Source organism: Sminthopsis crassicaudata, chromosome 1 (genome assembly GCF_048593235.1).
Source record: "Sminthopsis crassicaudata isolate SCR6 chromosome 1, ASM4859323v1, whole genome shotgun sequence".
Classification (NCBI taxonomy): domain Eukaryota; kingdom Metazoa; phylum Chordata; class Mammalia; order Dasyuromorphia; family Dasyuridae; genus Sminthopsis; species Sminthopsis crassicaudata.
The window spans coordinates 614,620,654-614,764,832 of NC_133617.1; positions in this window are offsets into that span (position 1 = coordinate 614,620,654).

The window sequence follows — 144,179 nt, forward strand, 5'->3', positions numbered from 1 at the left end:
GTGGAATATTCTTATGAACATGCTTCACAAAACTTTTTGTTCATATCAATAGAAAATCTAAAAAAGCTACTCTGAAATATCCATAGTAATGAAGGAGAGCAATGAAGCAGATAATCTAAAACTAGATTTTTTTAAAAGGGTTTAGAATACAGTTTCTTTCTTTTTCACAAATTTCCTGTCTTAATTATGGTTTATTTTAGCTAATATTAAAATAGGCTTTTATGAGCCACCTGATCATGAGGAAAGGCAACTCAAAAATATCTTAAGTAGAAAGGGAATATAGTTTGGGATTACAGTAATCCATAGAGAATATATAAAGTGGGTTATCCACTTCAATTTCATTCCCCAGAGGAAACTCCCTAATGTATTGGATACAAATGCAAATTAAGATTTTTTTGAGTGTGAAAATGGAGCTTCCAAAGAATTAAACTGCATCTCTAAATTGCAAAGTAAATGATTCACAAAAGAAATATTAATTCTGTTCTATAAGGAAAAAATGTTAAATTTTATTTTTTTAAAAGATATTGAAAAAAAGCTAATGCTTAATCAGTTTGAAAAATTAATATTATTTTAAAAATCAGTTTTTTGGGGGGCAGAGCCAAGATGGCGGAGAAGGAATGCGCATCTCTTTAAACTCCTCTCATGCCCTCACTAGCAATCTTTGATTTCAACCTCAAAAATAGTGTTTGGCAAAATTCACAAACATTAAAGGCACAACGATTTACCAGCCAAAAATAATCTGGAGGACTGCCAGAGCAGGTTTGTTCTGAGGGGTGGGAATAGACCAGCAGCAGGCAGGGAGATAGAAAAGACTGGCATCCTGAGTGGAGCAGGGACTGGGGTAGCCTCTGTGGCTAGAAAAAGAGTAGAAACGACCCTACCATAGACTGTCTGCTTTGCATTGATTGTAAAGCAGTGGACCAGCAGAGAGATTAAAGACAGAGGGACAAGGTACTCTAAAAATGCCAGAACCTAGCAGGATCTGGCTGTACCCCCCCCCCAAATCAGAAGTAATTCAGCATAGACCAGCACAACTGTGCAGCTGTACTGTGCAGCACGACCAGGGCAGTTTCAAATCTGCAAGGGAGTGGGGGCCTAGCATAGGGCAGTCTCTAATCTGCACAGTGTGGGGCTCAGCCTAGGGCAAGGGAACTTCCCCAGCATGACTGTGCTTCCTTGGACAGAGCCACTTCCAGTGCCTTGCAGGACTATTTGCTAGGTAACTGCTAATACCCAAACCTCCACAGCTGGCTTTGGCTTGGGACAGTGACGTGTTCACTGCTCAGCCTCTTGCCTCAGGGAAGTCATTAATTCACACAGCAGGGTTCTTTGCAGGGCACTCCTGTAGTCCCGCTGGTGCAGGCTTGAGTCACTTCTGTTGGGGAACTATTTCCCAGAGCACTCACATACCAGGCCATTCTTTATATCCAGTTGACAGGTTGGCCATACACCTATCCCTGTTCTGCAGAAGAAGCTGGTAACCTCCTGGCCCTGAAGGCAGACCCTACAAGTTTAAAAAAAAAAAATGAGTAAAAAAATTAAAGAGACAATTGATAGCTTCTATACAAAAAGAGAGCAAGTTTTCTATCCCAAGGATAATAATAGCAGACACTCTCCAGACAATTGTTGGTCCCCAACACAAAAGGTTCTCCTAGAGGAGACTATTAAAAACCTTTAAAAAGAGCAAGAAGAAAAATGGGGAAAGGAAAGAGAAGCTATGCAAGAGAGTAACAACTTCCTGAAATGTGAATTGGAAAAGGTAAAAAATTCCCAGGAAGTGCAGGGAAACAGAATTTGTGAATTGGAAAAAGTAAAGAACTCCCAGGAAAGTAGGATTTGTGAATTGCAAAAAGAAAATAACAAACTAAAAAAAAAATAAAAAAATAAAAAAAAAAATAGTGAAATGGAAAAAAAATTCCATAGAGCAAAATAACTCATTTAAAAATTCAATTGGACATATACAAAAAGAAGTAAAAAAAAAAAAAAAAAAAAAAAAAAAAAAAGCTAATGAAGAAAATAATTCATTAAAAATCAGAACTGAACAAATAGAAAAAAAATGATTCATTGAGACACCAAGAATCAGGCAAGGAAAACCAAAAAAATGAAAAAATAGAAAGTCACATTAAATATCTACTTGAAAAATCAACAGACCTGGAAAATAAATCTAGGAGAGATATTCTGAGGATTATTGGACTTCCTAAAAATTATGATGAAAAAAAGAGCCTAGATACTATTTTACAGGAAATCATAAAAGAGAACTGCCCAGAGGTAATAGAACCAGAAGGCAAAATAAGCATTGAAAGAATTCAACAAACAACTTCTGAAAAAGACCCTAAAAAAAAAAAAAAAAAACTCCACGGAATATTGTGGCCAAATTTCAGAACTATCACACTAAGGAAAAAATATTACAAGCAGCCAGGAAAAAACATTTTAAATACCCAGGTGCCACAATAAGGGTCATTCAAGATCAGGATCAAAGGGCCTGGAATCTGATATTCCAAAAGGCAAAAGAACTTGGAATGCAGCCAAGAATAAACTACCCAGCTAAGTTTAGCATTTTCTTCCATGGAAGAAGATGGACATTTAATGAAACAAATGAATTTCATTTGTTTCTAAGGAAAAAAACAGATCTAAACAAAAAATTTGATCTCCAACCATAAGACTCAAGAGAAGCAGAAAAAGGTAGAAGGAACTCTTGAGAATTGTATTTCTGTTGTGGATATAAATTAAGACCACATGTATAATTTGATTTTACTGATATAAAAAAGAAAGCAGAAATAGAAAGGAGATAGTGTCAGAAGAAGGGGAAAAAGGGAGATAAAAAGAGGGAAACTATATCCCACGAAGAGGCAAAGAAAACTTATCATATCTGAGGGAAGTTAAAGAGGGGGAGGAACATTATGTGAATCTTACTCTCATCAGAATTGGCTCAAAGAGAAAATAATTAACATATTTGTTTTACAGAGAATTCTCTATCACCTCATTAAAAAGTGGGAGAAGAAAAAGGAAAAGGAAAGGAATAATAAGGGAAGGATACAAGAAAAGGGAAGGGATTTAAAAGGAGGAGGAAAGGATACTAAAGAGGGAGGGCAGTATAATACTGGGGAAGGGGTTCAGGGAGGCAAGGGAAAAAAAGAATATTCTGGGGATATTATGATGACAAAAAATACAGAATTAGTAATTTTAACTGTAAATGTGAATGGGATCAATTCTCCCATTAAGTGGAGGCAGAAAGCAGACTGGATCAAAAGTTAGAACCCTACAATATGCTGTTTACAGAAAACCCATTAAAAGCAGAGAGATACATACAGAGTAAAGGTAAAACACTGGAACAAAATCTATTATGTTTCAGGTGAAGTAAAAAAAAGCAGGGGTAGCCATCCTTATCTCAGATCAAGCAAAAGCAAAAATTGATCTAATTAAAAGAGATAAGAAAGGAAACTATATCCTACTAAAGAATAGCAAAGACAATGAAGCAATATCAATACTAAACATATATGCACCAAGTTATAGCATCTAACTTCCTGAAGGAGAAGTTAAGAGAGAAATAGATAGAAAAACTATAATAGTGGGAGATCTCAACCTTGCACTCTCAGCCATAGATAAATCAAACCACAAAACAAATAAGAAAGAAATTAAAGAGGTAAATAGAATATTAGAAAAATTAGGTATTAAAAATCTTTGGAGAAAACTAAATGATTATAGAAGAGAGAATGCTTTCTTCTCAGCAGTTCATGAAACCTGTACAAAAATTGACCATATATCAGGACATAAAAACCTCAAAATTAAATGCAGGAAGGCAGAAATAGTGAATGATTTCTTTTCAAATCACAATGCAATAAAAATTAAATTCAACAAAAAGTTAGGGGTAAATAAGACCAAAATATATTTGGAAACTAAATAATCTTATCTTAAAGAATGATTGGGTGAAACAGCAAATTATAGACACAATTAATAATTTCACTCAAGATAATGACAATAATGAGACATCATACAAAAATCTGTAGAATGCAGCCAAAGCAGTAATAAGGGAAAATTTTATATCTTTAGAGGCTTTCTTGAATAAAATAAAGAAAGAGAAGATCAATGAATTGGACTTGCAACTTAAAAAGCTAGAAAAAAAATTAAAAGCCCCCAATTAAATACTAAAATTGAAATTCTAAAATTAAAAGGAGAAATTAATAATATTGAAAGTAAAAAAAAAAGATTGAATTAATAAATAAAACTAAGAGTTGGTTTTATGAAAAAAAAATAAAATAGATAAACCTTTGGTAAATCTGATCAGAAAAAGGAAAGAAGAAAATCAAATTGTTAGTGTTAAAAATGAAAAGGGGGAACTTTCCACCAATGAAGAGGAAATTAGAGCAATAATAAGGAGTTAATTTGCCCAACTTTATGCCAATAAATTTGATAACCTAAGTGAAATGGATGACTACCTCCAAAAATATAGGCTTCCCAGATTAACAGAGGAGGAAGTAAAGTGCTTACATGTCCCATTTCAGAAAAAAAGAAATAGAACAAGCTATTAATCAGCTCCCTAAGGAAAAAAAATGCCAGGACCAGATGGATTTACATGTGAATTCTACCAAACATTTAAAGAACAATTTGCCCCAATGTTATATAAACTATTTGAAAAAATAGGTAATGAAGGAGTCCTACCAAATTCCTTTTATGAAACAGACATGATACTGGTACCTAAACCACGTAGGTTGAAAACTGAGAAAGAAAACTATAGACCAATCTCCTTAATCAATATTGATGCTAAAATCTGAAATAAGATGTTATCAAAAAGACTACAGAAAATCATCCCCAGGATAATACACCATGATCAAGTAGGGTTTATACCAGAAATGCAGGGCTGGTTCAGTATTAGGAAAATAGTATATAATTGGCCATATTAACAACCAAATTAACAAAAAGCATATGATCATCTCAATAGATGTAGAAAAACATTTGATAAAATCCAACATCAATTCCTATTAAAAACACTTGAGACTATAGGAATAAATGGACTTTTCCTTAAAATAATTAGTAGCATTTATTTAAAACCATATGTAATAGCAATAAACTTGAACCATTCCCAATAAGTTCAGGAGTGAAACAAGGTTGCCCACTATCACCATTAATATTCAATATTGTATTAGAAATGCTAGCTTTGACAATAAGAGATGAGAAAGAAATTAAAGGAATTAGAATAGGTAATGAGGAAACCAAACTATCACTCTTTGCAGATGATATGATGGTATACTTAGAGAACCCCAGGGATTCTACTAAAAAAAAAAGCTATCAGAAATAATCCACACCTTTAGCAAAGTTGTAGGATACAAAATAAACCCACATAAATCATTAGCATTCTTATATATCACTAACAAAATCCAATAGTTAGAGCTAAAAATAGAAATTCCATTTAAAGTAACTAACGATAGTATAAAATATTTAAGAATCTATCTGCCAAGAGAAAATCAGAAACTATATGAGCAAAACTACATGGTACTTTCCACACAAATAAAGTCAGATCTAACCAATTGGAAAAATATTAAATGCTCTTGGATTGGGCAAGCAAATATAATAAAGATGACTATCTAAACTAATCTATTTAGCGCTATACCAATCAGACTGCCAAAAACTATTTTAATGACCTAGAAAAACTAATAACAAAGTTTATATGGAAAAACAAAAGGTCAAGAATTTCAAGGAAATTAATGAAAAAAAAAAAAAAAAGAAGGTGGCCTACATGTACCAGATCTAAAATTATATTATAAAAGCAGTGGTTACCAAACCATTTGATATTGGCTAAGAAATACACTAGTTGATCAGTGGAATAGGTTAGGTTCAAAGGAAAAAAACAGCCAATAACTTCAATAATCTAGTGTTTGACAAACTCAAAGACCCCAGCTTTTGGGATAAGAACTCACTGAAAAAAAAATTCTGGGAAAATTGGACATTAGTATGGCAGAAACTAGGCATTGACCCACACTTAACACCATACACCAAGCTCAGGTCAAAATGGGTTATGACTTAGGCATAAGAAGGAGATTATAAGTAAATTAGAAGAACATAGGACAGTTTACCTCTCAGACCTGTGGAAAAGGAAGGAATTCATGATCAAAGAAGAACTAGAGGTCATTATTGATCACAAAATAGAAAAATTTGATTAGATCAAATTAAAAAGTTTTTGTACCAACAACACTAATGCAGATAAGATTAGAAGGGAAGCAATAAACTGAGAAAATATTTTTACAGTCAAATGTTCTGATAAAGGCCTCATTTCCAAAATATATAGAGAATTGACTCTAATTTATAAGAAACCTAGCCATTCTCCAATTGATATATGGTCAAAGGATATGAACAGACAATTCTCAGATGAAGAAATTGAAACTATTTCTAGCCATATGAAAAGATGCTCCAAGTCATTATTAATAAGAGAAATTCAAATCGACAGCTCTAAGATAGCACTAGACACCTGTCAGATTGCCTATAATGACAGGGAAAGATAATGCAGAATGTTGGAGGGGATGTGGGAAAACTGGGACACTGATACATTGTTGGTGGAATTGTGAATACATCCAGCAATTCTGGAGAGCAATTTGGAAGTATACTCAAAGAGTTATCAAACTATGCACACCCTGTGGATCCAATTAAACTTTCAGGCCACTGAGGATCTAATAACAAGAACTGGAAATATTTTCTTGAGGCTTGATCCAGCAGCGTTACTACTGGGCTTATATCTCAAAGAGATTTTAAAGAAGGGAAAGGGACCTGTTTGTGCAAGAATGTTTGTGGCAAGCCCTCTTTGTAGTGGCCAGAAACTGGAAACTGAGTGCATGCCCATCAATTGGAGAATGGCTGAATAAATTTTGGTATATGAGTATTATGGAATATTATTATTCTGTAAGAAATGACTAACAGGATGATTTCAGAACTGCTGCCAAGTGAAATGAGCAGGACCAGGAGATCATTATGTACTTCAACAACAATATATGATGATCAATTCTGATGGATGCGGCCCTCTTCAACAATGAGATGAGCCAAATCAGTTCCAAGAGAGCAGTAATGAATTGAACCAGCTACACCCCGCGAAAGAATTCTGGGAGTTGACTATGAACACTACATAGAAATGCCAATCCTTATATTTTTGTCAACCTACATTTTTTACTTCTTTCACAGGCTAATTGTACACTGTTTCAAAGTTTGATTCTTTTTGTACAGCAAAATAACTGTTTGGACATGTATACATATATTGTATTTAACTTATACTTTCACATATTTAACATGTATTGGTTAACCTGCCATTTGGGGGAAGGGGTGGGAGGAACGAGGGGAAAAGTTGAAACAAAAGGTTTTGCAATTGTCAATGCTGGAAAATTACCTATGCATATTTTTTTTTTTAAATTTTAAATCAGTTTTGTCTTACTTTAATAGTATTCATTTTTTCCAAATACATGTAAAGATAATTTTCAACATTCATTTTTTAAAACATTGTTTTTTACATTTTTCTCCCTCTTTCTTCTCCTTCCGAAGATAGCAAGCAATCTGATATAGGTTAAATATGTACAGTTCTTTTAAACATATTTCCATTTTTTTCATATTCTACAAGAAAAATCAGACCAGAAGGGGGTGAAATGTGAGAAAGATTAAAACAAACATGCAAAAATATGAAAATACTATGCTTTAATCCACATTCAGTGGATTTCTCTTTGGGTACAAAAATCACTGTATTTTAAAACATCATTTTTTTATGTCCATATCAAGTTTAAATATTCTGTACATGGGTGTGCGTACATATGAGAGCATGTTTGTTTCCTTTGTTTCTTATCTAAATCCCCCATTTATTTTCATTCTTTTTATAAAGAAACACAATTATGCCATATAAATGCTCAGATATAAAACTGAACACACACAAACTTATTTGAAGTTCCTTACTGCAATTCTATCCATCAAATTTAATCATCCTCTTAATAGTATTTCAATATAACTTCTAGGCATAAAAGTCAAAGATGAAATTCAAGCTAATAATGATCTCAGTAAAGAATATGCTAATGTGCATATGTGTTATTTCACCTCTAATGAAATCTCTCAGTGTGAAAACTTCCAATACAACATTGACTGAAACCCATATAAATCTTGATTATTAAATTCTAGGAAATTTTTTAAGGATTACATATTAAATTGGATAAGAAAGGTTCTTCCTGATTTTGATTACTCCTGTGTAATTAAATCAGTCCCTAAATCCTGGTCATTCTTTTTTATATATCTTACATTTGGCTTTCTTTCTCCAATCTCAGTGCTACAGAAATAGATAGCAAAGTAGTTGGGATTCCAGACTAAGAGTCAGAGGGCCTGAATCTGACTTCAACCTCAGACACTAATTAGTTATGTGACACTAGGTAAATCATTTAACCTCTCTGTGCCTCAGTTTCCTTAAGTGTAAAACATGGGAGTTGTACTCAATGGCCCCTAAGAAACCTTCCAGGTCTAAATTTATGATTATATTCTAAATTTTATTCTATGTCTTTTCCACTTTATGCTGATTATTATCATTTTCCTAACTGGTATCCTTATACTCCATCTCTTTCATATCTAGTATACCCCATACCCTGATGTCAGATTAATTTTACTGAAATATTGCTTTCCTGAAGTTTCCCTCCTACTCATGCACCTAAGTAGCTCTACAGATCGTCCCTTCCAAATTCAAGCTCTTCTACCTGGTATCCAAGAGTTTCCACAGTCTGAATTCTTACTTCTCTGTCCTTGCTATTCTTACTCTTTCAAGAATGCCAGTCTCCTGACTTAGTCTTTACCATGTTGCCTCCATGCTTTTGCTCATGATCACCCTTTCATTGGGATATTTTCCCACATCCTTTAAACTAAACTAATTCTATACTTTCTTTAAAACTAAAATGAAAATATGAATCTTCCATTTAGCTTTCTCTGAAAATCTTATCAAACCATTTTTCATTTCTCCATGTTCCTATAATTAATACTTTGTTTGAACAAAACTGGCATTTTATTGCATATTATTCTATATAGTTCTTTATTAGATTTATAGATACTATTACTTATTCCCTAATTTATGAGGGAAACTGAGGTCGGAGACCCTAAAAAGTCACTTTAGACATTATCCTGACCTAGAAATCAGCTAACCCCACCTCTGTTAAGTACCACTAATTTACCTTTCTATAGAGTTCAGCTGATACTACCTAAGTTTTCTATAGAGCTGAACTAAAACTAAATACCCGTACTTAACTTTCAATAGAACTGAATTAATGTTAAGTACCACCACTTAAGCTCTATATAATTTGAACAATCACTAATCAAACTTTCTATAGCCTTACTGAAGCCTATTCAAATCCAAAAGCTCTGTATTGTCTCAAATCATATATAAACGAGGGTGGGAAGAATGGGCAGAATGGGAAGAATGACAGAACTCTAATTCCATCTGAGAGTTCTGGTCCACCGAGATCTCTCAATGATTTAAAATAAACTTTTACTTTTACTTTTAATTAAGTAAATTCTTTCACTTCACCCAAGCCTTGTCTCATTCATCATAAAGCCTGGAAAAATCCCCCCAACACAAAGATGATTAGAAGCTCCTTTAAAAGGCTGGGAATGGAAATTCACCTTCTACTTTTTGGGTAATTCTTTTAATGACTAGCAAAGATATGGTGTTTAAAAAATTCTTGTTGAACTTACTAAAATTGCTGAGAATGCAAAGAAATTCTAGCAGAACTAGGATAGCTCTGACCTGGAAAAATTGTAATATCACAGGCATCATCACTTCACTGAAAATCCAAATGAAATTGTTTTGAGAATATGAAAAAAAAAAAAAAAAAGCACTTGCAAACTTTTTTACAAACTTCATCTGCCTATGGTAATAACAAAGACTATGATTAGCAGTTACCTCAATAGTATTATATAAATACAATTGCTTTATTTCAAATTCTAAGATTTCTTTCCGCGAATCCTCAAGTCTAACATTTGTAAAATACTTTACAAAGATTAGCTCACTTGATCCTCAGGATTCAGTAAGATAAATACCATTATCAGCCCTATTTTACATAAGAAAACTGGACGAGATTGAATTACTTGACCAGAATCACACTGCCCACTGTCATCCACTTTCCATGTTTAAGCTCAGGATCTACTATTATACCTAGTTACCTCCATTAGAAAAATTATACTATCCTCTTTACAAAAATCTACTTCATATATATATATATATATATATATATATATATATATATATATTTAATATGGAAAGAGAGAGAGAGAAACAAAAAATTCCACGAAGAGAATTATTAGTAGATTTCCAATATGTCTAATGCCCAGGCTCCTCAGAAAAAAAAAAAAAACAAAAAAAAACAAAAACAAAACAAAAACAAAAAAAAAAAAAAACAGATACAAAAACAAACTAGGAAAGAGAGAGAGAAGTCAACCTCAGGAGAGTCAATAACTTAAGCCTCATGAAATTGAAGTGGGTTGTGGTCCCTTTAAGAAACTGTATTTCCTATGGATTTGTCATTCCTTTCAAATTGATCTGTGATTCTTTTCAGATTCCCAGCCCCTCCTGACTGAGGCATATCAGTCCAGGATGCCAGGGCTTTTGATTCACAAATCCTGGTTAAAAGCACCCCTTTGAATTCCAATAAGAGATTAGGGCTTGTCCCAGTCCCCACTGGATCTAGCCAACTTGGGCTCTCTCAGCCCCCACTGGTTCAGATCTGCTTCAGTTGTCCCAGTTCCCATTCTGACTTGCTTGAGCCTCCCAGCTCAGGCTTCCCAACCCCCACCAAGACAACCAATATAATAAGCTTTCATTAACTAAGGTCTTTGCATATGGACCTTGGAGGCTTACTCAGCTTCCAGGACTTTCTCTCCACTGAGAACTGTATTCTTGGTGCAAAACTCTATGTTCCATAGATCTGCCCGCTGAAATAATATTCTTTTCCCAGTGTTATCCTCTCTTTATCCTTACCTATTTCCCTAACCAGACTTTATGTCTGTCTGTCAGAATTTCTAACCTTGCTTCCAATTCCTATAATAAACCTCTTATCAATCTAGGTTTTTGGGTATGTAAATTCCATTACAGAGAACCTCTGCACCACCAGAAGGGAGTCCCCAAAACTTCCTACCCTTGCACCAAATCCCAAGGGATTGTAGGGGAGTCAAACTTCTCCATTTGATTCCTGACACTAGACCTTATCATTTAACTCCCTGACCACCAGAAACCCTAATTTCATTTTGGTTCTCTAAATCTAAACCTCATCAAAATGATTCCATAGGAACAAAAGTCCCTATCAAAGTAGAAGTCAGATCTTCAAAACGTACCATTAATATCACCAAACCATCTCCAAAAGAATCAAAATTGATTATGTTCTGAACAATTATCCTATGTTCTAGATAATTTTCTTAAACCAGAAAAGAGTTCCCATATTCATTAAACAATGATTTCAGATATTCTTTAATTTGTTTGCCACCTCTGTCAACTGAATTCAGACACACCTAAAAAAATCTCCTTGGGATCCAGTCCTTTGCCCTATTTTCTGTATCAAGAAAAATACTAGAGTTCATATTATCATCTTTCATATGTCTGTCTGGTTTATTTAAAAAAAATATTCCCTCCATTTCTTCATTCTTTAATTAGTCAGTAATTTGTGTGCCAGTGTACCTTGGAGTCAGGATAAGACACGTACAGATGGATATATCTTAAGTTTCCAGTTTTGTTTTTTTGTTTTGTTTTGTTTTGTTTTGTTTTAATCACAAAAAAGAGCTGCTACAAATGTTTTTGTTTTTTTCTTTTCCCTTTTCTTTTATCTGTGTGTGTGTGTGTGTGTGTGTGTGTGTGTGTGTATGTGTCTTTTTTTTTTTTTTTTTAACTATGGCTTTCAGGTAGTCCAATAACTCTTATATTATCTCTCCAGGATCTATTTTCTAGATAAGTTGTTCTTTGATCTCTTTAGGATATAAATCCAATATTGGTATATTGGTATGCTGCAAACTCTTCCTAGTTTCCATACTTATTTCTAATTTTGACTGTATCAGTTTTGCTTGTGCAAAAAAAAAAAAAATTAATTTCATTTGGTCAAAATTATCCAATTTGTTTTCCTTAATGGTCTCTAGCTCTTGTTTGGTTTAAGTCTTCCCTCATCCAGAGATCTGACAGATACATTTTCCCATGTTCCCATTTATTTCTGATGTCACTCTTTATATCTAAATCATTTATGAATTTGACTTTCACTTGGTGTGAAATGTTAATTAATGCTTTCTCCCAAATTGCTTTACAATTTTCTTAGCAATTTTGGTCAAATATTTAGTTCTTATCCCAAAACCTCAGATCTTTGATTTTATGAAATAATAGAATACTATAATCATTTACTATTGTATATTGTATACCTAATCTACTCCACTGATCTACTATTCTATTTCTTAACCAGTAACAGCTGCCAAGTACAATGTCTCTTGCTAGATAGCAACAAGTGATTACGGATACTTATTCCCTAGTATCTTTTTCTTTGTCAAAAAACAGGAATACTCTCAGTAAATTTCCACTTCAGCCATTCCCAGAAATGGAAAATTCCCATAGAAAAAGCAACTCCATATTATACATAGCATGCTTGCTTTCTTTAACTTTTGTGTTCCCTGATCTTCTGTCATAAAGTAAAGGAGAGAGGGGATGGGGCTGAAATGAAATAATGAAATTAAAGAACATCACAAATCTTAAAATGTTTTGTAAATGCAAGTTAGGGTTATTATCTTACAGATAGTTACCAGACCTCCAGTTTGATAATTACTGTATTCCTTGAACTATCTATTATATTCCTGCAGATCTCAAGCAATTTTATAGGTCAAAATTGGAGTGTATACTAGTAATTAACATTTGGGATGTCCCAGAAAAAAAATAAAATAAAAATCACACACATATTCTAAATTTAATCTATATTATTAACACCTTACTAACTTTGGATAATCAAAATAAAGCAAGCCCCGGCTTATAATGATTGATCATTTTGAGGTATGAATGATCACATTGGAAATTTAACAATTGTCTGCCTGGATCTGCTTAGAATTCGTTCCAGTATACCACATAGGGTACAACAGTAAGTGGACTATGGAGAAAAACAGCAGGGATAGATTTCCACTCAATCAACCAACAAAGTAACAGGCATTGATTAAGCATCTAGTGTGTGCTGGACACTGCTCTTGATTCTGGGGATGCAATTTTTTTTTAATGATGTTATCTTTGTCACCAAAGAGTTTGAATTTTACTAAGTGATTAGCACTCTTTGGGAAGAATTAACAAGCTTTAGTCTAGGAAGCTGCATAGATCATGAGTGGAGGATTAGGCATAGATTGCCATGCCCATCCAGTAGTATTGAGGTACTAACTTTTTATCCTTTCCTAAATAACAGATTGGTGGATTTTGTCTTTTTGTTTGTTTATTTGCTATTTTTGTTGTTGGGGGGAGGGGTGATATATAGACTAGGTTTATGGCAAGATATCTTCATTAAGGATGACTGGAAAAGATCAGTCATGGTCCAATGTTCTGTGCCTAATTAAAGAACTTCAAATGAAATTGAAGTGTGAAGCTGAACATCTGGTTTGACACAAAAATGTCGATCAAGAGATTAAATGTATATAAGAAATAGAGATCTCTATACAGCTTGACACTTCTATTTATTTGTTCAGGATCAAAATTATTACATCCTGAAGCTAGATTTTATCTCTTGTTAACCCAGTCTCAGACTTTATTTTGCTTCATGATTTAAATATTTTTCCCTGTTCAGTATCTCCTATCTCTGAGAACTTTAACTCTAATGCCTGTCTGTCCAATTGCTGACCTTCTATTTTTATATCATATTCTTTTTTGGATATATCTGCACTTCCCTCAGTTCTCCTTCCCAAGGAATTGAACCTTGCATACAGTAACAACTGACACAATTTTCTGGTCTGACAAGCTAAGCAATATTCCGTCCATTTAACTCCCTGTCTAACTACATTTCATTATCAAGCAGCTTATCTGCACAGTGCAGAGAGTGCTAGATCTTGTATCAGGAAGAACTAGGTTTAAATATGATCTCAGACTTTTAGTATCTCTGTGACCCTGAATAAGTTATTTACCTTTCTCTGCCTCAATTTCAGCACCTACTTCCCAGGATTATTGTGAGGACCAAGTGAGATTATATTTGTAAAATACTTTGTAATTCTTAAAGCACAATATAATGCTAGATATTAACTGCTTACAGGACCAAGATTGATTTTTTTTATATTCTTCAGTTTGACTTCCTTTTTAGTCTTCTTTTCATTTATATTTTAATTTAAGTCCTTTTATAGTCATTTTCTATTACTTATTTGACTACATCTGTTATTCATATCTTCCTAGGTTTCTCTGAATTCCTCATACTCAATAATTTTCATTTCTTCTCAATATTATATTACATTTCTTTACCAGCAATTGTTCAACCATGGCACTCCACAGCTTACAAATAGTGACATAATTTTCTCTCTTTCACTCTCTATAAAACACACTGACTTGAAAGGGCAACTTAAGACCCATTCTAGTAAAATAAGGTTAGTATGACGTAGATTTTTATACAAGCGAACATACTGAATAATTTTTATTTTATTCCTTTCCTCTACTCTTTATGTCACTTCCCGGTTACTTCTTCATTCTTAGCAGACATTTTTATTCTGGCATTAAAAAAGAAATGTAAGACATATGTGAGGGATTTTCATCTGATTTCAATGTGGGTATATGAATGGAGGTTGCAAGTAAAAACAACACATTTTGGGATGGTCTAAATGAGATAAAAATATCTCTAAACCCTGGTAAATTCCATAAAGACCCAATGGAGCAAAATGTATTCTACATTAATTGCTTCCTCCCAAAGAAAATAGAAATAACCTTAACACTGATGAATGAACAGATGAATGAAAAAGTGAATGAAAAAACACTTGTGGTTGTGTAATTATTCTAGTTGTCTGTCTCTTTTTGATCCCATTTGGGGTTTTCTTGGCAAAGATACGGGTGTGGTTTACCATTTTCTTCTCCAGCTCATTTTATAGATGGAACTGACACAGTGAAGTGACATACCCAGAGTCGCACAGATAATAAGTGTCTAAGGCCAGATTTGAACTAATAAAACTGTGTCTTCCTGACTCTAGACCCAGGATTCTATCTACTGTATCTATATATGTGTGTTTGTGTGTGTGTGTGTGTGTGTGTGTGTGAATATATATACATGTATAATGAAATTGTGACTAACAAGGAATGTTTTAAATACATAAGTTAGGTAGATTGTGATTAAAGTCATAGGGTATTTGAGAAGCACATGTTTTCTAGAAGTTGCTGCTGATTTGGATAATAAAAAAAAATGTGAAGGGAGGAAGGAATAATGACCAAGAGTGAAAGGTCAGAGTCCTGGATATTTGTGGTATATGTTCATGGATCTTAAACCCAGGTTCCCACCATGGGAACCTGAAATTCTGATGTAGTTAGAGACTTTCATGCAGGGGAATAGTAGCTTGAAGATGACTGAGAGCATGAGCCAAGTTATTGAAGAATTTCTCATTATAAAAAGGAAAAATCAAACACACCAACCACCTAATTTCTTCTCTACCCAAGGCTGCTGTCTCAAGTACAATCAAGCATTGTAACATTGTGGGAAGTAGCTATATGGTCAATGCAAATACTGCATTTGACTTTGTGTGGTTTGGGAAATATTCAGCAGAAAGGAACAGTGTAAAATTAAAATTCAGGAGACTAACTAATGAGCAATCAGTGAACACACTCCTTGCAAGAGGACAAATTGTTTGCATCCTAATATTTGCATAGTGTTCCAAAATACATCAGCATCTCCAATTTAACCTCAATCATAGACTTTCTAGGTTGGAAGAGATGTAATTGCAAAATGTAGACTAAACTGCAAGCTAAGTGTGATTGTGTTATTTTTGGAAGCTGAACTGATACCTTGACTTCCATCAAACATATATGCATTTATCTTGTACCACAATAATAACCTCATACTCAACTTAGCAGAAAGCATCCATTTTCCCTCAATAATTTGTGTACCATTTTAACTAAGATACCCAGGCAATTAGATGCCCTTCCCTATGCACATGAAAAAGGCAATGATAATGTATGCCAATCTTTCATTAGAAAATTTATGTAGATTTATTCAATAGTGTTTGCAAAGCACTTTGAGTATCTTGAGTACAAATATGCAATTTCATTATTAAAACACATGTTTAAAACAAGAGTTTCCATTTCTTCTGGTTTAGAATGACCATTTTTCCCATTATGTGGTAGACATCTTTAACCTTATTTTTTTTTAGCGAGAAAACTAAAAAAGACAAGACTAAGAAGAGAGGTAAAATTTTCTCTTAAAAACATCTGCTACACAAACAAGCCATTACTGAGCTTAAGTTCATGGTTCTTGTATGTAATTCGGGAACCTCATTAAAAAGTAGTTAGGCTTTCAAAGGGGCCTACTATCACCACTGGAGAAGATGTCTGAATAGATTCATGATTTCATTGGTGTGAATACTTCTTCAATTGAAGTTGAAGAATTATGAGTCTTCCCCCTTCATCTCATATGGTTCTTGTGAATTTCTGTCACCAAAAATAAATAATAACAAATGATGTTGACTAAATTTAATCCATTTAGTGATTTAGATTCAGAATGGGAAGAAAACAAAACATGTAAATATCATGTAAATAAGGTTTCTAAACCTGAAATAATCTTGTTTAAAACACACATACACACACACACACACACACACACACACACACACACAGTTAGATACATAAATTTGGTGTTTTTTATGATGGTAATTTTTAAAATATTTTTGGTATTAAAAATATTATTTTGAGGAGGAATCCAAATATTTTATCCAAGTTTCCATGATACAAAATGGATAAGAATCAGTTCTTTCAAATTGTCACGTTTGTTACTTCCTACATTAGAATAGTTTAGTCTTTGAAATGAGCTAATAGCCAATTGCCCTGATTAAAATATGGACTTTATATGGTGAGAACATGAGCAAAGATATGGAGGTAGGGAAGGCCAAAGCTGTTCATATTTTAATTTATGTTTTTTAAAATATTGTTACAGGTCAGGAGCACAGTAACCACATGCCTCCTTAGATCATACCATTTTGAAAGAAGTGAAAACTTATTCATCCCTTGAAATATATTGAAAAATAGCTGCACAAAAGTCTTGAAGTTTGGGACAGTAAACTATCCATCCTGGAAACAGAACTCTATTTTAATAAGGAGTTAGAATAAATTAGAAACAACAGAAAAAAATTATGACCATAGAATATTACAATGGTGACAAGGAAGATCAAAACACATACTCAGAAAATAACAAAGTTAAAGCTCCTACAACCCAAAGCCTTCAAGAAAAATATGAATTGACTTTAGTCCACTGAAGAACTCAAAAAGGATTTTGAAAATCAAATAAGAAAGGTGGAGAAAGAAATGGAGAGAGAAATTAGAGTGATGCAAGAAAATCATGAAAAACAAGTCAGCAACTTGGTAAAAATACTGAAGAAAATATCTTAAAAAACAGAATGTTTTTAACAGTATAGGAGATACAAAAACCTATATTTTCAGGGCTAGCTCCTTGGAGGACCTCAGGATCAGTCAGAGTTAGAATCAATTGAAATCCTTGGTCTTTAGGGGGAGAAGTGGAGGAGGCAGGCAAGCTGCTACGTGGCTTGCCAAAGATGTATTGTGGATTCTGGAGTCTGGAGTCTGGAGTCTCTCTCCTCTTCATCCTGCAGCCAAGTGCACTGACCTCTCCCCCTCAGCCTTCCAATCCTTGCCTACAATTATCTCACCTCAAAACTCTCAGCAAGTGCCAATCATGAGTAGAGCCACCATATTACCATATCATCTAAATATATGTATATAGAACCATTATCTCACATGAATGGATAATTAGCCTTTAGTGCTCTGCTATCTGATTCAAGCACACCTTTTTGGAGGTCCAGCCCTCTACATTTCATGCTTTCTTTTGTTTTAGAACACAGGTGGTCATACCCTTCCTGACTTCTCAGGAAGAAAGATGAAAAACACCAAAGGGAAGTGGGAAGTCAAACCAGATATTGTTAGCGGGTTTCTGGGCTAAAGGGTCTTACTGGAAACAGGTATACACAAACCCATCAGCATGGGAGGTACACAAAACACATAGCAATAATGCACAGGCTATCAGTGATGACTCTCCCACAGCCAGTGCAGGCTTAATGTGGTGTAACAAACATGAATTGTACATGCAAGTAGTGATATATATATAACAAGCAATATGAATCAACATGGTATTGTAAAAGATGTCCAGAAGTCCTAGAAGGAGGGTATATAAATAACAATCACATATATGCCACCTTCAACAACCAAGAGATAGTCCAAAACCAATCTATTATCCATTACTTCATGTATCAGAGAATCCAATGATCCCTGAAAGTTTTTGAAGTCCTACAACAGTCTTTTTATGAATTAGAGAATCCAATGTTTTCTGCAGATTATGAAGTCCTGCAACAGTCTTATCATTTCTTAGGGAATTCAATGATTCCTGAGGGTTTTCAAGTCAGTCTCATTAACAATTTTTGATGTCCTTGAGTCAATTGCCATAACTGCCAGGCTCTTTCAGTGGTGGGCACAATCAGCGATGGAACCACCTGGGTCTTCTCCTTCATTTCAAGGGTGTGTTCCATCTCTCTCCAATGGACAAGACAAATATGTCTTGTTGGCACCCATCTGATCCCTTCTCCATCTGTAGAGATACTAACACACCCTCTCCCCCAAGCACTTAACCTATATGGTCCCTTTCATTCACCACTTTCTGAGGCTCTCCACATAACCTGGCAATTATCTAAAGATAGTGGAGCTGCTCACACTGGACACTGCTCTTCCAGTGGGTTATAAAATCTGTCTGCTGGAGCCAGTGCATCTTTGTCAAAAATCAAGAAGTTAATAGTATAAAGAGTTAGATTTAGAAGTTCCCTAGGATTACCTATGGCTCCCCCTTTCTTTTGGTTTTAGAGGAGTGTCTTGATGTCTCTGTTTCTCCTCTCTACTATTGTCAGTCTTTGAGGATTAAAAGATATGCCAGTGGTGTGTAAAATTTTATACTGTTCACAAAACTGTGCAAAATATTTAGAAGTATATTCAGGTCCATTGTCTGTTTTTATTGCTTGTGGCCATCCATAATTGCAAATGCTTGTCTAAGAAATTCAGTGACTAATTGGGTCACTGCTGGTATTGCAAAAGTAAATCCTGAAAAGATGTCTACTACAACATGGATAAAAGATAGATGACCAAAAGATTTATAATGGGTCACACCCATTTGCCAGATTTCATTGGGTCTCAAACCACAAAGTTTCTTCCCTGGAGGGAACATAGAAGTATGGAAAGTAAGGCAAGCTTTACAAGTTTTTATTATGTTCCTACCTTCCTCTTTTGTTATCACAAATTGGAAAGCCTGGTGGTATTTAGAATGACATTCTTAGGCTGCCTGAAATAAAGGAGTATTGGCTAACATGGTTAGAAGACTATCTGCCTTTGAATTATTTTCATCAAAAATAGGAACTGAAAGTCCACTATGAGAGTGGATAAGCAAGATATAAATCTTACCTGGATGCTTTCTCACTTGCTCTTGAAGTTGCTTAAAGAGCTGATATATATTGGAAGCTACAAATTTTATTTGGGCTGTGGCAATTCTTTGTACCACACCTACTGAATAGGCTGAATCAGATATTATATTTACATCTCCTGGATAATAAGTAAGAGCTAAAATGATTGCATATAGTTCATTCGGCTGAGAGGAATGTAAAGGAGTTCTGACAACTCTCTTTATAGTTAAGTCACGAGAGTATAAAGTACAAATATTATGTTTGGATGCATCTGTAAAGATAGTTGGTCCTTTAAAATGAATTTTAGTAACGTTTTCTTCAAGAATCCATCACCAATCATGTAATAGCTGGGTAATCTTTAATGGAAACCTGTATGTAAAATTTGGAGTCTTGGTCAATAAAATTTGTCACTCTGGGATGGTTTCACAGTACACATTAACTTGTGCATTAGTATAAAAGGTATATATCTTGTCAGGTCTTATCCCAGATAATTTTACTGCTTACTTAATGACCTTTAATAAAATTCTAGCCACAAGCATTGGGTAAGGAATAAGGCTTTGTTCTGGTTATGCTGGGAGGTCCACCCACTCTATCACACCGTCTCTTTGATGAAGGACTTCTATGGGTGCCTCTTTTGTAGCAAAAACTGATATTTCCAAGGGAGTGACTCTTTCAACCACATTGGATAAAGCCAGTTCAACTTATCTCAAAGCCTCTTGAGCTTCTTTTGTAAGCTGGTGTGGTGAATTTAAAGCACTGTCTCCACTTAAAATGTCATATAATGGTTTCAATTGACAGGTAGTCAAGCCTAACATGGGACACATCCATTGGGTATCTCCTATCAATTTCTGGAAGTCATTTAAGGACTTCTTAAGGAGAGTTTTTGTACTCTAAGCAACTTAGGATATACTTCATATCCTAAATATTGAAAAGGAGCATGTCTTTGATTTTTCTTTTTCTGGAGCTATGTGTAATCTATAATTCCTTAATGTTTCTATGGTTTTTGTAGACATGCTTCTAACATTTGTTCCTCAGGTACACATTCCAATATCATCTATATAATGTAATAAAGTTATTTTTGGAAATGCTTTTTTTACTGGAGTAAAAGCAGTAGCAACACACATTTGACACATAGTAGGGCTGTTTTTCATTCCCTGTGGTAAAACTGTCCATTCATATCTTTTATAAGGCTCAGCTAAGATAACACTGGGCACTGAAAAAGCAAAACTTTTCATATCCTCCTTATCTAGAGGGATAGAATAGAAATGATCCTTAATATCTGTAACCCAAACAGGCCATTTTCTAGGCAATTGAGTAGGAAATGGAAGTTCAAGTTAAAGAGTTCCCATAGTTTCTATCTGTTCATTTATTTTTTTAAATCAGTCAACATCCTCCATTTTCTAGATTTCTTTCTTACAACAAATACAGGGGAATTCCAAGAGCTTAGAGAAGGTTGTAAGTGTCCTTGGTTAAGTTGCTTTTGTACTATATCTAATAAGGCCTTATTTTTTTTTTTTCATTTGCTAAGGGCCATTGTTCTATCCACACTGGCATATCAGTTTTCCATTGAATAGGAACAGGTGAGAATGTTGGCAAGCCTTCAATAGCAGCTCTGCCTAAAAAACTGAAGTACTCATTTGTAATCCTAACTGTTGTAAAATTTCTCTTCCCCACTGATATAACTATAAATGGAATAAAAACTCCTGTTTCACCTTCAAATGTCTATCTCAAAGGGGTAGCACTAGCTTCAGCTGCTATTGATCCTCCAACCCCAGACATGTAGGTGTCTGCCTTAGTCTTTGACCAGTGGCACCTCTAATGACTGTACGATCTGCACCAGTGTCTACCAGTATGCCATTTATAAAGATAGTGGGCATAGGACAGTCAGCTATAAAAGCTACAGTCCAGAATTCCTGGATTCTGTTTCTAGGAGTCAGAATCTGGGCAACTATCACCAAATTTCCTATTAGGAGGCTGTATCAGTAAACCTGATGCTACTATTTCTCCTGGGTGCTAAGTCACACATTGTCTACCTGTCTTAATGACTGGGATATTATTTACACATTCCCCAGTTTCCCACATCAGTGTATAGATGAACACTGTTTTGTACATACTTTCAGGAAGTGAAATGGTTAAGACTACTGTGCCTGGAGACAAGGGATCCATCCATAGCCTGGAGAGGAACCTTCTCCAGGTGATATCTCAGTAGTCCCAGCTGCATACAACTTGATTCTCCCCAATTGTAATTCCTTTCTTCCATCAGATTGCTTCTTGGCTGATTGGTCATGTCTGAGTACTGAACTTCTAAAGACTCTCTGGGTGTAGCATCAGCTGCCATCATGCCCCAAGTGTTTTTTTGTTTGTTTGTTTGTTTGTTTTGGTTTTTTTGCCTTGTGCCCTGGGGCTGGGCCCTGCATCTCATTTCCCTGAATCAGTCTACATTCTGATGCCCAAAGGAAGTCTCTGTTGCGTTTTGGACATGGGGTTTTGGGTCTTGTTCTCCCACCCTTTCTTCTCACTTTATCTCTATGCCAACATTGAGCTTTCAGATGCCCTACTTTACCACATTGAAATCATTGACAAGTCTCTCTGGAAGTCCCTTGCCAAAATGGACCCTGTTTTCCCATGTGGGGATCTTGGGAAGTCTGCATCATAGCCTGGGTATAAAAGGTATGTGTGCCCACTGTGGCACAGCATCTTATGGTCTCCTCTAAAGGAGTATCTTTGTGTAGTCCCAGTATTATTCTTCTACAAGCCTCACTAGCATTTTCTTTAGCAAGTTGCCTTATAATTTCTGTTGCTGCATTTTCACCATTAGTTCTTATGACAGCTATCTGCAGATGCCCCACAAAATCCGCAAAGGGTTCATTTGGCCCTTGTGCTATTTTTGTGAAGGATTCCTCTCTATCTTGCCTTCCTAGGAGGGTGCCCCATGCTTTGATAGCAACAGAAGTAATTTGCTTATATGATGCTATGGGGTAATTAATCTGTGCTGAAATGTCTGCATAATGACCTACACCTATTAGTTGGTCACAAGTAATTGGTATATTAACTTCAGTTTGCCTATTTTGTTGGGCTTGTATCATACAGAGCTCACTATATTCAGAAGGCCACAACAAGTTTTGTCCAGGTTCTAAGCATGTCTTTCTATAGATTTCCAGTCACTAGGGATTTCATAAGCTAAATTATGTAATAACATCTTAACATAAGATGATGTAGCCCCATAAAGAATGCAAGCCTTTTTCAGAGGTTTGATATTTTCTAGATTAAAAGGTGTTCTTCTTCTTTTTCCTTGACCTGGAGTTATGCTGTACAATCACAGGATAAATTTTTATTCTCAAATCAGCTGTATTCTGCCCTTCTTCTGTGGCCTTAAGTAGTGCCTTTTGCAATGTAGTCATGGGTGGGGATCGGTGAGGGGGAGCTGCTGATGGTATCACAGGCCTTTCCACTCCTCCTTCTCCCTCCTCCCAGGAAGGTGAAGTTGATGGGCGAGGGTCAAGAGCCTTCTGGAGTGTAGGCAGAGGTAAAGCTGAGCTGTGAGAGTGAGAATCACCACACCCTTTAAGTCCACTCAACTCTGCATGGGCTTTAGAGATTTTTTCAGTACCCTCCTCCTTCTCTTCCTCTTTCTCCTCACACTTCCTTGTCTGGCTGTTTTCCTTAAAACTTTTTTTTTTTTTTTTTTTTTAGAACTTGTGGGATTCTTTCAGGTAAATTGTATTGTGCTATATATATAGAATGTTTCCTTAGAAATTGAATCAGGATCATTGTCATTTTAATATTCACTTAATTGCTTTTCTACTAGTTTCCAATTATCTACCTCTATTTCATCTTCCTTGGAGAACCAAGGGGATATGCATTCTAATGTTTCCAGGACTCCAGCAATCTACTCAAAATTTATAAGCAAACCTTGTCTCTTTATTAACCTAAGTATGCTTTCTACAGAACACCCTCAGGGTGGGGGTGGAGGTGAGAGTGGAGGAGGCTCTTTCCCTAGTATCTACCACATTTCAGCCCTTAACTAAGAACCCTGCTTGTCTATTTTAATACTTACCCTATTTTCTGGTCACAGGGACTGCTTCACTGAAATTACAATTGAGCTTCATGTAGATCATTAATCCATGTTGGGACAACAAATATAATGTCCAGACTAGCTCACTGTAGGGTCTCAGGATCAGTCAGATTGAGTATTAATCAAATTTTTTAGTCTTTAGCGGAGAAGTCAAGGAGACAGACAAGCTGCCATAGTGCTTGCCAAAGATGTATCGTGGATTCTGGTGTCTGCAGTCTCCAGCCTCTCTCATTCTTGTCTTGCAGCCAAGTGTCCTGACCTCTCTCCCTCAGCCCTCCATTCCTTGCCTACAATTATCTCACCAAAAAACATTCAATAAGTGCCAATCATGAGGAGAACCATCACATTAGCATACCATCATTTATATGCTTTTAGAGCCATTATCTCACATAGATAATTAGCCTTAAGTGCTCTGCTGTCTGATTCAAGTACACCTTTTCAAAGTTTCAGCCCTCTCAAAAAGCCAATGGGGAGAATGCCTTTAAAACAAATTTGGCCAAATGGAAAGAGAGATACAAAAATCCACTGAAGGAAAATACACCTTAAAAAGTAGAATTAGTCAAATAGGAAAGGAGGTACAAAAAGCTCCCTGAAGAAAATAATTTCTTAAAAATTAGAATTGAGCAAGTAGAAGTTAAAGACTTACTGAGAAATCAAAAAATATTAAAACAGTACCAACAGAAAGAGGACAAAACACTATGGAGCAGGCAGAGGGTAAAAGGGAGGGAGAGGGTGAAAGGGAGTAGAGAATAAAAGAAAGCTCAGAGGTATAACAGGATGGAGGGGAATACAGTTAGCAATATCAACTGTGAAAAAATCTGTGAAGCATTTTTTGATATATAGACAACAAAGTCAAATTGATAAAAATATTATTCCCCAATTGATAAATCATCAAAAGATATGAATGTTTCTAATTAAGTAATCAAAGCTGCATATGTAATGGGGAAACTAGAATGATTCCCAGTAAGATCAAGGGTGAAACAAGGTTGCCCAATATGACCATTATTATTCAATATTGTATTAGAAATGTTAGCTTTGGCAATGAGAAAAAAAAAAAAAAAGATTAAGGAAATTAGTGTAGATGATGAGGAAGCCAAATTATCATTCTTTGCAGATGATATGATGGTGAATTTAGAGAATCCAAGAGAATCAACTTTAAAAACTCCTAGAAACAATTCACAACTTAAGCAAAGTTGTAGGATACAAAATAAATCCACAAAAATCATCAGCATTTTTATATATTACCAACACAATTTAGAAGCAAAAGCTGCAAAGAGAATTTCCATTTAAAATAACTGTAGGATAATCTGAAATATGAATCAACCTGCCAAAGCAAAGTCAGGAACTATATGAACACAATTACAAACACTTTCCACACAAATAAAGTCAGATCTATTCAGTTGGAAAAGTATCAAGTGCTCATGGGTAGGCTGAGATAATATAATAAAAATAATAATACTACCTAAATTAATCTAATTATTCAGTTCAGTACCAAACTCCCAAGAAATTATTTTACAGAGCTAGAAAAAAATAATACCACAGTTCCTCTGGAAGAACAAATGGTCAAGAATTTCAAAAGAAGTGATGAAAAATAAAGGAAATGAAAGTGGCCTATCTGTACCAGATCTAAAACTATATTATAGTTTTATTTTATATTATATTATATTATATTATATTATATTATATTATATTATATCATATTATTATAAGCAACAGTCATCAAAAACATTTGGTACTGGATAAGAAATAGAGTAGTCAATCAGTAGAATAGATTAAGTTCACAGGACAAAATAGTAAATGGCTATAGTAATCTAGTGTTTAATAAACCCAAAGCCCCCAGCTTTGGGTATAAGAATCCACTATTTGACAAAAACTGCTGGGAAAATTAGAAACTAGTATGTCAGAAAGGCATAGCCCCACACCTAACACCATATACCAAGATAAGGTCCAAATGGGTTCATGATCTAGACATAAAGAGTGAGATTATAAATAAATTAGAAGAACATAGGATAGTTTACCACTCAGACTATGGAGGAGGAATGAATTTGTGACCAAAGAACAAAAAAATCATTATTTATCACAAAATAGATAATTTTGATTATATTAAAAGTTTTTTTATACAAATAAAACTAATGCAGACAATATTAGAAAGGAAGCAATAAACTGGGAAAACATGTTTATATTCAAAGGTTTTGATAAAGGCCTCATTTCTAAAATACGTAGAGAATTGACTCAAATTTATAAGAATTCAAGCCATTTTCCAACTATAAATGGTCAAAGGATATAAACAAAATGAACAGATAATTTTTAGATAAGGAAATTAAAACTATTTGTAGTCATATGAAAAGGTGCTCCAAATCACTATGGATTAGAGAAATGCAAATTAAGACAACTCAGAGATACCACTACACACCTCTCAGATTGGTTAAGATGATAGGAAAAGATAATGATGGATATTGGAAGGGAAGTGGGAAAACAGGGACACTGATACATTGTTGGTTGAATTGTGAACAGATCCAACCATTCTGGAGAGAAATTTGGAACTATACTCAAAAAGTTATCAAACTTTGTCCCAGCAGTATTTCTACTCACCTTATATCCAAAAACGATCACAAAGAAGGGAAAGGGACATATTGTAAAAATTTTTGTGGCAGCCCTTTTTGTAGACTGTAGAATAATTTCAATGGTCTTGTGATGAAGAGAGCCATCTGAACCCAGAGAAAGGATTGTGGGGCCTGAATGTGGATCACAATATAGCATTTTCACTCTTTTTGTTCTTTGCTTGCATTTTATTTTCTTTCTTCCTTTTTCTCTTTTTAATCTTTTTTTTTTCTTTTATAGCATGATATTTGTGGAAATATGTATAGAAGAACCATACATGTTTAACATATATTGGATTACTTGTCATCTGGGGAAGAAGTGGGGGAAGGGAGGGAAAAATTTGGAATACAAGGTTTTGCAAGAGTGAATGTTGAAAATTATCATGCATATGTTTTGAAAACAATAAAGCTTTAATTTAAAAAGTAATCAAACTAGCTATAATCATATAAAAATGCTCTCACTATTGATTAGAAAAATGTAAATTAAAACAATACTGAGGTACCATCTTATACCTATTGAAGTGGCTAATATGGCAGAAAAAGAAAATGATAAATAGTAGAAGAGATGTGGGGGAAATGAGGCATTAATACTCACAACAGTGAAGTTATAAACTGATTTAGTCATTCTACTAAACAATTTGAAACTATGCCCAAACCTTCTAAATCCTTTTAACCTAGCAATGACACTTCTATATCTATATATCAAAAAAAAAAAAAAAGATAAGAAGTAGAAAGGATTATATGTGATTGATTTTATATATATATATATATATATATATATATATATATATATATATATATATATATATACACACACACATATACATATTCTTTTCTGATGGCAAAGATTTGGAAATTTAGGGGATGGTTCATTTGGGGAATGAACAAACAAACTGTGGTATGTAATTAGGATGAAACATTATTGTCTTATGAGAAATGATAAAGAGAATATTCTCAGAAAAACCTGGACTTACAGAATTGATTTAGCGATTTAGCTATTCTTAGAAATACAATGATCCACGACAACTCTGAATTCTATGATGAAAAATGATATCCAGCCCTTGAGAAAGAACTGATGGTATCTCAGAAAATATTGAAATATGTACTTTTTTATTTTATTTTTCTTGAGTGATTTTTTTTTGTTTATGTTTTCTTTCACAACATGACTAATATGGAAATGTTTTCTATGACTGCATAAGTACAGCCTATATCGAATTCCTTGCTTTTTAAATGAGGCAGGGTACAGAGGGAGGAAAGGAGAAAATAAGTTTTTAAAAGGAATGTTAAAAATTGTTTTCATATATAATGGGAAAAATTAAATACAAAATAATTTTAAAAGGAAAAAAGCAAGGTGAATTGGAGAGTATCCCAGGTTCTAAGAATTTTGGCTAATACAGAAATAATTTATAGATGCTACTAGATTAAAGGTATGATGGCATAAAGGATAAAAGACAAACCTTTAAGCAAGACAGATCTGAATTCAAATTCATGATACATACTAACTGTGACTATGAAGAAGGCATTAAAACTCTCAAGCTTCTGGAGGACAGCTGCCCAAGATTGTAACAGACAGCTGATGATCTGTATCAGTGTAGTGAATTCTCCTCATTTTTGAAATGACTGAATAATCAACCCACCAGATTGCACACAATTAAAATTATCACTTTCCTGTTAAATAAAGTTTAGTGGCTCCCTTTGGCCCCCAGAATAAGATGTGACCAACATTGTTTACTTTTAAAGCCTTTCATAACCTGTTCCCATGCATCTTCTTAGCTCTATTAAATCGTTTTTATTATTCAGTTGTATACAACTCTGTGAGCCTACTTGGAATTTTCTCCACAAAGACTCTGGACTAGTTTATCCTTTCCTTCTCCAGCTCACTTTACAGATAAGGAATCAAGGCAAACATTGTTAAGTGACTCGCCCTGGGTCACATACCTAGGAAGTATCTGAGGTCAGATTTGAACTTAGAAAGATGAATGTTGCTAAATCTAAGCCAGACGTTTTATTCACTATCACCTAGCTGGTGATTATTACACTTTACTCCCTTTCTACAAATCCACACTAGCTTTTCTCTATTTGACAACTATTCTTTCAGCTCTTTGCTTTTGCACAGGTAGTTCCTGCATGCCTGGAATAGACTTCTTTCTCACCTCCACTTCATGAAATCTCTCATTTTCTTCAAGTTGCAGTTCCATGATCACCTTTTCTGATATATCCACATCTAAGAGTGGCAAAGAATTGGAAATTTAGGGGATGCCTATCAATTAGGGAATGAATGAACAAATTGTGATATGTGATTATGATGGAATACTATAGTGCTATAAGAAATGATTAACAGAATATTCTCAGAAAAATCTGGACTTACAGAACTGATTTAGCTATTCTTAGCAATACAATGATCCAAGACAACTCTGAAGGATGATGGGTGACTTAAACAAAATGGTTTTGGAGAGCTGATTGCTAAATTTCAGCATGAATATTTATACCTTAAATCAACTTGCTACAAAATATTAAGGTAACTAGTGGTGCAATGGATAGGATACCAGTCTTGGAGTCAGGAATACTCATCTAAGTTCAACTCTGACCTCAAAAATTTATTAGTTGTGTGACCCTCAGAAAGTCACTTAACCTTATTTGCCTCAGTTTCCTCATCTGTAAAATGATCTGGAGAAGGAAATGGCAAACCACTCCAGCATCTTTGCCAAGAAAACCCCAAATGAGATCACAAAGAGTCAGACTCAATTGAAATGACTTAAAAACAAGACAAAACATCACTGTTTATACTAAGAACGTGATCATGGTGATCATTTTAAGTAAATCCCTTTTAGAGTTTTCCTTATCATCCTGTTTCATAGTGTCTTTCTCCTTATTATAGCTAAGTCTTTTAGGGTGTTAAAGTCCTCTATGAATTTAATCTGCCAATTGATGACATACTTCCCTCTAATAATGTTTTCCTTCTAATTAGTTGTGAGTTCTACTAAGAAACTTGATTTCCCCCTCATTAATTGTTAAACCCATTTCCTTGCTAACTTCTGTGTGGTGATTCATATAAGAAATACCACTATTTTGTAATATAACTATATATCTATATCTGTCTACATATAAAATCAGTATACTGTTATCCCTCTAACTTAATTCATACTTTCTTTCAATTACACTTTCTCTTAATCAAACTGTATTTCTCTTTCTTTTATTTATTTTCTATTTCTTCTGTATTTTTTTTAACTATACAATTTTTCCCAAACAACTTGGCAATGTGATATAGTATAGTGGCTCTCAAAGTGTGGTCCAGAATATCTTCAGGAGTCTCTGAAAACATTTAACTGGGCCTAACATGGTGAATATCTATAAATATAACCCACACAAACAAATACTTTTCAAACAGATGCTCAATAATTTTTAAAATTATACATATATTGAGAACAAAAGTTTGAGAACCATTGGTATAGTAGAGAAAACTAGCCTCAGAGCCAGGAAGACCTAAGTTTAAGACTTGCCTTTTATATAAATTGGTTGATCCAGGACACATGCTTAATTTCATCAGAATTCTAGGCAGCTTTCTAAGACCTTATGTCATAAAGACAGAGGATATGTCAACTTGCATCAATAGAGGCATTTTCCTCACCAGAGCATTCCCTATGTAGTGAAATTATAAGTTTAATGCCTTTCCCTCCTTCTAGTCTCCTTCTTCAATAAAGAATATGTCTCCTGAGAATGTTTTGTTTTTTTTTTTTTTTTTACTTTATTTTTACTTCATTTATTTTCTTTGTATTCCCAAAGCCTAACAAAATGCCTGGCATATAGTAATCCCTTAATAAATATTTTATTAGTTAACTGATTTAACACAATAACTAAGAATATAGAATGTCAAAGCTTGAAAAATCTCAAAAAAAATGTTCTATTACATTCATTTTACATATGAGGGCACTAAGACTTTGAGAGGCATAAAGGTTATATATATATATATATATATATATATATATATATATATATATATATAATATATAGTATAATATATATATATATATAATAAATAAAAGATGGACCCCTGACTCCTAATCAGGTATTCTTTCTACTTTATAAACCACGTTGCCTGCTCATTGAAATATCGTTCAAACTAAATCATTCAAATATATTAGACCCAAGTTGTCAACTATTCAGAAAATTTAATTGAGTCTGAAAAGTTCACCGATATCCTAAGGCTATTTCTTGAGTATATTGTTAGTTAATTCAGAATAGTACATGTTCTTTATTACTAGATCAGTGAAATATGGCTGTCTAATGGATTGAATCTTCTCTGAGCTTTGGTTGAGAATACAACAGAAGCTGTTGTCAGGGCATGTTTTAGATATTTGAGAAACCTTTCCAATTCTATAGGCAATAAACCCCAATTAAAATGACTAAGAATGTTATTAAGGCTATTGATGCACACACTTAGGCTTTTCATACAACTTCTATAAATTGTAGAAGACTAAAATTGTGTACCAATCTGCACTACAAAATAAGCTAAATGAAAACTGAGGTTTTAATTGGAGAGAACTGAAATTTGTCACCTTATCCTGCTTACTGAAATAAACATTATCCAGATATATGGAGCAGCGTGAGGTATCCTTTTGCAGACCAAAGGGCAGGTTCTAAAGCAGTTAGAGTTTTTCATCCCACTTAGATGGCTCTGTAAATTAAACATATCCAAGAGATGACATTCTGATCTTATTAAATAGATTCATCAATATCATCTGCAAAGCCCACTAAGCGTTAACTGGAACTATAGGAACTCCAACAACAAAGTCTCAATGTTGAGCCAATCTATCACTCTTGAGTTAATGCCTTTTAAGGTCTAAGCTGCTGAATTCAATATGTGTGAGAAATAGACAAAAACAGTGGATTGACCTAAAGTGGGGGAAATTGCTAATGGGAAAGACTGGAAGAGAAGTTTAAGATATATTCTATCATCAGGATTTGCCAAGAATTGCTCAGTAGCCCTGGCTAGCCAAAACTTGGACCCAAGTACTTAAAATACAGATCTTTCTTCTAGATACTCAAAAATGAAAAAAAGTAGAGGCTCACAAATCAGTACATCTCTCAGATGAGAGATCAATTGAAAGGAGGTGTACTGTCTCAGACGTTCTTATAGAGAAATAAGAATAATGCTTCCCCTCACTGTTAGGCACTCCACACAGGCAATAGAATCTTCCAAAAATAGTGAAAATACTCTCTTGGACAGAAGGTAATAGATATCTCCCATATATCATGTATTGGAAAGATAGGGTACCTGTTCAAATTAAAAGATAGCCCAAGACAATAGTCAAGGACCTACAAAGACAGAACACCATCAAAAAGAACTGCTGTCCATGATGAAGCTCATTGGATCTCTGCCAATCAGGAAGCAGTAGCAATAGAGATTTCAGCAAGCCATGTTTAAAAATCTATCACAGCCAATTAGCTAGCACAGCACAATAATCCATATGACAAGAACCCCTAACAAAAATTTTTCAACAAAGTAATCCTTTCTAAGTTTCATCTAGTCTCTAACACTACTAAAATTGCCAACCAAAAATTTAAAGAGACACCATGATATAGTGGGCAAGTCCTGGGTTCCAAATCAGGGACAAGTTTTCTAAACCTGGCTCTGCCATATTTTAGCCATGAAATCTTGGGCAAATAATTAAACTTCTCTAGGCCTTTGTTCCTTTATCTGTAAAACAAATGGGGTGGGATATAGATGAAAAATATCATAGTCCACATGAAGCACTCATCAGTATTCCAAAAATCAGATCTCCTTCATTTCATTACTCCTAAGATAATGTGTCCTCCACATATCGCCCACCCTATCCAGGTAGTATAATTGCTACCCAAAAGACCAGTCATTACTGGCTATAACATAGTACCATAGCTAGAACAGATACCTTGAGGATCACGTTTATCAACTGCAAATTAAATGTTCAAGTATCATTTCATTCTCATCTTAGCCCCTCTGGTTCTTTAGCTAACATGGACTTCTTTGTCACTGTTCCTACAAAATGTAGCATATGTAGAATAGAGGAAAATTGAAAATTAAATATGATTTCAACAGTTGTTAGGATTACTAAGTGAGAACTCAGGTTGTCTGGACAGTGACAAGGTGAGAATTCAGGTTTTCTGGATAATTACAAGGTGAGAACTCAGGTTGACTTGATAGAAGGAGCAAGCTCATTGGCTGAAGTGGTTCTTCCCAGAAGCCCTTGCATTATCCCACGCCCATTCTCTGGGAGGATAAAAAGCAACAGTGGGCCTGGAAAGTTAGTCTACATGGAGAAGGATAAGAGCTGGAGGAGATTCAAGGAGAGGACTCTGCACTACATCTGGCTTGACGGGGCTCTCTGCAGGAAGGGAAGTCACTTCTAAGGACAAGAGTTAACAGCAACTGCCTGGAGACAACGGTTCACTACAGGAAGAAGAATCTGTCTGAAAGATTTGAGTAGACACAGCATATCTCTTCCCAGAGAGCGATCTGGCAGCTTCTAGAGACGACAGCTCGTTACAATCAATACCTTCCTCCCAGCATCAGTATATTGACTTAAGGAAGAAAAGAAAGAGAGAGAGAGAGGGAAGGAAGGAGGGAGGGAAAGAGAAAGGAAGAAGGGAGGGAAGGAAGAAAGGAAGGAAAGAAAGAAGGAAGGAAGGAAGGAAGGAAGGAAGGAAGGAAGGAAGGAAGGAAGGAAGGAAGGAAGGAAGGAAGGAAGGAAGGAAGGAAGGAAGGAAGGAAGAGAGAGAGCGAGAGAGTGAGAGAGAGAGAGAGAGAGAGAGAGAGAGAGAGAGAGAGAGAGAGAGAGAGAGAGAGAAAGAGAGAGAGAGAGAGAGCCTTTAAAAAAAATCCCCCATAAGAAAGATGGCATATACTTCTTTATCAATGTATGCTTTGGCTAAGCCAAACAAGTAAGAGAAGGCTTTTTCTTTATGAAGCTATACAGTCTGAGAAGGAATAAATAGACCTTCTTAAAAATCACATAGTGAGCTGTTTTAAAAGCTTATATATTTTTTTTTAAGCTAAGGCCTGGCCTATTGTATAAAAGTATTATGCTGAGAAATGTTACTGCTTTTTGTACTTTGGGGGTTTTTTGGTTTTTGTTATTGTTTTTTTTCCCATCTTCTTGCTCCCATCCTCTTGTAGAGGATGGTTGTAATAGACAGAAATGATAATAGAAATTATCCAATAATAAACTCATTATTGTCCTGTTGATGCTGCCTGGGAGCTGGCTTCTGTGGCAGCTACTTACTGTTTTAAATCATTTTAAAGACATTTTAGTTTCCAGTTGAACTGCAAGGCCCCAATCTGTCCTTTTCTTTTCAGTCAGTATCCCCTGATTGCAGAGAGGTTTACACACAGGTAGACAAGAATCCATCCACAGAAGAGGTACCCAACTGGCTGGTTTTATTATCTGTGTGTAAGAACCACTCCCAGTGAGTCTACTTACCCTGAGGGAAACACTAATGGTCCACAATACTATTTTACTAGAATGCCCAGCTACTAAAATGCACATTTCTTAATTACACTCTGAGATCTTATGTACTAGGCAGCTTGGCTTTTGATTCCTGACTAATCTTCCTATCAATTGGAAGGACATCTGGTCAACTGAAGGTAGTCATGCAATCTTAATGCCTTTACTAAAGGAGTTTAAATTAGAAAAACCAGTGGGGAATTCTAAGCCCCAAATGTGCAATTGGTGCTTTGTTCTGTCTTGGGGGAATAACAAAAATAGGAAGTGTTTTGGACTCATCCCAATCCTGGCAGCTTTAGCAATAGCTTGAGCTCTTTGATAGCAGACAGTAATAGCTGCATAATCTAATCCAGGATTTTCAGTGGACCAGAATAGGCCCCAAGTGGAGAACTCAGAATAGAACAAGTCAGTATCCAGTGATGCAAATTGATCTTCTTTTGGCTTAGAATAGATCTGGAGTTAGTTCCTTCATTTATGTCTTAGTGAAAGGGTAAAATTGGCCAAAAAACTACCCAAGAAATTGTTCAAGTCTTTTGGCGAGTTCTGATTTGAAAAACACAAAATGCACACCAAAAAGAGTACCAATAGTGACAGCTGTGGATAATTTCAGTTAAATTCAATTCAATAAGAATTCATGAAGACCCAAATATAGCCCAGGCAATTTTAGGCACTGGGAACACAAGGAAAAAATAAAATAAAATAAAATCCTTGCTCTCAAGGAATTCCTATTCTACCAGAGAGAATTGAACAGATAAGGGTACATGGAGAATTAAATACTGTTAGAAACAAGCTGACTCCAAAAGTCAGGTAACATAGAAATTTTATTATAGAAAGAAAGTCCAGAAGAATTTGATGTTTCTGTCCAGAAATGGGCTCGCCCTCTCTGATGGGAAGAGGAAACAAAAGGTACAGAAAGCAGACAAGATTTATGCTTTTAGTTCATTTCAGTTCCCTCCCTAAGAGTGGATTAGGATTATATCATTTCTCAAATGTCCCTCCTTCCTTGTCATATATCCATGTTCTGTTAATGAGGTTCTAATGCCATGTGTTGTCAGCTTATATGCATGAGGCTTATTAAGCAAATAAAGAAAAGCCTTTTCCCATCCTTAAACCTGGTTAGTTTAAATCAGTTTCTAGCCTAGACATTTTTACCAAAAGTTTGAAGCCAAGTGAGTGTCTTCTTCTGAAAGGTCATTGGTCAGAGAGACTTAATATCTTACATTACCTTGAGGCTTACAACATTCTGTGGAAACTTAGTTTTGCAGTACTTCTTATTGTCTGCTAACAGTTTCTGAGGAATTGGATAAAACAGTTCTGTGGAAATTTAACCCTAGTTTTTTCTTTCATGATAAAAAATATAATTCAAAGTAATTTTGGAGGAAGAATACTGAGGGCATCATGAATCATCTTATACAGGGATAATACTTGACTGATCCTTGAAGGGTGATGAGGGTTCATAATGGAGATCATAAATGCTGCTCAGCTTAGAGATGGCTAAGGAGGTTAAAAAAAAAAAAGTGCATTCAAGGAATGAGGGATTGCTATGCACAGAAACAATGTCAGTTATTCATGGCTTCCCCAAGCTAATATAACAATACTTTACAGCAGTGAACAGTTCCTCTCTCTTTCCATTCTCCTTCCACCTCATCTATCCTAATAGTTACTCTAAGCTGAGCAACCTCTATGATCTCCTGCCTCCAATTCTTGAAATGCTCTCCAAGGATCAGTCAAGTATTATCCCCTGTATAAAGTGATTCATGATGGTCTCAGTTAGTATTCTTCTTTTGCTTTAAAATTACTTTGTATTTATATTTTTTATTTGCTTATCTGTGTATACTCATTGTGAAGTTCGCTCTAATAAAATAGGAATTCTTTGAGGGCAGAAATTTTTTTTTTTTTAATGTCCTCAATGCCTGGGCTATGTTTGAGTCTACATGTATTCTTATTGAATTGAATTTAACTGAAATTATCCACAGCTATTACTATTGGTGTCATTTTTGTGTGTGTATTTTGTGTGTTTCAAGTCAGAACTCATCAAAATACTTTAACAATTTCTCAAGTATTTCGAACACAATTGATATGTATATTAAATTTGAAGTGATACATCATTACCTTGTTTAATTTTGCCAGCTTTCCATAACAAGGATGTTTCATCTATCTATTCCATAAGACTTCTAGGATATTTCTATAATGCTTTGTTTCCTAAATGCAGTCATTGTCCCACTTGATCACAATCTGACCTCTATTAATACTTCTTGTGCCTCTTTCTTCAATCCTCATGAAACAATCAATTTGTGTTATGGGAATGCAAGGTCATATAAATTGGAGATTTTGTCCTAATTAACATTTGTGCCAGGTTTTTGGGAAATATAGTTCTCTCACCTTGACTATACCTATTGTACCTAACTTTCATAAAATCTTTTTTCCTCAAGTCTTTCCTGTTTCCAATCTATCCATAATTCCTATATGGAATTGATTTACCTTTATCATGAAGCTCTTCTTTTTAGGAAACTTCAGTGGCTCCTCCTTGCTCTCTAGGATAAAATATAAAATTTCTCCTACTATCCTTTAAAACCCTTCACAATTTGTTTAATTGATCTTCCTGAGCTGATTTCACATTGGTACCACCATGCACTTTCTATAATCCAAACAGGCCCAACCTGTCTATTTACCATAGCCTACAGATGTTATTCTATCTTTTGTTTCTGTGCTTAGCAATCCCTCATTCCTTGAATGCACTTTTTTTAAAATTTTTTTTAACCTCCTTAGCCATCTCTAAACTGAGCAAAATTTCAAAATTGAACATAAGATCACTTCAGAATGATATTAAATTCATTGTAAAAAAAACCAAACAAACAAAAAACTCAGTTTTTAAAAAACCTTTCTTCTTACTGCCTCAACTGAAGGGAGTTTTTTAAAAGGGGTGATACTGAATAGCAATTAGCTCACAAATCCAGGAATATGAACAATTTGTTCAGATAAGGTGAAAAATCATAAAAATTCATATACTATTCACATAAATTATTCCTTAACTTCTCTTCTCTTGGCATTTAATTGCCTAAAGGAAATTATCCTTTTATGATATAATTTTTAATATATTCCATCATAGCAAACTTTCTATGAAAGAAAAGAGATCATAAAATAGATTAAAATGAGTTTGAAAAGAGATCTTTCACTAGTACTGAGACTAACAATACAAATTCTTGTCTTGAATTCCATTTCAAGCATGAAGCCTACAGACTAAGTACAAAACATCTTTAAACTCCTAGTGACCTATTGAAACAATCACCAGTTATATCCTACTATACTAAATCATTTATGTGGAACTAGACATGTAAATAATATTCTCATTTGCTTACTCTAAACCTATGCCCTTACAGAATTGTCATTTTCTAAGTAACATTTTTAATTAATTGTTTAATTCTACTTTTTTTTTTTTGTTCAGAGAGGCAAAGTTTCTGGTATAAAAGTATTTTTACATCAACTTATTGCTGAGAGTGAAAAAATTAAGAGTAAAGTATAATTAGAATCTAGTTTACTACTTCATATTGAAATTAATACAACCGAGAGAAACTTTTGTTTGTATTTGGGCTTTACCAGAAATCATATTGAGCATCCAGGTGGCACAGTAGGTAGACTGCTGGGTCTTGAGTCAGGAAGACTGACAGGAAGGCTTTTTTGAGTTAACATCTAGCCTCAGATTCTCATTACATGTGTGACTCTGGACAAATCACTTAACCCTATTTGCCTTGGTTTCCTCCTCTATAAAATAAGCTGGAGAAAGAAATGGCAAATCACTTTAGTATCTTTGCCAAGAAAACACCAAAATGTGACCATGAATTGAACAACAGAATTCTGCTAATTTTGAATCAATGGCAATTAATCAACAATGTTATTGAGAAAAAATAGCACCCCCACCAAGAATATGCAAGAAATTATTCTATAAATAATGTAGACTCCAACTACTAAGGCCTTCCATGAGCAGAAATAGCAAACAGAAGAAACACCATGACAGTTAGCTCCATGAAGTAGCCGCATTCAATTCAATTCAAGTAAATAAACATTCATTAAGCACTGGATATCTAATTGGTGCAGTGGATGGAGAGCTGGAACTGGAATAGAGAAAACCTGAGCTCAAATCTGCTCTCAGATATTTACTAGTTGTGTGACCCTGGATAAGCCGTTTGACCCTATTTGTCTCAGTTTCCTCAATTTTAAAAAGAGCTGGAGAAGGAAATGGTAAACCACTTCAATATCTTTGCCCAGAAAACTTCAAATGGAGTCACAAAAATTTATAAAAAACTGAAAGACAACAAAATTGACAAATTGCATATCCAAAAGGCTTAAAATATGATGCTACTTATGGAAATGATTGTTAAGGACAGGTTATAGAAATGACACTGAAGAGACTGTTCCAGTTAGGGTAGACACTGATTAATAATAAAGTGCCTAGGGTCAAGGTTGAGGAGGAAGGACAATAAGGTGAAAGGAAAGAATAAAAAAAGCACAATAAAGCTCATATATTGCTTCCCCTGCTACTCTCACTTGTATAGTCTTTACTATCATCTCTATAGTAATGATCTCACAAACCATCTCTCTATCCTAAACCATTCTTCCCCATTTATACCCTTATCTCCCACTGACTGTAAGACAGCTCTGTTAGTATATACCACTGGTTGTTCAAACTAAAAATATCTAAAAAGAGTTTATCTGTTTTCTAAGATCTACTCTTCCTGACTTCATTATATTTGATAACAACATTGGTATAATTTGCCTATTCTTTGATATTTAAAACCTGGTTTTTGAATTTTAATTCTTTCTTATCTTTACTATATTTACTATTTTCAAACAGTTAAAAAGTACTGTTCTTTTTGCATTTGGTATTTCTCGCCAGTCTATTCTCTCTTCTCTTTCTACTGTTCCTATTTCAATATAAATCCTCATCACTACTTTCTAAGAGTGTTGTAAAAATCTCCTAATGAATCTTACTAATTTCCTCTTCCCCTTCCTTTTTGTTTTCTCTCCACTCTATCATTCCTTATCACAATATTAAACTCATCTATTCATCTATCTCAATTGAAATATGGTTGTATCATATAAAGTTTGCTTAGGAGCTTATTCTCCTCCCACCCTACCAAAAGCCAATGAGCACAATAAAAGCCCACAGAAATAGGCCTTAAAATGCTCCTTCCTCTCTGTGACTCCAATCTCCATCACCTAGTACTTGTAAGATTATGGCAGCTCCTTTTTGACTGGATGTTAACCTCTTAATCCTTGCTTGAAATTCCACAAAGCCCTGGTCTACCTCTATCCTTAATGTCTAAAACCTATCTTCTCAATTGTCACTGTCCAAAACTATCTACTCTGCCATTTCCCAGTGGATCTTAGTTTCTGCCCTCCTACTTTGTCCTCTGAACTTCTAGAAATTACTCTCTAACCTGCTACTGTGACCTAAGCACCTGGCCATTCTGTCAGCCTGAAGATAAAGTCATCTTGTTTTAGTTTTATGCTTCTAATTCAAATATGATATCCATGATAGTAGAGGTTGACTTTTTTTTTTACTTTGTATATAAGTATGTATATATATAAGTATAAGTATGTATATAAGCTATAGTATGGTGTTTGGCACATAGTAAACCGTTAATAGATTTTTTTTTCTTTCATCCCACTTCCATTTTATTATCTTCCTAAAGTTCTTCAATGATTCTCTCTTATACCTAATCTTTAAAAATCAAAGTTCACTTCCTTTAGTTGGAATTTAAGGTTCTAGAAGTGAGTATCATGCTATCTTTCCATCTATAAAGCAAAAGGGGAGAGAGTGTTTTAGGTGAACAACAGTGCCACATGCAAATAATGATTAATAAAATATTTTTGCTACTCATAGTGAAATGAAGAGAGTAAACATCAACAAAGAATAGTATAGGTGTGCATCCCCCATATTGACCCATATTGACCCATACTCTCATGGATGCCTCTCAGATGATAGTTGAGATGTGAGATGGTCAAAGACCTAAAATTAGTCAGGGCTTAAGTTTACATAGATTTTTAATGAAAAATAGAAATGAAGTACAATGTTATTTAGTTAATTATAACTGTGCCATAGTAGGAAAAAAAAAAAAAAAAAGAATGGATGGATTGGAGACAATGCTTACTCTTTTGGTCAGTTGAGCCTTAGAATGAATGTTTCATCAATTATGAAGCTTATAAAACAGTCAAACTGGTTTTCATCAATTCCAATTCTCCTAGTCTCATAATTTATCTTTAAATTAATTTTACATTCTAAATAGATGAAATTACTTACTACTATTACACACACACACACACACACACACACACACACACACACACATATATCTTGTGTTTTCCCACCTCCATGTTCTTTTCTCTGCCCCTCTGGCTTTTTGAATTTCTATGTATCTTTTTTTTTTTTTTTTTTTTTTTACATCTCCCTCCCCTAGTTGGCAATGACCTTCCCTTTTGGATATTAATAGAATATCTCATTTGTTTTTCAAATTGTTTATCAAAAATCTTATTTTGTATTATATTTATTTGTATGTTTCCCATGGCCCCATAATACTCTAAACTGAAGGAGAATAGTGATTCAATTTATCTAAATTTTCTATTTCCTTATCAGTACCCAACATCATGCATTACATACAACACTTAATAAAAATACTTATTGCTGAATTATTTACTTTTATTTTAGTCAGTGAAGGTTTCTAAAGTACAACTTATAAAACCTATTCAAGGAATGAATAATCACTTAACTGAATATAATACTATTAACACCTTCATTTTTCAGTTTTACCATCTAAGTAGACACTGAAGTATGAACTCTAATTCTTAATTCCTCTTAGAGCAAGGCAATGGCTTCAAGGTTATGTGAGGGACATCAAAGATGATAGAATGTGACCTCATTATGCATTTAATCTGTTTTTATTTAATGAAATGGTCAGCAATTAAGCAATTTACACATTAATCTTTAAGTTAGTTTTATGACAGCTATACATAATCCTTGATAAAGCCTTCACAGATGTACTGTTTATACACATCCATCTCAGTTAATGAAGATTGAAAAAATAAAAACATTTTTGCTGTAATTTAGTTTCACACTAGGAGAAAAAATATATATATTCTGAAAAAACAGCTGAAGAGATGAGTTACCTGATTTTATTATTTAGATAATGCATCAAAGTGAAAGACTAATCACACTCTTTTTAGAAAAGAAAACAGCATATTTTCTTCACTTTTTGATCTAAAAACAATTGATTTTTGTTTCAAAGGCTCCTGACAAGTATGATTTTATGTTAATTATCTAGAGGAAGACACTACATATTTTTCAAAAATTCTAAAAAAGGAAGTCCTACATTTGGGCTCTGGAGCTATGTTATATCCTTGGAGTTCTTTCTAATATATGACATGAGTTCTTCTTATTTCCCTTGAAACACATTAAAGAGAAATATAAAATAGTCAGTCATTGCCAGCTATATAAATACATATTTACTTCCTCAAAAGTCAATATTGTTTTAAGCATCACTTTTAATCCTGCATTTTTCTATTCAGTAGAGTAATGATGCTAAATCACAAGATCACAGGATTTCAAACTGAAAGGATTCTTAAATATCAACTCATGCAAACTTCTGATTTTACAAATAAAGAATATCAGTTCCAGAGACGCTACATAGTGCAATAAGATTTCAGATAAATGTCTATTTTTAAGGTATATTTTTCTAATCCTTCAGTTATTTTCCTTCATCTTTTCAAATTATTCATTTAACACTCAAATTGCTGATTTCAAATAGGATATAATAATGACATTGTTAATTATATTATAAGTTGATTCATCTAGTGATTAGAAATCTTTATTAACCACTTCCAATGTATGCTAAGGATATGACTGAAACATTGCAAAATATTTAAATATCTTTAGAATCATTAAAGGTTAAAATAAGCACAATTTAATGCACAAATTTTTGTGCATATTTCATTATGGGACACTGTCATGATGTAATACTTATAACATTGTTACAATTGCATCAGGTTCTGGATATTTGTCAGATTTTTTAACATCAAGTCAATAAGCATTTATCAAATGCTTACAGTTTGTCAGGCACTGTACTAAAGGGCAAGGGATAACTAATGCAGGAAAAAGAAAGACAGTCCCTGCTTCAAAGAATTTATATTCTAAAGGGACAGAACAACACATAAAAGAAAGTTGAAAAGGGGGGTAAGACAGTAACTCATGAAGATGCATGATGATAAAAATCTGGAAAATAAAAGACACTAATCTCCTTTTAAAGTTTTATTTTTCCATCCAGTTCAAGTCTTCATGACCTTATTTGGTATTTTCTTTGCAAAGATACTGGAGTGGTTTGTCATTTCCTCCTCTAGTTTATTTTACAGATGAGAAAATAGAGTCAAACAGGGGTAAGTGATTTACTGAGGGTCACACAGCTTGTGTATCTGAGGCCAGATTTGAATTTAGGAAGATGAGTTTTCCTGACTCCAAGTACAGAACTCTATCCACTGTGCCCCCTACCTGATTCAGACCAGTATGCAAAATAGAGGTTTGAAGAAGGACTCATTAATGGGAACATATAGCTAAGTGAGTCAAAGCAGAGATCTCTGCTCAAAAAAGACTGACCTATAAAAATTGACACAGGAAACCTGAAATGGATTGAGAAATGTTTGTTTTCTTGATTCTGAATGGGATTGAATTTAATGCAATTGAATGCAAATATTATAGAATTATTCCATTAGCACATACAGGGTGCTTGAGCAGATGGCAAATCAACAATGGATACAGAATGGAATTGGTGGAATAAAATGGGCTGCACATTTAAGAAATTGAGTACAGTGGTACCTCAGCACTTGTTTCCTTTAAAACTTATAGAATTGTGTATTCATAAGAAGAAAATACTTGCTCCTTACTAGTCCTACTTGGTTGTTGTCTTGGTTGAGTGGTATGGTAGTCAGAATGGCCAGATGTATTGACTAGCTCCTGCTGCTATGGGCCTTGACAGTGAAATCACTGGACTATCAGGTTGGAGCCCATGATGCTGAGGTTGCACACACTGCTCTTTGGGCAGTTCTTGCAAGATGATGTGACTGCAGCTTATAGTCTCTTGGCTCCAAAAACAGTTGGACAGGAAATTGCATTGAGTGGCCAGCTGCAGGAATAGGAGAAGCAGAAGGAGTGAGTAGCTTCAGGAGCCATGACAGAGGCAGCAAAGAACCCAGGACTCCTGGCAGCCCTGAGTCTCAGGACATGGTCAGAGTCTTAGAGAGCAGAGGGCTCATGAGATCATAACTTTACCTCTATATCCAGTACTCCCTACCTCAAGGAAGTCTGGATAGCATGTGGTGAACATATACAGGTCACAATTTCTTTCAGAAATTAAGTTGGACCAAGAAGGGAAAAGTTTGGCTGTGCTAGGCTATCTTATTTATCTGTAGCTGGAAACCCCATTTGCCATTTTGGGAATTAGGTAAGGAGGGATGATTAGGTTGCAGACTGTAGTTGTTCTACTTTTGGGAAAATTTTGTTTCATTCTGATCATTTTTGACACTCTTTGGGCCTTCAGGAACTAATTAACAATAAGCACCAAGAAACCACTGTATTGTGTTTCATAATACCAAGCTGTTCGATGACACAAAAATTCATCTTCTTATCAACCATAATCTTTTAATGATACAATTTGGCTGCGAATCACAATATATCATATCCTCCAAAGGATCAAAACTGTAGAGAATCCTAAAGACAGTAGAGAGATGTATTATAGTCTCAAATTGACTTCAATATTTTGTTTAAAATGACATACTCAATAAGGGCATTAAAAATATGGCCCAGAATATATTTTTTTAATTAATTTTATAATTATAATATTTTTGATAGTACATATGCATAGGTAATTTTTTACAACATTATCCCTTGTACTCCCTTCTGTTCCGAATTTTCCCCCCCTTCCCTCCCCCCCCTCCCCTAGATGGCAGGCATTCCCATACATATTAAATATGTTATAGTACAGCCTAGATACAATATATATGTGCAGAACCGAATTTTGTTGTTGTTGTTGTTGCAAAGGAAGAATTAGATTAGAAAGGTAAAAATAACCTGGGGAGAAAACCAAAAAAAATGCTAACAGTTTACACTCATTTCCCACTGTTCCTTCTCTGTTGTAGCTGATTCTGTCCATCATTGATCAATTGGAATTGGATTAGCTCTTCTCTATGTTGAAGATATCCACTTCCATCAGAATACATCCTCATACAGTATTGTTGTTGAAGTGTATAATGATCTCCTAGTTCTGCTCATTTCACTCAGCATCAGTTGATGTAAATCTCTCCAAGCCTCTCTGTATTCATCCTGCTTGACCCAGAATATAAATGCATAATCATAAATAATGAATATCTCTAAAAGGAGTTGCAGCAAAAAATAAAAAAGAACAATAGAAGATCCAAAGAACTAAATAAAGTTCACCAGAATACTGGACAGATATTTTCTAAAGGATTTATTGAAGAATATGGTCCACCAAAACAAAATTAGACATCCAAAAATACTGGTAAGATTAGTTACCTAGTGAAATAGTACAGTTGTGACCTTACCACCACTTGAAAATTTGTGTTTGCAAGGTAGGTGTATTTACTTTTTATCTTTTTTATGCCAAAAGCAACTTTGATGTAGGCCTGTAATTCAATTAATATAAGAAGCTTCTTGGAGAAGAAACTCATTTACCAATACTGATCAGTATTGAGCACTACAATTTGTAGTTTTAGCTGTCTATCAGCATTTAGAGACAGTAGAAGGAAAAAGAAAGGACAAACTCATGGGAATTTTTTTTCCCTTTTATTATATAAGACCCAGCCATTTACACTGCAAATTTTAGGTAACAATCTAACTTCTGCTAATATTAACTTCACCTGACCAAAATCTGACTCATGGATTAATAATGCTAATGTAAGACCAGAACCATTTCTCCTGGTTGAAAGATTATTGAGTTGATAAAAATTTATCTTATGGGAGGTGAAAATTTATTTGAGGGTCTTAAATATTCTCAAGAGAAGAAACAAGGAAATTTTCTATTGTCCCTAACATATTGGCAATATATAGATCTCCCCCCTGAATTAGTCTATGTGTTTACACTCTAAATGAAGTATAATTTATAACCTTGATGAGTTTATTTATTGAACTTGAAGAACTTTTTTTTTTAGGATATGTAAAGGGCTGAAACTCTGAGCAGAAGCACTTGGACAACCTAGCACTTAAGGTTAATTACTAATTGGATAATATTCTATTAACATATGCTTGGAGGAGGACCCTACTCAACTACTCTGTGTTGCCTGGATCTGTGGGTGTGGACAGAGAAGGGGAAGAGAGATCTGAGGGTGGAGTAGGACAAGCAGGATCATTCTTTAGCCCAGGAGAGAGATAAAGGAGGTGTGTAGATTCCTATATCTAATCCCCTGAAGGCAAACCCAAAAGACCAAGAATAAAGACTTTTGCTTATCCTGACTCTGGCTGTTTCTAAGATATCCAGTGTCACAACAAGGAGACCATGAAATTATGATGTTTAACTAAGTTTAACTTTTATAATATAGAAAGAAGTATGCTATTTTTTATTCAACTTAAATGCCCTAAGAGAAATGAATAAGATTGTGATATATAAAATAATTTTTCTCTGTCTTTTTGACATAATTTTGTCAATAATAAAGCTTTTTAGAATGCTAATGATTATTTAGGTGCTTTAATTATTTCAGTGATGAAAATGAGAAACCTGAGACAGTCATTTAACAAAGGTTACATGAATTGCTAAAGGATGCATGGCTAGTGTCAAAGACTGGATTTAAACTTAGGTTTTCCTAACACCAACTTAACTACTGTACTACTTCCAGGCAAGAGACTTGTCTAGAATCACGCCATTATTAATGTACAAGAGGCAGAAAATAAATCCATATCTTCTTGATTTTTAGATCAACTATTTCTCTATCAGAAACCATTGTTTCTGATTGTTGGGGATAATTGTTAATTGTTGGAGATACAAATAAGAAAAAAAATGTAATCTCTGTTCTCAGAGAGATGGTAATATAATGAAATGAAGAAAGTGCAGAAAGGGAAGCTGGAAAGGTGTAGATAGGTTTTTGTAATATTCTGGCTAGCTTTCTAGAGGTCTTTGAACCTTCCTTTCAGCATAGTAATCACCAAGAGAATATCCAGGGATAAAGTCCAAATTCTTTATATCTCCTCCACAGTCTGTCTCCTTGCCTGGGGCCTGGGCTAGCTTTCTGGAAGCCCTTCTGACTGGCCTTGGTCTCAGTGGAGAAATGAAGATGAACAGACCAGCCACCACAGTGGTGGGAGATGGAGTGAATGTCTCTCCTCCAGTTTTTGTTGGCTTTTATATATACTATTATAATTACATCATCGTAAATGTCAATCTTGTATAATAGGTGTGAATCTTGTAGAACTATATTAAGTACTAAGTACATGTACTATACTAGAGAACTATTAATCACCATGCTAAACTAGATAACCATTGTCTTATCAATTCCTCTGAGTTATCACCTTGTTTCAAGTATGCTTCTCCAGAGTTCTGGCTCTCTACGAGTCTTGACAGAGAGTAACTGGCTTGGGAGAAAGTTTTTGGCATTGAAACTAAGCAGAACAGCTGATTGAATAAGAAGAGTTTACCTGGAAAGTTTGAGCCTTCTATAAAGGGAGGGTTTTAGAGAAGTTCATTGTTCTCTCTCCAATCCTCTGTTGAAGATCAAACTGGATCATTATCCATGATCCATGACATTTCAAGTGATGAGCTGGAAAATATGTAATGTTCCTGGAGTAGAAATAAAGCAAAGCAGCAGAGTGAAAATGAGGAGTACTTAGTAAACTTTGCTCAGGATGTGCTAATAAATGTTTCACAAATAGCTCTCCCCAAAGTAAAACACACTTTTAAGTTTAATCTGCATTATTAAAACTGTCCCACACTTTATTTAGTACACAAAAAATCAACAAAATAACAAATCAAGCCCTAACTGTAGTTTTGTCAATTCTGGGGTGTAAATGTTTACCCTGAAACTTTACCAATAGGCTCTTGGAAGATGGTTCTAACTGACCCCAGCGCTCCCCTAATGCACTGGTTCAAAATTCCTATAATGTAATGGAAAGATTTAAAGAGTCTCCATATCTTACTGTATAATCTCCTATTAAATTTAAAGGATTAATAATTTCCTCAATATACTTGAATAATTTCCAGAGAGCTGTATTTAGGAACAACAAGAAGATCGAGGTGAATCAAATTTGTGGAATTTCCCAATGTTTTTAATGATTCCAAATTGCTTACTATCATCTAAGATTTAACCAACATGGTATTTCACAAGTGAATCAACTAGTTCAAAAGGAACCAACTAGTTCAGTTTCATCTTTTGGGTTGTGAAAGAACTGAAATCTGAAGAGGTAATTTTACCTTCTTTTCTTTCTTTACTTTCTCTTGCTGAGAAAATGTCCAAGGGCAAATGTGTCAAGGTCAATTGATTAGCAATAATATTTTCACAAAATGCTACATTATTATGAATTGTAGGATACCATAATTTTGGAAGAATTAAAATTTCCATTAATAGAAAGATAAATGAGAAATGCATAGCTATAATTACTCTCATAATATGTTATCAATTATGATTTAGAATTGAGACATGGAAAAAAAATTGAAAAAGAAACAATTATTTAGAATCTATGGGGGACGGGGGGAAGACAAAAAAAAATCATCCAGAGACAGAGCCTCGATGGTAGAGAAAAAGCAGAAAGTTGCCTTGAGTTCTCTCTAGTTTGCCCAGGAAGAATATTAAATCAAGCCTGTAAGTGTATTTTAGAGTGTCAGAACTCACAAAAAAAATGGCATGAAATAATAGAATAAAACAATTTTCCAGCCCAAAATAACTTAAAAGGGCTTCAGGAATACTCTGTCTCACTCACATAAAAAAGAAGCATAATCCAGCCTATACTGGCCTATGTATAAGCAAGATACCAGGAAGCTTTTAAGACACAGCAAAGATCATTAACTGAGATCCCAAACTCCTGGCTCCACAGGTCCATGCCATAGAAGAGCAGCTGTGACCCTTCAGCTCCAAAATATCAAGAAAAGCACCAGCACTGAAATCCCAGGTACAACAGGCTTGACTAGACCAGGGCACTAAGTACAGTAGGCAAGCCATTAATGCTAGAGGTCTTGGTACAAAAAAAAGAAGTGATCAGATCCCTGGCCTCCAGCACAAGAATCTTGGACAGTTCCCCTGTTTATTGATAGTTTAAAAATCACAAAATTATCTAGAAAATGATTCAAAAAAAGATCCTTGACCATTGGAATTAGGGAAGATGAAAACATAAATTCACAAGAAGACAACAATGTCAAAATGCAAAGCCTCAAAGAGGAATATAAATTGAAAACTTTAATAAGGATTTTATAAACAAAATAAAAGAATTAGAAGAAAAATTGGGGAAAGAAATGAGAATGATTCAAAAGAATCATGAAAAAAAATAGTCAAAAACTTGAAAACAGAGACCTCTTTAAAATGTACAATTTACCAAATGGAAAGGGGAGCACAAAAGTTAATTAAAGAAAATTATTCCTTAAAATTAGAATTAGAAAACTGGAAGCTAATGATTACATGAGATATCAAGTACCATGAAAAAATTCAAAAGAAAAAAATGTTGGAAAAACAACTGACCTAAAAATAAATCCAAGAAATAATTTAAGAAGTATTTTGCAACCAAGAAGCCATGATCAAAAAAAGACTCTAGGCACTTTCATAAAATTATTAATGAAAATTGCATTGATATTCTAGAACCAGAAGATTAAAATAATCATGGAAAGAACCCACTGTTCATATGCTAAAACAAATCTTAAAATGAAAACTTCAAAGAATATTGTAGCCAAATTCCAGACTTCATAGGTCAAAGAAAAAATACTGCAAGCAACCAGAAAAAAACAAAAACAAAAACAAAAAACAAAAAACAATTCAAATATCAAGAAACCATAGTCAGAATTACACAAGATTTAGCACCTCTATATAAAGAACTGAAGGACTTGGAACATAATAGCCTTGAAGACAAAGGAGAATAGATTACAACCAAGATTATACTACTCAGAAAATTTTGAACATAGTCTTTTAGGAAAAGAAATCGACATTCAGTAAAGTAGAGGCCATTCAAGTGTTCCTGATGAGAAAGGATCAAAGCTGAATAGAAAATTCAATTTTCAAATACAATACTTAAGAAACATAAAAAAGATAAACAGGGAAGGAAAAAATATTTTAATAAGATTACATTGCTTATATTCTTACATGGAAAGATGATTTTTGTAACGCAAGAACTTTATTTCTCTTTGGGCAATGAGAAAAATTACATAGAAGAAGGGTGTGGGTATAAATTGAATTTGATGTGATGATATTAGAAAGTTTAGTGCCGTAAATATTGTTGTGAGAGAAGAAAGGAGAGGCACAATGAAATATACCTTTTTCTCAGTGTACATATACATCAGATATTAGGGCATAAAAATCTCATAATCAAATGCAGAAAGGCAAAAACAATAAAGGCAATTTTCAAATTGTGATGAAGTAAAAATTACATTTAACAAAGGGCCATAGAAAGATAGATTATGATTGATTGGGAACAAAATAATCTAATCCCAAAGAATTAGTGGTTCAAACAACAAATCAAAGAAACAATAATATCATCAAAGAAAATGACAATAATGAAAACATACTGAAATTTATAAGATGCAGTCAAATCAATACTCAGGGGAAATTTTATATGTCTAAATGCACATATCAATAAAATAGAAAATGAACAGAAAAATGAATTAGGTATGCAACTTAAAAAGTTCTAAAAAGAATATATTAAAAATTCCCAATTAAACAACAGTTTAAAAATCCTGAATTTCAAAGAAGAAAGCAATAAAATTAGAAATAAGAAAACTATTGAAACAATAAATAAAACCACTATTGTTCAATATCATACTAGAAATATTACCTGCAGCAAGCAATAAGAGAAAAAAAAAATAAATTGAAGGAATTAGAATAGGCAATGAATATATAAAATTATCACTCTTTGTAAATGGTATGATGTTATAGTTACAAAATCTTAAAGAATCAATTAAAAAACTATTTGAAATTAAGACAACTCTGACTATTAGTATACTACTACACACCCCTCATATTGGCTAAGATGACAGGAAAAGATAATGATGAATGTTGGAAGAGATGTGAGAAAATACATCATTAGTGGAATTGTGAACTGATCCCACCATTCTGGAGAGCAATTTAGAATTATATCCAAATGATTATCAAACTCTACATACTCTTTGATCCAGCAATATATCGACTGCATCTGTATCCAAAGAGATTATTAAAAGGGGAAAAGGACCCATATGTGCATGTTTGTAGAAGCAAGGATCTTACTGAATGCCTATCAGTTCAAAATCAATTGTGATGAACTTGGAACTTTTCAACAATGAGGTAATTCAGGTCAATTCCAATAGGCTTGTGATAGAGAAAGTCATCTGCATCCAGAAAGCCTACTATGGGGATTGAATGTGGATCTTAAAACAGTATTTTCACCTATTTTGTTGTTGTTTCCTGGCTTTTTATTTCTCATTTTCTTCTTTTTTGATCTGATTTATTGTGTTTACACTTGATAAATCTGGAAATGTGTTTAGAAGAAATGCACATGTTTAACCTATATTGGATTACTTGCTTCTAGGGGAGGGAGTGGGGAAAAGGGAAGAAGAAAAATTTGGAACAACATAAGATTTTGCAAAGGTGAATGTTGAAAACTATATTTGCATGTATTTTGAAAATAAAAAGCTATTCTGAAAAATTACTTGTAACAATTAATACTTTAGCAAAGTTGTAAGCTATAAAATAAATCCACATAAAACATCAGTATTGCTATGTATTATCAACAACATCCAGAAACAGAAAAAAAAAAAAAAGGGAAATTCCATTTAAAGTGTCAATGATGTAACATACTTGAGATTCTACTTGCCAAGACAAAACCCAAAATTCTATGAACACAATTATGAAACCCTTCACATAAATAAAGTTATATTTAAATTATTGGAAAAACAACAATTGCTTATGGGTAGACTGAGCTAATATTATAAAAAATGATAACTCTACCTAACAATTCTTTTTTCAATGCCACACAAATCAAACTATCAAAAAGTATTTATAGAGGTAGAAAAAATAATCAAATTCATTTAGGAGAACAAAAGATCAAGAATACCAAGGTAATTGATGAAAAAAATGCAAAGAAAGGTGGCCTAACTATACCAGACATAAAATTATATTATAAAGTGGCAGTCATCAAAATCATTTGGTACTGACTAAGAAATAGAGCAGTGGATCAATAGAATAGATACATAAGACATAATAGTTAATGACTATAGAAATCTACTATTTGATAAACCAAAAGACTACAGCTTTTGAGATAAGAACTCATTATTTGACAAGAATTGCTGGGAAAACTAGAAAATAGTTTGGTAGAAATGAGGCACTAACCAACACCTAATACCCTATACCAAGACATGGTTGAAATGGATTCATAATTGAGAAAGAAAGGACAATACCTTAAGCAAATTAGGAGAGCAATGAATAGTCTACTTGTCAGATCAGTGAAGAAGGGAGGAATTTATGGTCAAAGAAGAAGTACAGAACATTATGAAATGCAAAATGGATAATTTTGATTACATGAAATTTTAAAAGTTTTGCACAAACAAAACTAATGCAGCCAAGATTAGAAGGGAAGCAGGAAGAATTTAAATTAAATTAAAACAATTCTGTGGTACCACTTCATGCCTATCAGATTGGCTAATATGGCTGAAAATGAAAATGAGAAATGTTGAAAGGTGGAAAAAATAGGGACACAAGGGCATTTTGGGTAGAGTTGTGTACTGATATAACCCGTTCTGGAGAGCAATTCGAAACTATGCCCATAGGGCAATCCAACTGTATAGTCCCTTTGATCCAGCAATACCACTACTAGGTCTGCAATCCAAAGACATCATAAAAAAAGGGAAAAGTATATACATATACAAGCATATTTATAACAGGTTTTTTGTTGTGTAAAGAGTGGTTGGGAAATTGTAAAGCTCTTTTTGTGTTGGAAATAAAAGGGATGTCCATCAATTAGGGAATGGCTGAGCAAGTTGTATTATAGGAAATAATGAACAGGCAGATTCCAAAAAATCCTGGAAAAACTTAAATGAATTGATGCTGATTGAAGTGAGCAGAAATAGAACATTTTATACAAAAACAGTAATGTTTTGCAAGGAGCAATCATGATTGACTTAATTCTTATCAATACAATGATTCAAGACAGTTCCAAAAGGTTCATAAAGAAAAATGCTATCCACATCCAGAGAAAAAATTGATGTAGTTTGATGTATTATGGATACAGACCAAAACACACCATTTTCACTCATCTTTTTGTTTTTTATTTCCTTTTATTGTTTCTTCTTTTTATAACATGACTAATGTGGAAATACATTTTACCTGATTGCACATCTATAAAATACATCAGATTGCTTCCTGTTTTATGGAGGAAGGGAAGATGAGGAGAAACATTAGAACACAAAATTTTTTTTAAAACTTGTTTAAAATTGTCTTTACATGTAATTGGAAAAATAGCTACTATTATTTTTTTTTAATTTTTAATTTATTTTATTTGAAAAAAAGAAAAAAACAAAAAAACAGAAAAGACATACAAACAAAATAAGTCAAAACAAAAGTGAACATCACCATGTGTTCAGCACAACATCAGGGAGGATCCAAATTATATAAAGACAAATTACTAACTCAAAAAAGTACATATATTTGTAGAAGAAATAATATTCATGAATATCTATTTTTTCTTTACTTCATTGTAAATTGTTCTGTATCTCTGCTGATCATCTTATTTACTGTGTTCTTTGTCCCCCTTTTATGTCTCCCACCACCCCCAAGCAAGCCATAGTTAAGAAAATATATATTTATGTATACATATGTAATTATATATATATATATAATACATATTCATACTCACACGTATATCCCTTCATACACACGTCTTTCCTATCCCTGCTCCCTCGTTAATTAAATTTTAGTCCATAACTTGCCTTGCTATTATTTAACCTTCCCCCATCCTAGAGTTATTTGGGTTTAAAGGCAGAGTCACATCTTTATTTGATTCCCAATGGTCTTTATCAAAATCTGCTTTTTCAGGGATATCTTTCATGAAATCATAAATGAAAACTACATGGGAAAAAATCATGTTTGTTTAATTTTTTATCCTGGTCTTTAATATGAGTTACAAGACATTTGGGCTTGTCTTTATTGTTTTTTTTTTTTCCTACTCTCTTCTTTAGTCTGTGTTGGTACATTAACTTTTAATTCCTTTTCTGTGGAATGAAATGACTGGAGTTGGCTATATAACACTTTTTCTCAAAATATATACTTTCCAAGCTTCAATGCAATATACAGGAGTCTGGAACCTGTCAAGGTGCAAAAAGTCTTGTCTTCTAATATTTTTATTTTTTTTTATTTTTTGCATCTGAGACCTCTAAAAGCTTTTGGCACTGCCAAGCATATAATGCGGGGAAATCCAGATATACAATGAGAACTATAAAAGTAACAAGAGTCTCCAAAGCCTTACAATACCAAGAGATCCCACCTAAATCTCTTTTTTGTTAAGACATATACAGTTCTACCATCACAAATATCAGTCTAATACTTTTGAGTTTTATCTGCTTTATTTAATTCATTTACTATCTAAAAAATGTTTTTCCTATCTGAGATTTACCACTAATTCATAGATTTCTTTCTATCTCTCATCACATTCTGTAAGGGTCAAAGGACAAAGATCACATTCAGTACAACCAGGAGATAAACAAATGCAAATGCTTGAGAGCCCTAAAAGTAACTATTGTGTGCAAAAAGAAACTGCATTGTGAGCAGGAACTCTAGCCATATCGAGGTAGCTTCTTAATGGGAGTGTCTCCTTCTTTGATTGGCTGTGACCTCATAGACCCTATTTAAACTCTATGGAGGAAATCTGCTCTCATATAAGCTGGGTAAAATTGGTTTATACACTGCAAAAGAGAGTGGGTAAAGGTTTCTCTGAGAATTAGGAGAGACTGGCAATGTAAAATGCAGAGTAATACTAGGGTTTTCACAAATGAAGTGAATGCCCAGGGTCAAGCATTTTACAACATTCAAATTCCTTCAGAAGCTGCTTTGACTTATCTTCCAATTCAATAAAACACAACTTTATTAAATACCTTCTGTGAGTATGAGATGATACTAGATTTACTGAAGGGGAGGACAAAAAGGAGAAAAAAAGTTACTGTTCTCAAAGACTTTGTTGACTTTTTACTTTCTCTTGGAAAAGAGAGGGGGAAGGAATGCAATTTTTAAAAAATATAAATAAATGCAATATAATTTGGAGAAATAGAGAAAGGAAAAGAACAAATTATTACTGTCAAGTGAATTAGGAAAAGTGTTCCATAAGAAAGATCCATTGGGTATCTGAAGGTTCACTGATTTATTAAATGTTTTTAAGGTTTTTTTTTTTATCAATAGGTTGTATAAAAGCACATATGATATATTCATCAAATTTTCAACTAACATAAATTTTGGAAGTCTAGTTTTCACAGTGGACAGTTAGGACCCAAAACAACAGGGGTCTGCAAACTACTACCTGAAAATCAAATTCAGCATGGATAATTTTTGTATGATCCATGATTTAGGACTGGTTTTATGTTTTATTTCAAAATGTAAAATATATGGCTAAATTTTTAATCCCCATTTTACAGATAAGGAAACTGAAGTTGAGAAAGAGAACAAGTAACTTATGCCAGATTACATAACTACTATATATATATATATATATATATATATATATATATATATATATATATATATGGAGGGATTTGAACTTGAGGCCATTTTACTCATAAGTCCAAATCTCTTGTGAACTATGCCATACTATTTCTCTTTATACCTTCATATATAATTCGAGAGGATTGTTATGAACATTTCATTGGAGAGTTGTTTTTTTCAACAAATGTGGGGAAATGTCCTAGGATTTATCCCACAGCACAATAATTTGCCATGAGCAGAACTTGGTTTTTTTTTAATGTATTCTTTCTGTAATGTCTATACTTTGATCTCATTTTAGCCAAAGTGAATGTGAACAAGATAAAAGCATTTGGAATTTAAGATATATTCCCCTCTGAAGACAAATATTAATAGCCTTTAAAGGGTAGCAAAATTTTAGAATTTATTTTTAAATTAATAGCTTGTAAATGATTTAAGAAGGTGAACAGACATCACTAACATTCAGAATCATCAAAAAGAAGTCATATAACACTAACCTTATTTCTTTAAAATACAAAAAAATAATTACTAGATTCATAGACCATAAAAAAGTATATACTTAGTTCACCTAGATTTTGACAAAGCATTTGGCAATGTCATGCTAGGTTGAAAAAAGTAGGTTAGCCCACAGTTTCTTAAACTGTGGGTTATGACCCATATGAAGTCTTGTAACTGAGTATGTGGGTTGCAAATTTATGATTTATCATCAGCAAATGTTTGATTTATATGCCTATTTTATATACCTATTTACCAGGAGTTAAGTAGAAATTTCTTGGGTGAAAAGGTGTCACAATTACAAAAACTTTAAGAAGCTTTGGTCTAGACTACCATCTAGAAGGTATATTTGGAATTAATTGAATAACTGACTAAAATAATTGTCATTGTGGGCCAATGTCATCTTGGAGGAAGATGCTACCAATAGCTTTCCTTATGCTAATTAAGATTTTTACTTGTATAAGTTCAATACTTTATCTTGTATAAGGATTACTGTATGAAGTTAAAAAGGTTAAGGAAGACATATTGGTATCCACATTTATAAAGGATTATAATATAAAATAAGATTTACACTCATTCTGTGTGTTCCTATGAATAACAACTAGAAACAATGTTTGAAAATCACAAGATAATAGCTTGCAATACAAAGTAAAGAAAATTTTCAAAAAAGTAGAGCTTTTCAGAAATGTAATGAGCTACCTTAGGAAATATTGGTTTCTTTATCACTAGAGGGTTTCTAGGAGAAGCTGTATGGGCTTCTTGCTTAGGATATTATAAAATTGTTTCTGAGTCAAATATTGGTTGGACTAAATGACATCTGAGATGCATTCCAACTTGGAAATTTTATGAACTCATGATTCAGTATTTGATAGCTTATTTTCATTTTTAAAAATTGTGTCTTGTTCAGGATGGCTACTAGCAGATAAATAACAAAAATATATTTTCCTACCAATTATTATTTGGATGACTGAATAATACAAACATGAATTTCAAAATTTGATCATTTTGGTTTCATTTTAATTTGACCAAGTAAGCCTATATTAAAGTTATTCCAAAAGTCATAATGATTCTTTAATCTGTTAAGGCTTAAAATAGCAATAAATATTTTGCAATCCATTTGGAAATATATATATATATATATATATATATATATATATATATATATATATATATTCATATGTATGTATAAATGAAATTTTATATATATGTACACACATATATGTAGTACACATGTAATATGATACATTGTATCTATACACACATGTATATAGAGATGTATGTCTATACATGTGAATACATCTCTATGGATCATTCATTCTATCAGCACTTCAACATTTATTTATATTTAATTATTTAATTATATTCTTTACCTTTTACTTTTAAGAGAGGTTTATTTATCTACAGAAAATATGAATAAGGAAACTTTCAAATTCCACACCTAAATACTTACTACATGTTTGTTAAATTAAAAATTCTTTTTAGAAATGAGAGGTTAAGATAATTTTAAATGGCTGTAAAGATTGAAATCACACACTTATATTGGCCTTTTGCAATTTTAAAAGTATCTTTTCAAATACTGAGTTTGTAGATTTTTCTGCAGTATCGTAAATCACTTCTCCACACAGACAAGTGAAGATGATTTAATCTGGAACCTATAATTATTTATCTCTTGAACAAATTATAACATGAAGTAGCCTCATGTCTTTTACAGCAATCAAAATTTATTCTTGTGCAGTCTCTGAGAGATAACTATTGTTATTCCATCTTTATAGCTGAGCAAACTGAAGCATAACAGCATTCAATTTTTAACTAATTTAAGCTTGAGTTCCAAATGTCATTTGGAAATAACTTATTTTGAAGTGGAGAATGATTCCTGATAGCATAAATATCCAAATTCATGTTTCACAGTTTTACCTGATTAATCCTAATGATTACAATAACTTACCTTCATATGTCTTTAATATTTTGAGGCACTTTCTTTACTGATACCCATCATCCTAACCAGCCACATCATCATTATGCAATTTGCATTGATTCTTTGTTCCTTTTAGATTTTTCTAACAATTAATCTGCTTTTCCTAATTATTAGCTAGCCAAACTGTACAGACTTATCCCTTCTTATCTTCCATCATCAATTTAGACCATCAAATCTCTTAATCTTCCTTTCCAATAATCTCTGAGTTTCCTCTAGTTTGTTGATCTCTTTCTGGTTTGTAGAAAATATGGGGCAAGTAAATTTATATTATTTACTCATGTAATGAATTTCCAACCTTTTTACCTTATTACCAGATATAATAAAATTATAAGCTAAGTTTTGCTTATATATAAGAAGACATGAAAACAGTTTGCAATTATCTGGTGAATATAGAGTAGGTAGAACTCCAAAGCACGAGGAAGAAAAGAAAAATTATCTCAGGTACCCAAGTTGTTAGTATTTGTTATAGCATGTGTTCCTGAATGTTTTACCCAAAAAATGCGCCAATTACATAGTCAGTGGGCAGTGTGAAGGTTCTGTTGATATCCATGTTTTTCTGAAATATTAAGAATTTCTTAAATCTATAGAGGGTTTTTTGGTGAGTTTTTTGTTTTTGGTTTGGGCTTTTATTTTTGGTAATACTGATTCACTGCAAAGTCATTACTGAGAGGCATCAATTATTGTCAAGAGTACTGACAAGAATGTCAGAGGGAAGTAAATTGATTACATGTCAAATATTTGTAGGTTATCAGTGGGAAGTGCTACCAAAATTAGCATACATATCTTTATTATTAATATTTTACAGTGATGCATAGTAAGAAATAGATATAGATATGTTCTTGATCAAGAAAAATAATTAGCTTTTGTTCTCAAATATCTTATAATCAAAAACCATATCATTATTTTGAAATGAGAGATACTATTTATGTTGACATCCAAAAGATGGGTGAGGGGGGAAATCACATTGAAAACAAACCAATTAATTTTATTTTTTAATTTAATAATTTACTTTTTTGCCTTTAGATATGATAATGAAATACTATGATAAGGATAATTATTATCTTCATTAATAATTCCCATAGTGCCTTCTTTCCTGATAACTACAATTGTACATCATTATTATCAAATCAACATGCTTATTGAACCACCTTGATTAAATATGTGGACTGGATTAATGTGGGAAGAGAAAGAGAGAGAGGACTGAGGGTGACAAGTTTCAGATGAGAAAGTTGTCACAGGCCAAATGAGTTAGAGTCTAGGAAAAAATGATTCTGGGAAAGGGATGGGGGACAGAGCAGACTCAATGATTATTACTTAGACAGTAGCAGGAAAATTTCTCTGTGAATATGAAAAGATTTCTATTTGGGAAATGAAGATGAGGGAGAAGAAGTGGTAGGTTGCTTGGCAGTAAGAAAATTGTCTCCTCCAAAAGCATTGAAAAACATCTTTAAACTCACAGAAAGAAACAAAACATGTAGGAAGGCACACAAACAGAGCAATTTTATGACTATCTTTTAAATTTAGTCTATATATGTGCTTCTTAAAATAAACTCAAAACTGGGTAATAGAATTTCTGTTATGTAATCTTTTCTCTTGTTCTTTGTATATAGAAATATTTTTGTTGAGCTTTGTCAAGTTCACAATTAAAAAGAACAACAACAAAAAAAAAAAACCTGAAGAATAAGGAGTGGTATATTCCTGAAAGGTAAGGTGGCTGATGACAAGATGAGGAAAAGGGATAATTTTAATTTAAAGAATATGAATTTTTGTTTGCATGTTTGTTTTCCTAGATCATACCAAGTAACAAAAAGTTGTTCAGCTGACAAAATCTGCTTCTTCTTGGAGCAAACACTGATGAAAAGCTTCTTCTTTTTGTAAGATAGCTACTTTTTATATACTCTCTAGTTCAGAGTATGACATCTTGATTTGTTAAATAGATTTCCATTAATGGAAAGCCTTTGGTGGAAAAGTAGGTTAGCAATGAGTGAAGTCCCTCCAGTAATGTCAACATTTCCAAGTAGTGGCTTTGTTCTTTCTGAAATACAGTGTCATGTTTCAAGGTTGGCTTCAAAACAATCTACCCTTCTCCTGTGCAAGTGAAAAGCAGGGTCTGAGTACCCAAAGAATAACTCATTTAAACAAGCTTGGTGCATACAAACAGATAAGTGTAGCATCCATTCCCAGGACTGAGAAAATAATTCACTTTCCAAAATACATAGTCTCATAGTGAAATTCTATAGCTCTCAAACAACCAGCTATAAAATTGATCTTTTATAAGCAGATTTGGAAAGCATTTTGTTTCCTTTATTCTCTTTCTTCCTAATAATATATCTGTGAGGCAAATACTATAAATACCGTACTCCTTTACAGAGTAGAAAACCAAAGCCCACACATATTGAATGACTTGTGCAAGATGATGAAGTTGGTAAGTAAGTATATGGAGAGAGGATTCTAACTCAGATTTTACTGATTAAATTTCTCTCTCTCTCTCTATCTATCTGAAACATCACATCTCCCTGTGTGAGAACTCATTCTTAAAAAGCATTTTACCCCATAAATAAAAATCATAGTAGTCATATTCAGAAAGTACATGAATGCAGGTAAATCAAGTGCTTAATTTTATGATCTGAAAGTGAATAATAAAAGCAGTAAAAATGACATATCAGAAACCCAATTATTCCAGCTTATTACTGTTTCTCTAATACTTTATCCCTTGAGATATCAAAGGAATAAAAATTATGCATATAAACTAAAAAATTAAACTCAAAAATTCCAATTATTTACATGACTAATAATCAATCAGCAAAATATAAGACTATAAACATTTATAAATTTTATTTATAAATAATGAAAATTTACTCTCATATGCTAAAGCATACTATTTTCAACCCTTGATGCCTACATCAACTTGACTATTATTAATGGGCAATATGACCAATTGAAAATAGTATATCTCAAGGTGCCAGGCCACTTCTGGGCTCTCTTAGAGAGCATATATAAGGGCCAGTTTGAAAAGGAGAGCAAATAGGTATAAACATGGGTTCTAATTTTAGCCTTGTTCTTAATCATCTGTGTGACCTTAGGGAAATTAATTTCCTTTGGCTTCAGTTTCCTCTTTTTTCAAAACAAGAGGGTTGCTTTAAAGAGTCTCTAAAATCCCCTCTAGTTCTAAATCTATTGTTTAATGTCACATAAACATATTCAGATTTTGTTGTTGAGACATGCCACTTGTGTTAACAGGGAGTAGAAACTGATCTTATTGAACTTAGAAACAAACTTCATTTCTATTTTATTTCAGGTTCATGCTTTCTCCCTTCCAGTTCCAATTCTGCACACTTCCCCTACTCCTTTCCCTCACTCTGCCATTAAAAAGACAAGAAGAAAAAAAAATCATTGTAAACAATTATAGTCGAACAAAACAAATTTCCACATTAACTAAAACTAAAAGAAAAACCCAAAACATCTCATTCTATGTTTTGTGCCATCAGGAGTCCTCTGAGATTCTGATTGGCAAATGTGTTGATTAGAATTCCTCAATCTTTCAAATAAAAAAGTTAGCTCTAAATCACTACTGATCAGAGAAATGCAAATAAAGACAACTTTGAGGTAGAAATACAGAGCTTTCAGATTGGCTAAGATGACAGGAAAAAATAATGATGAAAATTGAAGGGAATATGGGAAAACTGGGACTGATCTAACCATCCTAGAGAGAACTATGCCTATAGTTCTGCCTATATAGATTGCCTATCTAATAGGCTATCAAACTATCCAAGTATCCTTTTATCCAAGTGTCTCTACTGGGCCTGTACCCAAAGGGATCATAAAAAAGGGAAAGGGACTCACAAAATGTTTGGTTCATTACTTTTTTGTTGTGTCAAGGAGCTGAAAACTAAGTGGATGCCAATCAGTTGGAGAATGATTGAATAAGTTATGGCATATGAATGTTTTGGAATATTATCGTTATATAAGAAACAATCAGCAGAGTGATTTCAGAGACCTGGAGAGGCTTACATGAACTAATGCTGAGTGAAAAATAGAAGCAAGAGAACATTATAGCAACAACAAGATAATACAATAGACAATTTTGATAGACTTGGCTCTTCAACAATGAGATGAGATGAGAGAGAGAGAGAGAGAGAGAGAGAGAGAGAGAGAGAGAGAGAGAGAGAGAGAGAGAGAGAGAGAGAGAGAGAGAGAGAGAGGACTGTGGGGACTAAGTATGAATCACAACATAGTATTTTCACTTTTTTGTTGTTATTTACTTGTATTGTTTTTTTCTCATTTTACTTTCCTTTTTGATTTGATTGTTCTTGTGCAGCATGATAATTGTGGAAATATATATAGAATAATTGCACATATTTAACATATATTGCATTACTTGCAGTCTAGGGAAAGGGGTAGAAGGAAGGAAGGAAAAATTTGGAACTCAAGGTTTTGCAATGATGAATATTGAAAACTATCTATGCATATGTTTTAAAAATAAAAGGCTTTATAAAGTTTTAAATTAAAAATAACCAAATAAAAAATTAAATTACCTGAACAAGACTTTTGTTCTTCCAAAGGTCCACATTCACAGCTCAATTATGAATACAAACCCAAACTTCCTAGCGGTTTTCTTATAATTGAAATAATTTCATATTATGCCATCTTCTCCCATGTTGTCCATTCCACAATCTGCTCTGAATTGCATATGCTAGAATGCTCTTCAGAAATATTGATTTTATCCCATAATATTTTTAGTACTTCATTGCTTAACATTCATCACATAGGAGCAACTGTCCTCCAGTCACACTAGTCCATAAACTCAATACCTTTTACTTTGTTATTAATGGCACAGTTTCTATGAGATGCTTCAGTTACCCTCTGATCTCACTGATGTGGCCGTAATCCTTCCAGTGGAGCAGATGGCAATGTATCCACTCCATACCATCCACAATTCTTATTACTGTATTCAAGATGCTTTATGTAACATTCTGGGAGGTTTCCTGTGGATGTTTCTAACACTTGGGTGGTTCTAACATTTAGAACACTAAAGCTCTCTATCCATTGGCAGTTGCTCTTGTTTCATTATTGGTCTACATAAGATGTTTTTGGATGACCAAACATATATTGAGTATCTATTATGCTATTTGCGCTTCTTTGATGCGTCATTATCAGTTATATACCGCTGACTATTTACATTTATCTTGCATCTCTCTCAATTCACCTTCGTGTGAACCAAAATGCTAATTCATCAGAATTGTGATTTTCTGTGTTTCAAGAACTATAAAGCATCATTGAAAGCCTATTAGGAGTTCTGTGGGGTGAAATTTTTGCATTGGGAAGCTTCTTAGAATTATTGAAAGTGCTACACAATTTCCTAAAAGCAATCCATTCAATTATTTTATTCCTTTAAAATTCTGGTCGCCATTCATCATTCATCTGAAATGTTTGTCCAATATCTGTGTCCTGATAGACATCTCAATGCATCACCTACCTAAGTGCATTGCACACATTATTCTTTTGCCTATTCCAGTGTAGGTCATCAGATTGAAACTTTTTTTTTATTAGATAAGGGTTTCAATTATGTTTTTGTAGAATTCCAGGGATTGATCTGTAATGAGGACAGTATTATCTGGAGATATCTCACTTTCAGGGAATTTTTCCTCCATTTTGATTGTCATTCAGAAGCTTCTAGATGACACAGTAATTAGAACATAGTCCTTGGAGTTGAAAAGACCTGAGTTTAAATTCTGCTTTAGACAATTATCAGGTTTATGATGTTGAGAAAAGTAAGTAAGGTGTCTTTTTATTTATAAAAAAAATGAGAATGTTAATAGCATCTACTTTCCAAAGTTGTCATAAGAATAAAATGAATTCCTATTTGTAAAATGCTGTGCAAACCCTAAAGTACTATATAATTGCTAACTATTGCTATGTTATTATTATTATTAAACTCAATGTAATGTGTCCTCTATGAATTGTGTTGAGAAATACAGGGTTTGATGCATATACCTTACTAATTGTAAACTTGAAGAATGATTGTAGTACTGAGAATTTCTTAAAATTGCTCTTCTGTGTTTTGAAAAATGTTATTATATTTGATTTAAAACATTAATTTATAATAATTAATTTAATGTCTTTGAAAGGCAACATGATATTGTGAACAGAAATGATCTGGGGTAAGATGTTTAGAGCTTGCATCTGACCCATATTAGCTCTATCAATTCTCTTATTTCACAAATTAGCAGACTGAGGCTTAAAAAGACATAAAGGCTCACATATGATTACACAACTATTAAATGTCAAAACCATACTTCAATCTATGTATCTCTGATTCCAAATATAGCACTCAGTCTATCCTAACAGTCTCTCCCTTTCCAGAGCCATTTAATAGTTAATGTTTCACTTTTGTTTATTTATTTTTAATGGGATTTGTGATTTATTGAAGTAGAAATATCTTAATGAGGCAATTCCTGACACAAATGAAGATCAGCAACTTTTGATATTTATAATGTTTGAAATTTGCCCAGGACACTAAAATGTTAAATGACTTTTCCAGGATCACTCAGCAAAGATATGTCAATAATAGGACAAGAAACCAGGTTGTTCTCTCAAGTAAGCTCTATATCAGCTATGCCACATTGTCTTACTCTATAATATGAAAGAATTAAATGAATCTCTACTGAATTGCCTTTCAGAAGCAGAAGTAGTTAAATACCATAGTGGATACAACAATGGACTAGAGTCAGGAAGAAAAGGCACTTACTAGGTGTAGTCCTCAGTTTCCTCAATTATAAAATGTAAAAAACTGTAAAAATGTAAAACTGTAAAAAAAAAAAAAAAAAGAATAGCAATGTTTCTCCCCAGTATTATTGAGAGAATCAGAAGAGGTAATTTTTGTAAAATTCTTAGCTCAGTGCCTGGTACATAATAAATGCACATAATAAGTACTTATTTCCTTTGTTTCAATAATGTCCTGACCAGGATTTTTGGTCTTTGTCATTCTCAAAATATGCTTTCAAGGTTTAATTAGCCGTAGATGAAAATTTTTCCCATAAATAATATTTAGTCATGTTAAGTATTGTTTGTAGTGTGCATGATATATGCACAGAGCTCTTATATCCCTGAAACTCCAAGACCCTTATTATTAAAAGTAAGACACAATCTCCTGCAGGGGTATTTTCAGAGCAAAGTTTTTGGTATAATTAGTTAAGCTAAAACAAAATGCCTTTTGAACAAATTAACGAGGACCAAAAAGCATTTGAAGATGAGAAATGCTTTCATTTCTCAATTGTCATAAATAAAAAAAAAAAACTCGAACCTATATATACACACAAATGTGCACATGCACCTGTGTGTGTGTGTGTGTGTGTGTGTGTGTGTGTGTGTGTGTGTGCAATCCTTGTATGCCTTGGAGCAGTTTTTTTTAAACTGGAATATTATCAAATTAGAAGAGACTTGGTTAACTCAGATTCTTGTGGGGACATCACTTTAAAAATAGAAATACCCTGGCCTATCTGTTATTCTGACAATTCCACAGAATAAGATGAGCTGATACAGGGGAAGATTGGGGAAAGCTCAAATGAGCAAGGAAAAGTCCACTTTCACTAAAGTCAATAAAATGAACCCTTTCCTCAGTAACTAAAAAATGGAATTGCATTTTATTTTACCTTTTTGATATATTTCTTCCACAGGGAATCTATCACTAAATCCCAAACTTTTATTTGTATCTCACAATAAAGTATTGTCCACACTAACAAAGTAGTTGAATATTTTTGGTTGGGATAATTTGTACTTTTCATTATGAAAGCAGTTTCATATTATAATTGTAAATTTGATGTAGTATCCATCCATGTTAAATTTGTATTCAGGAATTATTAATTAGAGGATGACATATCTAAAACTTAAAGCAACTTTTAAGACCATCTAAAAGCCTGAAAATCAGCTAGGTTAAGTGACTAGCCCAAAGGCCTAAAGAATGAATTTGAACCCAAAAGTTCTGTCCCTAAAATCCGTGGTCTTTCCACTATATCACACTAAAAGTGCCTAAGGGAATGGGAAAAGAATGGATCTGGTCTCAGAGAATCCAAGCTTGATTCTTATCTCTACCATTTTTAGGAGCTATGTGACCTGAACAAGTCACTTTTCTTCTCTGTGCTTCTGTTTTCTCATTTGTAATATAAGAGAAAACCAGCATTTCCTACTTCACAAGCACCTTATAGACCTCAGAATACTATGGAAATGTATCTTGAGTATGAATTGTGTGCCTGTAAAAGCAAATATTTTATTTTTGTTTATTGCTTTTTAATTTAAATATTAAATAAAACTGTATAGTGACTTCTTTGTCAAATTCATGTGTCTAGTGAAGGGGGGCCATCACAAATCTGTCCTCTGTGCTTGTTAAGAGGTAACTCCCTTTGAAGAATGAGAGATAGTCTGCTAATAAGTGATAGAAAGCTAAGGTTGATGATGCCTCTGAATTCTTGTGAATAATGAAAAGGAAATTTATCTAGTAAAATTTGTTTTTTTCTTATCAATATTTGGATTCCTGCAGAAGAGAGAGGGATTGCTGCAGAAGAGAGAGGTACATTCATTATCGAGTTGATAATTCTGAGGAACTCATTTATTATCATCAAAAAGTCTGTTTTTCTGTGGAGACAGAAGACAAGAGAGTAGTATCATAGATCTATTTGCTCTTTCTGTATCTGTACTCTATCCTGCCATTTTAACTTTTGTGTTAATAAATAATAATAAAAATTTAATGCAATAATTTTTGAGTTAATTTTCAGTTTTAAACAAATGATCCACTATTAGCTATTCAATGGGACTTCTTAAAGACAGCTTTGTTTAATATAGAAATACAGGCCTGTAGCACTTGAAATAATGCTACAATTAGGACAAGAGGTAAATAGATAAATTTCAGTTATTTTATGATAGGTGTTCTCATAGAGTATTTTAAATACATTTTACCAGTCTTCTCCCAATATCAGTTATAGAAATTTCTTTCAGTTTAAGCAATTACTCTAAGAACAAAGTAACTTACTTTATCTTATAATGAATATTACAAGAATTATTCGGTGTGAAGTGAAGAATATACAGTCCTAATACCATATCTTTCACTATCTTCATCAAATAGAATCAGGAAACAACACTAGACTGGAACAGGGGCATGGGATAGCTATGGTTCTGTGATCTTTCCAGAAAAAATATCATTTCCCATTCCCAGAAGTTTTAATTTCATACAGTGACTCTTCTAGAACTGTGTCATTTGTGGGATGGGGTAGAGTGGAGAAGATGAAGATATCTACCATGCCCACTGACTTTCTGGTCCTTTTCCAGTACCATATATGGAGCCTACTCCCCATTCCAATGAGGACCTGCCTCAATTACTGTAAAACCACTTCCAGATTTATAAATGGTTGTAATTTTGGGGAAAAGTGGTAAATATGAATTGATGACCTTAGCTAGGTGGGTTGGGGTAGGGAATGGAAAGATTAAGGAGAAGCAAAAAAAATATGGACCAGCTACAATGGCAAATGGAATAGTAAACCAATTAGGAAATAATAGAACACTTGCTTTACTGTAATGAGGGCTTAGTAAAAATATAAATTTATCATGAATCCAGACAGTGTGGGCTTATATTCCACAAGAAAACCAAAGCAACCAAAGCTCCTATCCAAGTTCCTTTGGCACTAGCTCCTCTAACAAGCTGTGAGTTAGGCCTCACAGATCTCTCAGAATGCATTTCTGTCCATTTAACTAAGAAGGTAAACATCAAGATAAATGTGACCTGAACAATGTATTCTGAATCCTCTGAACACTTTGTTCGGATTAATTAATTGATAGTTATTATACTTTACATTCATTTCATTCCTTTGATTCTATGTCCTTAGCTGCCAATATACAATGTACTATTCCTACTATTTTACTCACTACTTCCTCAGACTTATTCATCTCGGTCTTCCTCTCTAAAATCTTCCCACTTCAAAGGTACCTGCCCCACTCATCACTATGCTCTCTGGAACTCGTGCTTTATAAGTAACAAATATCCCCCCATCTTGGACCTTTTTCCTATTCTTTCTTCTGGCTCTCATTGAGAAATACTTTCTTCCAAAAGGGACCCATATGTGCAAAAATGTTTGTGGCAGCCCTTTCATAATGGTGAGAACCTAAAAACTGAGTGGATAATGGCTAAATAAGTTATGGTACAAGAATGTTATGGAATATTATTTTTCTATAAGAAGCGATCAGCAATGATGGACAGAAACAACTACACCCAGAGAAGGAACACTGGGAAGCGAATGTAAATTGTTAGCACTACTGTCTATCTACCCAGGTTACTTACACCTTCGGAATCCAATACTTAATGTGCAACAAGAAAATGGAATTTACACACATATATTGTATCTAGGTTATATTGTAACACATGTGAAATGTATGGGATTGCCTGTCATCTAGGGGAGGGATTAAAGGGAGGGAGGGGATAATTTGGAAAAATGAATACAAGGGATAATATTATGAAAAAAAAATTATTCATGCATATATACTGTCAAAAAAAACTTATAAATTAAAATTAAAAAAAAAAAAGAAGCAATCAGAAGGATGATTTTAAAGAGGCCTGGAGAGACTTACCTGAACTGATGCTAAGTGAAATGAGCAGAACTAGGAGAACATTGTTCATGGCAACATCAATATGATGATCAATTCTGATGAATGTGATTCTTTCTAACAATGAGATAATTGATACCAGTTCTAATGATGTTGTGATGAAGAGAGCCATCTACAGCCAGAGAAAGGACTGTGGGAACTGAATGTAGGTCACAACATAACATTCTCACTCTTTTTGTTGTTTGCTTGCATTTTGCTTTCTTACTCATTTAATTTCCTTTTTGATTCCTTAAAAAAGTCAGTAGCATCTATTTAAAAACATCAGTAAGCATCATATGTAATGGGAACAAACTAGAACCATTCCCAATAAGATCCGGGATGAAACAAGGTTGCCTACTATCACCATTACTATTCAATATTGTATTAGAAATGTTAGCTTTGGCAATAAGACAAGAAGAGATTAAAGGAGTTAGAATATGTAATGAGGAAACCAAATTATCATTCATTGCAGATGATATGATAGTATACTAGAGAATCTTAGAGAATCAACTAAAAACTACTAGAAATATTTCAAAACTTTAGCAAAATTGCAGGATTCCAAATAAAGCCATAGAAATCATCAGCATTTTTATATATTACCAACAAAGTCCAGCAGCAAGAATTACAAAGAGAAATTCAATTTAAAACAGATAATGTAGATTTAAAGTAGATAATGCAAAATATTTGGGAGTCTCCAAAATTTGGGAGTCTAGCCAAGACAAAGTCAGTTACTATGTGAACTGAATTTAAAAATACTTTTCCATACAAATAAAGTCAGATCTAATCAATTGAAAAAATACCAAGTGTTCATGGGTAGGCCAAACTAATATAATAAAAATGAGAATTCTAGCTAAATTAATCTACTTATTCAGTTTTAAACCAATCAAACTGCCAACAAATTAATTTACAGAGTAAGAAAAACTAAAAACAACCTTCATCTGGAATAACAAAAGGTCAAGAATTTCACAGGAATTAATGGAAAAATGCAAATGAAGGTGGCTTAGCTATACCATACCTAAAATCGTATTGTAAAGCAGTGGTCATCAAAACCATTTGGTACTGGCTTAGCAATAGAGTAGTTGATCAGTGGAATAGTTTAGGTTCACAATACACAACAGTCAATAACTATAGAAATCTACTGTTTAATAAACCCAAAGACTCCAGCTTCTGGAATAAGAACTCACTATTTGACAAAAATTGTTGGTTAAAAAAAAAATGGCAGAAACTAGGCATTGACCACCACCTAACACTCCAGCAAGATAGGCTTCATGATTTTAGACATAAAGGGAATACTCTAAGCAAAATAAGAGAATGAGAGGTAGTTTCCCTCTCAGATCTGTGGAAAAGGAAGTAATTTATATAGTACACTGAAGAGGTGGGATGTGTAACATGATCAGACCTCTAATTTAGAAAAATCAACTTGGCAGCTGAGTGGATAATAAACTGAAGTGGAAGAGACTTGAGGCAAGGAAACTTTTTAGAAGGATATTGCAATAATCTAGACAAAAGACCTAGACTCTGGATTGAACTAGTAGGGCTTCTATACAAACACAGAGAAGAGAATTCATGAGAATTGTTATAAGTATATATTCTTATTTTCTTAAATAATAGCTTTTTCTTTTCAAAATATATGCAAAGCTAGTTTTCAACATTCACTGTTGCAAAATCTTGTGTTACAATTTTTTTTTCTCCCACCCATTTCCCTAGACAGCAAGTAATCCAATACATCTTAAACATGTTTCTCATTTGAATATCAAAGGACCACTGGGAAAATTGGAGAATCTTTTTTTTTTTTCCCCAGTAGTATCCCTTTTATGACTATTCTTCAAAATGACAGGACAGTGGTTGCATTATATTAATATATAATTTTTTTTCAGAAAAAAATTCAAGCTTAGAAAAAAATTACCAAAATTATTTTTCTTCTGAAAATTAGAACATCATTGCAATTGTAATATAAATGACATTAAAACATGAGGTAAATAAACTTTTCATATTTTGAAGATAAAATGCCAAAGAAATATTACACCCTCCCACACACATATATTTTAGTATGAATTTAGTATGAAATGCTAGTCCCCATTTTAATGGATTAACTTTAAATTTAACTTCTAGAATGAATTTCCCTCTAATAAAGGGGACCTCTTATACTTATTTATAAGTGTACATGTTGATTCATTACAATAAAATGTAAGTTCCTTGAGGACAAAACTGCTTCTTTTTTGTCATTCGTATTATTACAGGGCCTTTCATGTGGCAAGTTTCAAATTCTCAGTTACTGAATGAATGGATGGATAAATGGATGGTGGATGGGGAAAAAAAAATGTCACCTGGAAGCCATGGAAAAAGAAAAAAAATCAAACAAGCAAGCAAATATCTCCAACAACAACAAGCCTAGGAAACAATTATAGCCATTCATTTTGTGCAAAAGAAGAGCAGGTCATCAATTCTGTTTTTTCCAGGTACCTATTTTGCCTACAATAATCATGCCAGAACATATCCAATAAAGAATTTGTTTCCTATTATTCTCCCAATGTTGTTAGAGAGTAAATTCTTCTCCCAAATAGTTGTTAGAGAGTAAATATTTACCTTGAACCCAGGGAGAGAGAGTTTTAATTTATATTTGCTTTCTATTAAAATTAAATTAAATTAATTTCTATCAGAAGTTTATTATGGTCTTCCTTTTAAGCCGAGAACATATAACTATTAATGCATTAATAATATCTTGTGAGTAGTAAAAAGCGTATTTGCTTTTTTAGCCTAAATTAGTTTATAATATGAGGTCAATTTATATACTTCCCATGCATGAAAGATAGACAATGAAATATGCCCAGAATAAAAAAGACAGAGTATTAACTCATTTAGAAAATTTCAATGAACCTGAATTTCTAATTTCTCACTCTTAAGTCCATCTTTCCAATATCAAAATTCTCCCAGTGATGCTACATGGCTGTGCATTATGGAATACTATCAAAGCAAAAAAAAAAAAAAAAAAAAAAACAAAACACCTCATCAGAAGATAATGCTTCCCACACTCAGATCACTATCCTCAACTTTCTTTATCTTCACACACTCTAATCCTCACAGTTCTTTTATCTAGATATCTTAGATTCTGGTCTGAGACTACATTCTGATAAATGAACTTTCTTATCCTGCCTAGAAATGGCCATCCACAACACTTCTCAACAATTTCTACACTATGTTACCATACCTAACCAACACCCCCTTTCTTCACCTTCCCCTTAGGTGATACTTCCAATAGCAGAATATAAAAACTATTAAAAGGCAAGGACTGCCTTGATTGCTGATATTTAAGCCCCAGTGCTTAGCTGAGAGTCTGACACATATAGTTGCTTAATAAAAGCATTATCTGTTAATTTACCTATGTATAGCTGTAAGTGACTGAAAGTGGGAAATAAAAGACTTAGTAGTAATGAATAGATTATTATATGTTATCAGTGGTGGCTTCTTTAGGGAAAATGTCACAAACTATATCATTAAAGTTATGTATGATTTAAAAATAAAACAATCTAGTCATGTAGCACAGAAGTTTTCAAGGTGATAGAGTGAACAAAGATATATCATTATCTAGAAAATATATTTAAGAAACTACAGCAAAACAAAGCAGAACAAAATGAAATCAGAGGATTATTGGAAATCATTGGATAAAGAGGAAGTGAGATATGTATGGAAAAGTGTTATAGGCCAGAACTCTGAACTTGAAACAAAGAAGCTTACAAAGTACTAATTAAGGGGGATTGATGAGACTATGGTTATCTAGTTTAGCATGGTTCAGTATGATTGATTTAATCTTACAACAAATAATGGTTTTCTAGTGATATCATGATTGGTTTATACTCAGTGTAGAGCATATAAGCTAGGAGCTTCAGCCCGATAGAGGCAGAGAAGACAAGAGAACTGGAGGCAGGTACTCAAGCTCTCAGAGCCAAGGAGAGAGATTCAATTCTCCAGAAGGCCTCTAAGAAAGCTAACTGGGCCCCAGGAAAGGAGACAAGACTTTGAAGGAGATAATAAAGGATTTGGACGTTAACACTTGGCTGCTCTTGTGGTGATGACTGAACTGAAAGGAAGGCTGCTCCCAGAGATCTCCAAGAAAACCGAACCAAAAAAAATATTACAGAAAAGCATGAGCAAAATAGTACAAGATAAGATATAGATAAGTTGTAAAATTGGGGAGGAACATGGGTGCCCAGACCAATGAGATTAGAGAACTGAATTATTTTAATACTAAAGTATAGGTAATGCCAGGTCAAAATGATTTTTGCTTAAGTAAGGCAATCTTGGATATATTCAATATAATATAATATAATGAAATGCCTCCTCCAGTGTAATTTAAGTTCCTTTAGGGCAAGGATTATTTCATTTTTGCATTTGTATCATAAGTAGAAAACATAGTTTCTGATATATAATATCTTATAAATGCTTGTCCATTGATTCCTTAATGAAACATTTTAATAGCTGAATTATGGAATTTGTCCATTGATTCCTTAATGAAACATTTTAACAGCTGAATTATGGAATCAATGTTATTACTTTATAGTTATACTTTGGAACCTTAGATGGATGTCTCCTATTGCTTCCATGACTGCTGGGTTGTGGGGCCCCAAAATTGCTGATTTTTCATTTTTCAGCCTAGCCGAAACTCTACATGCTAGCCTAGTTCTATCTAACTGTCACTCATGTATAGGTCTCAGATAAAAAGCAGCAAAGTATCCTCCCTTTATTAGGCCTTTGGGGTGGGTTCTCCTTTGCTTCTTGATCTCAACTAAAAAGATCAGAGACTCCCATTCTTAAGCTTCCTCACTCCAGTGAAAACAATTATGGGGAGCCGAAAACTCCTGACCACTAAGGTCACTTCAACTTCTACTGTGTGAAAAGTAGCAAAAACTTTTGATGTTCAATGCCTCTTATTTTTTACTCCATCCAAATAAAAGTAGTAAAATATCCTTCCCCTACTCATTCCTATGCAGAAAGGATTCTCATTGCCCTTTGAAACTGAGAGGGTTGACTCCTATCCCTAAGAGTAAAAAGGTTACTTATTTCTTTCCCTTAAAATTTTACTTTCAATCCTAATCCTGACCACAGACTTAGCTGCTTGAATTTGCATGTAGGTCATATTTGAAAGGGTTGTCATATTCATATTCCATTTTAAAGATAAAAATAAGTAGCAAATATTTAATTTATCCCAATAAAGAAATCATCACATAAAAGAACAAAGGAAGAAATTTGCTTTCAAAATACAAACTGAAGTATCAGTGTACGAAAATAGAAGTAAAAGTTGAATTGAAAAACTTATTTGTTGTTATTTATTTAGTAATTGAAAACTCCAACTCATAAATGAAATGAAAGAAAATTAGTTAAACTCCAAAGAAACATTTGAGGAACAAGAATATTATTTCAAAATTTTAATTAAAAGGATAAATGAGGTCAAATAAAATCAATGAATAATAAAAGAAAAGCAAAAGAAAAGAAACAAGCTTTGTACATAATGGAATTGGGGGGGGAAGGGAAATAATGATATGCATGACAAAATAGGATATTTGGAAATCAAACAAGCAAGAAATGTGATCAGATTATTAGTGATCCCAAAAGACACTGAAAACTAACCTAGAAATTTTATTTGAGATGTGAATTAAGGAAACTTTCCAGAGAGAACAAGATAAGGTGTCAAGTTTCCAATTATTCACTTCTCAACTCTTTGCAGTCAGACTTCCAAACTCATTATTCAAGTGAAACTGCTCTCTCCGAAGTTATCAGAGATTGCTTAGTTGCTAAATCTGGTGGTCTTTTTTCATTCTCTAGCCTTCCTAACTTCTTTGTAGCATTTAACATTAATCATCCTTTTCTTTTGAACTAGGAATTCTTAACTTGGAGACCAGGAACTTATTTTAAAGTATTCTGATAAATATATTTAAATATAATTGGTTTACTTCGAAATTCTATATATTATACTTTATGAATTTAAAAGCATTATTCTGAGAAATGGTTCATAATCTTCACCAAACTATCAAGACAAAAATATTAAGAAATCTTATGTACCATGGTTTCCCTAGGCTTTTACGACACCAATTTCTTGCTTCTTTTGCTTGATCAACACTATAAAATGACTTCTCACTAGAATACACTGTAAGATTTAACCTGGATGTTTAGCTTTATCACTATTTACAACCTCTTTTAATAACCTCATCACTAAATTCACTATGCCACCTAGCTATTTCACAGATATAAAAAAAAGGAGCAAGGAATCAGAGGCAAAATTCCAATCTGTAATGTAAGGGGACTTAAGCCTCAAGGAAGAAATATAAACAGAAGAACAATAGTTTATTTCACTAACTAGTTTTAACAATTAAAATATATAGGGAAGATTAAGATAAATTTGATTTCCTCTAGGAAATATGTAAACCATTAAAAGAAAATATTAGGAGACAATTCAGAAATACTACTTAACTGTTAAAATGAAGAGTATGAATTCTGCAATTGAAAGAAAGGGAGTTACAGAATGAATCATGAAGCAATAACCATATAGATTTTGCTTGTAAGAATCATATTTAACATAAATAATTGTCTCTTTAAACTTAAGAAGTTAGTTTAAAATATTTCATGCCATTGCAAGTAGGAAAAAAGCAAGAGGAGTAATAATAATTGATAAATTAAAATTTAAGAACAAAAACACTAAAAGAGACTTTCATTTTTATTCTGCGCAATAATTAAGGAAAAATAAATGGCACAAATATAACAATTTTCAATTTATATTCAACAAATTCAATATTACATTCAGTATTAAAATTCATGAAAAGAAACTCATTGGTTATTCAAGAGGAGACCAACAAAATATTGTTCTAAAAAGGAATTTAATAACTCAATTTTAAGACTATAATACATAAAATAACAAGAGTAGTAGTGAAGTAATCACAGATTTTTAATATTGTCATATGTTGAAATCAATATTCATATGAAGAGAAACTAATGAGGAAAATGAGAAATGCACATTCTTTTTAAATTCTCATTAAACTCGTAAAATTGTATCACATTGCTCCTAGAAGAACCCAGCTTAATTTCTCACAGGCCAAAATATACGTTTTGTTATTTTCAGATCATGGAGTGTAATTAAAATATGACATAAATAAATATTATAAAAACATAAAAGCTTAAGGACAGTCAATTATGGAGAGTTTTTAAATGGACATATTGCAGAATTTTCCAGAAACAATGATATTGAATGTAGAATTTGGAGTCAGGAAAGCTTGATTTCAAATTCTATCACAGATATTTACCAAACTGTGTGATGCACAAATCATGTGACCTCATCTAGCCTTGCTTTCTCATCTAAAAAGAGGGTAACAACAATACTTACCTATCAGGAATATTGTCTAATTTAAATAAGATAAGATATGAAAAGCACTTTGCAAAACATTATTTGGATGTTATTATTATGCCAAAATAATCATATAAAATATCATACTGATTATCCAAACTAATAAGCAAATAAAGAAGAAAGTAAAACTTTCAAACATCCAGTAAGTACATTAGGAAAAAATAAGACAATAATTAAATCAAAAATTGTTGCAAAGAAATTATAAAGTTAGGATCATTCAGCTGGCAAGTATTTGAAAAAAATTTAAAAATTGAATTAATTAAACCAAGAGCTTTTTAAAAATAAAAACCAATCAAATTTACAAAGAAATCAAAAAAAAAAAAAGATAACATTTTCAAGAGAAATGATTTTAAAAATGAAAAAGTAAGATATTAATGTTACTTATTAATATTATTAAGATAGGTAATATTAATACAACATTTTAAGGCTTTCAAAATACTTTACATATATCATATTATTTGATTCCCACAACAATCCTAAGAGACCAGTGTTACTTTCACTCCCATTTTTTAGGTAAAGAAGTTGAGAATGAGTAAAGTGAAGTAGTTTACCCAGTGTAACCCAAAATATTAGTAAATGTTTGAGGAGGGATTCAAAATTATATTTCCTTGACTCTAGCTCCCTCTATCCACTCCACCAAATTTTTTTCCTCATTTTAAGAGATGAGAGAATATAAAGGAAAATGATTTTTGTAAATATATATATATATATATATATATATATATATATATATATATATATGTATGTGTGTGTGCATATATATAAATTTCTAAAATTAACCTAAAATAAATTATTAATTTAAATAGACCAACATTGGAGAAAAATTTAATAGAAGGTACCAAAGAATTTTCTATGGGGACTCGCTAAATAACTTTCTTATCTATCCCCTCCCCAAAAAAGAGAAAAACTTGAGATATGTTTGTTTTAGATGCATATATGTTTTATAAATATAAAGATATATACTTTTGGGTGAAATGTGATGATTTATAATGTGACAAAAATAACAATTTAAAAAAGAAAATTAAATACTTTCCTCAATGATAATTATATAAAATAACTAAAGTATTAGTTAACAGAATACAGCACCATAATGGAGAGGATAAGGAAATAAGAATTTATTAAACATCAACTATGTGATAAGCACTGTGCAAAGTACTGTAGAGATATTTTCTCATTTGATCCTCAGCACAACTTTAGAGTATAGTGCCAGACAGATGTTAAATCATTTGTCCAGAATAGCACAGCTAATAAGTGAGTCTGATTTTGAATTCAGATCTTCCCAATTCCAGGCCCAGTGCTCTGTGCACTGCATTAGCAAGCTGCCTCTTCACCTCTATAAGGTTTCAGAAAAATCTCATAAACTATAAGTCACAGAGATATTTTGAGAATATTTTCATTAATATTGAATATTCCTGTTTGATCAATTTTGATTACCCCAATTCATTAAATACAAAATAGAATTTAGTTTCAAGAGAGTGCTGATTTATAACCCTCTCAAAATGGAAGATCAGTGAATCCCTAGAGGAGATTTTTGTTCCATCATCCCAATGACACCATTTATTCAGGACCTATGGACCAAAAAGCATTAAATATGCTTCAACACTTCTCTCTCATTGTGGAAGAGAAGTTTTTCTGGGTTGAAGGTTATACACATACAAAAGAGCACAAGCTCTGTCAAGTCCTACCTAAATAGATGTTTTTGTACCAACCTTTTTATTGTTTAAAACTTATGATTATATAGTTGTTCAATAACTAATCGCTATCTTTTTTTTTTTTTTTTTGGTTTTGTTCAGTTTCAAAAATACTTTGAGAGGACTGTGAGAATATAAAATGAATCCTTGGCATCTACTCTAGTTTCTGCTCTGCCATTGGTTAGTTATGTGATATTGAACAAATCAAACTGCCTTTCCAGTCCACAGATGGCTTTCCTATAAATAAGAGCTGGATTTGGGAATCTATAAGGTTACTGCCAGTTTTAACAAAATCAACATTAAATCAAAAGTGATTTAATCACCAAGTTTCTCTTTTTTTTTCAGTTTGAATTTATCGATTAAATTGTTTTCTGTATCTCTTTCATTTTCAAATTAATGTCTCAAAAAAGAAATAAAGATCTGAAAATCACTGAGTCACCTGTTTTAAAAAAGTCAGAGATAAGAACAGAAATAAACCCTGGGGAAAAAAGCATAGAAAAGCAGGATAGGTTTGAAACTGAAATTGCATGTTGTTATATACTTTTAAATAAAAGTAAGTTGTATATAATGGAAATTTGCAATTTCACATATCATCTTTTTCTTTTCTTCTCTGTAAATAGAAATGCTCCTTTTATTTGTTGTTTACAAGTTCAGAATAAAAATGAAATTTATTAAGCAAGAAAAATATCAAAAAATTTCCCTCCCTATCTCTCTTCCCCAAGAGCCAGTCTAAAGAATTTTTTAAAAAAAGACAAATTACCAAAACTAATTTACATATCAACTGAATCTGACAACATATATATTTAATATTCAATGTTCTTCATCCATAATCCCCCACCACCATCTCAGCAAAGAAGAAAGCAAAGAAAAAATGTATTTTCTCATTTCCTTTTTGAACCCAGGCTTGGTCATTGTTATGGAGCTTTGAGTTTAGTGACTACAATTCATTTATATTGTGATAGTCATTATAAATATCACTTTTCTGGTTCTTTTTTTTTTTTTACTTTGCATCAATTCTTTTATATCCTCCCATTGTTTCTCTATATTGTTCATATGAATGGGTTCTTAAAGCACAATAAGGTTTTATTACATTTATGAACTATACATTGTTAGCTCCTTAATGTTTTCTTCTCCAGGTTTTTGTGAAACTGCTCTCTCCTGATTCTCCTCCTACTTGTCTGACTGCTGCTTCTTGGATCCTTTCTATGTTATTTTTTTCTATGTTAAATTTTCATTCAGATAATGCCTACTAAATGTAGGTGCCCCACAAGATTCTCTCTGGGTCGTCTTCTTTTTTCACTTTCTTTAATTTCTGATAGTGATCTCATCATTCTCATGGTTTTAATTATTTTTTTTGCAGATGATTCTGAAATCTATTTATCTAGCTCTAAGTACTCTTCTGATGTCCAGTCTTACATCTCCAATTATGTATTAATATCTCAAACTGGATGTGCTGTTATTATCTTAAAGTCCACACATCTAAAACTAAACTCACTATATTTTCCCCAAAATCTTCCCCCCTCCTAACTCCTCTATCACAGTAGAGGGCACCACCACTTCCCATCACCCAAGCTCACAAACTACCTGTCCTCATTGACTTATCATTCCAATCCCACCATATACAATATATTGCCAAGTGGTATCAATTTAAATTTCATAACACTTCTCACAGGAGACTTTATATCTCCTTCTCTGTTTGACACTATCACCACCCTGACACAACTGCTTCACCTCACACCTGCACTATTGCAATAGACTGCTGACTGTACCAATTCTAAAACTATTTCATAAAGTAGTGATCATCTAAGTCACTTAGTAATTACTAAAAAATAATTTAGTGGATCAGTGGAATAGATTAGGTACACAAGACATAATAGTTAATGACAAGCCCCAAAACTCCAGCTTGTGGGATAAGATCTCACTATTTGAGAAAAAATGCTGGGAAAATTGGAAAACAGTATGGCAGAAACTAGGCACTGATCCACACCTAAAACCTATATAAAGATAAGGTCAAAATAGGTTCATGATTTATACATAAAAGCAAATTAGGAGAACAAAGAATAGCCTACCTCTCAGATCTACGGAGAAGGAAGGAATTTATAACCAGAGATAAAGGACATTATAAAATGCAAAATGAATAATTTTGATTACAATTAATTAAAAAGTTTTTGTTCAAACAAAACTAATGCAGCCAAGATTAAAAGGGAAGCAATAAACTGGGAAAAATTTTTACATCCCAGGGCTCTGATAAAGACCTCATTTCTAAAATATGTAGAGAATTGACTCAAATTTATAAGAATACAAGCCATTATTCAATTAATAGATGGTCAAAGGATATGAACAGACAATTTTCAGATGAAGAAATTAAAGCAATTTCTAGATGTATGAAAAATGTTCTAAATCACTATTAATCAGAGAAATGTAAATTAAGACAAATCTGAGGTACACACCTCTTGACTGGCTAAAATGAGGAAAAAATAATGATAAATGTTGGAGGGGATGTGGCAAACCTGGGACACTAATACATTGTTGGTGAACTTGTGAACTGATCCAACCATTCTGAAGAGCAATTTGCAACTTTGCACAAAGGGCTATCAAACTGTGCATACTCTTTGATCCAGCAGTGTCTCTATTGGGTCTGTAGCCCAAAGAGATCACAAGACAGGAAAAAGGAACCATATGTGCAAAATGTTTGTAGCAGATCTTTTGATAGTGACAAGAAACTGGAAAATGAGTCAATGTCCATCAATTGGAGAATGGTTGAATAAATTATGGTATAAGAATGTAATGGAATATTACTGTTCTATAAGAAATGATCAGCAGGATGATTTCAGAAAGGCGTGGAGAGACTTGCATGAAGGGATACTACATGAAGTGAACAAAACCAAGAGAACATTGCACACAGCAACAACAAGATTATGTGATGATCAACTGTGATAGACTTGGCTCTTTTTAACAATGAGGTAATTCAGGCCCATTTCAATGGTCTTGTAGTGGACAGAGACATCTGCACCCTGAAAGAGGACTATGGGGACTGAATATAGATCACAACAGAGTATTTTCACCTTTTTTGTTGTTTACTTTTTTTTCTTACATCTTTTTTCATCTTATTTTTCTTGTGTTGCATAATAAAGGTGGAAATATGTTTAGAAGGTTTGTTTAACCTATATTGGATTACTTACTACCTAGGGAAGGAGCTTGTAGGTAAAGGTGGGAGAAAAATTAGGAACACAAAGTTTTGCAAAGGTGGATACTGAAAAACTATCTTTGTATGTGTTTTGAAAATAAAAAGCTGTTATAATTTTAAAATGTCTATGTGACCCAAACTTTTACCCACTAAAATCCATCCTCCACTCAGTTGTCAAAAATTATCTTCCTATAAAGCAATTCTGCCCTCATCACTATCCTTGTTCAATAAATTTCAATAGTTTTCTATTGCCTCCATCATAAAATATAAAATCCTCTTTTTGGTTTTTAAAGCCCTTCATAATCTGCCCCAACCTTCCTACATTTTTAGAGGCTATCCTCCATTCTAAGAATATTTTTTGATCTCTGCTTCCTTGTTCTCCTGTCTTGCTTCAGGTCTCATTTAAAGCCCCACTCTCAAGAAGAGTCTTCTTACTTCCTTTTAATTTTGTATAGTATAAATTGTTCCCCTGGTTCTGCTCATTTCATATAGATCTCTTAGCATCTTTTTTAAATCCTTGATTTCCTTATTACTTGTAATACAATATGACTTTATCACATTCATATACCTCAACACATTCAGCCATTCCTCAATTTTTGCATAATCTCTTACTTTCCAGTTGACTGCCAATACACACACACATACAGAGAAAGACAGAGAGAGGGGGGGACAGAGAGACAGAAACAGAAAGACAAGGGAGACAGAAAGAGACAGACAGAAAGAGAGTGAGACAGAGACAGAGACAGAAAGAGCAGAGACACAGAGAGAGAGGGAGGGATAGAAAGAAAGAGAGAAAGAGAGAGAGAGAGAGAGAGAGAGAGAGAGAGAGAGAGAGAGAGAGAGAGCAAGCAACTACAAATATTGTTCTTTCATAAAGGACCTTTTCCTTTTCCAATGATCTCTTTTGAATTTAATATACATATAAACTTTTTTTGTCTAATCTACCTTACTTTTCAAAATGTTTGTTCTTATTCATATCTTCACCAATATTTTATCAACATGCCTGTTTTCCCAATCTCTCAAACAACCATCATTTTTTTTTCTTTTTTCCCCTTATCTTTGCTATACCAATCTCCAACATTTACCAGTGTCTAAAACATAGTAGCTACTTAAAAAAATAATAACTATTCTCTAGTTGGTTTACATTTACCTTATTTCATGTCTTTCTTGATTGAATATGCATATTCCTTCTCATTAACCTCTTTAAAAGATATGCCTAGCAGTGAGAAGACTGCCTAGAAGATAGTGAGAAGATATGCCTAGAAGACACAAATATTTAATCAGTTTCATAGCTCCAAACTGGTTTCCAGAATTGTTGAACTAAATTATAATTCTAGCAATACAGAGTCTATCTTTCCATATACTTTGCAACATTGACCCTTCTCATAAAACTTTGCCAGTTTTACCAGTTTTCTGAATATGAAGCATAGCTTCAGAATTATTGTTTTGCATTTCAGTTATCATTAATCATTTACAGCATTGTATTACATAGTTCTTCAGTTTGAAATTATTTATTTGAAGGCTGTGAATGTGCTTTGACCACTGTGAATGTGGGGAGTAGCTTTTGGTCTTAAACATTTCGATTAATTCCCTATACAATCTTGCATTTCATATTCTTTTTAAAGAAAGTTTTTACAATATTTATTACCAATCAACATTCTAATGGCATTAACTTTATTAGTGCCAAACCTTTTTAATTTCATGCTTGAAATTATCTGTTTTAGGTTTTGTGTTTTCTTTTTTCCCTTGTTTAGTTAAGATCTCTCCCCTTTGACAAAGCTTATGCATTAAGCAATACCATTAAAGACAAAAATGAAGAAAAGGGCCAAGAAGGGATGCATCTTAAACTTATAAGACAGAAAAATAAGACTAGGACAGTAACTTAGGTATTCAGTGCCATGGTTGTATGAGAAAGAGTATGGGGTTGTAACAAGTTTATATTGACTAGAGGAAATATATAGGACTAATGGGACTGATGTTTTAAAAACTGCTAAGTTGATCAGCATGGATCAAATATTGCTAATTGACATTCATATTATTAGGAGCCAACACTACTATATTATAAGATTTTTTTTAATTTTTAAAGCTTTTATTTTCAAAACATGCACAGATGATGTTTCAACATTAACCCTTACATAGCCTTGTGTGAGATTTTAAATAACTGCTCAATGGACCATTTTATTTCAGAAACAATAATATTCAATGTTTAAAAATCATATTAATAGATCCCACAATAATTTATCACTGTCTAAAATCCAGGTCACCACTATCCATTCACTCATATAGGGCAGGCCACAAGGGTGAATTTTGTACCATGCAGCATAGTTCTTATTCTAAAAATGACCATCTAAGATTTTATTTTGATAAATGAGAAAAGGGGAGTCTAAAGAAACAGACTATAATTGATCTCAATCTCTGGTTCCCTGCTATTGTATATTGTACATCTATGTCAACTATTATGAGACTGTATTTGAAAATAATTACCATTGTGTTTTCTACAATAAGAGGAAATGTTTGAAAATCAAGATTCAGGGTATATGTATTCCTGTTACTATTTTGTAGCTTGCCTAAAACTTGTCTTTCATCTGTCATTGTTAATCTGGCTAAATTGGGGCCCCAATTCTGAATGAATAAATTAGCTTTCATTCTATCTCCTTTCCATAGATTATGTATATTTCCCCTGCTAATCATTTCACAAATAATTGTCATTGGTTACATAGTGAATTCAGAGATAAATTTATTTATTAAATCAATACCTATTTTTAAAAAATTATACAATACTCCATAATGGGATGCATACAAACAAAAACAAGACATGATCCCTATCTAGAGAGACCTCACATAGTAGGTTAAATTGATATGAACACAAATAAATACAATGTAAAATAGAATTAAAGTTACTCTCCCGTGGATAGAATGATTTGTAAAAGGAAGAGTATGTCTGCAAAAAAAAAAACTAAATACAACACAAATGCAGTAGATCAACAGAGAGTCCAAATGTAACAGAGGTAATATTAAAAACAAGTTTCATATGAGAGATTCTGAGAAGTAAGAAGCAAGGGGATTTAGTGATTCAAGATGTATGAATATGACAAGAGCCAAAAAAGAGCACACTAAAATTTTGAGCATATAAAACAGGGATAATGGTGATAGTATTATTAGAGGAAAAGGAGCAGTGTTCAAAGAAAAACAATGACCTCAGTTTTAGATATACTGAGTGTGACAATGTTGCAACATGGAAATTAGGTGAGTATGTTGGCACACTTGAATATCTGTGAAAGAAGCAGGGAGGAAACAAATAGAGCTTGAATATGTGTGTGTGAGAGAGCCAGAGGGGGAGAGGAGAATTCAATCAGATGGAAAATACAAGTGATGAAATCAAGGACATATGTAGGAAGATTGATCTTGGCAAGGAGAGGAGTCACCTTTTTTTAAGATACCAGGGAAAAGGAAAGAGAAGATAATGTCAAAAGGTTTTGAGATGAAGAAAATGAAAAAAAGGCTCATGTTGAATGTGCTCAATTTCTCTGTAAATTAGGAACAAGTCTTCATCTGAGGGAATGCAAGGAGAGATAGAAGAAGATGTAGGAAGCTTAAGAAAATAAAAGTAGGTTTGAAATAACTTCTATGGGGAATGAGATAGGGCATCAATTAGGAATGAATACAAAGAATATCTTGTTATCATGAAAGCTTAGGCTAACATAAATTTGCATAATACCTCTTTTGCTGCCTTTGCTGCCTCCTTTAACATAGAAACTTCTTATTGTAGTAGAATATGAATAAAAATAATGAGTTAAGGAATAAATATATTATAGTAACAAATACATACTTCATTCAAGAACATGGAGGTAAAAGAAAGAATGATCTATAATTATAATGATCAAACTTGGCCCTGAAGAAGAAATGAAAAAAATTTCTTTGTTTAGATGGGGACGATGAGAATATTTCATGTACTGTCACACTCAATTGATGGTTGGCTTTCTTAAACATTTTTATTTGCCTATTTTTACTTGTTAAAAGCAATGACTCTATGGAAGAAAAAAGAAAATGATATGTTCAGAAATGAAGGTGATATAACAAATAAAAATGTCAACAAATTAATTTTCTTAAGAAAATGAAAGGAGCTGGCATGACAAAAAAATAATAGAGAAATTGAGTGTATATATAGTTTTAAGGAAGAACTGTTTTTGGTATTAAAAAGAAGGAGATCTAGATTCAGATTTCTTAGGCTTAGAGGGTGACTTTTAAGCCCTTAATGGTTAAGTGACTTGTGTATGATCAGAATCAGGATCTTGAAGCTTAGTCTTCCTTACTCTAAATCCATTCTTCTAATCTACTCTATGTTGCTTATCTATCTTGCCAATCTGGAAAGATAATTAGGAGATCAATTTCTTTTAAAAAAAGTCATTTAAAAAATCCCTTTGCTACACAAAACAATCTTGCAAATGGAAGCAATGTAGAAAATTATACTTTGACTCATTCTTCTTAATTGTCTCTAAGGTATCTAAGAGCTAAAGTTTACGAAAGAAAAAGAGAAATTGAAAAATCAAAAGGATTTTGGAGTTTTGTAGTTTGTAGTTTCTCAAAAAACTCATTTTCTCAAAATTTAGTTGAACAAAGACATCAAAGCAAACAGAATGCAGTGAGAGAAATGTAGGCAGAAGAAGAGAATCAATCTAAATGAAATGACTATGACTCTTGGTGACCTTCAGTAAAGAACTCACTTTCTGCCTCACTCTTAAATATTGTGGGGAGAAGGAAGGAAGAAAAGAAAAGTGAAAGGTATCCAACCCACTGAAAACATGTGATATTAATACCATTGATAGAATCATTCAAGAGACATTGATTGAAGGCAGGGACTTGAAGGAGACTAAAAGTAGTATAAGATTCTGCAGCAGTCCTCAAATAGCTGATAATGTAAGACAGAAGATTTCCACTTTCAGAAAGCAAAAACTATATTCTATTCTCATTTTTAAAATCCACAGAACAATCAAACTGATATGTCCTCTGGACTTAAGGAACATAATCTTCACAAGTTGAGAAAAATGCTGGTTATGACCTTGTGGCCTGAAATTCTAAAAGGAAGTGTTGCTCAAGAGGGTGGGAGATTCAAAACTGAAATTTTAAGGTTCCAAACTCTATTCTAATAAATTTGATGAAAAAAGGCAAAAGGGGACTAGGTACTCAACCATTAACTTAATTTTTTTTATAATATATGGAGTCAGAGATATATAACCAAGGAAAAATGTAAAAGAAGCTTGAATGTTTAAAGGTAATTTTCAGGAAAGCTGAAGTTCAGACCCAGCAGAAGGTTGCAGTAGCAACAAAAACATATGAACAACAAAAAGTTCAAAGGAAGTTAAAGAACAAAGAATAGGCATGTGGAATAGATGCTGAAATGTTAAAAGATTAGAGTGAAAAAGTCTAAGTATTGAAGTCTTATTTACTTCTATCGTCTTTATCAAAAAGAATTATTTTCTGAACATAGAAAAGAAACAAATATGACTGAAAAGAAATTGGAGTCTTCAATAAGTGAAGAGAAAACAAGATATTATCTAAATCACGATTTCTTAAACTTTTTCTACATGTGATCCCTTTTCCCCCAAGAATTTTTATGTGCACATAGGTATATAAAGTAGATATACAAATAAAAAATTTACTGATAACACATCATAATGTCATGATCCCCATATTCAGTTATAAGACCCTACATAAGTTTATAACCCATAGTTTAAGAAGTTTTGGCGAAACTGCTTTCAAATGTAATTCTATATTCTGGCCTGAGTAAGTTCAGTCCCAAGGTATTGAAATATCTTGCATTTGTAGTCTTTAAGGTTAACTCAGAAAGTAAGTAGCATCAGAATACTGGGAAAGGTAAGAGTGATCCAAGCTTTCAAAGAAGAGAAGGAGGTGGATTGTATGTACATTTATATTGAGATACAGCAAAAATCTATAGGGGATATTTAAATAAAAAGACTGAACTTCAAGTGAGAAATTATCATTGCTAGAAGCCACATGAGTTTTCCATGAAAATTTTAATTTTATCTCCTTGTTTCTAAATAGCACTTTTCTATTTTCTGAATATATCTAAAATTCACAATATATTTAGGGGAAAAAATTTAAAAGACTATTAGATTATGTCATGTGGTCAGATGACAAAAAGCCCATTTGTTTAGTCTAACAGGAAATATATGTATCATTGACCAGCATTGAGAATGGACAGCAAGCTAGGTTAATAGTTGAAAAGGAAAAAAAGGAATGGGTTTGGAAAATTGCACAATAATTCCAACAATTCTATCATGCTTTCTGACAGAAAAGCTCATCTTTGTTAGCATTCAGAAAGGCATTGTGATAGGAACATTGTGAAAAAGTGAAATTATAAATAATCTCAAGGGTTTCCAAGGTTGTACTAGAGTCAGTTCTAGCCAGAAAGACACTTGTGAGAATGTGTGAGCATTTACACTTCAGAAATCATAAATTTCAGAAAAAATGGTACAAATCAGGACTTAATTTAACATTTTGTTATTGTCTAAGTTAAAGAAAATGATAATTCACATTAAACTTCAAAATGTATCTTGCACAATTTTTTTCAGAGATCCAATTTTTAAATATTAACAATATTAAAAATTAATATTAAATATTAAACCTTAGCCTTGGTTGCAGCATATTATCTAAAATAATCTGGGGTCAAAAAATAATGTGAAAATATTATGATTGAAAAATATTGTGGGCTGCTTATCTAGCCAGGGTAATGGTGAATATCCTGAATGTTAACCAATATAGCATTAAAAGATCTACAAGTCTGCCAGGACATCTAATTATTTCATGGGAGGATTATGGCAGGGCACAGAAAAGAACTATTATATATCAAAAAACTATGAGTGACTGTAATCTGCAATGATGGAAGAACCATGTCACTCTCCTGTTCATTTGGTTCTGTAATGACTCTAGATTCATCCAAACTCCTCTATTTGACATTGAAAGACCTTTACAACTAAGTCGCAGCCTACCTTTCCAGGCATATCACATATATTCCACTTCATATACTATACTCTCAAGTCAAACAAGCCTCCTTTCTATTCCTCCTACTTAGCATTTGATTTCCATCTCTTTGCCTTGTACCTCTTAAAATATTCAGCTTCCTTTAAATTTTTTTTTCCAAGTGCCACCATCTACATCAGTCCTTTCATGGCACTATACCTCTCCCTAGCTTTTATTCCTTACCAACAAAAAAAAAAAAAAAAAAAAAAAAAAAAAAAAAAAAAAAAAAAAAAAAAAAAAAAAACAACTTTGCATTGACTTCTGAAGTATTTTGTAAATACTTACATTTGGTATTTTTGTTTCTGCTAATTGAATGTAAGCTCCTTGAGGACAAGAAATGCTTCATATTTTACTATCTCTAGAAGTCAGTCAATCAGTAAGCATAAGCATATACTATGTGTCAGGTAGATAAATTCTGAGGATAAAAATATGAAAAAGGAAGAAAGTCTTTACCTTCAAGAAGTTCACAGTCTATTACATGAACTGATGGTGAGTGAAATGAGCAGGATCAAAAGATCATTATATACTTCAACAACAATACTGTACGATGATCAATTCTGATGGAAGTGGCCCTCTTCAACAATGAGATGAACCAAATCAGTTCCAATAGAGCAGTAATGAACTGAACCAGCTACACCCAGTTAAAGAACTCTGGAAGATGACTATGAACCACTACATAGAATTCTCAATCCCTCTATTTTTGTCCATCTGCATTTTTTGTTTCCTTCATTGGAAATTGTACACTATTTCAAAGTCTGATTCTTTTTATACAGCAAAACAACTGTTTGGACATGTATATGTATATTGTATTTAACTTATATACTTTAACATATTTAACATGTATTGGTCAACCTGCCATCTGGGGGAAGAGGTAGGGGAAAGGAGGGAAAAAGTTGGAACAAAATGTTTTGCAATTGTCAATGCTGAAAAAGTACACATATATATCTTGTAAATAAAAAGTTATAATAAAAAAAGAAGTTTACAGTCTAATGGGAGAAGACAATACACAAAAAGAAATTGCAAGAATCTGAGGGAATAAATTGCCCAGTTCTGGAACAAGATAGAAAATTCTAAAGGAATATAATCAGATTAAAAAGGAAGAGATAGCTGCCATGGGTACCCTCCTCAAGTGGAGTTTTGGGGAAGAGCCCTTCATTGAGTTTTACTGAGGGTCCTCATAAGGTGTGATCATAAAAAAGAGAAAAGGACTCACATGTGCAAAAATATTTGTAGCAGTCTTTTTCATAGTGGCAAGCAACTGTAAACTAAGTGGATACCCAACAGTTGGAGAATTGCTGAATAAATTATGATATGTGAATGTTATGGAAATTATTCTTATATAAGAAATTATCAACAGGATCATTTCAGGGAGACTTGAAGAGACGTATAAGATGCTAAGTAAAGTGAGTAGAACCAGGAGAACTTTGAACACAACAACAGCAAGATTATTAATGATCAATTCTGACAGACATGGCTCTTTTCAACAGAGAGGTGATTCAAGCCAGTTTCAATGGTCTTATGATGAAGAGATACATCTGCACCCAGAAAGAGGACTGTTGGGACTAAGTATGAATCACAACATAGTATTTTCATCTTTTATTGTTATTTACTTGCATTTTGTTTTTTTTCTCATTTTTCCCTTTTTTATCTGATTTTTCTTGTACACCTTGATAATTATGGAAATATGTATAACAGAATTGCAGATGTTGAATAATGGATACATAATGGATAACATAATGGATTACTTGCTATCTAGGGGAGGAGATGGGGGAAATGGAAGGAAAAAATTGGAACACAAGATTTTTCAAATGTGAATGTTGAAAATTATTTATTTCTATGTTTTTAAAATAAAAAACTCTAATTTTAAAAAAAGAAAACAAAAGACAAACAACAACAAGGACAATTGTAACAGTTAGAAAACAATACAATACAATTCAGCAAATCCATAATTGTTTGAAAACAGTTCCCCAAAGAAAATTATGTGCATGTGTGTGTGTACTGGAGAAAGTTTCTTGATGCTATGTCATTCTGTCCTCAGTATTATTGTTCCGTTTTTTAAAATCAATATTTGCTGTCAATATAAACAGTGTACATATGCTATCTGTCCCTATACTTGACAGGAAACTAGAAAGAATAGCAATTCATTGGATGATATAATCATAATCCAAAAAGATCTTAGAAGTCTAAAGCAATGAATTGATTTGTTATTAAATTGTATCTGACTCTTAGTGACGCCATTTGGGGTTTTCTTGACAAACATTTCAGAGTGTTTTGTTATTTCCTGATCCAGCTCATTTTACAGATGATGAAATTAAAGCCAATAGGAATAAGTGAGCTAGTAAATGCCTGAGGCCAGATTTGAACTCAGGAAGATGAGTCTTCTTGACTTCAGGCCTACCATGCTATCTACTACATTCCAAAGCTGCCCTTATAATAGGAGATCCTTAAGAACAAGAACTGTTTTGCTTTTCTACTTGTGTCACTAGTGCATTGTACAGAGCAGTCACGTAATACATACTTTTTTCATTTTTTCATTCACTGTTTAATTTTTGCATATACTATTTTCCATGCCTGTTGTTCTCTTCTTCAACTTAAAAGAACTATCTCCCTTCAAGGTCCAGTTCAAGTACCACCTTTTTCAAGAGGATCCTTTCCTGATGCCTTCTGTTATTTATACCATACTCTCTCATATTTATTTTGTATAAATGATGCATTTACTTATCTGTGAATAGATTATATCCTCCAGTAGAGTATAAGCTCCTAGGGGAGAAGAATTATTTTACTTTTATATTTATGTCTCTAGCACTGAGAACAGGGCCTGGCACAAGATAGTTTCCTTGATAAATCCCTCTGCTGACCCAGAGTCTGATTTTTTTTTTCTGTACAAAAACTGATTTTTTTTAATACATAAGCAAGCCTTCATTTTAAAACACATAGCAAAATATATTCATTTTTACAATTGTTTTTGAGCTTATACAATTCAGCCACAAAATGCACATGCATTCCAATGAATAGTAGCTGGGGTTATTTCCAAATTCTAATTAAATGTACAGATTTTTAATTCAAATTCTTAAAAGTTGGAATTCTTCAGAGTAATAAATAAAAAGTCACTCCAAAACATTTTAAAATCAGTTAGGAAAACAAAACAAGAGAAAATACCTTCTATAAGATACAGATTAAAGCTCAATAAAGAAAACAAATTTGCAATTTTATTAACAGTTGAAACAAATACAAGGATGATAGAAGCAAAACATTAGGAGATGTTCTTTCACTGATGGGAGACTATAGATTGCTCTCATTAAAGCCAGAGAGAGGCTTAGGCAACATCACTTATCCTGTGTCTCTGGAAGAAATCAGAGTCAAGCATTTCTAGAGACAACTGTACTACATAATAAGAAGGAAGCTGCCTCCACTTCTAAACCGCAATTTCTTCAAATGACTTCCCATTATCAGTGTACAGAACACATTACTTGTCACTCAGCCCAGGAGCAGTCCTGTTTCAGAAGTTGGACATTGATCATTTTCTCTGCCATAAAGATATAAAGAACAGCAATACAAAATCACATGTCCAAACTCAGTGAAACTTCATCATCTGATGGAAGTATCAAGGGGGATGGAATTGAATGACCTGGGTCCCAGCCCCTAGTCTTCAGGGGAGTCTGAGAATGACCTTGGGCATGTACTTCCATTAGGTTTCTCAGAAACACATTTTCAGTAGTCAGCAAGAATCTTTTTTGCTGTTCTATTTTAAACACGATCCAAGAACCACACGACCACAGGAAAGAAAAAAGAAGAAGAAGAAGAAGAAGAAGAAGAAGAAGAAGAAGAAGAAGAAGAAGAAGAAGAAGAAGAAGAAGAAGAAGAAGAAGAAGAAGAAGAAGAAGAAGAAGAAGAAGAAGAAGAAGAAGAAGAAGAAGAAGAAGAAGAAGAAGAAGAAGAAGAAGAAGAAGAAGAAGAAGAAGAAGAAGAAGAAGAAGAAGAAGAAGAAGAAGAAGAAGAAGAAGAAGAAGAAGAAGAAGAAGAAGAAGAAGAAGAAGAAGAAGAAGAAGAAGAAGAAGAAGAAGAAGAAGAAGAAGAAGAAAGAAGAAGAAGAAGGAAGAAGAAGAAGAAGAAGAAGAAGAAGAAGGAAGAAGAAGAAGAAGAAGAAGAAGAAGGAAGAAGAAGAAGAAGAAGAAGAAGAAGAAGAAGAAGAAGAAGGAAGAAGAAGAAGAAGAAGAAGAAGAAGAAGAAGAAGAAAAAGAAGAAGAAGAAGAAGAAGAAGAAGAAGAAGAAGAAGAAGAAGAAGAAGAAGAAGAAGGAAGAAGAAGAAGAAGAAGAAAGAAAAAGAAATATATGCCAAAGGCATGCTGTAACACCTCAGGTGAGTTGTTAGCAATTTTCTTGGTGCTTTGCATGGAATCATCTAATTGGCTTTTAGGTTTGCATCGGTTCTAAATAAAGAAGACAGGCTAAGCTGATTGTGAAGTTTGTAGTTTTTCATTTTTTTTTTTCATGTCCCTAAGGATGATGGAAGAAGATCTTTAGGGGCATTATTTAAATCCTTGAATCAGGCTGACTATGGATATAAAAATGCCCAACGGCTAAGATTCTGAAAGTATGATACAACTAAGGCAAAGTCAGAGAGAAAACAGATCTAGATATTTCAGGTAACATAACCACATGCTGTTCCTTAGGACCCTGGTCTGCATGATTTCTTGGGGACCTGAAATATAACCCAGGGATATGTGATCAACCAAAGGATAGAAAAATGAAACTAATCTTATCATTTCTACTAGATCTAGGAACTGACATCTCAAGCACAGGTATAATAATTCCCTTCACACAGTGCTCATTGGTTCCTAGGCAACTATTCAGAAGGGGAAATCTAACTGAAATTTAACCCAGCCATCCTGAAGCAGCTGCCCAACCTAAATTCCCTGATTTCTACTTATTTCCTTTATTGCCTCTCAGCTAGAGAACATGAGAAGCCCTACTACCGGGCAAGGCATGGCAAGAGGCTTGTCTTACCTATTTTTTTTTTTGGTGGGACAGAGTTGTCTAGAATTAGGTAAACATAGATGGATTGCCATGTGCATCACTGATCTTATTACTCCCCCAAATCTGCTACCATTCCAAATTGTCTGATGACTGCCAATAGTACCACCTTTATTTTGTTATCAAGTTTTGCTATCACTTTCTCTCTTTCTCCCCTCTCTCTCACAGATTCAGTCAGTTGTTAAATCTTTTTTTTGGGGGGGGGGAGTCATATATTGACATTTATTATTTAAATTCAAGAACAGGAGAAAGGGAGATCAGATCCTCTTATCTGTATCTGCCCTAGATTAATCCTGATTTCTGAGCCTTGGTCCAGGACAAATAAGGAAGCAGACAAAAAGATGAAACTCCAGGGGCTAAAGTTTTAGGAAAACATATCCAACCAAAGCTGGGGTCTGGGATTTTCCTCAGATCAGGAGCACTGCTTCCGTTTTTGGAATTAAAGCATAGAAATTGGATAAATTCCATTCCATGCATTTCAATTCTTATGAAATATTCTTGTAGTTAAAGTCTTTCTACTAAAGAATTATTTCATCACCTCTCTAATTTCTTGCACTTTGCTTCTAGTTTCCTTGAATATGAATATCTTGTAGTCTGCCTGCTTAAGAGCTGCTACTTGCATCTCAGCTAAAGTGATCAGATAAAGATAAAACTGAAGTGTTGCATATCTCTGGTTTAAGTTTCTACTGATGTTTAGTGTAACATTTTTCGTTTCTAGATACTTCAGGCTAGAAAGTTTGTTTATATTTTCTAGAAGTTTTTAGTCTTCACTGGTGGTAGTCAATCCACCTGTCAAGTACATAATCTTTTTGGAGACACTATCCTGGAACAAGCCTATGATGTCTTCCTCAATAGGCTCCATGCCCTCCTCATCTGTATTTATTATTATATTATCTAGGATGTGGAAGGGAGGAAGGAGAAAGGATGGAAGAAAGAATAGGGAAGGGAAGGGATCAAAGGGGAGACATAGGAGGGAAAAGGAGAAAGAAAGAGAGAAAAGAGAAAGGGAAGGGTGAAGCATCTAAGAAGGAGATAAGGGAAGGGAAAGGGGGAACAATGTATCACTGTCCAGTTGTCAAGTCTTATTGTTTCTAAAACGTCTCTTACGTTGGCCCCCTTCTCTCCACATAACCACTACCCTGAATCAGACTTATATCATTGTTTACCTGACTATAGCAGTAGCATATTAATTAGTATCTAATTATTCTCTGCCTCTTCTCTCCCTTTTCCATTGCCTCTTCCACCTGCCAAAGTGTTTCCTAACTTGTAGTACTGGTAACTAGGTGGATAGAGCATCAGGCTGGGAGTCAGGAAGTCCTACATTTAAATGCAGCCTAAGATATTTAGTAGTTGTGTAAACTTACACAAGTTACTTAACTTCTGCTTGCCTCAATTTCTTCAACTGTAAAATGGAAATAATAGCACATATGCCCCAGGATTATAGTGAGGAACAAAGGACTTAATGATTATAAAGCTTTTAGTACAGTGCCTGAACATAGTAAGGGCTGTATAAAGTTAGCTATGTTTATTACTACTGACCATATCACTCTTCTACTCAATAAATTCTAGTGGATCCCTACTAATTCTAAGATATAATATTATTGTATCTCTCTCTCTCATCCTTTTTAATTTGCATTTCTTAAAGTTTTATAATATATATAATTATTAATATGGTAACATATTCAAATAACATAAATATGAGGATATATATACATACATATTGAGTATGGGTGCTTAAAATATATTATATTTGGAAATCACTGCTCTAAAGCAAAATACCTTGCTTCCAAGCCAATTGCACACAGCATTCCTGAGTGCAAACCAACCAGATTAAATTGTAATTGGAAAAATAAATAAAAATACAATAGAACATAGATGATACTATATGGGTCTAAGTCAATATATAGCCTGTAGGAATCCTTATGTATGAGTTAGTGGCATTTTGACATTTTCTCCTCCTTCCAGTCACCCAGCTTCAAAACCTTGGAGTCATCTTTGACTATTCCTTCTCACTGACTGAATCATTCAATCTGTTGTTAAATAGTAACCCTTCTACTTGGCTAAGTTATTTCCTAGCTATAGATTTCTTTACATTCACACTGCCACTACTTTAACTCAAAGCTTTATAATCACTTCCTCTTTAAAGAGAACAACCTTATTTCTTATTGTTATTTATTTATTTATTTATTTATTTGTTTATTTATTTTGCTGAGACAATTGGGGTTAAGTGACTTGCCCAGGGTCACACAGCTAGGAAGTGTTAAGTGTCTGAGATCAAATTTGAACTCGGGTCCTCCTGAATTTGGGGCTGGTGCTCTATCCACTACGACACCTAGCTGCCCTTTTTTTTTGTGGCTGGGGTTAAGTTGCCAAAATAATTTTCCTAAATCATAGGTGTAGCCATGTCATCATTCCTTTGCTCAAAAATTTTCAGTGGTTCTCTACTACTTTAAATAAATAGACACATTCCTTACACATAGCATTTGAGGATTTTCCCAATTTACATTGTTATTTTCCCATTATTTCATGTGACTACATTTCATTTTTCAGCCAGTCCATACACCATGATATCTATTGCTTGTATCCATTTTGTAAAAACTGTCCCCAAATCTGGAAGGTGCATCCTTCTCATCTCTGTCTGTTAGAATCATTACTTTCCTTCAAGGATCAGATGCTCAGGTGTCTCTTCCTATGTGTTATAGCTCTTTCTTTAAATCTCTAGCTCAAAGTCTTCTCTTCTTAAGCACCTTTACTTCATGTGCTAATATGGGATATTTATCTGAGTAGATATTATATTTGACCAAAATACTACAAGCTCCCTGAGGACATAAAGTATTTCTTTTTTACTTTTGCATCTCTATCACTTTGAACTTAGAAGTTACTTAATAATTTTTTTGGAGGAGAGAAAGTATGGAAGATACTGGATTTAGAAGGTTATAAAAATATCCTGATAGATCAACTTGGGCCAGGAAAGTAGGAATAGAGAGGGGAGAGCTGTGAGAAACATGGAGGTAGAATCATAGGGACATAGTAACGGACTTTATTTAGGAGGTGAGGAATAGGGATGAAGCAAATAGATCTCAAGGAACTAGAATATCAAAGACTGAGTAAATAATGGAATCATTACTCAATTAGAAAGAAAAAACACCAGGCTAACTTCAGCCTAAAGTGGACTCAAAGAGTATTTGATCCATAGAAGTCCAAGGATACTACTCTGTCTCTGTTTGGAACTTAATCTGATCAAAATTCATCCTTTTCTTTTTTTTATTTCATCCAGGATAAAACTGGAGTCCTCAAATAAATTAATCCTACATAAGTCATGTTTAAAAAATATTTTTTTTCATTTTCCTGGACTTGTAATTTGATTTTAAATTTTCTACGTTTTTTCTGTTATATATCTAAGAATTCTTACATTGCCATTATAGCACAATTCATACATACACAGTTGGATCATAGTCAGTAATGAGCACAAAGCACTATCCTAGGTAGTGTGCCTTTAAGCTGTTAACAGAAAAGAGAGGAAAAACTCAGAGAAAACATTAAATGTGGGTTTTGATTTTGCCTGCTATCTACTCCCTGTGCCTCTCTGGCTTTTAGTATTCACATCTATAAAATTAAAATGTGTAATTATGGAAGAAATATTATTTTCCTGCCTAGGATGTATGTATGACTAGCAATACTCCCACATCTTCCCAAAATCACATTAAAATATGACCGTGGAAATATAAAAAATAAATAAGACAAAATACAGTAAAATGCAATCAATATAGGAAATGTAAATTTGTGGTTTTTTTGAGTCAACATGCTACATTTGACACACTGAACTAGAGGATTTCTAAGAATCCTTATTACTCCAATTTTTATTATTTCTATAAACTTATTTCACTGATCTAAGTCAATCTCTTTTAATTACCTACAGTTTCACTGTTGGAGTTGAGCTAGCTTAAAAGATTTTTACCTTTCACACCACAGCTTTCTCCTTTCATTACTTTCTGAACATTTACTTGGGATATATTCAAGCAAGATGGAAAAGTTATTATCTGCAAGTCAGCCTCTCTTCCCCATTCCTTCAATCAATTCCTAAGCATTCATTAAGATTTACCATATATCAGGCTCTGTGTCAAGTTTTGGAAAGACAAAAGGCAAAAAGATTTCCTGATCTCAACTGACTTGCCTTCTAATAGAGGAGATAGTTTTCATATAGTTATAGTCAAGATATATACAGAATAAGCAGAAGGTAATCTTCATTAAAAAGGGACTAGCCCTTGATAAATACAGGAAAGGACTCTATATAAAGGATCATTGAACTGTTTCTAAAGGACACTTAGGGGAAGTTAAAGTTTCTCAGTGACAGAAAGGAGGGGAAAAAGAATTCCAAGCATGGGTGATGCTTTATATTTCTGTTCCTCACACATGATATTATTTTATGACATTCCATTTCCCATATCCATCCCAATATCCTTTACACTGTACATCTCACATGCCTGGAATGCACTCCATCCTCATTTCTTTTTTAGCCCTTTTCCTTTAAGATGCAACTCAAGTACTAACTTCTTCATGAAGCCTTTCTTGATTTCCCTAACTGCAAGTACTCTTCTTTCCAAACTACCTTATGGTTAACTACTTTGGATATGTTCATACCTGTTTACTTTGTACTTATGCTGTACAGAAATTTACATAGATTTCTTCCCCTTCTACTTGTAAGCAGTAATTATTGTACTTGTATTCCTAGAGCTTAATACAATACAATAGCACAATAGATTGAGAGTAGTATACATATATATGTATATATATATATATATATATATATATATATATATATATATATATATATATATATTAGGTACTTAAAAAAAAGTACAGACTTATTGATTAATTAATTGTTGTAGCCTAACTACAGAGTGTGTGGAGGGAAGGGAAATATAATAAAATTTGATAGCTAGAAGGGAAAAAGGCTTTAAAGTATTTTAAATGCTAAATAAATGTTCTTATATTTGTTCTTAAGATAATAAGTAATCATTGGAGTTTACTGAATATAAGGATATGATCAGACCTACACTTTAGGAAAATCATTTGGAAATTTCTTTGATAATAGATTAGAAAAGACAGAGGGGGCAGAGTCAAGATGGTGTAGAGGAGACATGGCTTACTGTGACCTCCTCTGACTTTCTCTCAAACCAATAGTAGATTAAGCCTCTGAATTGGTTTTGGAGTGACAGAACCCACAAATATTTGGAGGAGTACACATTTCCAGAAGAAGATACTTTGGAAGAACTTCAGAATTGGTCTGTTTCAATTAGGCAGGGGAACAGTCTGCAAAGCCCAGACTACAGCATAAGGAGCTGGGGGAAAGAAGCTAGTGTGGGGAGCCAGAGCATTTGGATGTCTACAAATGAGGAAATCTTTTGTGAGGCTCTTAGGCTACTCTGTCCTGGTTGAAAGTGGTTGGTTAGTAAATTTGGTCTAAAAACCCCAAAAGCAAATAAAAGTCACTAAACCTTGATTACCTATCGCAAGAATTTCATATTTTCTTTTTATTTTTTCATTTATTTTGGTATTGTTTGCCTTAAGAGCAAATCTCCACCCTTAAAAATGAGCAAAAAATCAAAAAAAAAAGTCTGACCATAGACAACTTTTATGGAGAGAGTGAACAGATGTGAAACCCTGAGGTTCCTAAAGGCAAATCAACCCCAGAAAAAACCCAAATGGAGGTATGAACTGATTTCTATTTCACAAGGCTTCCTTGGAAGATTTCAAAAAGGATCTTAAAAGAGAATTATAAGAAGAATGAAAAAAGGAAATGAGATCCTTGCAAGAGGGTATGGAAAAGGAAAAATAGAAATTATCTGAAGAAAACTCCTTTAAAAATAGATTTGATGAAATGGGGAAACTATATAATTCCCTACAAAATAGATATGGAAAAAAAAAAGCAATTTGTTGAAAAACAGAATTTGTGAAATGAAAAAAAAAAAAAAAAGCAATGAACAGAACAATTCAATTGGCCAAATACAAAAGGGGCTAAAAAAAAGGTAACTGAAGAAAACAATACACTAAAAATTAGAATTGAATAGAAGGGAATGACTCAATAAGACTTCACAAATCAGTCAAACAAAATTCAAAAAACCTGAAAAAATAGAAGAAAATATGAAATACCTTCTAGAAAAAAACAACTTGGAAATGAGATCTAGGAAAGAGAATCTAAAAATAACTGTACTTCCTGAAAGCTGTGATAAAAAAAAAAAATGATCCTAGACATTATCTTTCAGGAAATCATAACAGAAAACTGTCCTGATGTCCTAGAATTAGATGGTAAAATAGCCATTGAAAGAATTCAACAAACACCTCCTGAAAGAGACCCTAAAATGAAAATTCCAAGGACTAAATTTCAGAATTATAAGACCAAGGGAAAAATATAGCAAGTAGCCAGAAAAAACCAATTCAACTACCTAGGAGTCACAATCAGAATTACTGAGGATCTAGCAGCTTGCATTTTAAAGGATCAAAGCATCCAGAATTTGATATTACAAAAGGCAAAAAAAAATTAGATTACAGCAAAGAGTAAACTATCCAGTTAAATTGAGCATTACATTTCAGGGAAGAAAATGGATATTCAAGGATACAGGTGAATTTTATTTATCTCTGATGAAAAGATCAGACCTGAACAAAAGATTTGATCTCTAAATACCGAACTCAACAGAAGCATAAAAAATAAAAAGCAAAGAACTCTTGAGAAGTATATTTCTGTTATGGGCATATTTAGAGAGTGTGGTCAAAATTTGATTTTATTATGATAATATGAAAAAGAAAATAGAGGTAGAAAGGGGATTGTAGTGGAAAAAAAAGAAGAAAATGGAGGTCAAATGTGGGAAATTTGCATATCACAAAAAGGCAAAAAAAGACCTATTGTAATAGAGGGAAAGAAAGGATAGGGATGAACATTGAGTGAACCTTACTCTCTTTTTGAGCCAAATCTGATGATACCAAGATTCACAATTGGATCACAATATAACATTTTTGTTCTTTTTGTTGTTGTTGTTTGTTTGCATTTTGTTTTCTCTAATTTTTCCCTTTTTGATCTGATTTTTCTTGTGCAACAAGATTATTGTAAAAAAATGTATACATATATTGAATTTAACATATATTTGAATATGTTTAACATATATTGGATTATTTGCTATATAGGAGAGTTAGTAAAGGGAAGGAGGGGAAAATTTGGAACACAAGTTTTTGTAAGAGTCAATGTTGAAAAATTATCTATGCATATATTGTGAAAATAAAAAGCTTTAATAAAAAAACTATAAAAAAAGAGAATAATTAGAAAAGGAAGAAATTTAAGACAGCAGACCTTAGAAAACTAATATAATAGTACAAATGAAAATAAGCCTGAACTAGGGTGTTAATTGTACAAGTGAGAAGATAATGTATAAGATAGATTTTGTTTAACTAGAAAGAACAAGATTTGACAATGGATTTGTTTTCTGGAATAAATTAGAGGGACAAGAAGAAATGTGCCCAAATAATTATTACAATTATAACATGAAGAAAAAAATTGAGAACACCTTCACACAATGTAAAGTCTTCTAAAATAACAACAGAAGACTATGCCAAACTCACACCCACTTCCCCATCTGTGTTCAGCCAAGCCCCAAAACAATGCAATTGCATCCAAAGCCTCTGTTTTTTAATGTTTTTGTGGTTTCTAGTCTATTTTCTTTAAGCAGTAACTTAAGTCTGATCATCTCCAACACTGAGAAAACTGACCTCATTTATTCCTATAATGGAAGAAGGAAGAAATTATGGAAAGATAAAGGTGAGACCCAGCAAGACAAAGCCAGCCAGAGCAGAAGAAAGTTTATAAATCTCACTGCCATAATCTCTGCGTGAAATTTCAAGTTAGACCTCCTACTTTCATGACATGATAACATCATTGAAGCCTGACAGCCCTGGTGATCTCAACAGGAAAAAAAAAAAAATAATAATTTCAGGAATCAATAAAGTCATGAGAAAATCTGAATGAAAGCTCAGGAGACCTAAATCATCCCACCCTTGTCAAATTCAAAAGACATGTCCTTTTTGCTCATGGAATAGCATAATACATGTGTTTTAAAATGCAAAACATGGGGCAGCTAGGTGGCACAGTAGATAGAGCACTATCCCTGAAGTCAGGAGGACCTGAATTCAAATCTGACCTCAGATACTTAACTCTTCCTAGCTATATGTTTCTGAGTAAATCACTTAACCCCTATTGTCTTAGCAAAAAAAAAAAAAAAAAAAAGACAAAACATTATTGCAAAGCATATGTCAAGCACACAAATGAACATAATAAAAATGTTGAATAGATATCAGTAATAAATACATATCTACCTTTGCAGATAGAGGCTACTAGATGGTGAGAAGAATAGAATGCTGAGCATTGACTAAGGAAGAGCAGAGCTCTGATCTTACTATCTGGTAAAGTTAACTATGCTCAACCTTAATTTCCTCATCTGTAAAATGAGAACAATAATAGAACACACTTCAATTGTTCAGAAGATCAAATAAGATAACATATAAAAAGCACTTTGTAGACCTTAATTGCTAATGTGAATGTTAGTCATTGTTAATACTACTAAGGACTTTGGGTCTGCTGGGAGCATCTTTTGGCAATGCAATAATTCTGATTCTTGCCTATGATTGTTGTTGTTGAGTTTTTTCAGTCCTAGCTTTCCATGATCCTATTTGGAGTTTTCTTGGCAAAGATGATGGGGTGGTTTGCCATTTCATTCTCCAGTTCATTTTAGAGGTTAAAAACCTGAAGCAAACAGGGTTAAATGATTTGCCCAGGGCCAGATAGTTCAGAAGTATCTAAGACTGAATTTAAAGTCAGGCTTTTCTGATTCCAGGGACAACACTGTATCTCTTGCACACATTTAGCCAGGGATTTTTAAAGGAAGCATCAGAGACATTGGCCTACCATAAGCTCTCCTACAGCCCATCTTGTTTATGGGAATGAGGATATAAACCATGAAAGGATTCCCAAAAAAACATACAATAATAAGATCTTACATAAGAATATGAGAGAAAAGGAAATGTACTCCCAAGAATGAATAGTCCAGTCTTCTGGGATCTCTGGACCCAAGATCAAAAGCAGGTGTTCACAAAGCAAGATCCATAAGACTTTTGCCATACAGCATAAGGGAGCACAGACACAAAAATGCAAACAAAGCCTAAAACCTAGACTTCCTATATTTACATTGATCTTACACAAGGAGATATTACTTGACTCTTTTTTTCTACCTCCTTGCAGAAGCAACTCTATAATCATGACATGAAGAACCAAGCTAAATACTAGTTTAGGGATAGAGTTTCTCCATTTTTTGCATAGACAATTCTATGAGTAGCCTTATATTGTGAAGAAGTCTGGAGTCTTTATCAAAGCTATTGATAGTAATTGCCTTGTACTATGATTATTATCACACAAAAAGAAGGAAGGAGAGAAATGATCATTTAGATGAAGTTAATTGTGGAAAGATTTCAGAAGTTGTGATTTGAAATAAACTTTGAAGAAAGTAAGAAGCAGCAACTGGTAAAAAGGAAGAGGAGAAAAACAGAATGAAACTCCCCTGGAGGAATGGAATGTCCAGAAATATCAATTATACCCAAGAAATGGGTAAGCTTGGGATGGTAAATCCATTCACTTGTCTGTAACAGAACACCCATGCAGAGAGTAGTAAATGCTATCATTTAAGGCTGGAATATTGATGTGGCCAATATGGGTTGGAAGCTGTTGTGAAAGGTTTTAGGAAGCTAGATACATATAGACACATAGGCTACTTTAATAATAAATTCCATATTTCACCCTTTGTGTCTTATAAACAACTATGAGATGGCTTTAATACAACAGCAAGAGCACCAATTAAAAAGACTCATTTGATATAGTTGAGTGATTCTGGGCAAATAACTTAACCTTTCAGTTCCCCAGTCAGTTTTCTAAGATTCTCAAATGCTGTTCTACATTGTTAAATTGAGTTTTTTTGACTTGGAATTCCCATGGCAATGAAATAATAATAAGTATTTATTTTTGAGTTTTATAAAGAGTTTGTTTGATCTTGTTTTTCCAATCATTTTATCATTTTTTCTCAATTGTTATTCAAATATCTTGACAGTAAAAGTGTATGCAAGTAACATTTGTTATATAAACTGGGTCTAGCAAATTCACCTTAAATATATTAGCAGATGTATCCATGCTATTAGTCACCAAGAAGTAAAACTCCATTAATATGAAGTAGGGATAATTAATCATTTTCCATTTTTTGTTTACTCAGATAATAAAAAAGCTACCCCATTTCTGCTATTCTTAGGAACATGTGGTCTTACATCATAAAAACAAAAGAAATGTATCAGCCTTGAAAAATTGCAATTAATCACAACCAACTGTGATTAACTATCTATAGATAGTTGGCCACACAATCTATAGGAAAGCTCTGCCTTATGAAACATAAGCATGGTTTGAGGAGATATGATGACTATTTCATTTTACTTATCTGATAGACAACTATATTCTACAGAATTACATTTTCTAAAAAATTTAAAAGACACAAAAATAATATGGAAATTATAAGCCATTGAATTTGATTAAATTCTAGGCAAACTTTTAGGAAAGGCAAATGAAAAGATAGTTAGCAACCAATAAGAGAAAGAAACGATGAAAGGAGTCATATCCTCAAGGATGAATCTTTGTCAGATTAATTTCATTTTTAACAGGATTATTAAATAATAGTTCTAGAGAAGCTATAGGTATATTTCACCAAGATTTGGACAAAGCATTTAATAACATTTCTCACATAATTTACATGATAAAGTATCTTGGACTAGACAAAATGGGATTCTGAATTGGTTGAATAGCTAGATTACAAGAAGTCATTAAAGATCCAGCATCAATTTGCAAGATAGTCTCAACTGAAGTACCAGGGAATACAGTTTTATCAGTGACTTACTTAAGATTTAAATGACATAGTAAATTTTCAGATAATACAAAACTCAGGAAGATAGATAATTATTGAAAGGTAGAGTCAGAATCTAAAAATGCCTATTTTACTGAACTAATTAGATGAAATTTATTAGAAAGAAACAAAGTAAAACAAATTCACAATTATGACAGGCATGAAATATGCCCACATAGCTGCTCTAGAATAATAAGCACTTATGTTAACATCATGCTTTTAAGGTTTTCAAAGTGGTTTAATGAATTATTCCATTCAAATTTCCTAACAACACTGTAAGATAGGTACTACCCAATCTTATATTACAGATAAAGAGATGTTCAGAAATTAAATGACTTGTCTAGCTAGCATATATCAGAGACAGAATTTGAATATGGGATTGAAAATGCATATGCCATTCACTGGCACATATTGCCCATCTCAGACTTTTTTTGCCTGTTCTTTATATCAATCTGATTTCTGATTCAGATGCTACTTATGGCCCCACAGCTCACTGATTCATCTTTTTGGTTACTGATCTGGTTTATTAGCACCATAATTTCCCCACAGGGACTTCTAAATTATATCTCTGAATCCTCTTTCCTCTAAATTATAACTTGATACTGTGATGTGGTAATTGAAAAAGTTAATTCAATTTAAGACTAAATTTAGATATGCATAGTTACTAGGACCAAAGAAAGGACAATCCTATGATACTCTATCCTGGCCCAATTTAATCTAAACTATATATGGTTCTGAACAACATTAGTTAGGAAGAATATTGCTAAGTTGGAAAAGGTCAATGGTAGGGCAATCAAAATGGTGAAGGCCTTCACTTGAAACCATGCCCTATACAGTTAGATTGAAGGAAATGTTATAATTTAGCCTGGGAAAAAGAGGGATATGATAGTATGAGTACTGCTAGTACTGTTTACAATATGAGGGTTTAGGGACTGTCAAATGGAAGAAGAATTAAGTTGGAAGATATAAAGTAGAACTTAGAATAATTGATAGATTTTGCAATTTTTGGACTTGATATAAAGAAAATTTCCAAAACATTGGAAATGCAAAAATAAAATAAACCACTTATGGTGGTAACAGGTCTCTCTTCCCTACTTCCACCTATCTTGATGTAGAAATGTCAGTGATCAATTTTACAGTACATTGTAGGAAGGATTATCATTCAGGTATAAATTGGAAGAGATGCTCCACAGATTTCCTTCCAACTTTCTATTTCTGTGATTGTTGTGACTTTATTCAAATAGGAGTTAAGAAAGATGTCTTCTCGGGTTCCTTCCATCTTTGAATTTATGTGATTTTTGTGAAGTATTCTGTAATCTTTCCATCTTTTTGTTGGGTCAAATTTTCAAATGCTTTTGCTTATGTGTTCCTTTCTTAAATTTTAGGGAGATTGGTTGAATTTTATAATGAATTTGATGCTTATTTAGCTAGACTTCCCTAGAGCTACTGGGGAAAATAGCTATAAGGAGAAAGTGGGGGATCATTAGAAATGAGATTATAAATACTAAGGAAGCTTGAAAACTTGGAAGATCTAGGAAGAGAAGGGAACTTGGGGCTATGAGCTCCACAAATCACAACTGAAAAACAGTAAAGATTTTGCTCATTGATCCACTTAAGAAGTGATCTCCCTAAAGAGAACTTATTTACTTGAACTATGCCTTCCTTTTTTAGAACTACTATTTCCTGGAGAATTTATATATAGCCCCTTCCTTCAGCCTCCTTGCTACCTGGAAAACTAGTATAACCTCTCCTTTGGGGAGCTTCCTACTCTTTTTAAGCTTTATTTATTTGTTGTCTATTCTTTTATAATAGGTTTTATTACTTCCAAATAAATATAAGTGATTTTTATTGAATTCAATAGGGGAATGGGTAAGGAGAAATGCAAGGTCTGAGAATAGATGTCACTGGTGGACAAAATTGAATCTGTGAGATCAAATACTCTGAATTTTAACAGGGGGAGAAAAATAATATCTTATATTAAAGTCTCTAGCAACATAGAGTAGAACTTTACATAAATATAAGTGGCAATATTTTGTGCTGTAAGCAATCCAAAGAGGTTTAAATGAGCACTTACCTTGTGCAATACAGTGCTACAATTCATAAGGTTCAATTAGCTTTTCTTCTTTCCTTCTTTTTTTTCTTTCTTCTTTCTTTCCTTTCTTCCTTCTCTACTTCCTTCTTTCCCTTCTTCCCTCCCTCTTTGTCTCTCTTTGCCTCTATCTCTCTCTATCTCTCCTGTTTCTGTATCTTTGTTTCTGTTTCTCTATTTCTTTTTGTGGTTCTAAGAATGTATCCTGATACATGCCAGTTATCAATTCTCTGAACCATAACTAGAATTAAAATTAGAATAAAATAGCTAGAACTCTGGAACTTTCCCAAGCATGCTATTGGTCACAATGGGAACCAGGAATGTTGTGCCACAGTTTCCCTAATTGTTCTGCCTCAGTTTCCCTGGTTGAAACCCCCCTTTTCTGCTCATTAGAACTGAGATAATTAGGGCTGTGGAGATTTAGCATTCCAAAAGATAAAACTCCAGATGTCCTATCTCAGATACCTAATTAGCATTGTTTATAACTCTAAGTTTCAGACTTCTTGGCTCTAGTTGGACACCTCCTTAGCACCCAGTTTGTAAGAATTTATGGTCCTACCCCCAACCTGTCAGAACCAGATTGATGGTCCCTGCCTGGAGATTCCCGCTCACCAGAGTTTGTACTCCACTCCACCCTTCCCCCCCCCACCTTTATTTAGCGACCAGAGCTTAGAGCTATATATGTTATTGAGAATTCACATTCACTGCTGGATTCCTGGAGACCATAGTCTCATTCAGCCCTAGGACTTAAGTATAAATCAATTCCTACCTGGTTAATGACATTAAATCAGTAACATCATCTTTGTAGGTGGGAAAAGAACAGATTTAAATATTAAGTAAAATAGTTTAATTTTAGAATTGTATACTTGGAGGGAATAGCAAGTTCTACATGCAGTTTCATGTGCAATCATCTTTTTTTTTTTAATTATTGCACTATATTATATAAATACTTGTGCTGTTCCCTGAATTGAAAAAAAATTAATAGGATCATCTCAGTTCCAATTTTCATTTTTAAATTCTTTCAAATTCTTGAATTGCCTTAAAAATATTGGAATAAGACTATAATGTCCCGTGTCTACAGCCCATGATGTAACCATTAATTTCACTGGAACTATTGAGATGTAAATGGAATTCCATCAAGTTCTCTCCTTCAGCATAATATTCTCAGTGACATCAGCCTTCCTTCTTTCCTCCTCTCTCAGCAGGAGCATCTGCTCCCAGTTAAGACTAACTTAATCTACCTATGTCCTTGATTATTTCCTTCCTGTGCCTTTCTCTTATCCAACAACCAATCATTCTGCATCTCTCATGAATCTTTAATGTCAGGCCTCTCCATTAGATCTTTCCTCCAAACATTTTCCTTTTATCTTAAAAAAAAAAAAAAATATATATATATATATATATATATGTATATATATAAAACACTTAGAGAACAACAAACTAAGTGCTATAGTTTTATAACCTCATAATTGACCTTTCTCCAACAGTTATTACTCTGTCATATACCTTTCCATCTTTACTACTTTTTTTTTTCTCTCCATATGCCTACAAAAAAATAAATAAATAAATAAATCAGGTCTATAGAGCCCTTTTAAAAAATTCCCTTTGATCTTTCTACTCCCATCTAGTCATGATTCTAACTCTTTTCTCCCCTTTTCTTCTAAACTTCTTCAAAAGATTATTTTTAATCAATTGCTATACTTCTAAACTACCCACTCAATTCTAAGCTCTTGATCAAATGGCTTCTGTCATCGAAAGTACTGTTTGATTTTTCAAATTTGATTTCTTGTTCCCCAGTCAATTTTTATAACTTCTTTGAGGCTTATTGGTATAATTTATTGTGTCAATTTACCTAGTTTGGGGGGAAAATAGATATTGGAAGGGGTCAGAATTGTGATGCTAACAAACCAGATCATCTAAAAGAAGATTGGTCATGAAGCTAAGAAGGATAGAAACAATAAATGATGCCAGAATCAGAAGTTTAGTTAAAACACAGATCACATTAAAAAAAAAAGTCAGAGACAGCTCTTCAGATTTGAGATCTGATGATCCTCAGCATTTTTCCCTCCAAAAGTTTTCTGTCATGTTTAATGTTATGGGCTAGCATCTGTGTGCTTTTATGTTCACCTGTATATGTTTCCTCATACCCTCCAATTTTCTCTAGTCATTTCATCTGAAGATCTCTTGCTGTTCTGAGCAGAAATCTTACCATTTTCTATGGCAAGAACTGACTATATATGTTAAAAGCTGATAAATATTAATTTTCTTTTTCAATTCATTTGTGATTCTCATTGTATTGAAAAACAACCATTAAGCACCTCTCTGTGCCAAGCAGTATGAATACTATGACATGTAAAGAATCAATATTATCCCCTTACTAATTCTTCCTATTTATCTATTTCTGTACCATACTTCATTCACTTCTTCCATTTTGTCCTGTGAGAAAGAAACATTTCTTTGGAAGGTACTGAGTTCCTTCTCCAGTAATAGAGCTCAAGTACCCATGTAATATTATAAAGGAGATTCTTTTTCAAATATATTTAAAGTTCCTTCTAACTTCCCACCATTTCTCATATTCTACTTATATAACATCTCTTGAATTCATCCCCTTTTCTATGTGCACATTTGAAAAAACTTCTCTGAGCCATAATTTCTCAATGAAAATTTAGGATCATTGTCTTTTAGAATCGAAAAGTACTTTGGTGATCATTTGTCAAACTCCATAATTGGTAGATAGATAGATAGATAGATAGATAGATAGATAGATGTAGATGTGTATATGTATATCATCTATATATAATTTCCTTTACAGCAATCTAAACAATTAGAAATTTGATCTCTAATAAAGAACTTAAAAACTTCAAGAAACTCCATGGTTAAATTTTGCATAGCTTTAGCATTGTTATGGTTTTGTTTGTTTGTTTGTTTATAGTCTTATTGTTAGAAAAGTTATTATCTACATTGAGCTTAAAACTATTTCTCTATAACTTCCTTCCATTGTTTCTAATTATACTCTTGTACAACGTCTAACTTTTCGTACCTGTGCAGCCTCTTGAATATTTGAATATTAATATTATGTCTCCATTTTCTTTTTTCATCTAAGTTAAATATCCCTAATTCCCTTGACCACTTTATATTAAAGCATGTCAGCCAAAGTGTTAAAGACTTGAAAAGAAAGTTCTTTCTACTATTGTCTTTGACACTGTCAAAGAGTTCAACAACAAAAATAGATATGGTGTTATAAGTGGACATGCCATTAATGAAAAAGCTGTAACAACTCCTTGGCTGCTCTACTTTAAAGACCACTGGACTTTTCCATTTGATTTGTAGTTGAAATCTCCAATATGTGTTGTCTTTTTTTTTTTAAGAATATAAATTTCATGTGAACAGGAATTTTCTTTCTTCCCTCTTGAATGAAGAATGTGTCTTCCTTCTTTTAATTCATGACATAATTTTTAAGTCTCCTAATCAACCTGAAGATAATATTCTAAGTATGGTTCTGATTAGTAAAGGACAGGAGGAAGTGATTCTAAAAACATGCTTTTATCAATGAAGATTAAGAAGATTGAGTTAGCTAATGTAGATAGACTTAACCACATTTATAGAGAGACAGCATGCCAGTAAATGGTCTTGGAATCAGAAAAACCTGGTTTCATAATTTGCCTCTGGTATTATACAAACTTCTTAACCACTGGGAAGTTAATTAATCTTTTGATGCCCTCCAAAAAATATGTAATATCAGAAGTTACAAATGAGATGTATAAATTGAGGGATTCTTCACAAAATGAATCATATCCATTAATGAAATCACAACCTAAAGAAAATCCCGTACCCCACATACAAAGAAAAGGAAAACCATGATCATAATTGCATATGACCAATAAAACATTTACAAAAACTAAATGCTAATGTATTTATGAAGATATGTCACAAAATGCATAAATAAGAATTGACTGAACAGCTTTTTCCCTCTAATAAAGATGTGCAGATGATACTGTGAAGCAATGTAAAAATTCTGTCGTAGGGTGACTGACTCTGTGTGAGAAAAGGTTGAATTATCAAGAGATTAACTACATAAATCCACAGATTTTGGCTTATTGTTGAAAGTTATGATTAGAGAATCATAAAACCTTGGACAATTTGATGAGGTTTGTATCCTGTCAATTCCAGATGGTGATGAGGTTAGTGGCAATAAAAAACCCTTTTTGGTCAGCTGCAGGTTTAAAGTGAAAGAATTCACTTATTCCTGAATTATTAATTGCAAAATGAAAGTTTATTGTTAGATAGAAACCAGTTTGCTAAGAGACTGACTTCCTATTAGGAAATGGAATCTTGCGCAGAGAATCCTAGCAGCCGAGCAAGCTACTTTAGGCTTTCTGCAAAGAGTAAGTTTAAGGGAACCTATTATATGGATATCTTGGTGGGAGGATGGGACAGCTTGAGCTGATCAGACCAGGATTTCTCAATTGAATGAGAATTTAGAATTTCAAAAACATCAATGGGAGTTGATTTGCCCTTGAATAGTGTTGCTTCTCTCATCCTGGGAAGATGGGTCCTCTCCTTAGACTTCTTGTAGCTTCAGAGATCCTGATCTCTCAGATCAAAAAGGGAACAAAATTTAATTTTTTTATTATAGCTTTTTTATTTACAGGATATATGAATGGGTAATTTTACAGCACTGACAATTGCAAAGCCTTTTGTTCCAATTTTTCCCCTCCTTTCCTCCATCCCCTCCCCCAGATGGCAGGTTGACCAATACATGTTACATATGTTAAAGTATAAATTAAATACAATATATGTATACATGTCCAGTTATTTTGCTATACATAAAGAATCAGACTTTGAAATAGTGTACAATTTGCCTGTGAAAGAAATAAAAAAATGCAGGTGGACACAAATAAAGGTAGTGGGAATTCTATGTAGTGATTCATAGTCATCTCCCAGAGTTCTTTCTCAGGATGTAACTGGTTCAGTTCATTACTGCTCTATTGGAACTTATTTGGTTCATCTCATTGTTGAAGATGGCCACATCCACCAGAATTGATCATCATATATTTGAAGTATATAATGATCTCTGGATACAATTTAATTTTAAAAGGAACACAGTTTAGTGATAATTTTAAAGGGAACACAGCTTCAGAGTGATAATCTTAAAGGGAACACATTTTCAGTAAAGGGAACAGTTTCCCTCCCCCTTCAAATTCACTTTTTGCCTCTGCATATCAGTTTCTTCTGATATAAAATTATGCAATTAAACCAGATCTATAAGATCCCTCCTGCATATAACATGTTGGGATTCTGTGAGTGAATATACTAATTTAAACCATTCCATTGTGACTTTTAAATAATTTCATTAAGATTGAAACTCTCATTTCACTGGACAAGCCATGGAAAGAAAATCAAATACCAGAGAAATTTACAATTCATAGGGATGAAGTGCTACAGTTGGTGGAGGAGTAGTCAGAAGCTATAATCTCTCACTCAGAAAATGTTGTTGAGGTCCAACTCTGCAGGTGAGCAGCTGAATCCAAAGAAGATTTAAATTTCAACAGTGGAATAAGTCAATGCTATGCCAAGTCCCTAGAGCTATGAATTTTCCATGAATTGACATTCATAACCAATCTTAATGCTAAACCTTTTGGAATTTGTACAAGTCCTAAAACTCACAAGGAGCAAAATACAGGGAATATTCCAAAAGAGGTTTGCTTACTGCTAGATGGCCCATGGGCACAAAATAAATACTACCTGATAAACATTTAAAGTGGAATGTCTGTGCAAATTGCAGAGAACCTGATGGGACTTCTTCAGGGTATTAACAAAACTGAAGTTGAACTCTTAAGAAATTATACTATACAGGACTCCACATTAAAAATAGAGTATTGTTGAGGTTTGTTTGTTTGTTTTTTTAATGAGCCTTGGTGATAACCAACAGATTGTTTTTGTAATGTAGTGTTATTGTAAAGAAGGAAGTCTCTAATTTGGGTGCCTATTGACAATTTCAAAAGTGCTTGCCTCCTACTGGGAATGAAGAGGAACTTTGGAAATCTTAGCACAGCATAAAAACTATGCTGTAAGACAACAGAATATTTAATTGGCAAGAAACATGAGAGGATATTCAGTCCAACTCATACCTAAATAAAAATCACTTCTGCATTCTACCTGAAAAAATGTTTATTTCTCCTTTGCAAAGAAACTTCATCTAATAGGGGAGCTCATTCTTTCCAAGGCTGCCTATTCCATTTCTGGATAGTCCTAATGATGGAGGTTGAGGTCCCTTTAAGATTCCTTTCTAATTGCCCAACCCATGGCTGACCTTGATTCACAAATCCTGGTCAAAGGCACCCTTTGAATAGCCAAGCCCAGCCCCCACTATCAGCTCAGCTTCCCCCAGCCCTCACCTGATCTGAGCTAACTGAAAAGTCCTATCCCCAAGAACTTGGGGGGTACCGCCCATCATCTTCTAGATATAAAAAGGGTCAAGCTGGAGCCCTCTTTGCAGGAGCCCTCCCAGCCAACACATGGTATCCTTCCAGCCATGTAAGGGTTCCTGCCCTCCCAGTGGCCACCTCTGGCCCTGGCATCTAACTGAACTTTACTTCCAAATTACTACAATAAACCTTTTATTTATCAATCTAAGTTTTCGGGCCTGAAAATTCATTTTACAGGGGACACTGCCCCTTATGAGATTATCTATGCACCAAGAAATAGGGTTCCCCCTTTCCTTTCCCTCATTACTAATAGGACTTTTTAAATTCTCACACTAAACCTAAGTTTATCTTTTCACAAATTCCATCTAATTCTTCCCTCAGAGACCAAGCACAACATGTGTCATTCCTCTTACAGAATTCATCTTGTCATTTTACACTCAAATAATCTCTTAGATTTCTTGATCTCCAAAAACATCATTCTATAAGAGGAAATCATTGCTAAAATTCACAGCTCCTCACCATGCCTCAGCAGTTCCTTTCTTCCACTGTTGAAGAGAGTAAAGTTTATACCTTGAAGAGATCTTCTCTCATCCCCATTCAATTGGATTTTTCTCCTTGATTTCATGATCTCCAGAAACTCATTCTGAAAGATGAATTCAGCTCTGTGAATCCATTCATTCTTAGATCATTTTCCACTATAACTACAGAACTGTATAATTATCCCTGCTCCTGTTATGTCACAGTTCTCAGTTTCCATAATTATCCTGACCTAGTCTCCCTGCTTCTCAGTCCTGCAAAACCTCCCCTTCCTCTTTATCAGAATAGTTGATAAGGATATGAGATGGTATGTTTTAGAATATCAGAATGCCTCCCCCCATCCTAAGCTATTGGAATGTCAGATACTTTCTTATCAAGATGCCTCTCCCCATGTCCAAGGTGCCTCCCCCTGATTATGTCATCTCATCTCTGGAGGCTCATCCCACTCTGTCAGAGTCCAGTTCCTGCTCTCAGCACCCTGACTCTGCCCCCGCCTGAATCTACCCTAAATCTGAGCCACGTATGTATATGCCATTAAGAACTCTCATTGTTTGCTGGATTCTTGGAGAAGATGGTCTCATTCAGCCTTGGGATCAAACTATGGTATATCTCTCCCATTTAATAAATTATTAAATACTCTCAAGTTTCTATCTTGCTCAGATTCTCACTCCAGGTAGCCGAGCCTCCCCCACCCCTTTTTTTAGTTTCTTTTTATGTGTTGTCTTCTAGATTAGATCATGAACTCCTTGAGTGAAGGAATTCACACTTCAAAGGTAAAATTCTTTTATCCTTCTTTGTATACAGCATGGTACTTGGCAGATAGTAGGCATTTTATAAGTGTTTGTTGGCTTTGACTTATCAAAATAATTTTTCAAATATTCAAAGAAAATTCTTATATTCCCCTAAATATCAGCAGCTTAATTATCTCCACTTCCTTCAACCAATCCTTCTCTAGCATGAATTTCTAGTTAGATCTACAGAATACCATAGAAACTCACAAGCAGACCTCCAATACTCTACCCAGATGCTGCTATTTCATCATATTCATATAGAAAAGGAAATATTGTTTTGAAACCATTTTTGAATTCCCTCTTTTCTTTCTAACATTTTTCTACCGCTCATTTTCTTGGCAGTTCTTGTAATGAGAGCACATTAGTTGAAGTTGTTTAGGAGGAATGTGATTTCTTTCACTCAACCTAAAAATACTCTACAAAATAAACATGCACTTCAAAAGAAATCTCTTTAAAAGCTTTCATATAAATAGCTGAAAAAGTTTCTTTCTAAACTCTATGAGATTTTTGCCATGATAACTTTGACTTCACAAAAGAAAGACTTCAGGAAATATTTTATTTATTTATTTTTTTTATTTTCAAGAAAAGTTACCACTTCTCAAATTCCTGATGGATCAAGAACTTTTATTAGTCCAATTTGTTTTTATCCAAACAGGGCCTTAAAAAGCCTCACCTAAGGCCAGGCTGTGGCTAGATAAAATATAAATATTTCTCCACCTCAATAGTATCCTATAGGATAATCCAGTTTTGTTGAAGCCATTGTGGTCCATTTGTAATTTTAATTGCTCTGAACTGAAATGCAAATGGTACTCTCTGAGTAACTTTGTTAGGTGAAAAATGGAAAAGATCTTAACTGACCTTGTGAATATTTCTCAGCATTTTTCATAAGCAGCATTAGCTCAGATTTTTGCCAGGATTTTTGTTCGCTGAAAATTGATAGCTAACAATGAAGCCATAAGGAAGGGTAAGACATAGGACATTCTGGTAAATACTCTTATAAAACATGGATAATTTATTCATTATCTCCCTGTTTTCCTTCCCCACGGCATTAATCTTTTTAAAAACATTCTTTAATGTACACAAATATGCTAATGGATCTGTTCTCTTTTCCTTTGTCCAATGTGTTCTAGATAATGTAAAACTTTCTCTTACCATTATTTCTCTGTCTATTGATCTTTAATTTAAAACATATTTCCTGAAAAATCATTAACCAAAATAGATGAACACTAGGATACTAACACTATTATTGTAGGCAAGCAAAATTGATGCTCTTCTTTCTATATGCTAATTGTCTCGTTACATGGAAAATTAAAAATCAACTTCTAGACTCAAAATCCTATTATAAACTTGATTAAAGTCTGAACATGTTACAAAAAACATTTAGATTGTAATTTTTTATTTAGAAACAATTCAGTTCAGTGCAGTCCAGGCCAACTTCTCTACTAGGCCATCCAAATAACTTTTTCTTATGCATGAGAAAATCTCATGATTTTATGAACAGGACTGCCTAGAGACCTTGTTGGCAATTTTTCTAGATAAAGTTTGGTGGTAAAAAGAAAATAACAGTACTATTTTTTGTCATGTAAGTGAAGCTTTTCTTTTCTTTATTATTTCTTATGGTAAAAATCAAATTACATGAAGTAAAAGAAAAAAACACACTTTTTTTTTAACTGATTCTAACAAAAGTAAACAAGGCATTTGTATTACAATCATGAAATCTTACAGCTGGAAATAGTCACCTAATTCAACTCCCTATAAAAAAGTAATAATCTCCACAATATTTGTTTTAACTTGCTTATATGCTTAATAGGGGAATGTGTCACTTCATAAGGCAACATATTCCACTTTTGTTCAGCTCTAATTTGGAGTATTTTTTTTAATAGTAAGTTGAAATCTACTTCCTTGTAATATTCATGTATTGATCTCAATTGTAATATTTGAAAACAACTACATTATACCCTCCTCTCTACTCCCTAGTTCCCAGTTTTCACTAATTCAGGCCAACCATCTTTAGTCCTTTCAAATGATCTTCATCTAGCATGGTTTGAGATCACTTGTTTTTTTCCATAAGTGTTGGACAAATGCATGACACTAGGAGGTGCTATTTTGCACAGAGTTGGATTCTAGACTTAAGACTCCAGAAGCCTTGAGTTTAGATGCAATCTCTGACACTTACAAACTGTGGGATTTGGGGTAAATCACTTAATCTCTATTTGCCACAGTTTCCTCACTTGCAAAATGGGGATAATAACAGTAGCTACTTTCTAGAGTTGTTGTGAGGATCAAATGAGATATCCTCATGGTAGTTGTGATTGTGCTGTTGGTATTTTATGTTTCAGCATGTTGTAGAAGATAGAATGGTGAATTTAGAGTCAAGAGAATCTTGGATTTGTGCTTCTGTAACTTATTAGTGGCATAACCATTGGGAAATCATTCTCTTAGCCTGTTTCTTCTATAAAATGTGGGTTTTAATTTTGCTAATATTCATTTCAAAGAGTTTTTTTTAGAGCAACTGAGATATCATATGTAAATCACTTTGTAAACCCTAAAATATTATGCAAATTATAACTTTTTATTATAAAAATCAGTACACACAATGTCTATCTACAGTTTGATTATTAAGCACTATGTAGAATTGGAGATTTCTCCAATTCATCTCCTTTCTAGGGAGAATCACTCATGAATTAGAGGAAATATGGAAATCCTGACAACATTTTCTTGAGCTATTTGTCACATGAGATTTAGTCTCCCTAGATGTAATCTGAGAGGTGCCACTGAGATGACAGTTGATGAGAAGTTGATGAGATATCTTCTTAACTTCCTAACTTCTCCATCTTCTTTCTTGCCCTTATCTCCCACTATCCCTGTCAGCTACAGAAGGTATTTTGGGATACCCAGATAACTGAAAGATAATGAAGATTTCTGTTATTCTCCATGAAACAGGTGTTGAACATGCAAATGAGTAACCAAAGATCATTCCTTTTGACAAACAGCCATCAGAATCAATAATTCCGTGGTGGAAACACAAAGATGAAATTGCATTGGATATTAATACATTCTAAAAAGAGAGTTTTCAAATACCATAGTTCAAGAGATTCTCATCTGACAGTCAGCAAAGAAATAAGAAACATTTCCTCATTATTCATGCAACAAAAAAAAAATCTCCCAGATAGCATGCTAAGAATTTTTTTATAATAGTTTCTTATTCTCTGAGATTAATCTGTTTTCTTCAAGTCAAATATGTCTCTAACAATACTTCAAATTTAAAGTGTCCCTCATTTCAATACTGAATTTCTATTTGTTTTTTTTTCTTAATTTCCTATTCTAGCCTAAATTCTGAGAAAGAGAAAAGAAAAATTTGAAGCCTTGAATGTACCAATTCCCACCCCCACCCCCATCCTCTCATACTATAGGGACAAAACAGACTGTGGCAAGACTAAATAATGTCTGAGATGATTAAGGGACAATTCTGTTAAAATGTGAGAGATTCTTAGAGCAATGCTGGGATGAATATTCAGTGAAACACACACACACACACACACATACACACACACACATATATATACACACACACATATATATATACTTATACATATACATATATATATATATATATATATATATATATATATGTTGCAAACAATATAGTTGTTTTCCTTCTGTTTTACATAAAGAGAAATAATTGTAGAATGCAATTCCTTTTACCTGATTTTACACCAAGGACAGGGCTTTACAAGACCCTTTCAAATATTTTACAAAAATTCCTAGGTATACAAAAGTGTTACTGGGAATTTTCCAACAGGAGTTTTATCCCATTCAGTTATTATCCCAATACATCCTTATACATTCTTCTCATAAACAATTTTTTTAGAAAATTTTAGAAAATTTTGTTTCATTTATTTATTTTGAAAAAAAATGATTTTTACATTCAATGCCTCTTCTTCCTTTCTGCCCTCTTTCTCCCCGGCTCCCTCTAATCAGGCTTTTGCCTTATCTACTCTATTCAATTTGTTTCTTAAAGATCACCAGGACTACCAAATTGTTGGACCTCTTAATTGTCATATCCAATTATCTTTTTTAAAAATAGTCCATCCTGCTTGACTTCTACAGCTTTTAACACTATGGATCACCATCTTCATTAGTGACTATGATTTCCTCTATTTATTGCCTTGCTCCCCTCTTATTCTACTAATCACTTCTCTCAGCTTTCTTGCTCTTCTTCTTTTTCCTACTTCCTGCATATGTCTTTTTCAATGTGCCTTTAGTTCTTTGTCATTCTTTTTTCCCCCTGAGGTAATTAGAGTTAAGTGAGTTGCTCAGGGTCACATAGCTAAAAAGTATTATGTGTCTGAGACCAGATTTGAACTTGGGTCCTCCTGACTTCAGGGCTGTGCTCTATCTATCCACTGAACCCCTAGCCATCCTCTGTTCTTCTTTCTTTTGCTTAACAATTTTATTTCTTAATCAATGTCCCAGATATTTATTTCATCTACCTATAAGACATCTCCAGCTAAATGTCTCATTGTCATCATAAAATCAGCCTAATCCAAACAGATTTCATTTTCTTCCCTTTAATATTGTTTCTTTCAATTCCTATTCCACCACTATTCACTCAACTTTAAGATTATCTTTGATTCTCTATTCTCTTTCATTTTTTCATATCTAATGTTAATTCAGTTTCTACTACATCTCTCTCATACTTCTATTCTTCTCTATTCCCACTGTCACCAATGTAATATAGCCTTTATTACCCATTACAAGATTATCACAATGGCCCTATTATCCTTTCTTTTGCTATTGAGCTATTCCCTAATCCATCTTCTAGTTGTATAAAAACCATCCTGAATAACCTGACAGCAATCTCTCCTCTCATCAGACTGCTTGGCTGCTCTCATGCCCTAGATGAGATGGGAGTCAACAATCCCATTTTTCCAATGAGATAGAGGACCTCCAGGCCTTACCATCAACCCTACCATTGATGAATAGGTCTTCTGGGTCCAACTATCTGTGCTTCCTCAATCTCTTGCAGTACTCAGCAGTGTATTCTGATCTTCTTAGGTAACCTCATGACCTCTGGAGCCAGTGGGGGCTTTTCCATCTGCCTTGGAGAGAAAGTTTCTTTTATGTGTTGACTTCCTACCATTAGAATTTGAGTTCCTTGAGAATACTCTTTTACTCTATTTTTATACTCACTACTCAGAACTGTGTAAATATACACTTAATTGATACTGTTTCATTCATTTTCCAATATCTATTTCCCTCTTCAAGTTTATACTCATATCATTATTGGGAAAGGGGGGGGGGTGGATTTTATGTGTGGATCTAGTTAATATCTCTCTTTTGCTTAAAAATTATGAGTGGCTTCTCATTGCCTAAAGAATAAAGTTGAAATTCTTCTGATTAACCTTCAAGGTGCTTCACCTTAGTCCCATCCTATTTTTGAAGAGTTATCTTATATTAATCCCCTGAAAGTATTTTATGCTCCAAACTACCTGGATTACCCTATTTCCCATGCACTCTCCCACCTCCGTGCCTTTGTTCTTCCCTAATCTTGAAATGTCTTCCCTTTTCCTCTTTGCCAATGAATTCCTATTACTTCTATCAATCTCAAATTACATGCCATACCATCTACAAAACCATTCCTAGCCCTTTATAACTACTAACATTAATAATTCTCCTTGTTTTGTTTCAGAGAGTAAGTTGTTTCAAAATTATGTAAGGTACTTAAGCCAAAAGATTGCTCCTTGAAGACAAGATCTTATCTAAATATTATTTACCCTTCAGTGGTTGAATTTGGACCTAGGTTCAATAACGCCTGTCTCAGATACATTTTCACTGTATGGACTCAGGCAAGTCACTTAATTTCTCTCAGCGTCAGTTTTCTTATCTATAAAGCAGGGATAATAATAGTAAGCATCTACCTTCCTAATGATTATAAAGAATAAATTGAGATGGTGTATGTAAGATATTTTGCCAAGTAATCTCTATTATTATTGTTACATATTACCTCAGAATAACATTCTAAAAACTCAGGATACTTAATAACTGTTTACTTATTTTTATTAGATTTCTAATCAACTCCTGCCTGTCATTTGTCTTTCTACAATGAAGTTCTACAATGAAGTTAAAGATGTTTGATCAATGTTCATTTTCATAGATATTAATGATTAAGAGAATCACCTAATCCAGATATCAGAGATATTAGATTCTCCACAATTCTTCCCTTACTTTTCACCTCTGACATAATAAACTTATTAAAGATGTATTTCATGATCTCATCTCTATCAAAACAAAATGAACTACATCTTCCACTCCTAAAATGTGCTTATGATATTCTTTGAAAAATGAGATTTATTTAATGGAAACCCAAGAAAGATAGACTTATTTTCTGCCTAGATTTAAATTCATCATTTGATTTACTTTTCTAAAGTCATAAGTAAAATAGAAATATTCTTTAAAGGCTGAATTGAAATGTTTTTGAAAGATGTTCAGGATAAGACAAGAAAAGGAAACTAGGAGAGAGAGACAGAGACAAAGAGACAGAGGCAGAGGCAGAGGCAGAGGCAGAGAGGGACACAGAGAGAAAGAAATTGATTTTATTTCTATATAGTATTGATGAGCAGTTTGATTTGCAGTCAAGTACATTTCGAAACCTTCCAATGAAAGCAAACTGGGAAATAGGAAATAGCCTGGCATAATAGAAAGAGGAATGGCTCCAGAAGTACAGACCCTGGGTTCAAATATTGCTATTAATGCTTTACCAATTTGGCGGGCTAATTATATAATCTTCCTGTGCTTCAGTTTCTGCATCTGTAAATTGAAGGAGTTAGATTCTCAGCCTATGATCCTCTGCTAGGCCTATGTTCATGAACACCTATACTGAGAATTGTCTGCATTTAGGGCTTTATGTCACTTTTTTATTGGCATGAATTCTACTTCCCAGAAATGTTTTATCTTAAATCGACATGACATCCATAATGACTAGAAGTGCTTGAGTAAATTACTTCCTAACTATTTATGTCAGCTGAAGTTGTTAAGATGACTTCTCCTTTCCAGTTCACTGGAACCCACTATAACATGTTCTTGGAAGACCTCTGGTGGCAAACTAGAAGTACTGTTCATTCTATACTTCCATATGAACAATTCAAAAAGGAAAAATAAAAAGAAGCACAATGCATTTCTGACTCTAAATAGTAACCTATGAGATCTCAAAAATATGCCTATGTCTTTATATTTCCTGTTCTTTTTAGTAATTATATGTAATTACAAATTTCAAAACCTTCAAAAAATAAAACAAGAAATGATGTAAAGAGTAGTACTAGTATGGTAGAAAAATGATTCTCACTCACTTGCTATAATATATTGGGGGAGGGGAGGATTAATCATGCTGAACCTCACTTTGATCATGTGTAAAGTCACAATAAAACCTATTTTATTTATTCACAGGATTGTTGTGGGAATAAAAAGAACCAATGAATGTAATGTGTTTTATAATCTTTAAAGTACAATATAGATATCATCAGACCATAGGATTTAGAGCTGGAAGACACTTTAGAGATTACCTTCTTCAATAATGTCTCATTTTACAGAAATTGTACTGAGTCCCAGAAGATAAAATCAGTATGTACAAGTAAGTATAACTAATTTTTAGATAGTAAACAAAGTCATATGTGGAACTCAAATCTTCTGAGCTCAAAACTAGTGATCCATACAACATTCAGATGTTACTATTTATGTTTTTGGAGCCCTAAAATATTTGACAATATTTGTTATTAAGAAAAAAAGAGACGTACATATTTCTTCAAAGTCTAGAAAGGGAACTCGTAAGTAAAAGTTGCAAGGAGGCAGTTTGGGACTCAAACTAGAATGCTGCCAATAGTGGAATGACTTGACTTGTGAGATAGTGAGTACCGACTGGAAGTATTCAAGTATAGATTAGATGAGTCTGTCAGATATGGTTCAGAAAAAAATCTTTAGGATTACACTTCTAACTACAAGACAACCCAGAGGACATCTAACCCATAAAGGTAGGTACAAGGTCACACAGATGGTAAACTTCACACAGGTAGTATAGGAGTTAGAGTCTCTGATTTCAGAAAAAATGTTCTTTCCTTTATGCAATAGTTCCTTTCCCCTAAGTATTTGAACTTAATGAGCCTCAATTCATTAAGTGCTTGCAATATTATGGCTCCTTAGAAAATACAGTGTAACTAAGACACAGTTCTTACCTTTGAAGTACTAACATTCTAGCAATGAAGATCAAAAGAAACAAATAGAAAGAATATAAAACATTTATAAGTATCTTAAAATGTGATACAAAAAATATGCTACAGTATAAATTTTTCTAATAAAAGAGCAAATAAATTGATAAGGGAACATTGGGGAAGAAGAGACTACTTCTAAATGTGAGGGTTGAAGAAAGCTTGATGATTGAGTTGGATTTTGACTGGATCTTAAAGTATGCATCAGATATAAATAATAGATAACCAAAAGAAGAGTGCTATAAGAAAAAATAGCATTAACAAAGGGAAAACGTCTTAAGTAAATTTTGATAATCCAGAAATTCTGGAATTGTTGGGAAAACAGGCTATTACACTTTCTTGGTTTGCATTCAACAGTTTAAATCAACAAGAATTTTTAAAGAATCTATTATCTTCCAGATCCTGTTAAGGATGCAAATAAAAACAAAGTCATGGAGAGAAGAATCTTATTAACTAAGCTCAATTTTGTAGACTTATATGGACAGCATTCAATAATGCATTGTTACCCTGAATCGAGGCTCAAGTCCTACTTGAGACAGGGTATTTAAGGTATTCAGGAAGGACTAAAGCCTCTGGTATAAGGTCTTGCTGAGCTCTTTTTCAGAGTTACTCATCCATACCTTTGTTGTCCATATCAAACTCGGTCCTCCAAAAAGCTAGAGCTTGCAATCACCAGAATCTCCCCCACCCTCTTAAAAAAAAAAACCACTATCTCAGCAAACAGCTAACAGACTAAATCAAGTAAAACAGGTTGAGGGTAAGTGACAGGTCAGAGAGTTAGGGGATATCTTACCCAAGCACATGAAGACAATTCAGCAGAATATGTGGATGAGAGCAATTTCTTCAGTGGCCAGGAAAGCAGCAGAAACAGACACTGTGAGAGTGCTTAGGCCTTGGTCAGACATCAAAGTTGCCAGAGTCATTCACTGAGTCCTGGGGATCACCTGTCTTGATTTTATCTTGCCATTGGACTTGATGACCCTGGAGGAAAGAGTAAGGCTAACAACTTTGTGAGACTCTGCCTCACTTAAATCCAATTTAGGCAGCAATCAAGACATCTGTGGTATCATTGGTCCTTTTTCAAAACACAGGATAAACAATAACAACTTTTGATACATACTTGACTCTGTGACCTTAGACAAATTAATTCCTCCCAGGAGCTTCTCTAGGACTATAAATTGCAGAAAAGTTGCTGATCTGAATTGTTAAAATTATATTACTTACTGGGGAGTTTTCTATACCTATAAAACAATAGATCCAGAGTTTCCCATTGTTTCTGTATCACTTCACAATATACAATGCATATGTATGTATGTATGTGTGTATATACATAAACATGTACATGTACATTTATTTGTGTGCATTCATAATATACATATAGCAAGAATAAAAGGCCAGTAGTACAAAAATCATTGTGTTTCAAAAGACCTGAATTCAAGTACTGTTTTTGATATATACTAGTTGTTTGTGACAATGGGCAAATGACTCAATTTTTCAGTTGCTTAGACAACTCCTCAAGACTAGAAGTTACAGATGAATTGCTAATCTTCACTCTGGGAGAATTTTTATACTGGGAGTTCCCTAAAGAGATGAAATGACAAATGTATCTTCCTTCTACTGACTTCCATCAAAAAAGTGTGATTTGACATTAGGAGAGTAGCAAGTTAATTTTTCCTAGGATCTACGTTCAGGTCAGTACACATAGACATGATAGTTAGAAGTAGCAATCTAAAATTCTTCCCTTCACATTTATAGCATATATCTAGCTTTTATTAAATGCAAATGTTTAGCTTGGAAAGACTAAGTCTATAATCAGTCCAACACTCTATACCACACATTATCTTTGTCACTCTCATATCCTGTCTCTCTTTTCCTTAAAGTGGCATGTTCTATTTCATGCCAATGTTGGCTGCAAGGGTGCATCCACAAAATTTTATTGCATTAAGTAAATGGAAGACAGTGTTGATGATGAGAAAGTCATGAAACTCTCAAGTATTTAATAACTTGACTCCATTCTTCCCAAGGATTCCTTACAATATCTAATAGTTTGTGCATAACTCTGGCATTAAAGTCACTCAGAATTATAAGCCTGTCCTCTTTTGGCACACTGTCTATTAAATTACATTTCTGGCAGAACTATCTTTTCTGACAGTCCAATTCTAAGTATCTTTCAAAAATGTTTTATAGTCTTGCACCTATCTTTTATGTGTTTCAGAGATATTAATTTATTTGCATATATTGATGTGAATGGAATCTCATTTATCTCTGTCAATAAAATTTTTGCTTACAATTGTAAGAGTCAAACTATTCTACAATCTCTTCTGAACTGTCAGAGATGCCATAAGTAAATGCATTGAACATAGATAACTAGTTAACATGATCCACATATTGTTATGCAGCAGTTGTCTTTTATTGTCCTGACTCAGTTTCGCTAATTATCCTGACTCAGTTTCCCTGAATTGTGACCTAATTGTCCTGGTCATTCCTGCAACCACCCCTCTCTCTTAATCATCAGAATATTTGAATATCAGAAGGCCTCTCCTCAATCCAATCTATCAGAATATCAGATACTATCTTATCAAAATGTCTCTCCCCATCTTTGGGGTGCCTTCCCCCATTATGTCATTCCCATCTCGGCTTCCCTCACCCCATTCCCACTCTCAGCAGCCTAACTCTTCCCCTGCCTAGTCTATCCCCTGTGTCTGAGCCACATGTATATGTGTCATTGAGAACTCACATTGTTTCCTGGATTCTTGGAAAGGATAGTCTCATTCAGCCCTGGGACCAAACCATAGATCCATTTGATCTTTCAAATAAAATATTAAATACTCTCTAATCTCTATCTTGCCTCAGTTTCTCTGGCATTACAATATTATAGCCATCAAGACTAGACTGTCAGTTTCAAGTCTTCATTATTCTTCCTATTTTCTTTATACCTTACCACATAATTGTTTAATATTTTGCAATTTGTGTGACTGTTGCTGCATTGTAAATCTTTCTGCTGATTCTTACTATCACATAAAAGGCATTATGGATATGGGAATTTTTCAAATATCAATAATAAGGATTAGTAGAAACTTTTGATATAGAACACTGAGGTCAAAATGGAGTTTTAGGCACTTTATTTCAATCACTTCAACTAGGCACCAATGTAATTGAAAAAAACATTTTAAAAATAATACAAGAAAAATCAATCCCTATGCTCAAGGTGCTTCTATTATATGCTTCAAACACAGCACAAAACATAAATGAATAATTAAATGCAATCTATATGCAAAACAACTCCAGAAAGAAGAAAGCATATTCATTATGTATCTAAGAAAGATTCAGTCAGAGCTAACCCATGCCTCTTCAGAGTAACTATCCATTTTATGTAAGTTAGGAGATCTGCAAATCATATCTAAAGTAATATCTTTTCCTCATCCCATTTAAGGTTTACTAACTATTGGATTTAGTCTCTAAAATATTTTGCAGACATTTCAATTCAATAAATTTAACTTAATATTTCATACACATTTATCCCACAGAGTCAGTGCTAGATTGATCATAGATTCAGCCTCTCTAAGCTAAACATTTGCATTCAAAATAGTAACATGCTGTAAATATCAAGGAAAGAATTTAGGATTATGAATTTGTGATTCTGAATAACACTTATATATGCATTTCCTTGAAGATAGACCCTAGGAAAAATTAATCTGCATAAATCTCCTAATTCCAAATAGCAACTTTTTGATGGAGGTTAGTGGAAAGAAGATGGATATGTAATTTCATCTCTTTAAGAAATTCTCAGTGTAGAAGTTTCCTTAAAATCAAGTCACAATTATCAAGCTAAACACTAAAAATATGATATATTAGTAGAAGTATTTAAATTCTGTTTAGGGTGGATATTGGGGAAGCAAGAAATTAATTAAATAAAGAGACCATTAAGTATTTCTAATTATCCATTGCCATACACCTAGAGAAAGTCAATCGATAAACATTTAAGTGCTCATTATATTCCAAGGATAGTATCTACTCTTAAGGAGTATGAGAAAGTGTGATGCAGTACAGGCAGATTTTTTTATGAATGGGTTGGTGACAGTAGAGTATTACGTCTATTGGGGGTACTTTACCTGAGAAGTCATATCATATGAGAAAACAAACTATGTCATTCTCTAAAATAAAATTCTTCAGTGGTTTCCTAGTTCTACAACAGGGTTTCTTCAACTTCTTTGGGTCAGGGACTACTTTGGCAGTCTGGTGAAGTGCTTATTAGAAAATGTTTTTAAATACATTAAGCAAAATAGTAGTCAATAGAAGATTTTGATCACAAAATAGAAGATTTTTGATTACATCAAACTAAAAAGTTTCTGTACAAACAATACTAATGCAAACAAGATTAGAAGGGAAGTAACAAATTGGGAAAATATTTTTAAAGTTAAAAGTTCTGATAGAGGTCTCATTTCCAAAATATATAGAGAACTGACCCTAATTTATAAGAAATCAAACCATTCTCCAATTGATAAATGGTCAAAGAATATGAACAGACAATTCTCAGATGATGAAATTGAAATTATATCCACTCATATGAAAGTGTTCCAAATCACTACTGATCAGAGAAATGCAAATTAAGACAACTCTGAGATACCACTACACACCTGTCAGATTGGCTAAGATGGCAGGAACTAATAATGATGAATGTTGGAGGGGATGTGGGAAAACTGGGACACTAATACATTGTTGGTGGAGCTGTGAAAGAATCCAACCATTCTGGAGAGCAATTTGGAACTATCCCCCAAAAGTTATCAAACTGTGCATACCCTTTGATCCAGCAGTGCTGCTATTGGGCTTATACCCCAAGGAAATACTGAGGAGGGGAAAGGGACCTGTATGTGCCAAAATGTTTGCGGCAGCTCTTTTCGTAGTGGCTAGAAACTGGAAGATGAATGGATGTCCATCAATTGGAGAATGGATGGGTAAATTATGGTATATGAAGGTTATGGAATATTATTGCTCTGTAAGAAATGACCAGCAGGAGGAATACAGAGAGGCTTGGAGAGACTTACATCAACTGATGCTGAATGAAATGAATAGAACCAGAAGAACCACACTTCAATGTTGTATGAAGATGTATTCTGATGGAAGTGGATATCTTCAACATAAAGAAGATCCAACTCACTTCCGGTTGATCAATGATGGACAGAGGTAGCTACACCCAGAGAAAGAACACTGGGAAGTGAATGTAAATTGTTAGCACTACTGTCTATCTACCCAGGTTACTTATACCTTCAGAATCTAATACTTAAGGTGCAACAAGAAAATGGTATTTACACACATATATTGTATCTAGGTTATATTGTAACACATGTAAAATGTATGAGATTGCCTGTCATCAAGGGGAGGGAGTAGAGGGAGGGAGGGGATAATTTGGAAAAATGAATACAAGGGATAATGCTATAAAAAAATTACTCATGCATATATACTGTCAAAAAATTATAAATAAATTTTTAAAAATTTTTGATTCAAATAAATAAATAAATACATTAAGCAAAATATATAGTATTACAAAAGAAACCAGTTATATTAAAACACAGAGATCAAAGTATCTTTTTAATTCATAAAATTGAGGTGATAAATAGAATAAAATACATATTCCTCCATCTGATCTTTAAAACCCTCTAGAACATAATTTTAGTTAAAGATGCATAGGCTTCCAAGGGGGCAGGAGACCTATATCTCCCCCCCACACACACACACACACTATAAAAAGCAAAGGGCTCAATCTGCTCTCATATTCATCTTGTCTTGAAATTGCTATTTTATCTAAAATTTGTGTTTACTTGTCTGTTAATGTATATTAGATGCTCCTGGTAAAAAGAAAGCTCTTACAATGCATAGACAATAATTGTGCTTTAATCCTTGCATTCCCACTCTCTAGTACAAAATCATGCAGATGGCATATGTTTAATACATACTTTGTTTAACTGAATGAGGATATCTGACTCCTGGAAGAGTACTGTTTCAGATTAATGTTAATGGGATATTAAACATTGCATACCCAATAATTTGACTAGGGTCTTAACACAACTTCTATTGAAATACATTTAACCAAATCAACAAATTTTTATTTGCATGTTCAGTGTGCAAGAGGTTGTCATAATTTAAAATAAGGATAAATAAAAGAATGAGATTCCTGTTCTTAAAAGAACTTAGTTTAGTTGGGAAGACAATATTTTAAAGTTAATAGAACTAAAAATTTAGTGACAGATCTAACAGTTCAAGGCAACAAAAGAGTGGATGTCATAAGGGAATGCATGATTAATGACTAGGTTAATTGCATAGATACTAATGACTATAGCTATTGTGAGGAAGGAGAAATAATTTTATATTGGGATGATCAGAGAAAATTTGTGAAAGAAGTGAAATTGACCATGACATTTTAAGAAAGGAAATAATTTACACAGGTAGAATAGATGGGTGATCATTTTAGGTAAATTGGTTTGTATTGTACTGAGAGAAATAAAACTAATGTTAATGTTAGATGAACTAAATTTCCAGATTAGACAGTGGAGAAATGATGTAAAATATAAAATACCAACTAAGCAATCCTTCAAAATTCTTGATTTGGGGGAGATGGTTTTAAATTATTAAGTCTTACTCCACGTCTTTTTTTTAATAATATTTTTGAGAGTCTTTTCAGTTTAACATTCCTTTTGTATGGAGGATATTAATGCTGTCCTATAACTGACTCATATATATGATACATTGAGTAGTTTTCTATTCCCTCTACTTTTCAAGTAATTCTAGAACTGAAGCTAATTTATACTTTAAGTAATTTTTCATCTTTCTTTTGGATAATGGTAATGAATAATAGATATTGATAAAGATAATAATAATGGATAGATAATGAACTGAAGTGAAGGAGAAAAGGAGCCTATCTTTACAGACCACCTTTCCCTAGAAGTTTGGAGAAAGACAGAACATATTTCTCCAGGCTCTAGAGTTTTTTCTTTTTTTGTTAAGAAAGTCAATTACAACAGTGTACCAAAGCTACTGCTGTATTCTCCCAAATCTTATAATGTTCCCCCAAAGCAATTTGGCAACAGGATGGGATTTGGGATTGTTTTAAATTAACGCCATTGCTTTCTTTCATCAGCACAGCTAATCAGGAGTTATTGAAGTTGTGAAGAACTCTTTTCAATAAACTAGGTGTGAAATGAAAAACTACAATTGTTCTTATGTTGAAAAAGCTCATGTTCTTCAACTTTCAATTTAAAGTCTAGGAGGTTTCAAATTGTATACAGAGAAATAAGCATAAGTTATATGCAAAATCATAATTAATTGCTGTTAGATACACTTAGGGTTTTGATTTATAAAAAGCACAGGTTCTATAACAAGGTGTAAAATAAAGTGTATTGTCTTGTTATTTTAGGGTAAATCTAAAGCTCAGAGCTACATCTCAAAGAGTACCTCTGAAATTATAATAATCATTTGATCCAGTCCAAGGCCTCCAACCTGCAGACTGCTGAAATCATTCAGAAAGATAATTAGCAAGTAAAGTTCTTTAGGCAAGAGCTTTCTATAATATTTCTTGGTTTTGATGTTCAATAACATTTTGGCTTGAATAATCTTTGCTGCCATTTAAATAAAGTCCTCTTTTTCTTTTATGGAAATGAAGATCATAAATTCTCGTATTAAAAGAAATGGAATGATTTTCTAACTAAATAAATTGCCCCATTTGCCCCTTATATCTTTTAATCATTTATCAGTTGGGAAATGGCTCTATTTCTTATAAGTTTGACTTGGTTTCCTGTATATTTGAGAAATGAGGTCTTCATAAAAGAAATTTGTTTCAAAATTCTTTTTTATAATTACTATTTCTAACTGTATTTCCCATCCATTTATTCTATTCTCTCTATCCTTTTTTCATTGGCCCTCTTCAAAAGTATTTTCCTTCTGATCATCCCCTTCCCCAATGTGCCCTTTATTTTATGACTCTCTCCCCCCTTCCAATATCCTCTTTCCCTCCTACTTTCCTGCAAGGTAAGCTAGATCTTTATATCCGTATAGAGTGTATAAGATATTTCCTCATTGAGCCAGTTCTGATGATAATAAAGTTTACTTACTTTTCTCCTCTATACCTTCCCCTCACTGTAAAAGCTTTTTCTTGCCTCTAATTGTGGCAAATAATTTATGCCATTCTATCTCTCCCTTTTCCTTTCAGTATATTTTTCTTTCACTTTTAATTTTATTTATTTTCAGATATCACCTTTTCAAATCCACTAACACATGTACACTTGGTCTATATATACTCCTTTTAATTGCCCTAATAATGAGAAAGTTCTTACAAGTTACAAGTATAATTCTCCTATATAGGAATATAAACAGAATAAGCTCTATTAAGTCTCTTATGATTTTACTTTCCTGAAGTGATTTCACTTTCATTATGCTTCTGAATACTGTATTTGAATTTTCTATTCAACTTGGGTCTTTTTATGAGAAATGCTTAAAAGTACTCTATTTCATTGAATATCCACTTTTTTCCCAGAAGGACTATACTCAGTTTTTTTTTTTTGTTTGTTTGTTTTTTGGGGGGTAAATGATTCTTGGTTGTAATCTTATCTCCATTTCTCTCCATATTCCAAACCCTCTGATTCTTTAATATAGAAGATGCTAAATTTTGTGTTATCCTGGCTGTGACTCCACTATAGTTGAAGAGTAGCTTTCTATCATCAGAATCATTTTGTCACTTGCTCATTTTTCCAGCCTGTTACTTGACTTTTTATTCTTTGTTAAAATATAGTTCTGTTTCCAGGGTGGAGAATACAACAGCCCAAACTTCCAGGGTTTGTACAACTGTTCAGAGATACTTCTAGGGACCTTTTCTGTGAGTCAACACTGCAACCTGGATCTGAGTATGAGTAACAGAATCTCACCTCAGTATTAGCAAAGAGACCCCTGTAATCTCTTTCTAACCAGATTTTTGCCACCTTACCTTTGGTCTGAGACCTCCAGAAGTTATTTCTTTTGCCACTGCTGCTATTGCTACCACTGTGGATTCAGTGGATCCCAAAGTCCACTCCTAGTTTGCTGGGGTTCCCCTCTTACCTCAGTGCAACAAATAGTCCTGGCAAATGTCCAAGTGGTATTTGGCATCTGTGCACTGAGATATCTGTGCTGCTGCTGCCACTAATTCAGAGGGCCCAAGGATCTCTACTGGTTTACTGGGGCTGAAACTGTACTCCAGTCCCATCCTAGTGCAACAGACCTTTCCTGCTGACCTTCTAAGTTCTCTTCAGCTGGAAAATGTTTCCATTACATCTTTTAGTGGGTTCTGATACTTTAGAATTTGTTTAGAGTCTTCATTTATTTATTTGTTTGTTTGTTTGTTTTCTGAGGCTGGAGTTAAGTGACTTCCCCAGGGTCACACAGCTAGTAGAGTCTTTATTTAAAGATATTTGGAAAAATTTGGAGGAGACCTCAGGTGAGTTTCTGCCTTTATTCTACCATGTTGGCTCTGCCTCTCCAAATTCTTCCTTTCTTAACTCTTTCAAGATGATATTTTAAAGATAAAATTTTAAATCTTGCCATGTGTGGCCCACAAAACAAATACACTCTTTGTGGTATTTGCATGACTGATATAATTCCAGTATTTATTTTTTGAATTGTTTCATTCTCACTAAATACAATAAAAACAAACAAACAAACAAACAAACAAAACAAAAAAAAAAGACTCTGAATTGCATCAGGCTTGACGGGGCTCTCTGCAGGAAGGGAAGTCACTTCTCTGGACAAGAGTTAACAGCAACTGCCTGGAGACAACGGTTCGTTACAGGAAGAAGAATCTGTCTGAGAGATTTGAGTAGAAGACACAGCAGATCTCTTCCCAGAGAGTGATCCGGCAGCTTCTAGAGACAACAGCTCTCTACATTTGGCGTCCACACGTGGGGCAAGGACTTTTGCTTATCCTGACAAGAAGAGCTAGACCAGACCTTAGCAATTTCCTTCGCAGTGCCCTATAGTTTCCTCTCCATGGTCTTAATCAATTTTGCCTCTTATATAATCCCTTGGTCATTTTGTTCCTTTTATAGAATGTCTTCCAAGTTCAAAAATTGGGGCACTAAAAATTCAGCAACTCAAGATCTTTTTTTTATATCTTTTAAATTTTATCACTCCTGTCTAGAGTATGATAAACAAATATCTGCTCCTTTCTGATTTCCTGATCCACCACAGAGTTTAGACACAATTGCTTAATAACTTCCAATTTTTAAACAAAAAATTCTGTTTCTTAAATAGAAAGCATATTAGAGCTCCAAGAGAATGAGAGAGTGCAGGTTCAGGAAACTGATTTATAATTGGTAGGAAAGGGGTTGATCAGGTGAGCTCCTGATCAATTTGAAGAGTTCTCCAATATTTAAATGAATTACAGAGCCTTTTTCTTAGAGGGACAGGAGCAGGAATGGGGCAAAGTTATAATGAACATAAAACTCAGCATCTTCCTGGGAAACCCTCTGAATGTTTCAAATGATTGTTACAACCTCCAAGATAATTAGTTGGAGAACATAGACTACATTCATTATATACATATTTTTTAAATCTCACACCCAAGTTTCTCTGATTCCAAGGTTATTCTTATTCATTATGAAATCATGTCATCTCTAATATAAAAAAAATTGTCAATTTAAAAAAGTATTAGTCTATTATTTATATAATTCATTTCTTATTACCAAGGTAGCAAGGTAGGATTATAGTTAGAGCACTGTAACAGGAGTCAGGAAGATCTTTCAATTCAAACCCTACTCAGAAACTTACTCGCTGTGTGATCCTGGGCAAGACACTTAACACTTGTTTGCCTCAGTTTTTTCAACTGTGGGAGTAATAACATCTACTTTACAGAATTGTTGTGAGGATTGAATAAGGTAACATTTGAAAAGTACTTTTCAGTGGGCAACTAGGTGGCTCAATGGATAGAGCACCAGCCCTGAATCCAGGAGGACAGGAGTTCAAATCTGGTCTCAGACACTTAACACTTCCTAGCTGTGTGACCCTGGGCAAGTCACTTAACCCCAGCCTCAGAAAAAGAAAAAGAAAGGAAAAGTACTATGGCTGGCACATAGTAGACATTATATAAATGTTTATTCCTTTCCATTTACCTGTCTCTTTTCTTTTGATTGTCATCTTAGGTTTTTGAGATATAACATTTAAAAGACTCTTCTTATTTATTGAAGAGTTGCTTAAAAGGAAGGCTAATCTACATGTATACACATGAAAATTAATATTTAATTATTTCTCTTATAATTGCCCAACTTTCAAAATTAAAAGTTTTATTCTTTATCACAAACAAGACAATTCTAACAAAAACAAAATATTCTCTTCATTCTTATTAAATGATATTTACTAAAATCAATTGTGTAGAAATAGCACACCATTGTCTAGGCACATGCCCCAATTATTTTGTGGTCAGGAGGCATAGACTCCTGAAAAATAGACTCTGAGATACCTCCTAGAATAATCCATGTTTCCCTACAGATTCAAAAAGGAAGAATTAATATTGTCCAAAGAATAATCAATTCTGAAAGTTGATTAAAGTAAACAGAATCACTCAGTTTTTATTCATTCTTGGTTTATTCTTAAATAGTTAAGATTTTCATGTTAAAGTTAAAATTTTATTTTACTCAAGAAAGCAATGAGTTTATTACATTTTAATTTTACTTTTTCAATTAAAAAAATTTCTCTTCTTCTAAACTCTTTTTCCCATTTCAACAATGGAAAACAAAAAGAAAATTCTTGCAACAAATATACATGATTAAGCAAAATAAAATTCCTCATTGTCTATGTCACAGAAAATATATGGCTCAATTTAATATGAATTCATGACCTCACTTTCAATAGGTGGGTTTTCAACATGAACTGTCTAGAATTATTGTTGGTCATTGTATTCAGAATTATTGTCTTTATAATATTATTGCTATTTTATGTATGGATGGATTTTTTTCAATTCTTTTATCTCTTTAGGGTATAGATCTAGCTCATACAGCTTAATAACTTTAAAGGCATACCTCTAGATTGCTATACCGAACTATACTATGTCATAGTTCCACCAACAATATATTGATGTGCCTATTTTCCTGCAAATCCAACAATATTTATATGTGCTCCTTTTTGCCAAAATTTTTGACCTAGTGGGTGTGAGGTAGAACTTCAAAAATCTTTTGATGTGCATTTTTCTAATGATTAGTGATTTGGAGCTTTTTTTTTTCATTTGGCTATTGATAGTTTGAATTTCTTTCTTTGAAATCTGCCCCTTCATATCTTTTGAATATTTATCAACTAGCTGGTAGTTTTGTATTATTATTATGCTTTAAAAGGATATATATTTTTATTTTTATATTCAAATATATTATATATACATATAAATATGCATGTATATATTCATAGGAAAAACAGAGAGACAGAAACAAAGAGAAAGACAAAAGAAAGAGAAAAGAATTTATATATATGTGTATATACATATATATATATGTATGTATGTATGTATGTATCCTTGAAGAGAAGGGAAAATAATATGTACCAGGCATTGTGCTAAGTACTTCAGAAGTGTTATCTCATTAATTAAAATAATGCTACTAGGTAGGAATGAAGAGGTATAGAGGCATAGTAATATATAACTGATGAAAATATGAATTCTCCATATATATATAAATATATATATGTCAAGAATTATGTACCTCTTAAAAGCTCAATTTGATTGAATAATTATTAAATCCCCATGCAAGGTATTATATTTATTTCTAAAAATAGAAAGAATTGAATTTACTGCTTGGAGAGAAGTGATGCAATATGTCGTCAAATACATATTCCTGTTTTTATTCACATCTTGTTTCATAACACTACAGGAAATGCTTGGATTCCTTCATACACAACATTAATGACATTTCCCAATGTCTAACTTAGCACCTAGAACATTGTTGACAAATGGTGGCAGCCTTCAACCTTCACTGGAACAAATGAGTCAGAAGGAAAACTTCCCTTCTTTGCAGAGGTGGGAGATTATGAGGACAGAATTCTGCATAAGCCATGACTGATTATGTTAGTTTTGTTGAATAAATACTTGATGATTCATTGATATTGCTTACACTGATATTGATGAGAAACAAACAAGGGACAGCCTGATTTGCAACTATGAATAAACTATTTAATATCACTGATTAAAAAGTAATGTTCTGCTCAAATAGATTATTTCTTTTTTCTTTCACAAATTATATTTGAGATTTCAAAGCCTTAAGAGAATAAACATTTTAACTCATCTTGTGGACTAAAGCTATTGATAGATATAAATAAAAGACAAATACTAGAGGAGAAAAGGCAGGAATATTTTTTTAAAGAGGTACAGAAATCATATATAGGCAAATATATATGTACTTATTTCTGATAAAAGAAAAGACATGCATGAGTGGTACATGACCATATAAAGGTCATGTACCACTCATGCATGTCTTTGGTCATGTACCACTCATGCATGTCTTTTCTTTCCCATATAGAGGGGGGAGGAAGATGACTAGAGGATTTCACCCATAAAATTAGGATAAACCTACTGTTTGACTTTTTGTTCCCTTTTTATGTTTCTATTTTTAAGTAATAAAAGCATAGAATATGCTAAGGAAAAATAAAACTTTTTTCCAGAGATTTCTAAACAGCCAGACAGAATTCTATTTCAAGGAGGTCAAAGAAGTTAAAGCCTGTAGTAGAAATAAACAAACTACTGCAATGATTTTATCCTCTGGTAAAGTTGTTAAAACATAGAAACACACCAGGATCTGTGAACATGCTGAGAAGGTTTTGACAGAAAGTCCAAAAGATTCCCAGTCTGTTAGAAGGGAATTAGTTCTGAAAAAGAATAGGGATAGGACCCAGCTTATATAATAAACAATGGCAATTAGTGAGAAAGGTATCAAATTGACACTGGATATTTACGGATCTTTAAATCTTGCTCTAATTGGATATCCTATTAAAGGATAATGTTTATGGTAATACTGATTGATGGTTATGCTTAGCTGTTTTAATAGGATTCTATTTTTGTTTTAAAAGAAAACACAGGTGAGTGGTAAAGTATGATAAATTCAGTTTCTCAATTAGATATATACCTCTCAGAATTAATGTTTTGGAAGCAAATTTGAAACATCTATTGGTATATCATAATTGCAGATATGGTCAAGGAAATATAGTTGCTTTAATGTCTTCATAGACCTAGAAAGTGACAGCAAAATCACACAGGAAATTGAATGACTGTACTACTCTTTATTGTCAGAGCCATGAAATACCTTATATTATTGAGCCCCAAGAAGTAGCTAGTCATGAGTTCATTTTATTCTTAAACCAAAAGTAAGTCTTTACAAGGTACAGGCTAGAAAGATCTCCTGGTCACCCACTAATTTTTTGAGGTAAAAAAAAAAAAATAAACAGTGTTTTTTTTTATTCCAAACACAAAGAAGTATCATGGCCTTGAAACATTAAGCAGAAAAGCTGTGTTAATTGCTTCCAAGAAGAAGCTAGTTTAAAGAGAAAAGAATTCTTAAGGCTATATACTAACATGTAGCTCAGGAAAATTTTCCCAACAGTGGTAACTGGGTAATGGTTGACTATAACCACTCTATTCTGGAGGAGCAAAAGTTCTTCCTTGAAACTTATCTAAACCATAGAAAAATGTAAATAGTATTCTTATGCTTTGGTGTTCTCAGAAGGTCCTTTCAACAATTTTTTTTTTCTTAAAGACAACAAATCAGCAGTACCAGAGTCCAGTGTTATGTATCCTTTCCACGTTTTGATAAAACTAACTTTTCCCTAAACCAGTCATCTATTATCCCTTAAGCAAGAGACTTAAAGTTGTTCTATAGATAAAAAGAGGCCTTTTTTTAACCTTAATTTACTGCATGCTAATCTCAAAAAACACTGTATCTGAAAGTTTGTCCTTGTAGTAACTTCCTGCCTCTTTGTAGGAGGAGGAGGAAAAAATAACCTGAATAGCAGTCCTAGAAAAGCCAGTAAGAAGAATCCTTTTCTTGTGCCTGATGTTTAATTTCCCTTTGCTCAGTATCAAATTGAAAACTGGCATGACATTTGTCCTTGTCAAACGGAAGCTACTTCAAGGCATCATGGGTTCATAAGAATTTAGAATATAAGAAGTAAAATTCTGCCTTATTGTTTTATACATAAGGCAACTAATAACCAAAAGGGCAGATAATTGATCCAGTATCACACATCTTATATCATGGCAGATAACAGATTCAAATCCGTATTTTCTTACTCCAAATAAAATCCTAAATCTTGTTTTCTCTTAGCCAAGGGCAAAGGCTAATAAACCTGGCAGAACTGGAACTTTAATGAAATACATAGCTTTTTTGGTTATTTTTGTTTTTTTAATATATTATTATCACTTTCTCCTAAATCTCTTCCACTCTAAAATAATGATGTCTATTCTGGATCTTAGTTCCTTTATTAGAATAAGTAGGTTGAACAATATGATATCTGTAATAATTACAATCCATGCTTCAGTGAAACATTTAAAGACCTATCATGTGAAAATAAAAGATTAAACATATTACATATACCTCCAGAAATGAGATTAAGAGATTAAAATTATAGGGTGATCAATTTAGACTTGGCATAATGAGGGCTTTCCTAACAATTAAAATTAATCCAAAATTGAATCAACATCCCATAAAACACTGAGCATAGTGTTACCATAGGCATCCAAGCAAAGATGAGCATGTTACTGGTTGGGGATGTTGCAAAGGAATTCAGCCCCAGGTAACTTAGATTAGATAACTAAGTCACTTTTCAACTCTCAGTATACAGGCCTATAATTATTCATCCATCTTAGAAATGCCTTGAATTACAGGAATTGTCAACATCTACTAAGTAAAAATTTAGAGGCATTTGCTACTAAAGTTTAGAAACTATTTAATATGCTTTTAAAATATATCTTTAATAATGTAACGTCACATATACTATCAAAACTGTTTGAAATTGATTCATTGTGTTCTAGATTATTTTACTGAATGACCAAATATAATTTAATTTTAAAGAGCTTTCAAAAGACAGGATTTGCATACTATTTCAATTGGACAGGTACATCCTAATTTATATTGATTGCAATTCTTTTATAATTTCTAATCCTGTTTGATTCTTGTCCCTATTTTTCCCAAAATCCTACAGCCATGAAACTTTCAATTTCTTTTTTAGCATATTGACAAGGGAATGGGGAAGGAATAAAAAATGAGGCAGGGAAATATGGGTATATCACTCAAATGTTGAGTAACTATACAATTTCATGAAAATATAATGACAAGTTTTAATTGAACATAAAATATATCTTAAAAATCTGTTTCATTTCTATGCACAATCCAAAATTTTTATGTCATCATATTTTATAAAAATCAGTCTGACCCATTAATTTCATTAATGTGAAAAACTTGCAGGTAAAAACTCCCTCCTATAATGCACATTAATAATGACTTCTTTTTATGTTATAGTCTTGGGTGTCAAGTAACTTGCCAGTGATCACATAACTAGAATATATCATGATCAGAGATTGACACTGTTTTCCAAAGTTCAAAGTTATTCTTCTATACCTTATACCGTACTGCCTTTTGTGGTTTTATGTTTCTTCTTTTATTAAAAAAAAAATTCAGTGGGGGTGGATAGAGATAAGGGGAATAGAAAATAAATGCTTGTTAACTGAAAAATAAAATTACAAAAATTATAATCAGTTGAAACTGATCTAGGGATCATTTTTATCTACTATCCATTATCCAATAGTACTTTTATCTGACAGAATTCAAATACTGAACCTTTATGATGTAATTCAGTTATAGATCTCTTGTTTTACTCTCTACCTAAAATCCAAGTTTTAAGACATAAACTAGGACACTTGTTAAAGCTTTCATGATTTGCTGACAATATCTGTAGACTGGCAAACTCAAAAAAGGTATCTTCGTACTAACTAGCTAAGGCATAGACTGAAAAAGATTATAGAATAAAACAAGCACAATTACATTCATTTTCTTTTACTCAAACTCTTGAGAACTAGATTTGAACAGAAGGTAAAATGCTATTTCTGCTAACTGTGCACATTGATCTTTCATGTTTCTGCTACAACCTATCCTGACACTTTGATTCCTCATTCAAAAATCTTAGATTTTTCATTCAAATATTAGAAAATATTAAAATTCTTACTTTTCAGTTTCATAAAAAGATCACCATTTTAAAGTTACGTCTTAGTATATTTTTTCAAAGTAAATGAAATATTAACTTAATCTTTTAAAAAAGGAGTGGAAAAATAAAGGAGTTTATCATGACAAGTCACATAAGGACACATATAGCATTTTTCTGTGATCAGTTTCTATTATTAGTTCTGAACTAGAATTTGGGTGGTACCAGATGACTTTTTCATTTAGAGTTTTAAATCTTTACTTCAGGAAAGTAAGTTTGTGTTTTACTAACTGTCCCACATAGCTCTAGAGATTGGTACTTCTCATAAATTAATAATTGATAAATGAGCTCAATAGTATTTTATCTTAGTTTTCAGCATTCATTTCAATAGATAACAGTGTAAGCTTTTTTGCATCCAAGGAACAGGACCATAGAGAATCACAGATCATCAGACTACCTTTCATCAACATTGTTCTTTGATCATATCCTTTGTGCCATCCTGCTGGCAAAATAATCAAAGGGCAGAATGAGTTTATTTTGTTCTTTTTTCTGGAAGAAATTTCATGACTACATAGTTCAGTCAACTAAAAAAGGATTTGAATGATAACAGACAGTACAACTATGTTGGAAATTCACAACACTACTTGGAGACGTAATTAACTTTGTATAATTATATTTATATTTACTTAACTGTATACATGTTATAACCCTCCCAACCCTACTTTTATAGAATTTAAATTCCTTGAAGGCAGTGATTACTTTGTGGTCATTGTATTTCCCTGTGCTTGACAAATAATATCTTTATCATCATTATCATCATCATCACCATCATAGTAGCTAATATCTGTTCTTCATAACCACCCTTTGAGCTAAGTACTTTTATGATTTCCAGTATATAGAAAGGAAACACAGGATTTAATCCTTATTTTACTGACTCTTAGTCCTTCGGTACACCTGAGTGAGTCACTGCCTCACTTAAATCCAATTTATTTGCAACTCAAAGCATCACTTCCTGACAATGAAAGACAAACAAAAATCTTGAAAGTAGTAACTACCCCTTAGGATCCCAACTGGCCAGTTCCAGTTGGACAATGCTGCTATTTCCTCCTTCCTCCTCTTTTTTTCTCCTTCTCTTCTCCCTCTATCTATGTGGAGAATCATATCCTTACATTTCATTTTGATTGCTTGTACTTCATAAGGTATCTTGGGGTTTAGATTTTTTTTCTTTACTATTTGCTAGAATAAATATTTTATATTTAAAATAAATAAATATATTTGCTAGAATGCATTTTTTTTATTTTGAATAGGAAACAGGGATATTTATATTGGGATTATTTTTTTCTTTTTTTGTTATAGCTTTTTATTTACAAGATATATGTATGGGTAATTTTTCAGTATTGATAATTGCAAAATCTTTTGTTCGTATTTTCCCCTTCTCCCCACCCCCTCCCCAGATGGCAGGTAGACCAATACATGTTAAATATGTTAAAGTATATCTTAAATACAATATATGTATACATGTCCAAACAGTTATTTTGCTGCACAAGAATCAGACTTTGGAATAATGTCCCATTAACCTGTGAAGGAAATAAAAAATGCAGGCAGACAAAAATAGAGGAATTGGGAATTCTATGTAGTGGTTCACACTCATTTCCCAGAGTTCTTTTGCTGGGTGTAGCTGGTTCTATTCATTACTGCACTATTGGAACTGATTTGCTTCATCTCATTGTTGAAGAGGGACTCATCCATCAGAATTGATCATCATACAGTATCATTGTTGAAGTATATAATGATCTCCTGGTCTTGCTCATTTCACTCAGCATCAGTCCATGTAAGTCTCTCCAGAACTTTCTGAAATCATCCTGTCTAGCAATTGTTTTTAAATTGGGACAGTTAACTCTTGTGTCATGTAGTTTTCATTCATAATTTCTTGAAAGTCCACTTTACAAAGTCCATTGAGATTCAAATGGAGATATTTGATTACATCTTTAAACCCAAACCATTCTGGCTCACTCTGATTAACCAAAAATAGGTCCCAAATCTGACTTTGAATGATGACAGACATTCCTATCCTTGTTTTGCTACTGGACTCAGATGATTCTGGAGGAGAGAGTGAAGCTGATGATTTTGCACAATTCTACCTCACATATCCAATTTACTTGCAAGTCAAGACATCACCCTTAAGATATCATTGATCCTCTTCACTAATGAGGGATGAACAACAGCAATACTCACTCCTATTAATACATATATGTCACCCCTACTTAATACATGTATGTTTGATTTCAATGAATTTATTGTTGGAGATAATTTAGAGAGATACAATATGATGTAGAATATAGAGAATTGGTTTTAGTCAGGAAGAACTGAGTTTAAGTCCCATCTCTGTCATATGCTGTCTTTGTGACTCTGGACAAGTTCAGTTGACCTCTCAGTGCCTCAGGTAACTCCTTAAAACTCTAATTTAAAAGAAAGTGTGGATCAACTATATTACAGGAAATTCTTTAACCACATTAAGAAAAAAAATGATACTTTAAGGTAATGATTTTAATGAATTCAAATCAACAATTAGGAACAGAATATACATTATGCTAGACAATGAGGATTTTTCCAACCACATTGGAAATCCATTGTTTTGGACTCACTTGCTCATTATTTAGGTTTTGATGATTACCAGCAAGTATAAACAATAATTATTTCTGTTCTGGTCAGAAATTCTGAAGGTCTTCCCTTCACTGATTCTTTTGTCAAGTCAAACTAGACTATCTTTGCCTCAATTCTTTTTTTTTTTATTTTTTTATTTTATAATTATAAATTTTTTGACATTATATATGCATGAGTAATTTTTATAACATTATACCTTGTATTCATTTTTCCAAATTATCCCCTCCCTCCCTTTACTCCCTCCCCTTGATGACAGGCAATCCCATACATTTTACATGTGTTACAATATAACCTAGATACAATATATGTGTGTAAATACCATTTTCTTGCTGAACGTTAAGTATTAGATTCCGAAGGTGTAAGTAACCTGGGTAGATAGACAGTAGTGCTAACAATTTACATTCATTTCCCAGCGTTCCTTCTCTAGGTGTGTGTATATATATATATATATATATATATATATATATATATATAGGTATATGTCCATCATTGATCAACTGGAAGTTCTTTATGTTGAAGATATCCACTTCCATCAGAATACCTCTTCATACAACATTGAAGTGTGGTTCTTCTGGTTCTATTCATTTCACTCAGCATCAGTTGATGTAAATCTCTCCAAGCTTCTCTGTATTCCTCCTGCTGGTCATTTCTTACAGAGCAATAATATTCCATAACCTTCATATACCATAATTTACCCAACCATTCTCCAATTGATGGACATCCATTCATCTTCCAGTTTCTAGCCACTACGAAAAGAGCTGCCGCAAACATTTTGGCACATACAGGTCCCTTTCCCCTCCTCAGTATTTCTTTGGGATATAAGCCCAATAGCAGCACTGATGAATCAAACGGTATGCACAGTTGATAACTTTTTGTCTTTGCCTCAATTCTTACCTAAACTTTAATCAATGAATGAGTGTTGCTTCAGATAAACTGAGACCTAGAAATCTTTTCCACTGCACCCAGCATCATTGCTAATAATCCTTATCAGTTGCTTTAGAACATTGAAGGGGAGAAGTTATCAGCTTTATCTTGAGAGACTGGGACCAGAGTACACCAACTACTTTTGTGTAACTTAATATGTCCATGCCTTGCTGAAGCCTTGCTAAAGCCTTGCTGAAGGAAATGTTTTACTAATGAGTTTTTCTCTTCCAAATAACATGATCTTTTGGAAACAATATATAATTACCACATGACTTTATTAGCTATTCCTCTCAGATAAATGTACAACCAATAATATCTACTGCATTAAATTGACAACTTAAACTAAATCTTGCTCATGTTTCCTTCAAGAATGCTGTAGAGTATTATATAAGCATTTCTGAAAGATTTTCTTTTTCTTTTCCATAATTCTTTTGTAGAGTTCAAAAAGTAGTCATCTAGGGAGAGGTTATTGATATTTTGTCAGAGACTATGTTTTATATTAATAACATTCATGATATTTTCCATTCATTTTGGATTTTTCCACTCTTCGAGATATTGTAAAAATCAATACCTAAGTTTTAAATTTGTGTTACCCCCACTGCATATTTCCTTTCTGCATATTTGGTTAGGTTCATCTTCTCAACTTCATTTTCTTGAGTGCCATCCCCATTTTCTCAATGTAGAAAATTGGAAAAGTACAAATGCTATGGTTCCACTGTCAACAAAGATGAAGAAAGATTTCTACAGGAAAGCTGCCAGACATAATCCATTTTAAATCTAATTGGAGTCTTTCCAGCTTCATCGATAAATGCTCTCTGGATAGTCTGGCAAAAATTTATGTGTGCTTATGTCCCCCTTTGCAGCATTTGCTGTTCCTTGTAATATTTTTTTTTCATCCTCTTCTCTTTGTTTGGCAAATGAGTTGGTGTTCTGTGCCAATGTTCCCTTTACTTATCTTTTTCCTTCTGTTAGCTAAAAAAATTTTTGGACTGTTTAATTATTTTTTCATCAGTTAAATTTTCGACAGTATGACATGAATTGAATTAAATGAAAAAAGTTCATATTTTCATTTTGTCCATTTCATATTTTCATAGCCAATGAATGGTTTATCTTAAATAGATCAAATAATGTCCATAACATTTGAACATAGTGTTTTGAATACCCTTATCTTTTCTGCTAATTTTGTGTTATTGTATTATCTGACTACACACAGACACCTAATTTTGAAATAACTCCCTATCAATAACCAGTTGTTTTCCTCCTATTAAAATATAGTTAATTTCATATTTTCCTTTAATCAACTCCTATCTAGAGCAATGGGTTCAATTGTGGGAAAGTATAGGAGGTGAAATATGCCCAAGGTGAGAATTATTGTGACAAAAGAACTGAAGACTATGTCATATCCCATAGAGATGAGTGAAAGGTGAAAGAAATGGAGATAGTGAATCTAAAAAAGAACTTTGGATTATCATAAATGTCTTATAGTATTGATTGACATTACTGCTTGGAACAGGGATTAGATTTGTTCAGCTTGGCTCAAAAGAGAGTAAGATTTCAGTCTAATACAAAGAAAAAGCTTCCTAATAATTAGAGATATTTGAAAGTGATCGCACTGCCTTGAAAAATATTGGGTTTTTCCCCTCACTGGAGATTTTCAGACACAATTCAGGTGACCAGTTACAGTAATATAGAAGAGATTCTTAGATTATATAGGAGAGTCCTTTGAACTCTAAGGTTCTGTGATTCTGATTTTCTTTTTATGCTGTTGGGGGCTGCCATTTCTTTGCTTAAAGAAAGTAATCATGGTATATATCCCTATCTAGAATGCACTCTCACCACATCTTTACTTTATATCATCTCCCTCATTTTTCTTAATTCCATTTAAGCAACATCTGCATAATTTTTTTTCTTTGCTCTACTTTCTAGTGTCTTCCCTCCAAAACTATTTTATATTAATCCCTGTTGGTGTTCAGTCAGTTCAGTCATACCTTGACTCTTGGTGACACCATTTGGGATTTGCTTGGTAAAGATACAGGACTAAAAAAACATCTTTACAGTCAAAGGTTCCGATAAAGGCCTCATTTCTAAAATATATATAGAATTGACTCCAATTTATAAGAAATCAAGCCATTATACAAGTGATAAATGGTCAAAGGATATAAATAGACAATTCTCA